Source organism: Thamnophis elegans, chromosome 12 (genome assembly GCF_009769535.1).
Source record: "Thamnophis elegans isolate rThaEle1 chromosome 12, rThaEle1.pri, whole genome shotgun sequence".
Classification (NCBI taxonomy): Eukaryota; Metazoa; Chordata; class Lepidosauria; order Squamata; family Colubridae; genus Thamnophis; species Thamnophis elegans.
This window is the reverse complement of record NC_045552.1, coordinates 8,231,987-8,375,620: the sequence shown is the minus strand read 5'-3', so window position 1 is coordinate 8,375,620 and position 143,634 is coordinate 8,231,987. Positions and strand designations below refer to the sequence as shown.

General features: G+C 44.0%; 4 protein-coding genes across 8 annotated transcripts in view; 3 read left to right on the top strand and 1 right to left on the bottom strand.

Annotated features, from left to right (window-relative positions):
- Positions 1–35,527: 35,527 nt before the first annotated feature.
- LOC116515957 (protein NKG7-like) lies at positions 35,528–44,032 on the top strand. The gene is made up of 5 exons (XM_032228289.1): positions 35,528–35,664; positions 38,320–38,575; positions 39,957–40,103; positions 41,656–41,790; positions 43,040–44,032. The coding sequence occupies exons 2-5, from the start codon at positions 38,386–38,388 to the stop codon at positions 43,096–43,098; spliced, it is 531 nt and encodes a 176-aa protein (XP_032084180.1). The 5' UTR covers positions 35,528–35,664; positions 38,320–38,385; the 3' UTR covers positions 43,099–44,032.
- An 8,479-nt stretch (positions 44,033–52,511) lies between these two features.
- Positions 52,512–70,460, top strand: ETFB (electron transfer flavoprotein subunit beta). 4 transcript variants are annotated; one of them, XM_032227817.1, is made up of 7 exons: positions 52,512–52,616; positions 55,044–55,202; positions 61,051–61,209; positions 62,491–62,553; positions 65,214–65,372; positions 66,304–66,483; positions 70,212–70,460. In XM_032227817.1, exons 1-6 carry the CDS (start codon positions 52,554–52,556, stop codon positions 66,472–66,474), a joined length of 774 nt encoding a protein of 257 aa, XP_032083708.1. In that variant the 5' UTR covers positions 52,512–52,553; the 3' UTR covers positions 66,475–66,483; positions 70,212–70,460. The 4 variants fall into 4 exon arrangements, with proteins under 4 accessions (XP_032083708.1, XP_032083710.1, XP_032083711.1 ...); XM_032227819.1 differs by having other exon boundaries at positions 66,304–66,492; XM_032227820.1 differs by lacking the exon at positions 70,212–70,460 and adding an exon at positions 67,063–69,219.
- A 1,616-nt stretch (positions 70,461–72,076) lies between these two features.
- Positions 72,077–100,436, top strand: VSIG10L (V-set and immunoglobulin domain containing 10 like). 2 transcript variants are annotated; one of them, XM_032228609.1, is made up of 11 exons: positions 72,077–73,859; positions 82,148–82,477; positions 83,326–83,589; positions 85,297–85,584; positions 89,526–89,783; positions 91,545–91,820; positions 93,897–94,184; positions 95,905–96,018; positions 97,063–97,121; positions 98,156–98,284; positions 100,281–100,436. In XM_032228609.1, the coding sequence occupies exons 1-11, from the start codon at positions 73,793–73,795 to the stop codon at positions 100,362–100,364; spliced, it is 2,157 nt and encodes a 718-aa protein (XP_032084500.1). In that variant the 5' UTR covers positions 72,077–73,792; the 3' UTR covers positions 100,365–100,436. The 2 variants fall into 2 exon arrangements, with proteins under 2 accessions (XP_032084500.1, XP_032084499.1); XM_032228608.1 differs by having other exon boundaries at positions 100,278–100,436.
- A 33,402-nt stretch (positions 100,437–133,838) lies between these two features.
- Positions 133,839–143,634, bottom strand: part of IGLON5 (IgLON family member 5) — a 25,689-nt gene continuing 15,893 nt past the window's right edge. Inside the window, exons 6-8 of the mRNA XM_032227699.1 lie at positions 142,666–142,786; positions 134,672–134,823; positions 133,839–133,939 (exon numbers count right to left, since the gene is read on the bottom strand). Of these exons, the coding sequence (XP_032083590.1) occupies positions 133,839–133,939; positions 134,672–134,823; positions 142,666–142,786 (374 nt within the window). The remainder of the gene's footprint in view (positions 133,940–134,671; positions 134,824–142,665; positions 142,787–143,634) is intronic.

Sequence of the window (143,634 nt, the reverse complement as noted above, 5' to 3'; positions counted from 1 at the left end):
ATCTGTGCAGAAGATCTGTGCATCTACCAATAGATTTGATCTACCAAATTGATTTGGCAATCAATCAGCAAGGATTTCTCATTCTTAATAATTACCCAACCTTTAGGCTTCTGAAAAGCAAGCATTTAGGGATAAATCAAGAGTGGATTGGAAGGTGGGTAGGGTTAAAAGAATCTTGAATCTAGCCCTTGATCGTAGCTACCTGGAATGAACATGCATTCAGATAGATGTTGTTCCTTCTATTTGATTTTTCTACTGCTATATTGGACTTTATTTGATATTCTCCATTGGGATGTGCTCCTTGTAGGAGGTGACCAGACTCAGCCTGGGTGGAGGGGGTGTCAAATGCATCATCAGTCATGAGTGCCTGCCTTCCCAAAAGAGACTTGAGTCCAGCCCTCCTTGAATTCTTTTCCATTTTTTAACTCCCGCTAATTTTCCTTGACTGTCAGTAGTTCAGATTCTAGAGAGCTTAAGCTTCCAACAAATCTTCATGCTCGACTGCCTGAATTTCCTGATTTTCCTGCTGCATGATACTCCTGATACGCCCCTTCTATCTTAATCTACCAATGGATTTGTATTGATTGGTAATGAAATTTCTCCATTTTCCCACCTCAGTTTTATCTGCCTAATCCACAATGCAGCCTTGTCATATATTCCAGAGCAGGGGGTCTCCAAATTTGGCAACCTTAAGACTTGTGGACTTCAAGTCCTAGAATTCCACAGTCAGCATGGGAGTTGAAATCCACAAGTCTTAAATTTGCCAACTTTGGAGATCCCTGCTCTAGAGTAAAATCATGTCCCTCACAGGACAATCTTTTTTTTAACCAGAAGCAGCCGGTCCTATTGGGTTGTTCTTGAGAACAGCTGTTGAAGGCCTCCTTTCCATGCTGAGGGAAAGGTTGTGAAGGTCTGGGAGGCATCCCTTTAGGGCAGGGGTGTCAAACTCAATTTCATTGAGGGCCGCATCAGGTTGTATTTGATCTTGGAGGGCCATGGGGAGTGTGGCTAGGGTGGGCATGGCCAGCTCAGTGGTGGGATTCAAATAATTTAACAACCAGTTCTCTGCCCTAATGATCAGCTGCGTAGGAGTGACTCAGTAGTCATGTGGCTGGGTGGGCATGGCCAACTCAATGTCAAGCAGGTCGCTGGGCACTTCGCCTTAGTTGTTATAAGGTAATAAGGGTTAACCAAGAGGCAGTTTCTGTAAGCAGGGCAATAAAGATTCAGCTAGAAACAACACCAGAATGTTTCCTTCCTGCCTTCCTTACAGGATTAGCTCTGTAAAGTGGGGAAAAAAACAAAAGCAGATTTCTTCCAACAACCGGTTCTCTGAGCTGCTTAGAAAGTTAGCAACTGGTTCTCCCGAATAGGTGCGAACTGGCTGAATCCCACCGAGCCAGCTCAATGTCATTCATCGAGGCTCCATTTTAGGCCGTGATAGCCCTCCCAGGCTCCAGCAAAAACAGAGCTTGGGAAGGCCGGATGTGACCTGCCCGGGCTATGTTTTTGGCCAGGACAGCCTCCTGCAGCCTTCTGCCAGCAACAATGGAACTCAGGGAGTCTGCACATGGCCCACCCAGGCTCCGTTTTCAGCTGCGGTGGCCTCCTGTAGGCCTCTGCCAACAAAAACAGAGCTCAGGTGGGCTGTGCACAACACTCCTGAGCTCCCCTTTCACTGGCAGAGGCAATTTGGACTGGTCCTTCACAATTTCCAGGGTGGGCCCACAGGCCAGATCTGAGCACCCTGTGGGCCAAATCTGGTCCCCAGGCGTTGAGTTTGATACCCCTGCTTTAGGGCATGTGAGAGGTAGGATCTTCCACCCAACTTACTTTTGGCCCATTAGTCACTCAAGACCATCTTATTCCACAGAGTTTTGGTTGGAGGTTTTATTGTGAGGTCCTTTTTTCTCTTGATTTGTGATGCAGAGGTGGGTTCCTACCAGTTCGCACCTATTCGGTAGAACCGGTTCGTCAAATCTACCGAACCGGTTAGAAGAGGTTCCACCAGTGGACCCGGAAAGCAGGCCACACCTACAGAAGAGGTTCCAAACTTTTTTGAAACCCACCACTGATCCTTGGATATGATTATAATACACCATCATGCTCATATTTATAAAACTCAGTGCCTCTGTGAAAGGTGAGGATGACTACAGCGTTTGTGGTGCAATCAGAACATTGTGTGTGTTGAAGTTGTTTTAAGGCAAACCAAAGATGCCTTTTAAAAAACAAGTTTACATCCTATTCTTATGCATGCCAGTGCTGTGTGTGAGGTAATTTAAGGTGGTTCTGACAAGTGTCATCGGCATCTTCATATCCGGTCACATGGGCGGCAAGCCACTCCCAACCGGTCACATGGGTGGCAAGCCACTCCCACAAAGGAGGCCACACCCACAGAGTAGGTTCGAACAATTTTTGAAACCCACCACTGTTGTGATGGTACAATTTCACTTGGATCATAGCAATGTTATTAGATCCCACCTTTTAATCATTGGAAGCAGAGCAATTTAGAAATAATGTTGTAAATAAATCAATACCTAACAAGAAGGCCAGAAGACAGGCAACGCAACCTATATAAAAGCCAAAGGATGGTGATAGATAGTTTTCCTCCGTATTGATCTCACGGGTAATCCCAAAGCACATAATCATCAGAGAAATTAGTAGAAAGGTGCCTAAAGACAAGAAAACAGAGGTTTGGTCCACATACGTTCCTGTCCCGGCATTTTAGGTCTTACTTCTGCTTGGCTGGGATCATGCAATCTATAAAACCAAAAGCTTAGTTAATAAGAGTTAACGGAGATCTTCATCTAATAGGAAATACCCAAAGGAATCACATGATTCCTTTAATGTGATGACCTGATTCCCCTACCATACAAATACAGTGTCTGGGTTACTCAGGTTAAATGCTGAATAATAAAAAAAATCCAAGCCTTTGGGAGGGAGGGGGTAGAGGTTTGAGATTGAGATTGAGATTGAGATGCTTTATTTGTATGCCGCCCTTTTCCCTGGGGGGACTCAGGGCGGCTCACAACTCAAGGGGAGGGAGTACAAACGAGTCACTGACATAAAAACGATACATCATTAAAAACACAACAGTCATACAATTCGAGTGGGGTTGAAATCTTTAGTCCCAGGCCTGTTGGGACAGCCAGGTTTTAAGGGCTTTGCGGAAGGTCTGGAGGGTGGTGAGGGTACGAATCTCCACGGGGAGTTCGTTCCAGAGGGTTGGAGCAGCCACCGAGAAGGCTCTCCTCCGGGTAGTTGCCAGCCGACATTGGTCGGCTGATGGAATTCGGAGGAGGCCTAATCTATGGGATCGTATTGACCTAGTGGAGGTTTGGCCTGTGGTTCAAGCCCAATGGTTGTGTCCCAGCTGGCGAGCTTTGTCCCTCCGTGAATCTCTCACCTTCAACCCATCAATATCTTTGGTTTCCCTTTAATTCCATCTTTCTGACTTCCACCACCAACTAGGAGACCTGAACAACCAGAGCCACGTTTGTAGAGTTTGGGCTAACTACTTTATTATGTTCCGTCTATAATACATAAATCTTCTCAATCTTCTCAGTGGCCAGAAGAGCTGGCAGCAGATTCAGATTCAGTGAGGAGGTTGGGGAGGAACATGGGCCAGTCCTGGAGTCTGGGGAAGGCTCTGATGAGGGCTCTGTGTCGGAGGCAGAGAGGGGGCCAGAGCTGTCTTCAGAGTGAGACATCAGTGAGGCAGAGGAACAGCTGGAGCCTGTTCCCAGTGTGCGCATTGCACAGAGTTGCTACATGAAGGGAACAGCTAAAGAATAGGAGTCAACAGGAGTAAGGCCAACAGGTGGACAATGAATGCCCCCCCCCCCCGAGAAAATAAAAGAGGGGCGAAAAGGGAGTGGAGTTTGCAGGAGACCATTAGTTCGCTTAATTGGTTCGTGACTCTCCGAGGCTCCTTGCCAAGTTCTGCAGATATCGGCCTGGCAGCTCTCCAAGCCAGATAAGGTCTGTGACTGTAAATCCTCCTTTGAAAGACTTTGCTGGATGTGAATGAGCAGAATTCACAGTCAATTAATAAAAGGGGGTTTTGTCGGGACCAGGAGTTTGCTTCATGCTCTTGGGAAGCCTCAGTCAGAACACCAGCCTGGTGGCCTATCGTTGGCAACAATTAGATATGGCTCCAAGGAACATGGGGAGAGGGTGGTCCTAGCCCTTTTGCAATTGCACAGTGATTCCAAACTAGCTCTGCGCTTAACCCCTCCTCCCTGGTAGCCTGCTTGCTTCTCAACACCAACAATGTCCCCCAATGCAACAGTTTTTAACCTACTGAAAGGGGGGTTTCCCTAATGCTCCTTTTGATGATCAAACCTGTCAGCTAACCGAAATATCTACTAAGATAACATTTTTATCTCCCTTGCTTGCCTTCCTGTCTCTTGCCCTGCATCCCTTTCTTTGACCCGAGACCTGAACGGCTAATCATTTGAGATGTTTCATTGCGTTTCCCCTACCCACCCACCCACGCGCCAATACCTGCTAGGAAATTAGCCAGGAAAGAAAACACCCTCTTAGGGAATGGCGTATGAAAGAATTGGGTGAGGTTGTCCTGCGATAAAATCAGGGAAATTAAAGAGCTGATGAAGGCCAATAGTGAAAACCACCGGACAGTTTGTAGCATACCTGGATGGACTGAAGAGGAAGAGATATTGCATGATAATATGTTAAGGATTCCTGAGCCAAAATGGTATAAAAACAATGACAGCGCACATCACATGTCACATATCAGTGGTGGGATTCAGCCGGTTCGCACCTATTTGGGAGAACCGGTTGTTAACTTTCTAAGCAGTTCGGAGAACTGGTTGTTGGAAGAAATCTCCTTTTGTTTTTTCCCCACTTTACAGGGCTAATCCTGTAAGGAAGGCAGGAAGGAAACATTCTGGTGTTGTTTCTAGCCTAATCTTTATTGCCCTCCTTACAGAAACTGCCTCTCTGGTTAACCCTTATTACATTGTAACAGCTAAGGTGAAGCGCCCATCGACCTGAGTGACATTGAGTTGGCCACGCCCACACGGTTACATGACCACCGAGCCACAACTATCCCGCTGGTCGTTAGGGCAGAGAACTGGTTGTTAAATTATTTGAATCCCACCACTGTCACATATACTATCTCCCCATAGGCTTCCAAGTGCCTTTCCACCACGTTTCACAAATAAAATGGGTATATTTTAAATATTTGCCACCTGTGAACTAAATAACTGCCTGGTTTGGTTCTACAACCCAACAAGACAGATAAAAGACTTTAGAGGATAATTAGAACTGCAGAAAAAACAATTGCTACCAACCTGGCTTCCATTGAGGACCTGTACACTACATGAGTCAAAAAGAGGGCCGTGAAAATATCTACAGATCCCTCATATCCTGGACATAAATGGTTACAACTCCTACCCTCAAAACGATGCTATAGGGCACTGCACACCAGAACAACTAGACACAAGAACAGCTTTTCCCCGAATGCCATAACTCTGCTAAACAACGAATTCCCTCAGCACTGTCAAACTATTTACTAAGTCTGCATTACTGTTATTATTAATCTTCTCATCATTCCTATCATCCATCTTTTTCCACTTATGACTGAATGACTGTAACTTTGTTGCTTGTATCCTTACAATTTATATTGATTGCTTCCTAGTATGATTTGATTGCTTATTTGCACCCTATGACTATCATTAAGTGTTGTACCTTATGATTCGTGACAAACGTATCTTTTATTTTATGTACACTGAGAGCCTATGCACCAAAGACAAATTTCTTGTGCATCCAATCACACTTGGCCAATAAATTATTCTATTCTATTCTATTCTATTCTATTCTATTCTATAAGCTCCAAATTCAGTATTTTATTTTGCAGATAGGCTAGCTAATAGGATAACCTGTATAAGCTCCAAATTCAGTATTTTAGTTTGCAGATAGGCTAGCTAATAGGATAACCTGTATAAGCTCCAAATTCAGTATTTTAGCTTGCAGATAGGCTAGCTAATAGGATAACCTGTGTTTTTCTCCAAAGTAAAAATAACTTTACTAAACTCTCTTTGGGTGATATGACACCTGCAACCTTTGAAGACCTTTAGAAAGACTAGAGTGAAGAGCAACAAAGATAATAAGGAGTATGAAAGCTAAAGCGTATGATGAACGGCTGAGGTAACTAGCTATGTCAAGTCAAACGAAGAGAAGGATTAAGACTTTGTTTGATATGGCCCAAGGGCTAGTCAATAAATAAAGATTGAGATTAAAAGGGAGATAGTAGCAGTCTTCCAATAGTTCTCCCAGAGAATCAACCTCTTCTCCAAAATACCCGAGTACTGGCCAAAAACTAATGGTGGATATCATTAAAGAGAGAGTCAACCTAGAACTAAGTAGAAATTTCCTAGCAGTGAGAACAATCCATCAGTGGAACAGCTTGCTTCCAGAAGTTGTGGGTGTGCTCCATCATTGGGAGTGTTCACTAGCAATAGCAATAGCAGTTAGACTTATATACCACTTCATAGGGCTTTCAGCCCTCTCTAAGTGGTTTACAAGTTAGCATATTGCCCCCAACAATCCAGGTCCTCATTTTACCCACCTCGGAAGGATGGAAGGCTGAGTCAACCTTGAACCGGTGAGATTTAAACAGCTGAACTGCAGAACTGCAGTTAGCTGAAGTAGCCTGCAGTGCTGCATTTAACCACTGCGGCACCTCGGCTCTAGAAACTAGACAGCCATTTGTGCGAAATGGTATAGAGCCTCCTGCTTGAACAGGGAGTTGGATTAGAAGACTTCTAAGGTCCCTTCCAACCCTATTTTTCTATGTTCTTCACCCTCTGGACTGTAATCCCTCGCTCCTGGGAATCCAGATTACGTTATAACTCAATCAGACAGATTACTGAATTTGATTAAAAGTTGCTGCGTGCCTTACCCGTTGGCAAATACATTTTATGACAACCAGAGTTATCGCATTTGAGCCATAGCCCCATAAAGATAAACTCATTCTGAACATTACTCCAGAGCCAAAAGGGAGTTAAAATGACTATCAGGACAACGATGAAGTTGAGGAAGCAGAACAGGTGGTAGACAATTCTTCTAGTAGTGAAGATCTGCAGAAATAAGAAAGTCAAACATGAATCATTGTATCAATGACTTTTAAGCATTCAGGGTTTTTTTAAAAGGTCCGTAAGAAAGAGTTGAAATTGTGAATTAAAACTTTTGTGCTTTAGCCAGCTAATCTTTTTTTTTTAATGTTTATTCTTTTTAAACAAAACAAAACATGCAAAACAAAGCAAGACAAGAAAAGAAGAACAACTTTCCTTTCATCAAGCATGTCGTTTGGTTACAAGTTTTTGTGCATCAATTCTTAAATTTAGGATTAACATCACTGGTTCACATTAAACATAGCTGAATGTTTCGCTGTCATTGAGCATTGTACGTTCAGATTACCATTAATATCATTTCATTTGTAACAATCCTTTTTTCCTTGAATTCATAATTATCTATCAAATGCGTCTTTAAACTATTATAGTATCACCTATCTCTAAAGAGTAAAAGCGAAGATTGGCACAAAGAATTCCCATTGGTTTATAATAAAGCATTCATATTTTCAATAATGTCTCCAATCATCCAAAATTCCAAGAATGGTTTCCCATTATTAATTATTCATCCATACAGTGGTTAAATATTTCAATTCATGTATATATCAATTATTCCTTACATCATCATTGATCTGTTTAATATACAAAGATCTTTCTAATGTGAAATGGTCACTACATACAATTATCAAGGTGCTAGTCGTCACCTACAAAGCCCTTCATGGTATTGGATCTGGGTACTTGAGAGACCGCCTACTGCCAATTACCTCCACCAGACCAATTAGATCCCACAGACTAGGCCTCCTCCGAATTCCATCAGCCGGCCAGTGTCGACTGGCGACTACCCGGGGGAGGGCCTTCTCTGTGACTGCTCCGACCCTCTGGAACGAACTCCCCGTGGAGATTCGTACCCTCACCACCCTCCAGGCCTTCCGCACAGCCCTTAAAACCTGGCTGTTCCGACAGGCCTGGGGCTAAAGACTCACTGCCCCACTTCGACTTCGAATGGTATGATTGTTGTGTTTTTAACAATGTATGGTTTTATGTTTTTGTAACTCTGTTTGTATTTCCCCTCCCTTTTTTTGAGTTGTGAGCCGCCCTGAGTCCCTTTAGGGAAAAGGGCGGCATACAAATAAATTAAACCTAAACCTAAACCTTATACCAAAGTATTCAAATCATCCCACTCTTATACATTAAAAACATTATTGTCCTTTATATATCATATAAGTAGTACTCTATATCATAACAGAAAAAAATAAAAAAGACAAAAAAGAAAAAATTATTACAACATAAGTAAACAGTTTCATTCCCAGGTTTTTTTCCCCCAACCATTGGTAAAACAAGTCCCACACTTTATAATATTGCTCATCCTCTTGTTCTCTAATTTCAAATGTAAGCTTACTCATTTCGGCACATTCCATTATTTTCCTGATAGTTTCCTCCTGTGATGGTACTTTCTAGTTTTTCCAATTTTTGGCAAATACAATTCTAACAGCTGTTAAAACATTCACGATCAGATATTTCAAGTCCTTGTTGTATGTTTCTGGTATTATTCCCAATAGAAAGAGTTCGGTTTTAAATCTTGTCAAGAGCTTGTTCTGATAATTAGGGGACTAGAGACTAAAACATATGAAGAATGATTACAGGAACTAGGCATGGCTAGTCTAGTGATGAGAAGGACTAGGGGAGACATGATAGCAGTATTCCAATATTTTAGGGGCTGCCACAGAGAGGAAGGAGTCAAGCTATTTCCCAAAGCATCCAAAGGCCAGACAAGGAATAATGGATGGAAACTGAACAAGGAGAGATTTAACCTGGAAATAAGGAGAAATTTTCTGACAGTAAAAGCAATCAACCCATGGAACAGAAGTTGCCTTCAGAAGTTGTGGGAGCTTCATCACTGGAGGCTTTCAAGAATAGATTGGAGTGTCATTTGTCAAAAATGATGTAGGGTCTCCAGCTTGGGCGGGGTGTGTGTGTGTTGGATTAGATGATCTACAAGGTCCTTCCAACTCTGTTAATCTGCATCTGTATCTATCTAACCTCCTCCTCCTCCTTCTTCCTCCTCAACATGTATTTTAGCCTCCTTTCATTTGGATTATTGCAAAAGAGCCCTGGTGGTGGAATGGTTAGAATGCAGTATTACAGGCTAACTCTGCCCACTGCCAGGAGTTCAATTCTCACTGGCTCAAGATTGACTCAGCCTTCCATCCTTCTGAGGTGGGTCAAATGAGGACCCAGATTGTCGAGGGCTGACCCTGTAAACCATAAAGCACTTTGAAGTGGCATGTAAGTCTAAGAGCTATTGCTATTGCTAAGTAGAAATAAATAGTAATAATAATAATGGTCATGGGCTATTGTGAGTTAGAAAACCCAATTTACTTACCCTTTTGTCTTCTGGCATAATATCTGACTCTCGGCATCAATTAATAATCGTGATCACCCAACCTTCTTTTTCATGCTCTGATCAGTTAGGCAGTTGCAATCTTATGAGATCTCCATGCTTACCTTTGTGAGATATGCTATGACCTCACAGATTCTATACAGACAGACAGAAATAGCATCGCCACTATGATCATCTCTTCTTGCTTGGACTTAGAAATATCTGTTCAAGGAAGGAAACCAACTTTCATGTGTACAGATTGGCTCAAAAGACATCTACGTTTCTGCAGAAAGAGGAGAGATAGTCCACTGGTTTCAGAAGAGCAGGGCTCCCCTTCCGATTATCAATCAATCAGAATAGAGCTGGAAGGGACTTTGGAGATCTTCTAGACCAAACCCCTGCTCAACACCTGAGACCCATGATGGCGAATCTGTGGCATGCTTGCCACAGGTGGCACGCAGAGCCATATTCGCTGGCACGCAAGCCGTCAGCTCCAGTGTGCATGTGCAGGCTGACCAGCTGATATTTGACCTTCTGGAGGGCTGGGAGAGGCCATTTTCACCCTCCCCGGGCTTTAGGAAAGCCTCCGGAGCCTAGGAGAGGGTGAAAAACAGGCCCAACAGGCCAACTGAAAGTTCATTCCCGTTCATTTCCATTTGGCCCTGCAGCGGCTTTTTCGGCATGTTCAAGACCTCTGGTAGTTTTTGGCTCAAGAAGCCTCCAGCCAGCTGCTGCTGCCAGTTTGATTCTGGCTGGCAAAGAGGTGGCGGCAGGGAAGCTTCTCACGGTGGCACCAAAAAAGAGAGCTTGCCTTCCTCTCTGCCACCAGCTGCCGCGGGAGGAAGGTAAGCCCGAAAAAAGAGACAGTCATGGGGGAGGAAACAAGGCTGGGGCCGGGGCGTCTGAAAGAGGGGAAACGGAGCGACACATGTGACTGGCAAAGGGAGAGCAGGCGGCATGCAGGAGGAGGCCTTTGACAGATTACGCCAGGCTTGGGCAGAAAACAGGTGGAAAGAATAGCTGTAAATTCAAGTTTTTTTCCTACTAGAGGGTGTGGCTTGGTGGTGGTGGGGAGGCCATGTGACTGAGTGGGCGGGGACACGAGTGATGTCAGGTTGGGCATGCCCACTCAGTCACATGACCCACCACCACCAAGCCACGCCCAGAGAACCTGTAGGGGGAAAAAAATGAATACCACCACTGGGGAATATGCTGACTCTATAAACCACTTAGAGAGGGCCATAAAGCACTGTGAAGCGGTATATAAGTCTAACTGCTATTGCTATCTCAAGGTGGAGATCAGCTTTTATTTCACGCAGGACTGAATGGTTCTCCTGGCAGTCCATGGTGCCGTTGTTCATCATAAGCTTCGCTCTTCTTTTTCGCTCTTCTTTTTCTTGCTTTTCCTCAGAAGGAAAGGATTAATCAAGCTAAGCATCCATAGGGCTTAGCACGCATTTTGTGGTTTGTTCTTGTTTTATTTTATTTTTTAAAAAAAATGAAATGTGAAGATCAGTAAGATTAAGATTAAGATTTAGTTTATTTGTATGCCGCCCTTCTCCGGGAGGGACTCAGGGCGGCGAACAACTCAAAAAGGGGAAAAGGGGATACAAACACAATACACGTAATTAAAATACACAAGAGTCATACAGACATACAAGTCGAGAGGGGAGGGGAACTCATCAACCCCAGGCCTGCCGGCACAGCCAGGTTTTGACGGCTTTCCGGAAGGCCTGGAGAGAGGTGAGGGTCCGAATCTCCGCGGGGAGTTCGTTCCAAAGGGCCGGAGCTGCTACAGAGAAGGCCCTCCCCCGGGTGGTAGCCAGATGGCATTGGCTAGTAGACGGAACCCAGAGGAGGCCGACCCTGTGCGATCTAACGGGTCTATGGGAGGTAATTGGCAGCAGGCGGTCTCTCAAGTACCCAGGTCCAATACCATGAAGGGCTTTATAAGTTACGACTAGCACTTTGAAGCGTATCCGGAGACCGATCGGTAGCCAGTGCAGCTCACGGAGGATAGGTGTAACGTGGGTGTACCGAGGTGCACCCACAATCGCTCGCGCGGCTGCATACCCTTTCCCTCATCTCCGTGAAATACAAATGTGGCTTCTTTGGCCTTGGCAAAGCTTACTGTCGTTGCTACATGGCTTCAGAATACAGTACAGACCCACCCTAGGCTTCCAAAGAGCATGAAGCAAACTCCTGGTCCCAACAAAAACCCCTTTTATTAATTGACTGTGAATTCTGCTCATTCAGATCCAGCAAAGTCTTTCAAGGGAGGATTTACAGTCACAGACCTTATCTTCCTTGAAGAGCTGACAGGCTGATCTCTGCAAAACTTGGCAAGGAGTCTCGGACAGTCACGAACAAATGAAGCGAACTAATTGGTCTCCTGCAAACTCCACTCTCCTTTCACTCCTCTTTTATTTAAGTAAATATAATCTTTATTGTCATTGTACTTAGATACAACGAAATTTCTTCTGCGAGGGGCCATTCATCGTCCACCTGTGGCCTTATTCCCAAGTCCACCCCTGTTCTTTAGCTGTTCCCTTCATCTGGCAACTCTGCGCATGTGAACACAGGGAACAGGCTCCAGCTGTTCCTCTGCCTCACTGATGTCTGACTCTGAAGGCAGCTGATAACTGGCATACGGCTCTGGCCCCCTCTCTGCTTCCGCCACAGAGCCCTCATCAGAGCCTTCCCCAGACTCCAGGACTGGCCCGTGTTCCTCCCCAACCTCCTCACTGTCTGAATCTGCTGCCAGCTCCACTGCCCGATGGCGGGCCACAACCCCATTATGGCTTATCAAAAATTTTAAAAAGTGCTTAAAACTATTCAGAGTTTTCCATTGCCTGTAAATAACACACTCACTTCCACCTTGAAACCCCAATTGTCAAGGATCTGAAGCTTGGTCAAGAACAAAACATTTATTTTTCATAATGCATTGAAGAAACAAGGTTGGTAAAGAAATTCTGGGGCGGGGGGAACGAGAAGGGGTTTTGCATTTCGGAATGCTGAACCATCATTTATGGAATTGTTCATCTCGGCAGTACTGCTGATTGGGTGCTTGTCTGTTTTTTTTCCCTCTCCGCGCTCAATATTCTTCTGGACGAGTGCCTACTCAAAAACATCAGGGATTTATATCTCAGTAGACTGAGTGTGCCTAAGCAGGTACAGAGGGCGAAGGAGAAGAAAACAGGGTCAGAATAAATAAAATGAGACACAAACGGCTGGGAAAAAATGAAGAAATATTATAGTCTAAAATCAAACAGTTGGCCTTCTGGTGTAGTTGCAGAGAAACCTGGTCAAGGAACACAGCTAAATAGGAGAGTTGTCCTGTCTATGTGCTGATTCTAAGGCAGGGGTGTCGAACTCGATTTCATTGAGGGCCACATCAGGGTTGCGTTTGACTTCTGGGGGGGGCAGTGGGCGTGGCCATGGTGGGTGTGGCCAGCTTGACGTCACTTGTGTTGGGGGCGTCTGTGGTGGCCTGAGCGCTTTGCCAGTGAAAGGCCAGATTTAAGCACCCTGTGGGCTGGATCCGGCCCCTGGGCCTTGAGTTTGACACCCCTGTTCTAGGGTGATGCTTCAGGGCCAAGTTTGTGTAGAGTGTGTGTTGTGGCCCAGCAGGAGCCGTTGGAGCTGCCACCAGACTCCGACAGTGAGGGGCCCTATGAGTCGGCTCTGGAGGATGTGGAAGACCCTGGACAGGGTTCCGACTCTGAGCAGGGTGCAGAGAGGTTGGTTGGCCACCAGGAGGCACCTGAGCCTTGGACCAGTGGGGAGGAGACAAGGTGTGTGATCCAGATGTCAGCAGTGGGGAGGAGCCAAGGGAGTTGTTCCTGAATGCCCAGCACCGGAGAGCTATTAGGCATAAAGAACAGTTGCGCAGTTACAGGAGGTAATTGCACTCAGCTGGTGGTAATTAGGCTCCTCTCATTACTATAAAAGGAATGCTTGTGCACACGCCCCTTTTGCAGGAGTTCAACGCATTAACTAATGTTGGAGAACTGTAGTGTTAGCTTGGCAGGCTGGATTGCTGCCAAGGCTTGTCTGTGCTGGATTGCTGCCAAGGACCTGTCTGTCTGTTAATAAATTCCGTAAAGTATCTTTGGCTCGGTGTGCTTTGATGTGGGACGAGGGGGGGGGCAGAACAGGTGTGTGTGTGTGTGTGTGTGTGTGTGTGTGTGTGTGTGCGCGCAGATATGTCTATGATATTTATTCTTGTGAACATGGATGTCTGCTGGGAGGCCTAATTTAAGGAGCTCCATTTGTGTTTGGAGACCTTATCCTTTGATACGTGGGTTAAACCTGGACAACTTATTTGAGAGTTTGAGGAAGTTTGAGTGAAGGATTTCCCTCTGTTTGCTTGCTTTGACTTGATTAATTTAGTTTCAGCTAATAATTAGCTCAGCTAAACTCATTACCTAGCAGAGACGCCGATTTCTCAGGCCATTGTAGATTCTGCTAATGTGTTAAGGGAAGATGGAAACAGCACAAAGAGTAAAATGTATTTGGATGTAAAACTTCTCAAGGTTCCCATATGATGCACTTACCTAAGACAAAACAGTGTACACAGATGATGCAACTCCCAATGAAACCCCACCAAGGTATGGTACGGCTCCCCATTTCATCAAGTACAGCTTTAAGCCGGAAGTGTATAATCAATAGCAAACTCATCAAGAAGATTCCTAAAGAGAGAGTGGGAGGGAGGGTGATAAGGCTCCGTATTGCTACTTGATCTTCAAAAGGGCTTTCCATCATATCACAAAATAAAACTTTGCAGGAACATGGCTTGTCCAGGCTGGATTCACATGTTGGGCTAGCCCAGAATTTCTCAACCGCAGCAACTTCAGAATGGAAGAATACCAACTCCTAGAATTTCCCATTTGTTATCCTCCCTGATGATATGAATTAATATGGATTTTACGCAGACGCAGGGGCTCAGTGGCTTAAGACGCTGAGCTCGTCGATCAGAAAGGTCGGCGGTTTGGCAGTTCGAATCCCTAGCGCCGCATAATAGAGTGAGCTCCCGTGACTTCTCCCAGCTTCTGCCAACCTAGCAGTTCGAAATCACGTAAAAAATGCAAGTAGAAAAATAGGAACCACCTTTGGTGGGAAGGTAACAGCGTTTCATGAGCCTTTGGTGTTTAGTCATGCCAGCCATATGACCACGGAGATGTCTTTGGCTGGCTCTTCGGCTTTGAAATGGACTAGCACGCATGTGCGGGGAAACCTTTACCTTTAGACACAAACACACACACACACACACACACACACACCTTCTGTTTTCACATTTTAGAATAGAACAGAATAAAATAACAGAATTGGAAGGGACCTTGGAGGTCTTCTAGTCCAACCCCCTGCCTAGGGAGTAAACCCTATACCGTTCCAGACGAAGGGCTATCCAACATCTTCTTAAAGACTTCCAGCGTTGGGGCATTCACAACTTCTGGAGGCAACTTCTGTTCCACTGATTAATTGTTCTGACTATCAGGAAATTTCTCCTTAGTTCTAGGTTGCTTCTCTCCTTGATTAATTTCCATGTGTTGCTTCTTGTTCTGCCCTCAAGCGCTTTGGAGAATAGGTGGACCCCCTCTTTCTTGTGGCAATCCCTCAAATATTGGAAGACTGCTATCATGTCACCCCAGTCCTTCTTTTCATTAAACTAGACATACCCAATTCCGGCTAGATAAACTTGTGATTTCTAAGATCTTTCTCAGATGACCTCCCAGGGAATAGGAACCTGGCTGACACCATACCTGCACAGAAGTTTGATGCTGAGGAGATCAAGTCTTCAATGATGTTTGTATCCACGAGGCGAGATATAAAGTCTCGTGACGAGATGAAGGCGAGTAAGGTGAAGATGAAGGACAAAATCGAAAAGAATCGGATCGTATCCAGATGGGCTGGAGGAATTTGTTTTTCCATGTGGAAGAATAAGAAGAAGAGGAGGAGTAATGTAATGTGAATCATAGCAGATTAGGGAGGAAGGGAGAAGTAAGGCCAACAAAGTCCCTTAGTAGAAGCATCACTTTTCTGAATGGTGCCCAGTCCTGACTAAAATGAGAAGAAAAAGTAAAGATGACACCTTTGACCACGGCAGTTATAGCTGCCATCTTGACTTTTTCGACTCCCGACTCCCTATAGCAATAGCAGTTATATACCACTTCATAGGGCTTTCAGCCCTCTCTAGTTTACAGAGTCAGCATATTGCCCCCACAGTCTGGGTCCTCATTTCACCCACCTCGGAAGGATGGAAGGCTGAGTCAACCTTGAGCCGGTGAGATTTGAACCGCTGAACTGCAGATAACAGTCTGCTGAAGTGGCCTGCAGTACTGCACCCTAACCACTGCACCACCTCAGCTCCCTGTCCCTGGTAAAGTCCTTGTCTTGGATCTTCTTCATTAATTTGATTGATTCACTAAATATCAGCATGTAGATTTGAATCTGGGGTTTAGAACACGCAGTGTAAACTCCTGGTAAATGAAGCTGAAACTATCTACATTTCAGGACCTATATATTGCACAAGTCAAAAAGATAATAGGTATAGTTAAATAAAAATTGATAATGATAGTAATGTGTATAATGTTGAGCTGTTATGATAAGTAATAATTGGATATGAGAAGGGAAGGTTAGAAATATTTTTGGACTATATATAAAGATTATTAATAACAATAATAATAAAAAAACAAAATCAGACCTAGTCAAGTTTTAACTAATAGGGGGAAAATGTTATGATATAGGATATAGTTAAATAAAGAAAGGATAATGATAATAAATTATATACATGGGGGATTAGAAAATTTTGGTATTAAATATTATGGATGTTTAGCTAAAACAGGATATGAGGATTTAATGTTAATGGAAGATTTTATAAATAAGTAAATGAAATGCCAGCATGTGGTTATGTATTAAATATTGGTATATTTTAGGATGAAGGACGTTTAAATAACTATAGTCAAATAAAAGTGGAGGCATGATGATGGTAATATAATAAATATTTGAGTTAAGATATTTGAATTAATATGAATTATATTTGATGACAGTGGAAGAGATGCACAAAAGCCTTTTGTAACCAGCTGATAAACTTTCTACAGTATGTAAAGAAGGAGGATTTGTATGTTTGTTTTGAAAATAAAATAAAAATTACAAAAAAAAACCCACAACACTATAGGGCAGTGGTTCCCAAACTTGGAAACTTTAAGACTTGTGGACTTCAACTCCCAGAATTCTCCAGCCAGCTCTGCTATAGGGTATTGCACATCAGAACAATTAGATACAAGGACTGGTTTTTTTCCTCCATGCCATTACTCTGCTAAACAACTAATTCCCACAACACTGTCAAACTATCTAAAAAAGAAAGTATTCCCATCCTTATTCTCCACTTCCCTATTACCTATCTCCTTCAGTTCTTATGACTATAACTTCATTGCTTATCACTATTGTGGTATGCACATTGAGAGCTTACGCATGGTTGTAAGTGAAGGACTGCCTGTATGTTTAACCCAACTTTGGGTGGGAAAATATTCCAGCAGACAGGAAGAACACCGCTGCCTCACTTACCTTCCTCAGAAAGAATAAGGTCTTTACAGTCCGATTGGTCACAAGAACTCCATATCCCAACGACGATATATTCTTCCTTCAAATGTTGCTGAAGCCATATGGGGGTCGCCATGATAATCAGAAGAAGCATGACGTTGACGCAGCACAACAGGCAGTAAATGTTTTGGTAGTAAGGTGACCACCAGAACTTGGCATGCATCTGTAGAAAGAACCTAGCCTTTCAGGCATCATCATCATCATCATCCAAGCAATTTTATTGGACATTACAGACAGATCCTTCAGCAAATTTGACAAAAAAAAAACCCTCTAAGACAGGAAAGAGTGTAGGAACACAGGTGAGAAACATAAAGCATCCTAGTTGTTGGTTAAATGTATTTGTTAGTTACCTAGAATTGCTAAAAATGGAGGGAAGGGTGACTTTCATTCAGATACGTAATGAGCTGTGAGAAGAACCTTGGAAGACAGGAGAAAGAGCCACAGAGTAGCAATAGCAATAGCACTTAAGACTTATGTACCACATTACAGTGCTTTACAGCCCTCTCTAAGCGGTTTACAGAGTCAGCCTATTGCCCCCGGCAATCTGGGTCCTCACTTGACCCACCTCGGAAGGATGGAAAGCTGAGTCAACCTTGAGCCTGGTGAGATTCGAACTGCCAAATTGCAGGCAGCTAGCAGTCAGCAGAAGCAGCCTGCAGTACTGCACTCTAACCCCTGCGCCACCAGGGCTCATTCAAATTTAGCAGGCAACATTCTACTAAATGAAGCTGAGTTCAAAGGAAGGGTGGAGAACACATCTCAGATGGGGCCGTCCTTAGTTCTCTGGAAAGTAAAGGTAGAGAAGGAAGTAAGGGCTTTCAGACTGGCAAGATTCTGGTACTGCAAAATCTCTCAATAAAAGTAGAGCTGGTATACGTTCTCAAAGTGTTTTTAAAGTTAAGTCTAGCTCAGTGGTGGGATTCAAATAATTTAACAACTGGTTCTCTGCCCTAATGACCAGCTAGCTGGGTAAATGGGGCTTGGGGGTCATGTGACCATGCGGGCATGGCCAACTCAACATCATTCAGATCGATGGGCGCTTAGCTGTTAGAATGTAATAAGGGTTAACCGGAGAGGCAGTTTCTGTAAGCAGGGTAAAATAAGGATTAGGCTAGAAACAACACCAGAATGTTTCCTTCCTGCCTTCCTTACAGGATTAGCCCTGTAAAGTGGGAAAAAAGAAAAGGAGATTTCTTCCAACAACCGGTTCTCCGAACTGCTTAGAAAGTTAACAACCGGTTCTCCCGAATGGGTGCGAACTGGCTGAATCCCACCACTGGTCTGGCTCCCCTCCCCCTCCCTGCGATGTGAGATCCCAGGTACCTTGGGGCGGAGGGCTGCTAGGTTACCAACCTCTGTTACAGATCCAGTGTGCCATTTTCTTGGTTGGACTTACAATGTCATACCAGAGGATGTCGCAAATATTAACTGAAGGCTCATGTCTCTCAAACGACTGTTCCTTTGGAGGCATCTCAGATCAAGCTAGTTTGGAGAAGCGACGCAATCCTTCCACCCTACCGCCGGCAACTGAGCGCAAAACTCAAAAAACACGGACAATCCTGGCTGGGTTCTTTCTCCATATCTATTGGCCGGATTGCTTTCATGTCACAGTCTAAACAAAACATCACAATTGTTCCATGGCTCCACGGAGTCGCAGCTTTCAACTGTCAGAGAATCTTCTTCTCTGCAGGAACAAAGACCAAGGAAGGAAGGATCCCGGGTCACCCTCCTTCACCAGCCCAAGTCCTTCTGCTTTTTTGGAATATATCTTTTTGATGGTCAACCCTAACCCATGTTTTTTCTCAGGGCTTCCTATCTAAGCAGCTGATGGCCAGAGGTACCACCACCACCCCCCTCTCTCTCTCATTCTGTTTTCTACAGATGGACCACCAAGTCCTCTCCATCAAAGATCTCCAGGATGATGGTCATATAACACCATTTGTGTTTATTTCCTTTTTCTTTTTAGGAAAGAACCACGTAGTACAGAAGGAAGTTGGTGTTCTTTACCTTCTCTAAACAGAACTATGTTCGTGATTCTACTACTGTCTTAACAATGGTAAGTTAAAGGGAAAGCTTCCCCTTGCACATATATGCTAGTCGTTCCTGACTCGAGGGGGCGGTGCTCATCTCCGTTTCAAAGCCGAAGAGCCAGCGCTGTCCGAAGACGTTCTCCGTGGTCATGTGGCTGGCATGACTAAATGCCAAAGGTGCACAGAACGCTGTTACCTTCCCACCAAAGGGGGTCCCTATTTTTCTACTTGCATTTTTACATGCTTTTGCAACTGCTAGGTTGGCAGAAGCTGGGACAAGTATAACCGGCGCTCACTCCGTTACGCGGCACTAGGGATTCAAACCGCCGATCTGCTGACCTTTCTGATGGACAAACTCAGTGTCTTAGCCACTGAGCCACCATGTCCCTCATTAACAATGGCGTTACTACATAATTCATTTGATTCTGACTTAGAATAAGGTGGCATCTAAAGCTGGAATGGTCTGCTGATACGCTTATCTCCATAATAAACTTTATTACTGTAGACATGTTCTGAACTTTGCTCTTTCAAAGGGAGGCTTGCTTTTTCCCCTATTTTTTTTTTCCATACATTGCTGAAGATTTTCCGTTTTAGAATGGATTATGATTTAGTGCAGGGGTCACCAACCTTTCGGACCTCAGGGACCACTAAATTCATAATTTTAAATCCCGTGGACCACTGCTATGATTTCTTTAAAAAAGACAGGTAGTATTTAGTGCAATATAAAAAATGCAAATGATTTTTCTGCGGACTACCAAAATCTTTTCGCGTACCACTGGTTGCTGACCGCTGATTTAGTGTACTAATTTCTGGATTAGTAAACTCCCAGTCTCCCAGTGTTTAGCCTGGTGCCTGAATCAATAGAATAAACTGTCTTTTTTTTAAAAAAAAAAATCAACAATCCTTCTTTCTAATTAATTCTAATAATCAGTCCTCACTGTTGCTATTCTCATTCTGATTTCTTACATGATTTAAAACATTTGAAGATATTGAAGGATGTTTTTTTTTAAAAAAAACAACAACATTGCAATTGAAATCTAGCAATACAGTCTCCAGCTCTGTCTTCTAACCAAGGTCTTTGTTTTCCAGCTCACAAGGATAAGTTTCCAAAAAAGAGGTAAGTGATAAAGATTTTTTTAAAAAAAAGCTTTTACTCAATTTGGTCCAAATCAAAATAGACGAAAGACCTCAACTGACTCCAAGCTAGAGATGTAACTCTTTATCTTGGCTTCCATGTGGTTCCCGAAGACTTACAATGACCTCCAACAGTGACAAAGAAACAAAGAAACTTTGATGTAAAAATGGGAGATTTTTTTTTTATAATTTTTATTTATTTATTTATTTTTCAAAACAAACATATATTGTAGAAAGTATATCAGCTGGTTACAAAACGTTTTTGTGCATCTCTTCCACCGTCATCAAATATAATTCATATTAATTCAAATATCTTAACTCAAATATTTACTATATTAACATCATCATATTTCCACTTTTTTTATTTGACTACAGTTATTTAAACATCCTTCATCCTTAAGTATACCAAGGTTCAGTACATAACCACATGCTGGCATTTCATTTACTTATTTGTAAAATCCTCCATTAACATTAAGTCCTCATATCCTGTTTTAGCTAAACATCCATAATATTTAATACCAAAATTTTCTAATCCTCCATGTATATAATTTATTATCATTATCCTTTCTTTATTTAACTATATCCTATATCATAACATTTTCCCCCTATTAGTTAAAACTTGACTGGGTCTGATTTTGTTTTTTTATTATTATTGTTATTAATAGTCTCAGTTAGGGGGTGTGCGTGCTGCCCCAGCAGTACATAGCTAGTGTAGGAATTAAGAACTGGCTCCTTTAAGAAACTACCTCATGGGAAAGGTAGGCAGAGACTGCCTTATGGGAAATGCAGTTCCATAACATGTGATCGCATCTGTTTTTCTGATTGGCCACTGGGGCATTGTGCCCACCTGCAAAGTTTATAGCCGCTCAGTTTGAATGCCTTTGTGAAACGGAATAGTAGTGTTTGTATCTCCGCTCAGCATGGGAGTGAAATCATCAACATGAATGGAGCTAGAGAGTGTTTACTGGCCAGATGCCCTTCCTGTTGCCAATGCGAAGTTTTGTTCATCAGATATATTCTCACTGTGCCCAGAGAGAGAAATATCTGCCTCTACCTAGGATTGAACTCAGAGCCTCCTGATTGTGAGGCGAGAGCTCTGTCTCTAGCTAGTGCACCACTCCTAAAGAAGGGATACAGATGTCATGATGAAATAAACAAGTGTTTCCTCCCCACCCCTTTGTTTCCCCCAAAGGCACCCCGGACAGAAAAGTCTCGAACTTAACGCTCCGGTATAAGTTTTTCACCAGGATTTTTTCCTGTGCGGGCTTGTTTTTTTTGTTCACAACGTTATTCTCTCCATTCTGGCTTACAATCATCCAGTTTGAGAAGCCCATCAATGTAGGTCTCTGGAGCATTTGCAAGGACCAAACCTGTCAGAAACTTGTTGCGAACACAAGTAAGGATTATTCCCGTCTTCCTTCTCTTTGCCTTCTCCCTGGGGAGTCCAGTTTAGAGATTGATGGAATGAAGTGGAAATGTGGATTACAATGCATTGCTCCAGGGCAGTTCCCGAACCTTTCTGGGTTGGCGGCTTGGGGGGAGGAGGGGGGAAGAGGGCATGGTTTTGTGGGAGAGGCATGTGCATGCATGTGCATGCGAACGCCCATGGTTTGCATGAGTGGGGTCATGAGCGCCTGTAATTCTTGTGGCAATGCTTACGCGAGGGGACTATGTGCATGCACACATGTGCATGCACCAGCCAGCTACTCACATGGCCCGGTGGCCAATAGCCATGGCCCACAGGTAGGGGACCCCATTCTAGGGGCATGTAGGTTTTCCTAATTTTGTCCCATTTGCCGCCCATTCTGGCCAGTGGGGATCGGAATGGGTGGAAAATGGGGTGCACAGAGGCCGAAAATAGAACACACATGGGTGGCAATAGGCAATGACAATCCCTGCAGTCTGAAACAGCTGATGGTTGGGAGGATGATCCAACTGACCATCAGCTGCTTATGCTAATCAGGCTGTGTTGAAGCTGAAACTGAAACAATAGCAATAGCAATAGCAGTTAGACTTATATACCGCTTCATAGGGCTTTCAGCCCTCTCTAAGCGGTTTACAGAGTCAGCATATTGCCCCCAACAATCCGGGTCCTCATTTTACCCACCTCGGAAGGATGGAAGGCTGAGTCAACCTTGAGCCGGTGAGATTTGAACCGCCGAACTGCAGCTAGCAGTCAGCTGAAGTGGCTGCAGTATGCAGTCTAACCACTGCGCCACCTTGGCTCCACCAGGCTGTTTGCTGTTTTCTACAAGGAGACAAATTGCTGGGGGGGGGGGGGCAGAAGCCAAAGGGTGGGGGCTGGCGGGTAGGCGGGACTTCATTTGGTGTATAAGACGCTCCCAAATTTTCACCCTCTTTTTTGGGGGGTGATGGAAAGTGCGTCTTATACAACGAAAAATAAGGTAACCTTTTTTGGAAAAATGGAGAGATTGAAATAATAGAGAACAAAGGGGTTTCATTGTTCAAAGACAGGTGGTGATTATAGTGGCATGGGAATCAAACTTACTTTATGGTTCTTTATAAGTATAATCTTTATTGTTATTGTACATAAATACAACAAAATTGGTTAGGATTTAGGATTACTTTTGTCTACTATTCATTCAAATAGGTTTAAACCGCAGCATCCCTCAGTCTACTGACCATACAAAGCCATGATATTCCTACTTAACGTTTTCAACATTTTATCCCCAGAAATCCTTCAGTTGAGCAGAACTTTAATGTCACTCAGCACAATCTCTGGATTAATAGCAGTTGCTTCCGTGCTCTTTACCAGTTTAGAGCGTTCCAAGTGGCCTCTCTTCACCAACCTTTTTACAGGTAGAGATGGCGCCATGCCATTTATGATGACTATTGTCTACCCTATGAACAATCTAGGTGTGGTGCAGTGGTGGGTTTCAAAAAAATTGAGAACCTACTCAGTGGGTGTGGCCTCCTTTGTGGGAGTGGCTTGCCGGCCATGTGACCTGGTGGGAGTGGCTTGCCAGCCATGTGTTCTCTCTCTCTCTCTCTCTCTCTCTCTCTCTCTCTCTCTCTCTCTCTCTCTCCTTCCTTTTGTCTCTCTGTCCCTTTTTCCTTTTTTTTTCTTTCATCTCTCACTTTTCTTTCTTTTTTTCTTTTTTATTTATTTATTTCTTCCTTTTTTTTTCTCTTTCTCTGTGTGAGTCTGTATGTGTGTGTGTGTGTGTGTGTGTCAGTGGTGGGTTTCAAAAAAATTTTTGGAACTTCTTCTGTAGATGTGTGGCCTGCTTTCTGGGTCCACTGGTGGAACCTCTTCTAACCGGTTCGGTAGATTTAACAAACCGGTTCTACCGAACTGGTGCAAACTGGTAGGAACCCACCTCTGGCGTAGTGCCCATCTTCCTTCTTTGGGTTTTTACACTACAGCACTGACTCTCACCGTTGGCAACTTTTAAGTTGGGTGGACTTCAACTTCCAGAATTTTAGTAATAATTCTACAATTTGTTCTCTTGGTCTCTATCTGACCCTATTCCTAAGCCTTAGCTAATGAATGCCCCAGGATACACATTTTATTTGCCACAGGCTATCTCTGTTCCTAACTTTTAGCTGAGGTCTGCAAATTGCCTAACACTTGTTACTTATATCAGCTTTCTAACTACCCAAAATTGTTACAAGCTTTACACATGCGTATTTCCTGTGAATAAGCATTCTTTGTTCATGCCAGACAAACTCCACAGTTACAGGCTTCTTGATTTACTTTCAAGTGTGTGCCATGATCTGGCTTTATTTTGGCAGAGTGTCCATCACACTGAGCAGTGGTGAATTCCAGATCCCGTCACAACTGGTACACTGCGACGGGGCCAGGCATACCGTGACCCGTCAAAACTGCGGAGGACAAAATCACGCTCGACAAAAGCGCGCATGTGACATCATCACAGCGCGACAAAAAAAATTAAAAATTGAAATAAAATTAAAATTAAAGCAAGCCGATTCACATAAAGGTAAGGGTTAGGGTTAGGGTTAGGGTTAGGTTAAGGGTTAGGGTTAGGTTTAGAGCGTTAGGGTTACGTTTAGCGTTAGGTTAAGGGTTAGCGTTAGGTTTAGCGTTACGTTAACGGTTAGGTTTAGGGTTAGATTTAGGGTTAGGTTAAGGGTTAGGTTTAGGGTTAGGTTTAGGGTTAGGTTTGGGGGAGTTAGGGTAAGGTTTTCGCTTTATTTTTACATTTTTCGATCACAGCGCAATGTTTTCGTCGCGCTGTGATGACGTCAAATGTGCGCTTTCGTCGAGCGCGATTTTGTCCTCCGCGATTTTGTGGTTTCGTGGTGGAACCCAGGCATACACCACGTGCATGCACATACAGCACCCTGCGATGCTCCAGCTGCTCGGTGGAGCATCGCACAGGCGCCGTACACTGCATGTGCATGAGCAAATGGCCCGGTAGCAATAGCAATAGCAATAGCAGTAGACTTATATACCGCTTCATAGGGCTAGGGTCAAATACCGGTAAGGAGAGTGGGCAGGCAGGTGGGCCCTCTGCAGCTCCCTACCAGAACAGTACCTGCTGCTCTCCGTATCGGGGTGTACCGGCATTAACCCACCTCTGACACTGAGTATGCCAAATGCACACATTTCAAATTTAGGAAAACCGTATCAGGATTATATAAAGCAACCTTGAGGCTATCCGGACTGAAGCACAGTAGATAGATTGTCTCTGCAATGGTATCAAAACCTATTCTCCAAGACAGAAGAGGAAGCAATGGAAGCAAACTCATCAAGGAGAGATCCAACCTAGAAGGAAGGAGAAACGTCCTGATAGTGGGAGCAATGAATCAGTGGAGCAGCTTCCCTTCAGAAGTTATGGATGGATTTATCACTGAAGGTTTTAAGTAGAAACTGGAGAAGCATCTGTCTGAAATGGTATAGGGTTTTCTGCTTGAGCAGGGAGTTGGACTAGAAGACCTCCAACGTTCCTTCAAACTCTTGTTAATCTGTTACAAAAACCTATTAAGGCTTTCAGATACCATTTCTTGTGGCTGGAAGAACTGAGTGCATTGGTTCTGTAACCACTGGCTTCAGTGAGAAGATATAAGGCAAATGTAGATGGGTCTTCTGCCCCAAAACACAGCAGAAGTATCACGTCCTCAAAACGCCATTGCAGAGACAGATGGAGAAAAGTAGAACACCCTCAATCCCAAAGGTGCTTTTTCAAGAGGCAACTGGACTTTCTGTTTTTTTTTTCTTTGAAGACATTTTGCTTCTCATCCAAGAAGCTTCTTTAACTCTGAAGAAGCTGAAGAAGCTTCTTGGATGAGAAGCAAAACGTCTTCGAAGAAAAAAGTCCAGTTGCCTCTTGAAAAAGCACCTTTGGGACAACCATGACCTTGGATGACTGAGAATCTCCATAGACATTTCGAATGCCCTCATCTTTTCCTCTTCTGACTCTCCTTAAGGAATTGGTGGCGTAGACATTTCTGCCTCTCGGGATCCAAGCCAGACAAGGAAGGAGCTGCTTTTAAACCTCTTAGAAGTTCTCAGATTGTGCTCGTAAATTCTTTTCCTTCCCTCCATCTCCAGGAATCATATCACTAACCACAATGGTGTTGTATGGCCTGTCCCTTACATTCAAAGAGCTGCTCGGTCACCCTGCTCCGGATACTACCAACCCAATTTACATTTCCTGGTGTTTTGTCATGGGTTGTTTTGCCAGCTTCCTTTTCCTGCTGAATGGTGAGTCCATACCCAACTATCTAATAGCTGAAGGCTGCAGGGAGTGTTAAGAAAGGATTGGAACATATGGATAGAATGTCAACTCACAAAGCAATCATCGTCTGCTCTCAAGTTGCCATGGGCAGGAAGTGGGGAGAAAACTGATGGAGCAGTTCAGCAGCCACGTTCAGAAGCATATTCCACACATACCTTCCTCAAGGTGTGAACATGAAGCTCACAAAGGATTGTACGTTCTCAAGTGCTCTGGCAGTTTAGTCATGCCACAGTGTTAGGTAATGCAGATTTAATAGCTGCCAGCTGACGAAAGGTTGTACAATGTAATCTGTAAGCTGATGCAATGAGTATGATTCAGCAATACAGGTATCACATCTTTAAAACTCTGGTGGGGTCCACACAAGTCATTTACTGTTTTAAGAGGTGTCTATATATAGGTGGCCATTAGAGGGTGTGCCTCTCTCTCATTGTGTATTTCATTTCTCTCCTTGTTTTCATAGCTGAGTGGTAAGGGATTTTTCTACATGTATATGTTTGTATATTTGTATATAAACCACCATTAATTGTCTAAAGGCTCTGTGTGCTGTGTTTTGTTCCTGGGTTTATCTCATAATAATTTCACCCTGCCAAAACTCTGGCACACAGGTTAGAGGAGACTAGCAATAGCAATAGACTTATATACTGCTTCACAGTGCTTTACGGCCCTCTCTAAGAAGACTACAGAGTCAGCCTCTTTCCCCCAATAATCTGGGGCAATTTGACCCACCTCGGAAGGATGGAAGGCTGAGTCAATCTTGAGCCTGGTGAGATTCGAGCTGCCAAATTGCAGACAGCCGGCAGTCAGCAGAAGTAGCCTGCAGTACTGCACTCTCACCATTGCGCCACCATAGCTCATTTTATGATGAATAGTTGTAGAGGTGATTGTGTACGTATTGAAACACAATGTTGCTGCAAAGTGATCATATTCCACTTGTACTAACAGCTTGAGTTTTCTCAATTTCCTTCCAGGACTCCTTTTCACACTGATAGCATTTGAGCACGACTCCACCAACCATGTTTACATTCAGAAAACGATTTCAAGGGCGACATCATAAGATTCACCTACATGTGGACACCCGGCTCTGAGAGTGTATTGGCACAAGGACTTACCAATGTACCCTGAAGTAATATAAACTAGAAATAAAGACACTGGGGAAAAGAAAGGGAATAGAGGAGATAAGGGGAGGGAAATCTTTTTTAAAAAAATAAATAAACAAAACACAGTGACTTCTGACTTTTTCTTTGCTGCGATAAGTTCACAATAAGTTGTGGAGTTTTCTTACTGGGTCGTTCCGGAGCTTGGACCATTGAGACAAGGTGTCTTTGACCACCCTGCTTCAGTAAAATAAATTCAAATGCAGCTCATGAAAGTGATAGGAAAACAAGACACCTCTCTTTTGAGAAAGAATCCGGGAAACCAAAAGAACAAATTCTGTCTCAGCTTTACCACACCTGCTGGCTGAAAACATTCATTTGATGGAATTATTTGTATTTGTATTTGTATTTATTAATATTTGTATGCCGCCCTTTTCCCTGGGGGGACTCAGGGCGGCTCACATTTCAGGGGGATGGGGAGACAAACCAAGTTACATATAGGACAATACCTCATTAAAAGCACAACATTCATACAATTCGGGTACGGTGAAGGTCTTTAGGCCCAGGCCTGTCGGGACAGCCAGGTTTTGAGGGCTATGTGGAAGGTCTGGAGGGTGGTGAGGGTGCGAATCTCCACGGGGAGTTCGTTCCAGAGGGTCGGAGCTGCCACAGAGAAGGCTCTCCTCCGCGTGGTCGCCAGTCGACATTGACTGGCTGATGGAACTCGGAGGAGGCCTAATCTGTGGGATCTAATTGGTCGAGTGGAGGTAATTGGCAGTAGGCGGTCTCTCAAGTACCCAGATCCAATACCATGAAGGGCTTTGTAGGTGACATTGTAGGGAATGTCCAATGGCAGCCATGGGAACCAAGAAGCCAGTTATGGAACATAGAATGGTGTGTGTGTATGTGTGTGTGTGTGTATAGGCTCTGAGGTTTAGTGGTGCAGAATGATGATTTCCTCATCATTCCAAGGAATAAAGGACAGATTCTGATCCAGTGTCTGTCTGGATACTCATCGTATCTGGGTGTGAAGAGCTTCCCTTAAGAGGAAGACATCTGCACAAAGAAAAGCCTCGACTTTTCTCCATTCAACCATGTCGTGGAGTGAAAAAATGGCTACGGGGTTCACCCTCGGCACTCTCTTCAGTCTGGTTTTTGTTATCATGAGTCATCGATGGATCAAAGTTGAGTCCGAGATGCAGATTTACTACAGCGGCCTTTGGAAAGTCTGTCTAAGGCTGGTGTGCCCTAATCTTGTTGCTACTGCACGTAAGAGAATCCGCAGCCTTTGCTTCCCAGAATTGGTAGGGTCCCTTTCTCCAGGACTCCTCCTTCAAGTTTGGGTCAAGAGTCATCCCAAAGTCATCCCCCCCCCCTTGTTGGGTTTTTCCACCGTACCTTCTAAAACTCTTCTACAGTGTGTCTCTTCACAGTGCACCTCTAAACCACCTTGTTTCAACTGGTACAAAATATAAATGCAAGTGTCAAGGCTTCAAGTAGTAGACCCATTGCTGTTGTAGAAAAAGACAGGACACACGAGCCAGCTCTTCAGAGAAGGAAAGGTTTATTTGCGCAGGTTCAGAATAAATGGCCTGAACATTGAGTGAAATTCAGGAACTTCCTTATATAGTTTATCACTTTCAGCTAAAGCCATCTGTTAGTTATGGAAACACCCCTCAAGATTTGCCCTTGAGTTACAGAAAGTATGTCTACAGGATGTCATAATACATGGGTCAGCTAACGGACATGCATAGCTCATATTTTGAGGAATTAACAATACGTATCTACCAAACAGATTAACAGCCAAGCCAGCAGATGGGCTAAAATAGATGTTTTGCCTCAGCATATTTCGTGTGCAGACTTCCTTCTAACCCGTGTCTAACCGCACTATGTCCTAAAAGCAAACCTTGCAATTTCTATGTGAATAGTTAAAGCTTAATATCATGAAACCTAGTTTGGTTCAGGCTTGAGGCCTACTTTGGTTCAGCCTGACACCTTATTGCAAGCAAGAACTCCGAGGCAGGTGGATTCCTGAAAGAATAGCTTTATTTTGAAATATCATATTGGCATATATCTGGTAAAAGCCGACTCTGAGGGGCCCCTTGGTTTTTCATCAAATTATAAGAAGCTTTTACCTCAAGAATCCCAAACAGTCAGTCACATGGCCCAGTCAAGACCGCATCTGCTGGTCTGGTGACATCACTCCTCCTCCTTCTGGCCAGGTGTGAGAAAGTCCTTGGTTCCCAAGAGAAAGTATTTTGTTTTGACTCCACAACTCCAGCTATTTCTAATCCCCACCACTCCCTATCCCTCACTGTAGTGTGGCATCACTGAAGCACCAAGATGATTCCGGCCAGATCAGGGTTGATGGCCAGGGTAGCAGATGGTGTTAGATATTAGAAACATGTAACACTACCTCTGCCTGAGCTGCACTGATTGCCTGTGTTTTTCTGGGTGCAATTCAAGGCGTTAGTTTGTCACCTTTAAAGCCCTTGGATCCAGGTTACCTCAGGGACAATATTCTCCGAGTTGTTTCTACCCGTCCAATTTGGTCCACCCAGGTTGGCACCCCATCTTATGGATCCCATCAACCAATGAATGTTGTCTGGTGGAGACTACGGGAGGTGCCTTCTCTACTGTAGCCTTCTAGAACATTCTCCCTTCAGAATTGAGGATGACCCCCAACCACGTTGGTCTTTCACAAGGCCATTATAATACAATAATAATACAATAGCAGAGTTGGGAGGGACCTTGGAGGTCTTCTAGTCCAACCCCTGCCTAGGCAGGAAACCCTATACCGTTTCAGACAGATGGCTATCCAACATCTTCTTAAAGACTTCCAGTGTTGGGGCATTCACAACTCTGGAAGTAGTTCTGACTTTGTGTCTAGGCCTTGGACTCTGAACATATAGTAAAGGCCCTGTTTCCTGGCTGTATTTATTCATGATGGCACTTTTTTTTTCTCAGCTGCCAAATAGTGTATTGAATCCTGCAGGATTGTTTTATGATTGTTCGCCACTCAGTCCCATGATTTGAGGGCGGCGACAAGAACTGAATAAATAAATCTCCACTAGGTCTTCCAGAGCATTCTAGCAGTTTGGGTACCTCAAATGCACATCTGCATCAGTGGTGGTTTTCAAAAATTGTGAACCTACTCTGTGGGTGTGGCCTCCTTTGTGGGAGTGGCTTGCTGCCCGTGTGACCGGCTATGAAGATGCCGACAACACTTGTCAGAACCACCTTAAATTACCTCACACACAGCACTGGCATGCATAAGAATAGGATGTAAACTTCTTTTTTAAAAGGCATCTTTGGTTTGCGTTAAAACAACTTCAACACACGCAATGTTCTGATTGCACCACAAACGCAGTAGTCATCCCTACCTTTCACAGAGGCACTGAGTTTTATAAATATGAGCCTGATAGTGTAGAATAATCATATCCAAGGACCAGTGGTGGGTTTCAAAAAATTTTGGAACCTCTTCTGTAGGTGTGGCCTGCTTTGTGGGTCCACTGGTGGAACCTCTTCTAACCGGTTCGGTAGATTTGACGAACCGGTTCTACCGAATAGGTGCGAACTGATAGGAACCCACCTCTGCTTCTGATACTTTAGATGTGGGATCTTGAAAGGCTAGAGAAGGTTTCGGGTATGGATTTAAAATGATCTGATACAGTCCAGCCATTTTTGATTGATGTATAATTCAGATTTGGCAAGATAAACCTGTGGTGTCACACACTGAACAGCCCTGCTCTCAAAGCTTCTAATAAGCAATCTTCTGTTTTATTGTCATTACTATCACAGCGAATGTTAATGGAGCCAAGACTCTCCTGATAATGGCCCTTTTTTGTGGATTCGTTGGAGCATCATTTATGAGCATCACTTATCGCTATTCTGCCAATTCTACCACCTACCGGTATCTGGTGCCTGCCGTGGGATCTTTCATCGCAGGTAAAAATTTATGGAATTGGGGGGCATTCAATTACTAAAAATATATTTACTTACTTACTTATATCAGGGTTCCAAGTAATAACTCCATAGAAAGAATAACTCTGAGGCAGACAAGTTCCTCAAAGGACAGTTTTATTGGCAATATCATATTGGCACAAGCTGGTGAAAACCGACTCTGAAAGTTCCCGTGGTTTTCACCGGATTGAATGTCTTCCTAAACAGCCACATTATCCAATCAAGGTGCTGGCTGGTTGCCTGGATACGGTGCTCCTCCTCCTTCCAGCCACCTGTTGGAATGACCTTGGTTCTCACAAGAAACTATTTTCTTTTGGCTACAAACCTCCATCTAACTGTGTCCCTCCCTCATCCCTTCTTCACACTGGGGCAACCCTGAAGCCTCCAAAATGGCACCAAGTTCGCTTCAGAGTTGACTACTTACTGACTGACTTATGGACTTACTTAATCATAAACCCAACTCATTTCACCTAGAGGCAATTCTGGGAGGCTTACAGCTTTAATGATTTAAAGATAAAACATTAAAACGATGAACATTAGGACTAAAATTGCCTTAAAAGTGAGCAAAGATGACAAGAAAGTGAGCAAAATGCACACAGGGGAAGATGGGGTCCTACCTCAATTTGTTAACCACCTCCAGTATGAAACCTCCATCAGGACCCCAGGCCAACTGGCAGAGCCAGGTCTTCAGGGTTCTTTAGAAGGCCAAGAAGGTTGGGGTGGATATCACCCAGGAGGAGGTTCCAGAGGATAGGAGAGCCACGGCAGAAACGTTTCCAGAGGACAGGAGAGCCATGGCAGAAAATGCTATTCTCTTTGATTCCCCCAAATGGAATTCCTGGACCAATGTCCACAATGTGCCCCTTCTGCCTGGACAGTTGGGGTGGGCCAATCTCATCAAGGTCAGAAGGTTACTCAGCTAACTTGTTTCAAAATATAAAAACAAGAAAGTCTTTAAAAGAGTCTCGAAGGAATCTAGTTGATCATCTTCCTGTGCTTCCACAGCTGCCTTGGTGTTCCTCGGCCTAAGCATTTACACCATCCGGATCTCCACACACGGCATCAGCAGAACATCTGACACCTCCTATCAGTGGCCTTTCTATCTAGCCTGGAGCACTTGTCCCTTCTTTATTTTAAGTGGTGAGATGGAAGAAGATCATGGGTCGTTTGTGTGTTTCAAGTGGGTGGTTTTTGGTGAGGCGGTGGTGCAATTTTAGGATCAGTTTCCTAACTGGGGAATATAGGATTCCCTCAGAGGAAGGTGGGTGGCCATCTTTTGAGATACTCCATATCATGTTATTTTTCCAATGAGCAAAGGGTGGATTAGGTAGCTTACAAACCTCATCTGACATTGAAAGTCTATAACCAAAAATAAAGATGGCTTCTATTAGTTTATTGGGGGGGAGGGGATGGTTGTTAACAACGGCACTGGTCAGTAGTGGGTTGTAGGTGGTACGCCACGGTACGGGTGTACCGGTGCCTGTCCGGAGCATGGGGTACCATTCCGTTCCGATGCTCCGGAGGGCCCGCCCACCCATCCTCCTTACCTGTCTTTAACTCTTCACCGCTTCCACACACAGCGCGTACAGCACCTACGCGACACTCCGCTGAGCAGCTGGAACATCGCGAAGGCTCACGGAGGTGTCGCTGGAAGGTAGGATGCATGCACATGCTGTGCGCATTCATGTGGAGGACGCCGGGCCCCATTGCAACTGGTATGGTTGCAATGGGATCCGGAACCCACCTCTGGCACTGGTCCATCGCAGAGGTGGGTTCCTACCAGTTCGCACCTATTTGGTAGAACCGGTTCATCAAATCTCCCAAACCGGTTAGAAGAGGTTCCACCAGTGGACCCAGAAAGCAGGCCACACCTACAGAAGAGATTCCAAATTTTTTTGAAACCCACCACTGGAGGAGAGAGATACACAGAGAGAGAGAGAGAGAGAGAGAGAGAGAGAGAGATAGACACAGAGAGAGAATCACATAGAGAGACACAGAGGGAGGGAGGGAGGGAGGGAGGGAGGGAGAGGCAAAGAACCACACACACATATACACACAGAGAGAGAGACAAACAGACAGACTCACACAGAGAAAGAGAAAGAAAAGAAGAAAGAAAGAAAAAAAGAAAGAAAAAGTGAGAGAGAGAGACAAAAAGAAGGAAAGAGAGAGAGAGAGAGAGAGAGAGAGAGAGAGAGAGAACACATGGCCGGCAAGCCACTCCCAACAGGTAACATGGCCAGGAAGCCACTCCCACAAAGGAGGCCACACCCACAGAGTAGGTTTGAAAATTTTTTGAAACCCACCACTGGTCCATCGGTATCCTCAGATGAGAAAAGCAGAAGGGGAATCCTACTGAGGTAATGAGATCAAAACATGTGCATGAACCTAAATAAGTCAGGACATTTATTTAGAGAATTGACTATTCTTATAGATCAGCCTGATCTGTAGGGACCCTGAGTGTCAAACAATTCCAAACTACAAAAAGTTACAAAAATTAATGGAGATGATGATGATAAAAAAAAAAACAAGAAGCCAACTGTAACATCCATCCAAACCCAGAAATCTGGAAGTACCCCCTTTCCTTCCCACGGCCAGGGAGGAGGAGTCCTGAGAAGTTTTCTAAGACTTCCGAGAAGTTGTTAAGTGAATCACTGCAGCGGTTTTAAGTTAGTCACATGGTTGTTAAGTGAATCTGGTTTCCCCAATGACTTGGCTTGCCAGAAGGTCACTAAAGGGGATCACTGACCCCGGGGGACATTGCAACGGTCATAAATATGAGTCAGTTGCCAACGGTCTGAATTTTGATCACGTGACTATGGGCAGGTCACAACGGTCGTAGGTGTGAAAAATTGTCAGTGCGGTTGTAACTTTGAATGGCCACTTAGTGAGCTGTTGTATGTGAAGAACTACCTGTAAACATAACCTGCTGGGAAGGTCCAGAAAATGACTCGGTGGATGTTCGAACTGTTTAGCATACTTTTTCTCACGGCCTTCTGCTCTTCCCTCTGTATCCGCCCCGCAGGGTTTCTAGGGCTTGTGGCCCATCAACATGTGCTGATGCATGGAGCTGTTCTGTCTGACAAAGAAAGCAGGGAGTCCTCAACCTCCTCCTCTATTTGGAGCTCCTCTGTCTCCTCTTCAATGTTTTGGGAAGATGGAGAGAAGGAAAGCAAATTGTAAATAGCAAAAGCGTGAGGCGGATGGCTTCGAAGACATCCCGTAAGATTCTGACATCACAAAATGGCCGGCCTGAAATGTGTTGTGTGTCTCTCTCCCTCTCTTAAGGATTGCAAAGACTCTGGGGAAAAAAAGCATAATTTTCCTGTTTATTAATGACCTATGTTGAATTACTTGTAGTCAGTATTGTTTTCCCAACATAAAATATTTCTTTCCAAATGTTCTATTTGTCTGCCTGCCTGATAGAATGATCTCTCTCTGTCTCTGTCTCTCTTGATATCTATCTATCTATCTATCTATCTATCTATCTATCTATCTATCTATCTATCTATCTATCATCTATCTATCTATCTATCTATCTATCTATCTATCTATCTATCTATCTATCTATCTATCTAGAGTCACAACCCCTGGTAAGCCCCAATTATGGGAGGAAGCTAACTGCTTCCATCATCTGTCAATCGGCTCGTCACAAGAGTCCATCACGACAGAAACCCAATATTTTTACTGTTGCCTTTGTTATATTTGTGTTTTTTATTTGTGCTGATAAATAAATAAATTTATTTATTTTTATTTATTTATCTATTTATTTATTTATTTATCTATTTATTTATCTTTATTTATTTATCAGCACAAATAAAACACACACACACACACATATATATGTGTGTGTGTGTGTGTGTGTGTATGTGTATGTGTATGTGTATGTATGTATGTATGTATGTGCTGGTCTTGTTGTATTCGGGTCTTTTCCCATGTAAGATTGAGATTGTCTTGGCAACGTTTTGATGAGGTCTCACTCGCCATCTTCAGGCTGGGTTTTGGGCTTAAAGCGTGGTCAGAGATAGCAAAAGACGGCAGCTCTGACCACGCTTTAAGCACAAAACCCAGCCTGAAGATGGCGAGTGAGACCTCACCGAAACGTTGCCAAAACAATCTCAATCTTACATGGGAAAAGACCCGAATACAACAAGACCAGCATACCTCTACCCGTGAAAATCTACGAGAATGTAAGACAGAGAGAGTCATCTTCAAGTTGCCAAAGCTGAGAAACGTTGGCCTTGAGGAAACAACAATTAGCCAAGTTGCTCCTGACTTCACAAGTTGGCCAGGGCCTCAAGAGGCAATTCGTGCAAAGATAGTTCCAGATTAAAAGAGAGATAGGAATGAAAATGTGCAGCCACAAAAACTAATAACTAATTCAGAAGCGAAACGTGAAGAAGAGAACCAGACCCCAACAGATGTGTGAACAAGGGAAAGGAAGTGGGTGGGCGAAGATCGAAAAAAGATAGAGGTGAGCTTTAATAGCGTTGAGACATTAAAGCATGCAGACGGCTTTGCTGGCTCTTCACACCTACAATATTTGGAAGTCCTCTTTCTAAACCTCCTTCCTTTGGCCTTTATTCTCCACCGGGTCCTTCAGATCATCTTTGTCAAAGGAGAGAACCATTCTACAAGAAGATTCAGGTAAGGATGACAATACCCCTGGTTTCCTCTCACTAGAGAAGGCCCGTTAAAAAAAGAAAACGTGGGCACAAGGGAATAATAATCTGAAGGTTAAGGGCAATTCTCCAAAGGGAAAGGGCCACAGGATGCCAACTCTACTGCATTCATCTCAACTGCAGAGGGCAAGTAGCAGTCAGGTGAAACCTCTCGTCCATGGTATTGCAAGCTCTGAGAAGATTCAATATCCTAGCTTTGCAGCACACATGGTTAAACCCCAAGATCTTTTTCAGCGGGTTTATATTTTTGGAGGGTGAGTTTCCCCTTGGAAACAGCAGCTTATTCTGGCCCCTGAAGTGCTGCTGTGGTGATCCCAGGAACAAGCCACACAAAACCAAACTCCCATTGAGTTTTCATTTACATTCCTTACAAATGAGGAAATCAGTTTTTCTTTGGGGATTCTTCAAGTTAGCTTTTCTCACACTGAGCTAAAGATACACTTTATAATGTTCCTTTAACTCTGCATCTCAGTCTTGCTGAGCGTTAATGACCTGGGGTTTGTGGGAGAAAATACTTCAAAAAGCTGTTGCTACCATCTTTCTTGTTTCTTTTCTTCCCTCCCTGGGAGGGTTTAAGATATAAATCGATAATGCTACCCAAGAAGGCTCTTAAGACCCTCATGCCAGGGATCGCCTCCAGATTATTGCCCCACATCCTTGGCTCACATGGCAGAGAAATAATAGGCTGAATTAATTAAAATCTAGGGCAAGATGATTTCTCCCATTCCAAAGTTAATGAGAACACAGAGTTTAAGAAAACCTGCTGTAGATCATCATCATGTCTTGAAAAAAAATAATGGGGGGTTTTGGAAGAAAGCCCATCCCTCCCCTTCTTCTAAACCCACCCGTTCAAATTCTGGGCTTTTGCTGAGGTCACCGAGACATCCAAGTGTGTAAAAAGGATGCAGGAAGTGGCTTGAAGTGAAGTCCACGGTTGACTCTGCAAAAGGCTTCGGGTAACCACTAAACTCAACCCGCATCTCATCACCTTTCAGAGTGAGAATGTTAATGGTTGCATTTATGCTTGGATCTGCTGCAGATCTTTTTAAACCCTCCAATGGAAGGTGGCACCTCTATAATATGCTCCCTGGTGGAAGTGAATTCTCATGTCCATCATTGTCACAAACACTGTACTGTGAAAGAAAAGAGGAATTGTGATTAGGGTTGGACTAGAACAGGGGTCTCCAACCTTGGTAACTTTTAACACTTGTGAACTTCAACTCCCAGAATTCCTCAGCCAGCAGAATTCTGATCCAGGGGTCTTAAAGTTGCCAAGGTTGGAGACCTCTCAACTAGCAGACTCCCAAAGGTCCCTTCCAACTCTCTGTTATTCTGGTTATAAATTAAGAGGGAAATGGTTGTTTCCAAGGATCTTTTTCATGTCCTACCTGGAATTTCTTCCTCAGGGAGGGAGGGAGGGAGGGAGGGAGGGGGAGAGAGAGAGAGAGAGAGGGAGGGAGGGAGGGAGGGAGGGAGGGAGGGAGAGGTTGTACTGCTGAAAAACCACTATTTTGCTTGCAAATCCAAAGGCTTGAGCCAATACTGTTTTGGGATCTGCAAAACTGTAGCACATGGGAGCATATAACCACACTGCATTTGAAGATTGCATGAAATGGGAATGAGGAGGAAATTCCAGGTAGGACATGAAAAAGATCCTTGGAAACAACCATTTCCCTCTTAATTTATAACCAGAATAACAGAGAGTTGGAAGGGACATTTCATGCAATCTTCAAATGCAGTGTGGTTATATGCTCCCATGTGCTACAGTTTTGCAGATCCCAAAACAGTATTGGCTCAAGCCTTTGGATTTGCAAGCAAAATAGTGGTTTTTCAGCAGTACAACCTCTCTCTCTCTCTCTCTCTCTCTCTCTCTCTCTCTCTCTCTCTCTCTCCCTCCCTCCCTCCCTCCTTCCCCCTCCCCCAATAATGACTCAGCTTGTCCAACATTCTAGTGATGTGATCAGAAATGATGCCACCATAATCAGAAACTGAAAGGTTTCACCCACTCAAACCTTTTCTGCTACTTTTGGAGGGAGGCTGTCTTTTTCTTTTTCTTTTTTGCTTTATATGGATTTATTTCTGTTTCTACCTTTCAGGGGGAAAGGGGCAATCAACTATAGACACAACCAGTCCTATCTGAGGGTTATAGCTAACCTCCTCTGGATCTTAGTTGAAGTTGTGTGAATTTGTCCTTAAAATCAAACAATTACAATAGCATTTTAGGATTTTAGGTGTACGTATCACCCCATAGTGCTTTAGAGCACACCCTGGGCAGTTTAGAATGGCATACTGCCCCCAACAATCTGGGTCTTCATTTTATTGAACTGAAAAGAATGGAAGGCTGAGTCAACCTTGAGCCGGTCAGGATCAAACTCCAGCCTGTGAGCAGAGTTTGCCTGCTATACTGCATTTGAACCATTGTTCCACCGGGGGGGGGGGGAGCGAAACCCTCAACAATTCTCTTGTTCCACTCCAGTGCCTTCAGCACACCCTTCCGCACCAAAGAACAATAAATAGTGAAACACATACACAAACACACTCACATATAGTCCTTCTAATGCTGTTCCATGTTCGTTTCCTGGGGTTAAGTTGTCTCCATTTAATCTTTTTTCCCCTCTAGGATTTCTAAAAGTTAGATACCCATCAAAGTGAAACACTGTTGAAACACCTTTGTCTTTGCATCAGGATGTTGTATTGCCGTATCTTAAGCGTGTTGATGGCATCCATGAGCATCAGCTTACTTTTGATGGGGCTCAGCACCGATTACTGGAAAGTATCTTTTGGTCCTGGTGGGACATCCCACAGTGGGCTATGGCAGTACTGCATTAACCCTGGATTAATCCAAAGCCAATGCTTTGCTGTACAGGATGCCTTTGGTAAGTTTCATGGCAGGAAGGCCTTCAATTTTTTTTTCTAAGAATTTCCAATAAGGAGCATCAGCATTTCTGTGTATTGTGTCTTTGTCAGGAGATATAGACAGTTCAAATAGCAATAGCAGTTAGACTTATATACCGCTTCACAGTGCTTTACAGCCCTCTCTGAGCGGTTTACAGAGTCAGCCTCTTGCCCCCAACAATGTGGCTCTTCATTTTATCCACCTAGGAAAGATGGAAGGCTGAGTCAACCTCGAGCCTGGTGAGATTTAATCTGCCAAATTGCAGGCAGCCAGCAGTCAGCAGAAGTAGCCTGCAGTACTGCACTCTAACCGCTGCACCACCACAGCTCAAATGGATGTAAAGATTTATTGCAAGCTTTATTACAAGAATCTGAACTGCTAACAGCCAAAGGAAATTGGTGGTAGGTAAGGTAGAAGGAATTTAAGGTGGGATGGACTTAGATCTCTTGTGGGAGAGGGGGTGAAAGGATTCAAGACTGATGACACATTTGATCCCTCCCTCCAGCTCAGCTGGGTCATCTCCAACATTATTGTGTGCATAAATCTTATATTAATCTCCTGGTAACTCAAAAAGATAAAGGTTTCCTTTGTCCAGTCGTATCTGACTGTAGAGCACAGTATTCATCTCTGTTTCATAGCTGAGCAAGCCATGTTGTCCAAAGACATTGCCATGGTCATGTGAGAACATGACTACACTGGGTTATCAGGTATACCTTGCAACCCAGGTAAGGCATAAAGCATAGGTGTAATGCCTCTCAGTGGGCAATAACCACCAGTACTGAGGCCACTACATTTTGTAACAACTGTTATGTCTGGGTAGTCTTCAAAGTCAGACCCACCTAGAGCGAATTGCAGTACTCTAGTTGCAAAATGATGAGGCCATGAGCCCCTCTTGGTGGCTCCCTTTCTGGAAGGTAGCTAGAATGTTTTCTGAACAAGCTATCTATTGAGGGTGAGGATGCTCTGATATACTGAGAGCCAGTTTGGCACAGTGGTTAAGACATTGGCCTAGAAACCAGGGGAACATGAGTTCTAGTCTCAGCTTCGGCAAGTAAGCCAGCTGGGTGACTCCAGGCCAATTACTGGGAGATGGTGAGTTCTAGTCCCACTTTAGGCATAAAAACTGGCAGGGTGACTTTGGGCCAATCACGCTCTCTGTCTCTCAGCCAAACCCACCTCATGGAGTTGTTGTTGCAGGGAAAGCAAGGGAGGGGGAGAAGGTGCATAATGTATGTTCACCACCCTAAGTTACTTATAAAGTAATAAAGGCATAATCTAATAAATAAACAAAACGAACAAATATTACTGCAATAAGGATTGAAAACAGACATAACCTTTTGCATCTATAACTTTGCTTGCAGGCTACATCATAGCTACCCGTGTGTTTCTCATTATGGCTTCTTTGGTGGCGCTGGCATTGCACGTCTTCCTGGTTGCCACCTTCATGCCTTCCATGTGTGGCATCCTAGGCAAACCCTTGATTGCTTCCGTGGCTGCCTACGTGGCTGGTAGGTGTTACCAAAGATGAAGAAGTCTCTAGTCCCGGGGAGGGTGATCTCAAAGAGAATACAAGATATTCTCTCCTGGAGGGGGATCTGGGAAGGTTCATTTTTTTTTCCAATAAGGCTTCAATTGTCTTCTCAAACAATCAATGTTCAGTTGAAGCCTTTGGTAAGCGAGCGAATATCATGGCCTCAAATACTAAAGAGGCAGAAGAAATTCTGTAAAGCTGCAACTGAAGAGGAAACTTCCCAAAACAAGGGCATTACTAGGAAATTCCTGAAGGAGGTTAGTAAAAGACTTCGCCTGCTAAGGTTTTCCAGAGAATGACCATTCTGGAAAATGTCTTGCATTAGAGGGTGACATCCCTTCCTTTAATCCATCACACCAAACTGTTGTCCAAAGTGAGTTAACAAAGGATACCTTTTGCAGATACCCCAAAGGGAAAGAGCCACAGGAAGCCTAGAGCCTTTGCCACCAAAGCTAGTAATAAAGGCTGCTATGCATAGCCCTTAATTTACTGAATTTAGCAATAGCACTTAGACTTATATACCGCTTCAGCCTCTTGCCTCCAACAATCTGGGTCCTCATTTAACCCACCTCGGAAGGATGGAAGGCTGAGTCAACCTTGAGCCTGGTGAGATTTTGAACTGCCAAATTGCAGGCAGCTGGCAGGCAGCAGAAGTAGCCTGCAGTACTGCACTCTAACCACTGCACCACTGCAAACCACATTTGGTGGGACTAACTGATAAGAGTGATTGAGTCACAGCATTTTTTGCCATGATTGTTAATCAAATCTCATGGTTGTTAAGTGAATTTTGCTTCGCCAACTTTGCTTGTTGGACACTGGCCGGGGAGGTCTCGGAGGGTGACCCCAGGATGTTGCAACCATTGTAAATGGATGCCAGTTGCCAAGGGCCTGAATTGTGATCAGGTGACAATGGGGACACTGCAATAGTTGTAAGTGTGAAGACGGAAGCCACTTTTATCCGAAGCCGCTGTAACTTTGAACAGTCACTAAATGAATGGTCATAAATCAAGGCCTACTCGTATCTTATTTGGGATTATCTACCTGGTGAAGGTGAAACTGGTTTCACAAATATGATTTATCGCTTTCAAAAATCTTCTGAAAATGAAAGCAGACACAGCAAAGAGCTTTCAGAGAATGGTGACTATAATCCTTCAGCTACGTTGATATAATACGTTGAGTCAGGGAAAGGCTAGAAATGCATTTGCACAACCTTCTAGGCTTACTTAGTTGAAAACTCAGTTTTATGGGGCTTAGCATGTTGTGTAAACTCAGTAGCAGTTATATTCACAGCCTTTTGGGTTAGTCCATGATTCAGTGGAGCATGCAAACTCAGGAAATGCATTGAGTCAGGCTAAGGGGGATGTGCGAACGCAGGATAAGGTGTGAATTCAGGGTCATAAACACTTGGTGTCCACAAACATTTATTTCACAGTGTATGTGCAAACCAAAGAGGGGAATAAAAACCTCACGGGTGAATCAGCACAGAGCTGTGTTAAGCAGCACTGATCTTCTCTCTGCTTTTTTGAAAGGACTCTTCACTCTAATAGCCCTAGCTGTGTATACAGCTGAAACGTGGAAGGAGAAGACATCACCTCAACTTCAAGTCTCCTTTGCATGGTCTTTCTACTCTGGATGGATCACTTTCCCACTGTTTCTATTGGCTGGTGAGTCTACAGCAGTGTTTTCCGAAACTCCACCATTTTAATCCATAGGCCAGTTCTTCTCAAATGTGGCCACTTTTTAAAGTTGTGTGGGCTTCCATTCCCAGCAGGCTGGGTGGGTGGGCAATTCTGGTTGTCGAAGCCTGCACAACTTAAAAACAGCCACCTTTGAGAAGTACTGGTCTGTTATTATACTGCACTACTACTATTACTATTACTACTACTACTACTACTACTACTACTACTACTACTACTACTACCTCCCCCTCCTCCTCCCCCTCCCCTTCCCCTTCTTCTTCTTCTTTCTTCTTCTTCTCTTCTGCCATATCCATCACCGGACATTGGTAATCATGTTGGCGATCCTATGGTTCACATAGGAAAATATTCCAAGTCATAAAATAATCCATTTTTTTTAAAAAAAAAAACCCTACATTTTATAGCAGCATTCCCAATACTTTTTCACACTTGGGACCAGTTTCTGGAAGACAATTTCTCAACCGATTTAGTGAGGGTGGAAAGGGACGGTTTAATGTGCTACCTATATCTTGTACATGTGGAGACACAGTTTCCCTCACTTCTGTCAACCACTTCTGCGGACCAGTACTGGTCCGCAACCTGAGAGTTGGGAACGTCTGTGTTATAGGACAAACGGCTATCACCTTGGAAACAGAGGATATTTAGTTGGATTGAGCTCCCATAGAAAACGTCCCTTTGCCATTAACCCAATGGATTCCTGCCTTAGAAAAGTACATTATCAAGAGACCAGAACATTTGCATAAAACAGGAGCATTTCTCTTCAGAAGAATTGCATTTCCTGCCATTTAAAAAAAAATTTTTTTTAAAAAAGGTGGCACAGTGGTTAGAATGCAGTACTGCAGCTAATTCTGCTGCCTGCTGGCTGCCTGCTATTTGGCAGTTTGTATCTCATCAGGCTCAAGATTGACTCAGCCTCCATCCTTCAGAGATCGGTAAAATAAGGACCCAGATTGTTGGGGCAATATGCTGACTCTGTAAACTGCTTAGAGAAGGCTATATAAAGCGCTGTGAAGCGGTATATGTCTAAATGCTATTGCTATTTTGCATTCAGTGGAAAGAACAATATATTTATAAGATAGCAGGTTATTCTGTTTACACACACGCGCGCAACTCAACACAACCTTAAAACAGTTGTTCAAAAACAATTATGATCGAAGGTTGGTTTGAGCATCTCAAGCTGGCTTTCTTTATTTGCTCTTGTTTTCTCACTTTGCAGGCATTTTCAACCACGTTGCCTCCTCGAACGCTCCATCTGCTGCCTATGAAAGAATATGAACGCCTTGGTCAACAAGAGACAAAGCACAATTATACAGAAGCTTTCTCTCAACAAAAAGGTTGCCTCATTCCTGCTTCTCCTGTAACAATGCATCTCAGCATCTCCAGGGCATTGCTCAGCTATACTTATATTTTTTTGGCTCATTTTTCAAAACTATTGTCTTGTGTTTTACAGAGATTTCAGTGACTAGGAGTAATTTTGATAATTAGCTTGCTTGCCAAGTAAGGCTTTGAGTATCACTTACAGCAGTGTTTCCCGACCTTAGTCACATTGAAATATGTGGACTTCAACATGCTGGCTGGGGAATGTTGGGATTTGAACCCTAATCACCTATGACCTGACCTATGGCCCGTCAAGCATGTTTGGGGAAAGGTCCTGGCGCATGGGCAACCTTTTAAAACCAGGCCCTATATTTACAGCTCCCAAAGCTTACTCTGTCCCTAAAACTATGATACCAAAATATGTTCGCAAAATTGTGATTTTAGGTGACAAAATTACCAGTGGCTTTTAAGAGATCTGCTAGGCCTGAAAGGATTTAATTTCTCCTGATCTTCAGCTCGGAAGGGTGGCGAAACTCTACCTATCTTCTAGGGATTTCTGGGAATTGAACTCTTAAAGTTGTTAAGATTGAAAACACTGCTCATGGTACCATGTGAATCATCTTTAGTGTTTCACAATCAGGATTGCTTCAATAGTTCTTTTCTTCTGGAATTACAATCCTCTGTTCACTCACTTTTCAAGAAGTGTCCAATCATTTCATTTTCAAATTATTCCATTCCAATGTATTCTGATTTATGGTTTTTTTTAATATGAATGCTTACAATAGCCATGTTCAGGTTGCATAAGATTGACTTTGGATCAGCATGTGGTTATGGATTAAATCTTTGGCATAGTTAAGGATGAAGGATGTTTAAATAACTGTAGTTAACTAAAAGTGGAGGTATAATGATGTCAATATGGTAAACATTTGAGTTAAGATATTTGAATTAATATGAATTAATGGAAGAGATGCACCAAAACATGTTGTAACCAGCTGATATACTTTTTTTATAATATATACCTGTTCTTTTTTTTTTCTTCCCTGCCTTGTCTTTTGTTCTTTTTGTCTTTTTTCTTTTTTTTTTTCTTTTTTCTTTTCCCACTGGTGTGGGCATGTATTGTTTAAGATTATTATTATTTTTTTAAAAATAATAATTATAGTCAAATGAAAATGGATATATGATGATGGTGATATGTATGAATATTTGAGTTAAAATGCTCGAGTTAACATGAATTATGTTTGTTGACTGTGGAAGAGATGCACAAAAGTTTATTTGTAACCAACTGATACACTTTCTATAGCATGTAAAGAAAGATGTTGTATTTGTTTTAAATTAAAAATTAAAAAAAAATTAATTAAAAAAGAGATTGACTTTGGATGCTGTTCGGGTATCTTAAATTAAATAATGCCTCTGTTCAAGTTCTGCATTTTATTTTTACCCATTGGACAACCCATAGCAAAAATTAGCGCACAATAAGATGGGAGAGTTTCCTTTAGAGGCTTAAAATTCTACTTTTGAGTCCGTGGGAGTAAATGAGCAACAATGAATTGTGTGACATTTCCTTCTAAACAAATATAGGAATACCAGAAGCTTTTCTTCTGCTTTATTAATTACCGGTGCAAAGATATATATAGGGAATAAAGCAATCAGTCTGTAGGTAATAAAGCAATTACACAAAAATGCACTGTGCTGCAGCAGAAATTACTTTCTCTTCTACTAATCCGGAGCTGAAGAGTTTTCTAGTCACTTTAGTGGGCTTCCATAGTGACTCCTGGGGGGGGATCAAACAATTCCATCAGACAAGAGCAACACTGCATATGGGGAAGACCCACAACCATGATGCATCTTCACACTGCATACACATCCCATAGCGGTAAGCTTGCAATGCCATACAGCAATGGGGATGTCATTGTGGCAAATCAGCCAAAGCCATAGATGCACACACTGGGCATACATCCCAATGGAAGGAACATGCCAACCAAGCTTCTTCAGAACTTCTAGAACACTGGGGTTACTATGGAAATGTTGTCCTGCTTTGCTACAGTACATTTCTCAAGAAAGGTTCCGAGTGAAAACTTTGCAATCTGAAAGACATAGTCGTTCCCGTGAGGATGTGGGTTCTATACAGTTCATCCACAAGGAAGTACCTCCCGAGGTTCAGAAGAGAGCGCATTCGGTCTTGATCCTTCCATTGATCCATCATTATGAACCGCTACAAGAATTCCCTTTCCAAGTGGCCCGTCATTGTGTGGTTCAAGAACTTGAAGGCTTACGACTGGGTCCGCCTGGGTGGGATCTTCTTCTCTTGCATAGCTACTTGTCTACTGATGACAGCCATCAGCACAGAGTACTGGGTCAAAAGATTTGTCCGGGGCATCTTTGTCTTCCGGGGATTATGGACAGATTGCCAACTAGGGAAATGTTCCTTTCTGAAAGAAATACCATGTAAGGGTTATGGAATCTTCAGAACTTTGAAAGTGTTGCTGCTATAAAAGTCCAGGTTGCGCCACTATTCGGTTTGAGGAGGCCCTGTTCAGAGTCTTCCCTTGGCCCCTTTTCCTCTCTGGACTGCTCCCCCATCTGTCATTATTATTATTATTTTTTTTATAGCAATAGCAGTAGACTTATATACCGCTTCATAGGCCTTTCAGGCCTCTCTAAGCGGTTTACAGAGAGTCAGCATATTGCCCCCAACAATCTGGGTCCTCATTTTACCCACCTCGGAAGGATGGAAGGCTGAGTCAACCCTGAGCCGGTGAGATTTGAACCGCTGACCTGCTGATCTAGCAGTAGCCTGCAGTGCTGCATTTAACCACTGCGCCACCTTGGCTCTGTCATTATTCTTTCACTCAGCCATGGAAAAGGAAGAGATGCCAGCTTGCCTCTGAGCTAGCATGCTCTACAAAAAGAATGGGTAGCCAGCCAAATGGTCATGACTCTATATCAACCCAGCCACTCCGTGTTTAATAAATCACTTGAAATAACCTCCAGGTTTTCTAGGAAGGTTTTGCTGGGGATAAAAGTTTTTTTTAAAAGCCCCAGAGCAACAGATGGAACTAATCCAACTGATTATTGGTTTGGATTGAGGTGGCGGATACATTTCACAAATAAATGTACGGGTAATCCTCAACTTACAACCAGAATTGGGATCAGAAGTTCTATCGCTCTAAGTACTGCAGCTGTTAAGTGAGTTACACCTTATTTTAGGACCAATTTCCTGTGGTTGTTAAGCAAATCATTCAGTTGTTAACCAAATCTGGCTTCCCCTCCCTTGATTTCGCTTGTTGGAAACCCCCAGGGAAAGGTCATGAATGGCAATTGAATGATCGTGAGACAATCATAAATACATGTCAATTGCCAAGTGTCTGAAATTTTGAACATGTGACCATGGGGAGGCTATGACAATCATGTCACCGTGGGGAAGCTATGACAATCATGTCACCTTTTTCAATGCTGTTTTCAGTTTGAATTGTTGTTAATTGAATGGTCGTAAGTCGAGGACTACTTGTAATAACAGTGAAAGCCTTGGACTGGAGCACAGACTGGAGCCCAGGCGAATGTTCTCTGTTAACAATGGAGTTTAGTGGGCAACATGGGTGAATCTTTTTCAATCCAATCTACCTCAGAGAATAGTTTCAGGGATATGATGAGAATTGTCCTCTCTCCAAAGACACCCACCACTCTTTGCTTAGAGAAAATGTGGCAAAGAATCACAATAAATAAGTGTATCAGTAAAAATCAGGAATTAGAAGCAGTCAGAGATGGCTATTGGGGGGGGGGGGTGAGCAAAAGATAGATGCTTGCCTTGTTCAATGATATTGGAAGTGGAATCCGATTATCCATGCTGCCTCCTTCTCAGAACAAGAACTTTTAAACAAAAAATTATGCAGTCACTGCTTTTTAACATGTTGCTAGACTCTGGTATAGAGGCACAGCTGCCACAACCTTCATCTCATGTTTATAACATGCAGCTTTTGGTTCCTCTATTGTCACATTACTGCATTGCAATATAAAGGCCCAACACTTCCAGGTTCTGATAAGAAAGAAAACAGCCAGAATACTGAAATATGGAAGGTGATCTGACCGAACACATCTCTCCTTGTTTACTAAACAAGACATATTTCTTTCTTCCTCGGATGAGCTCTGAAGAAAGAACATCAGTGTGTACCATGTTTTCAAAGTACACCTATTGAACGATTAGGCAGAAGGTTCCAACTATTACCTACAGTGCCACTTACATGCCCATTTGGTAAATCTCTGGGCCAATCTTTGTTTTAAGAGATACATCTATATGTAACCGTATAGCAATCAGTTCTTCTGACATTTTAAATAAGGAGCACAATAAGGCTCAGCTGGTGTTTATTTTAGTGGTGGCATAAACCAGGGGGAAAAATCCAGTAAATTTGTTCTTAAAATCCTAAACTTGCTGATAATCAGTTTATACAATATTTATAGTCCTGCCTACTTCTCTATGAGTCTTTATCTCCATCTGCTGGTTAGTTGTTAACATTCAAGTAAGGAGGCATTAGAAATTCATTCTGCAACTTTCGGTGGTGACTCTATTCAATAGGTCCCTATTGTTAAACCAGAGGTGTTAGCAGCAAACTGATTACTTCAAAATGACACAGATATGGGGACATCATGGCACAATCCCCATCCTTATGTCCTCCTGATCTCTGACATAAATACACAAATCACAGCTTCGGCATTATGACCTCCCAAGCAACATTTCATCATCAGCATGCCCTCTGGGGATTTGAACCTGACCCCCCATTGCAGCAACTCTTCACCATGCATAATCTCTTCTGGGAAGCTTTCAAAAGAGCAGCAAGAATCACCCAGTATTTCCTAAAAGCTCCCAAATAAGATTTCCATTTGGCCTAGAAATCCACAGCATTTCTGCAGGCAGAAATTGATCCTCAGGTTGAAAGATAAAGGAACAAAGGTTGTGGGTGCTCCATCACTAGAGGTTTTTAAGAAGAGACTGGACAGCCATTTGTCTGGAATAACATTGGGTCTCCTGAGCAGGAGGTTGGACTAGAAGACCTCCAAGGTCCCTCCCAACTCTGTTATTGAATTGAATTGAATTGAATTGAATTGATTTTATTTGTAGGCCGCCCTTTTCCCTGAGGGGACTCAGGGCGGCTCACAGAAACCAGGGAGAGGGGAATACAAAACAATACAATACTAAAACAACAACACATAATAAAATAATACACAACATGCATACAACATTCGGGCGGGGCAATGGTCCTTATCCCCAGGCCTGACGGGCGAGCCAGTTCTTCAAGGCTATGCGGAAGGCCTGGACGGTGGAGAGGGTGCGGATCTCTACGGGGAGCTCGTTCCAAAGGGTCGGGGCCGCTACTGAGAAGGCCCTCCTCCTTGTGGTTGCCAGCCGGCATTGGCTGGCCGATGGGATGCGGAGGAGGCCTAACCTATGAGATCTTATAGGCCGTAGGGAGGTAATTGGCAGAAGGCGGTCTCTCAAGTATTCTGTTATTCTGTTGATCAGATCGAAAGCTGCAGGCTGTGGTGATTCTAGAAGGCGATTCTAGCTTGATTTTTCACAATTTGCTGCTTCTTTCTTTTTTTCTTAGTCTATATTACCGTCTCCATCATTTTAATGCTGATCTCTGCTGCAGCTTGCTATGGAGCCGTGATCTATGGCACACGTTCGCTCGCTGCCACTGAGACATCACAGAAGCTCTCCCACTCTGACTTAGCCATCACTTTGAGTTTCTTTTCAGGTAAGAAAAACAAGGCACACACACTATTTCATTTCCCAAATGTCGTTAACAAGCTGGAACTGATGTTAAACTAGTTTCAATCTCAAAAGGAGGAAAGACAGTACTGCACAAACTCAGAACCTGAAGACTCAATTCCATCCTTTCAAATGAGGTACAAGTCATAGACAGATCCTGCTAAGCTGAATTCACATCCTCAATTGCATTGGTGATGTTTGATTTGGGTTTAGCAAAACCAAACTATTTAGAAATTGTGGATATTTGCAGCTGTTCAAAAAAGCAGTAAACAAAAAATAAGTGTGAAAGGAAATGACACCCCCAGCCCTGCCCAAGAGTTATGGGGACACACTGTGAACAGAAGACACGTAATTATGATGGAGTGTTGGTGGGAGACTCAAAAATGAAAATGGTATTAGATGGCCAGAAAGTTGAACCACAATCATCTTTTATCCCAGGTTACACTCCTGCGGTTTCCCCTTTCATATCCAGTTTTGGTAAGCATGATTATTGTGGCCAATCAAAAAAGTCAAAATCCTGACTATCTAGGGATAAACTAACTAGTTTGGGATCCAACTTTTACAGACCTCATTTCTTGACCTACATCCCTTTTTGTCTTTCAGGCTGCATAGGAGGACTGGGACTGTTCAACTTCATGAGATTCTCAACTGATGAGCCCAATACCTTCCTCTCCTGGTCAATGATCCCAGGATGGTTATCTATCATGGTAGCTGCCATGGCAGGTATGAGAAGCAGAGTTGCAGAATAACAAGAGTTGAAAGGGACCTTGGAGATCTTCCAGTCCAACTCCACTGCTCAAGCAAGAGACCCTATAACATTTCAGACAATGGTTGTCCAATCTCTTCTTTAAAACCTCCAGTGTTAAGAGAACCCATCACTTCTGGAGCCAAGCCATTCCACTGGTTGTTCTCACTGTCTCCTTAGCTCCAAGTTGGATCTCTGCTTAGTTTCCATTTATTGCTTCTTATCCTGCCTTCAGGTGCATTAGATAATAGGCTGACCTCCTTTGTGGCAGCTCCTTAGATATTGGAACACTGCTATCATGTCACCCCAGTCCTTATTTCATTAAACTAGCAGCAAAAATCAGAATAAAGGCCAAAGGTGAAAGGAGGGAAGAGGCCTGGACAAAGCCAAGCAGAGAATGCTTACAGGAGAACCTCTCTTTTTGGTAATTCTTATGTAACACTTAGCTCCTTTTCAGGTTTTAGTACTCTCTTGAGTATGGTACAAGAAACAAAGCAGTGCAGCTCTTGAAGTGTCGCAACCATTCAATTCCTTTTTATTTGTGTTTCCATGACATTAATCAGAGTATGAAGGCCTTCAGTTGATATCAGTACCCTAGCTGAGTTGGTTCCACCACAAAATCGCGGAGGACAAAATCGCGCTCGACGAAAGCGCGCATTTGACGTCATCACAGCGCGACGAAAACATCGCGCTGTGATCGAAAAATGTAAAAATAAAGCGAAAACCTTACCCTAACCCCCCCAAACCTAACCCTAAACCTAACCCTAACCGTTAACGTAATGCTAAACCTAACGCTAACCCTTAACCTAACGCTAAACGTAACCCTAACGCTCTAAACCTAACCCTAACCCTTAACCTAACCCTAACCCTAACCCTTACCTTTATGTGAATCGGCTTGCTTTAATTTTAATTTTATTTAAAATTTTAATTTTTTTCGTCGCACTGTGATGACGTCACATGCGCGCTTTCGTCGAGCACGATTTTATCCTCCGCGGTTTTGACGGGTCACGGCTGAGTTTGGCTGATCCCAAGGAAACAAGCTAAGCAGGGTTGTAACAGCTTCGTTGGGAGACCATCAAGAGCTCTCAGAACTTTACCTTAAATTGGGGAGTTGGAAAAAAAAAACTCTGAAAGAAGTTAATGGCAAATCACTTTCATATGGAGTGAGTTTGGCAAAGTGGCTAAGGTGCTGACCTAGAAACCAGGAGATGGTGAATTCTAGGCCTTCCTTAGGAAAGCTAACTGGGTAACTTTGAGCTAATTATTCTCTCTTAGCCCAACTCACCTAACAGGGTTGTTCTTGTGTGGAAAATAGAAGCTGCAAATATCAGGCATGTGGCCATAACTTGATTGAATATAAAGATGAGTATGTTTGCTAGCTTAAATTGATAAAATATAAAAGTAGGATAAAGAAAAATCTAATAATTTTCCAAGAAAACCACATGCAATCCCGAAGTATTGAGCTCAGTTTAAGGAGCAATCCTGCTTTTAGGTTGATAAATATGAGACACAGCATTCTACTGGAAACTAAGGTTTGGTTTTTTTTTTTAAAAAAAACTTTTTAGGGGTTTGCCACTTTATCGCAAAACGATGGGAAGAGGAGGAAACCGCCGAAGCTCTGACAACTACAGAAGTATTTACGCCCTGGGCAGAGGACCCCTCAAAGAAGAAAGCGCAGGATGCCGGTAGCCAGAAACGGAAGTAGGAATAAAAGCAGGAATAGCAAAAGTAGAATAAAAGCCAGGCACCAAGCAGGATACGAATGGCAGACGATTAGCAGAGTCTGATCAGGCACAATGTTTGTTCGCAACAGAGAAAGTTTCATTCCTGCTGGGAGATGCTGTGATGTCCCTATGCAGGGTGACATCCCGAGTTTACTATTCTTGATCCTCAAGTGTCATCAGGGTGGAAGCCAGACTGCTGTCACAATAGCAAAAGAGCAATGCAGTCTGTCCGTCCAGGTTTAGACATTTCTTTTTCTCTTTCTTTCTTTCTTTCTTTCTTTCTTTCTTTCTTTCTTTCTTTCTTTCTTTCTTTCTCTTCCCCTCCTGTTTTCGTCTTTTCTCATCCTTCTTTTCACTTAACGTACAATAAACTCATTTCATGAACTTGGCTGACATTCAGGGTTTTTTGCTCAAGGAGGGGGAAAAAAGAGGATTCCCGTGGATAAGGATGATGGGTGATGTAGTCCAGGCCCTTCATCTGAATGTGATCTCCAGTGGGCTCTGCAGCTCTCCCAGAAACGGCATTTTCTGAAATCCCCCCCCCCGGTTGTATTTTTACTTCCGCCTCGGGGGAGAGTCGAAACTGGAGCAAAGCAGAAAGGCGTTTCTTGCCCTCACGTAGAGATATCCGGGTAACGCGTTCAGACGTGCTTGGGCTGACGCGAGTTAAGGGGCTCGCACAGGCAGATGGTCCTAAAGAGTCACCAGAGGGTCAAGGAGACTGTACTACTTTATAAAGGAGGTCAAAAAATATACGCCCCCATACGGAGCGGGGTGCGTGAGCAACCTGCCGCGCGGGACAATTCTGGGACAAAGTCTCCTTCGCCTCAAGAAGCCGCGGGGAAAGGGGGGGAAAGGAAGCCGCACTTCCTATTGGCTGCCCTCTACCGGAGCGGAGATTGATTGGCCAAGAGGGTGATTACTGTCCTTTTCTCCCGCCTTCCGCTACTCGCAGAAGCCCGCTAGGATTGGCTCATCCTTAACGCCAATCATTCCCTTAGCGTAGTCCCGTTTTCCCCCTCCCATGAAGTTGTTTAGCCGCAGACCGACCCCCAACTGCGAGTGCTGGATATCGACCCGCTTCCTCGGATTGGCTGAGCCCATAGAGGGGGCGGAGAGAGCGAGAGCGAGAGGTGCGTGCGCAAGTGTGGGTGGAGCCGCTGACTGCAAGGGCGGCAAGATGGCGGCGGCCGGGCTGAGGGCAATGGTGGGCGTGAAGCGGGTCATTGACTATGCCGTTAAGGTGCGCTCTTGCCGGGCTTTACGGGTTCTCCTCCTCCTGGACCGTGAATTTCGAAACTGTACACCCGAGTTTCGTATCTGTGTTTATTTAGGAACCCGTCTCTTCCCCCACCAGCCGCTTCTCTTGAATTAGGCCTTCGCAGGCAGCATAAAAATCTCTCTCCTCCTTAGCCCTAGTTTCGTGTGCTTCCTTAGCAACAACGAAGAAGCCGGCTTGATACGCTTTTCTATCCCGGGGTTGTCTATAGGCGTAGTGGAGCGGGGGGGGGGTGTTCTATCAACCACCAAGAACATGATGACGTCTTATGTTAGGGACTCCCAGAATTCCTCTTGCCTCTGCTCGCTAGGAATCCTGGGATCTGTAGTTCTAACTGCGGGTTGGGGGAGAAGGGTGACTTTGGAGCCTCAGAAGATAGGGTTTGGGAAGATTATATTATATTTATATTATATATATATTAATATATTAAAGGGGCAGACCTGGTCTCTTTGTTGTTAGTTGTGACGTTGTGTCCAACCCATCGCAACCCAATAACAGCCTTCCTCCAGGCCTTCCTGTCCTCTACCATTATCCGGAGTCCATTCAAGCTCATGCCAACTACTGAGGTGACTCCATCCAGCCACCTCATTCTCTGCCACCCCATTCTTCTTTTGCCTTCAATCTTTACCCAGCATGAGGCTCTTCTCTAGTGAGTCCTTCCTTCTCATCAGATGGCCAAAGTCTTTGAGTTTCCTTTTCAGGATCTGGCCTTCTAAAGAGCAGTCACGGTTGACCTCTAGGACTGACTGATTTGCTTTTTTATTTTCTGCTGACCTGATGAAGATTTAGAAGGGATTCTTTCCTGTTCTCCTTTTCCAACCTTTAGGCATTGCTTTTACAGGTAGTCCTCAACTTAACGACCATAATCGAGCCCCCAACTTATGTTGCTGAGTGAGACAGTTGTTAAGCGGGTCTTGCCGCTTTTCTTGCCCGAGTTGTTAAGTGAATCATTGCTGCAGTTGTTAAGTTAGTAACTTGGCTGTTAAGTGAATCTGGCTTCCCCGTTGACTTTGCTTGTCGCAAAGGGAGATCAGTATGACCCCGGGACACAGCAACAGTCATAAACCTGAGCCATGGAATTTTAATCATGTGACCATGGGGATGCTGCAAGCGAATGAAAAATCCTCAGAAGTCTCTTTTTTCCAGTGCTGTTGTAATTTTGGACATCACTAAATGAACTGTTGTAAATCAAGGACCACCTGTGTACCTTGCTCTCCCTCTTGAAAATATGTGATAATCCCTGCTCCTGTTTGCGTCCCTGCCATAAAGAGTCCTGTGGAATAGGTTGGGGTAACTAGCCTTGAATCACCAGGTGAGCTTCAGGACAGGACAGGTCTCAGTCCAACAATATAAGTACTACAGGATATACTCTGGCTTACAAGTGCTGCCTGCCACAACATCCATTGTGGGGTGGGTTATTCTTAAATATAGCAATTGGCTCAAAGTTACCCAGGGGGAACCTCCATGGTGGCCGAGAATGAATTTGAATTTAAGTATCTGGCCCTAGTCCTCTAATTATTACACCTTTGTGACTAATTTTGTTTTTTAATGTGCCACATCTCATAGTTACCCATTGTGGCTCTTGCTTAGGGATATTGTATCACAGCATAGTAAATAGTGAGAAGAAGATGGGCTGTGTTGACAGGCATTGTGTTCCGTGTGCATCTAAGTGTAGTTTACAGTAATTTTCATGCCTGCTCAAGGATAATCGTGGAAAAACAATAATCTGAAATAAGTGCATAATTTAAAGAATGGTTACAGATAAGTCTTAATGTTAATTTCGATTTTACCCATCTATCATTTGTTGCTATTTTTAAAAAGATACTTTTATTTCCATAACTTAAAATGTATCACTGTGTGTTATCTATGGAAAATTGATAGCTTTCATCTGTAAACTGAAATTAATACAATGAAATGAATCAGCTCTGAGGTTACACCAGAACTGTGTGTTTCTAGCAAACTGACACATGACACAGATGGAAAAAGAGTCTTGCCTAAGAAATTTATTCTCTGTTAATTTAACTGAAATCTTGAAAGTGCTGTGCATTGTACGTGCTTAGATGATGTGGTGAAATTGAAACTGCTGATTTTTCAGCTAGTAAAATGTGTGGTTTGTCTTCTTTGGGCCAGACAAAGCTTGTGTTAAGTTACCAAATCTCATTTTCCTAAATCAGTGTTTCTCAACTTCAGCAGCTTTAAGATGTATGGAGCTCAACTCAACTCCCAGAATTCCCTAGCCAGCCTGGGGGATTCAGGAAGTGAAACTCCATACATCTTGCTGAGTTGCTGAGCTTGAGAGGCACTGCCCTAAAGAACTGGAAATCTTTTCTAAACGTTCTCTATGTTTGTATTTCCCTGAGATACTTCCTTAATAGATTGTCTCCTCTGCAGGTACGGGTAAAACCAGACAAATCGGGAGTGGTGACTGATGGGGTCAAGCACTCAATGAACCCCTTCTGTGAGATCGCTATAGAGGAGGCTGTCCGGCTCAAGGAGAAAAAGCTTGTCTCGGAGATCATTGCTGTAAGCTGTGGCCCACAGCAGTGCCAGGTAAGAATGCTTTTCCCTTGAGAAGAAGGAGGAAACAAGTACCAAGCTTAGGTTCTCAAAGAGTAATTGCTTGTAATTTGGTCTGTGTTGCCAATATGAAAAATATGAATGTTCTAGTTTGATACTAAGCTGGGTCTTAGCCCTCTAAAAACTAATTGCCATGCTCTGGAACTGCTGTAGCTCCTTTCAGTGTTGTCCATCATTATTTATTGGCATTGTATTGGGTGCTGAATTAAAATTCTGATCATCCTGTGTGTTAAAAGAACTTACCCTATGAATGTTGTGGTCAATAATTGGAGGTTTTGAGGCCATCTTTATCCAGAAGTGTATTGTTCCCTCATATGCATTTTCCAAAATAATTATCTTATTTCTGGGATAATATAAGTATAATCCTTATTGTCATTGTACAATAGTAGAAGAAGCGAGCAAAATATTTCCATGTCACGTCATTCGGATAAATATTTTGGAGCTCCCGCTTCATTTGGGCAAAAAGGCTTCTTTGGCAAGATGGGTGGATCGAAGTCCATTTTCCACAAATCTTGTTAAGGTATTTGTTTTCTCAGGGTCTCTTGCACCGCTGTATTTCAGTTCAAGAAGGAATTGGATAAAGTCCTTGGCATGTTAATGATCAAGCATATATGAATAGTTTCAAGAAGTAGGCTAAAAACAGCAAGTTGAAATTAGGAACTTATACAAAGAAAATCAAATGCTAGGGAACGTATGATTCAGCAGTACTCTACATGACTTGGAATCATGACAAGCTGAACATGAGTCAGCACTGTGACGTAAGTGCAGAAAGGCAAACACGAGTTAAGATGCAGCAATAAAAATTCCCAAAGCACCAGAAATAATAGTTCCACTATATCAGACTGTCCTGCACCATTCCTATTTCTGGGCATCTGGCTTTTTGAAAACTGTAAAGGCAAAGTGAAACAGGTGCAGAGAAGGACAAGGAGGTTGATCAGGTTGAACACTGGGAACTAGGCCTCTGGGAGAACTCTGTGTTCTCCCAGAGGCCTAGAAGTGATGCATTATTCCTCAATTACCTAAGAAAGCACAATCTATTATCTATTATTGTAGAGCTCAGGGTACAGATTAATGGATCTAGAAAGCAGGATTCTAGAAAGCAGCAATGTGCAGCCACCGCCAAAAAAGCTAAGGCAATCTTTGGTTGTCTAAACCAGTGGTAGTCAACCTGGTCCCTACTGCCCACTAGTGGGCGTTCCAGCTTTAATAGTGGGCGGTAGGGGTTTGCTGTAACTCTGCTTTATAAATTTTATAAAGTAAAGTTACTTCCCTACTTTATAAATCACCATTACTGTGGAACCGGTGGACGGTTAGAAAACTTTACTACTAACAGAGATACAAAAGTGGGCGGTAGGTATAAAAAGGTTGACTACCCCTGGTCTAAACAGAGGCGTAGAATCACAATCACATGAAGTACTAGTACTGCTTTAGTAAGACTACCTGGAATACTGCATTCAAGTTTGATCACCACATTACAAAAAAGATGTTGAGACTTTGGAAAAAGTGCAAAGATGATTAAGCAACTAAGATGATTAAGGGCCTGGAGATAAAAACATATGAAGAACAGTTGCAGGAATTGGGTTTGGCCAGTCTAGAGAAAAGAAGGACTAGGGGTGACATGATAGGGGTGCCTTGAGGGACTGCCCCAAAGAATAACTTACTTTCCAAAGCACCAGGAGGCAGGCAAGACAAGAAACAATGAATGGAAACTAATCAAGGAGAGAAATAACCTGGAATTAAGGAGAAACTTCCTAACAGTGAGGACAATTAACCAATGGAACAGCTTGCCTTCAGAGGTTGTGGGTGCTTCATCACTGGAGGGTTTTAAGAAGAGAATGGACAGCCATCTATCTGAAATGGTATAGGGTCTCCTGCTTGAGCAGGGGGCTGGACTAGAAGACCTCCAAGGTCTCTTCCAGATCTATTCTGATTGATTGATTCAGTTTTGACAAACCAGCAAAGGAATTATGTACCTAGCAAGGGGGTAAAGTAACTTTTACTGGATGTGTTCAAATAACCATCTTTTAATGATATTTGCAGTAGTTTGGAGTGCTGTACTAGCAGACAGTTGAACTTGGAGCACCTCCAACTTTCTAATTCTATAAAATAAAAATTATCTCAAAGGGTTGGACTTAGCTTACTTTATCAAATCTTTCTGATAGTGGACGTTATTATCACTTCTTTATTTAATTTACTACATTTGTACCCCTGTCTTATTACTTAATAAGTAAGTAACCTCCTATTTTCCCCACAATGTCAAGCCTTTTTGGTGAGTTGGGCTGAGATAAGAGTGATTGGCCCAAAGTCACCCAGCCATTTTTTTCCATACTGGGACTAGAACTCCCAGTCTCCTGATTTCTAGTCTGGTCCCTTCACCGCATACACCAAACATTCTTCTTCTTTCCAATGCTATTTCACCCTTTCTTGTCAGAAACGGGATTCCTTCCTTTCCTGCAAAGTTCTTGAGTGGATGGAGTTAAGAGAATGTAGTGAATGAATGGCTGAGTACAAAGGAAGAAGGGATAGGGTTGCCTTAGCTTCTCAAAAGGGTCTGGTGGCCACCAGGTGGCACCAGCTGCCCACAAGAGAACCTGGTGACCTATTTGTGTGCATTGTGTAGGAGGCATCAGTGACATAACTTCTTTCTCTTCAAATACAGAAACAATGACCAAAGCAATGGGGAAATGTAGCTTTGAAGCTTGTTCAAGGTAGGGTGGATAGAACAGTTGAGATTGGGACTAGGTTTTCATGTGCATTAATGGGGCTTTCTGGTCTGAAGGACTGAAGGCCGTAAAACAAACTTCGGAAGCTGAAGGATTCCGATTAGAATATGTTTGTGCCTTACAAAGCAAGCAGATATATGTATGTATTGTGTCACAACCCCTGGTATGCCCAAATATGGGAGGGAGCATACTGCTTCCCTTTTCTGTCTATCGGCTCACTCTGGGAGCCATCCAGGCAGAAAGCCATTTTTTTTATGTTGCCTTGTTACATTTGTGTTGCATTTGTGCTGATAAATAAATAAAGGGAGACTAGTATAGATCTATTTCAAGCTATTTAGCTCTCATCAGCTAGCCATACCCTTACTGGTCATCGAACCTGGGCTGTATTACATATTAGGCAGTTATGTTAGCCACTAAGCCACAGGCTCTCCTCCTTTATCAGCTAAGCCAGGGAAATAGGTATGTATTGTGTTTCCAGTAAGGGTATGGCTAGCTGACGAGAGCTAAATAGCTTGAAATAGATCTATACTAGTCTCCCTTTATTTATTTATCGGCACAAATGCAACACACACACACACACACACACACATTCATGATATTTAACAAGCCAAAACCAATAGTAAAATAGTTGTATGTATAACTCCAGGAGTGAATTATGCCTTAGACAGACTTAACATGTGCAAATTTAATACTGCCTTTCAGTCCTAAAGAACAAGAATGTCTATACAGAGAACATTCTTCTTGCTTCTTTATAATAATTTGACAAAGGCTTATTTCTCTCTTACTGAAATTCTTCCAGCGGTCAATAGAGCGAAGGAACATATGTTCTGCCTCCTTCCTCTTCTAGGATTAAGCCAAATGCCAGTTTGATCTAGTGGTTAAAGTATCAAATTAGAAACTAGGAGATTGGGAGCTGTAGTCCTGCCTTAGCCATGAAAGCCTGCTAGGTAACTTTGGGCCAGTCACTCCCTCTCAACCCAACTCACCCCTACAGGGCTGTTTGGGGGGGTGGGGGGAGAGGATAGGTGTGTGTGGCTGTGGGTGTTAAAAAGGGGCAGGATAAAAAACCTTACATTTAATAATGTGCAGCTTGGAACATAAGGCCGTCTGCAGTCAAAAATGGTGTGCCTGCCTCTGCCTTCCAGTCCCATTCTTGGACTCGGGTGCGATGCCAAAGTTGGATCGTTTCCTGCTCTTTTCCTGAGGTCCCAATATTTTTATTTTTTATACTGTCTCTTTGGTGTTTTCAGCTTCAGCTTATTTCAGTACCTGATTCAGCCAGGCCTCTTTTCTCCCCTGCCCCTCCCCTCCCCAGACCTGGCTCTATTCTATTTTCTGTCAATGAGGCTCCCTGACAGCTCCGCCGTCATCAGTTATTTTCTGCACTGCTGCTCCCACTTCCTCATGACCTTCACTTGCCGGGTTGCTCTTGTAGTCTTTTATTATTATTATTATTTATTTATTTATTTATTTTTGGCTGCCCTGCCTTTCTTCAAGCACCAGCCTTGATCCCTTAGTCTCAGAGATTTGGGGGGGGGGATATCTCCAAGGCTGCCTTCCCCTTCTGTTAGTGGTTATTTTCTCTGGTAGTATAAGGGTCTGCCTGGCACCGGGTTGCCTTTACATCTGCTAGCTCAGCAGCTTCTGTGCATCTGATAACGGATGTGTCTTGCACCTTGGCTGTGTTCCCAGTGGGGAAGCATCCTCTCTCCCCCCCCCCTGTTCTAACGGTTGCTATCAACAACAACGCTGGAAAAGCAATCTCCGGTTCATTCATGCTAGCCTCGTACATCATTAAAACATCACATCAATTGTCTTTCAGCTCAGCATAAGATAAATATTCCATATGGACAACATTTCCACCAAACGACAAAATACGGGGAATAGGTGTGCTTGGCGGGAGACACATGCCCACATTAAACCTCAGCCTTGGCTTTCAAGCATCTTTAGAATAGCATTGTTTCTTTTATGTCCGCTATCTCTGTTGCTAGTGAAGTGAATAGATCTGATTTGTGAATGGGGACCAATGCGGTGGCAGCTTATCTTATAAATGCTTTGCACCTTGGGCGAAACGATGGGGCTGTTCTCTGGCGTGAACATTCACAGGTTCCTGCTGTACAGTTTCTGACACGCTCTTCCCTCGTTTGGTTGATATGTTACCTACCACAGTGGAATTGCAGGTTCGGAGCAGAAAACGGGCATACGGATTTTCAAAGGAGGCTCTTGAGTAAAAATGCAACAGAGTTGGTGTTGAAACTCATCCCAATAAGGGAGTTTGAAAGTAAGCCCAATGTTAAATAGACACACGAGAGACCTGAATTCCAGTTTAACCATTATATCCATTATTTCCAGCCTGGGCTGCCTGCAAGGAGGGCTGTGAATGTGAAATAAGATAGTTCCACATAGGTTGCGTTGAATTCCAGTATTTCTGTTAGCAAGGATATGAGGCAGCTCAACTCTGGAATCCCCTGGGTAGATATCTGGGTATTGCTTTATGCATAATTGGGTTTAAAGCAGTGTTTTTTTCAAACTTGGCATTTTGAAGATGTGTGGACTTCAACTCCCAGAATTCCCCAGCCGGAATGCTGGGGAAAGCATGCTGGCTGGGGAATTTTGGGATTGAAATTTCACACATCTTAAAATTGTCAAGTTTCCAAAACCCTGGTTTATCACATCTTCCATCTTAAGGGCGCAATGCAGTTACAGTGTGATGGTTATCTGTCTTCTCTAGCTAGCCAAAGTCTGCTGCAATAAAGGCAGCCTATCCTGTTTTTGGATGAGGGCTGAGTTATGAAAACTGTAACAGTAACAGAGTTGGGAGGGACCTTGGAGGTCATTTAGTCCAACCCCCTGCTCTCGCAGGGGACCTGCACTATTTCTGATAGATGGCTGTCCAGTCTCTTCTTAAAAGCCTCCTGTGGTTGGGGCAACCACAATTTCCAGCTGCCAAACTCTTACGTGGTTTCCCAGTTTTCATTAGGCGCTGGTTACCAAGCGCTTCAAAACAGAGAGACATCTAGGCTCTGGAACAAAACCAGGGTTTTAAATTCCCTGGGGAAACAGAAGCCTGTTTTTCCCAATGTTTGTCGCATCTGCAGGAGACGATCCGCACAGCCCTTGCGATGGGAGCTGACCGGGGGGTCCACGTGGAGATTCCTGCAAAGGACTACGAGAGCCTCACCCCCTTCCAGGTTTCCAAGATGCTGGCAGCGCTTGCCAAGAAAGAAAATGTCAATCTTCTGCTACTAGGGAAGCAGGTGAGAGGAAAGGAAGGGAGGGGCTGCATTTGGCACAGGTAAATATTCCATATAGGGACGCGGTGGCTCAGTGGCTAAGACGCTGAGTTTGCCCATCAGAAATATCAGCAGTTTGGCAGTTTGAATCCCTAGTGCCGTGTAATGGAGTGAGCTCCCCTGCCTTGTCCCAGCTTCTGCCAACCTAGCAGTTCGAAAGCAAGTAAAAATGCAAGTAGAAAAAATAGGAACCACCTTTGGTGGGAAAGTAACAGAGTTCCATGCGCCTTTGGCGTTTAGTCAGTCGCTCACTACGGGCATGGTTTTGCTGAAAACCAGAAGTAAATCCTGGTTTTGGATAAAACCGTTGCAAAGCATGGTCACATGACTGCAGAAGGCTGCAAACGGCGGTAAATGCAGGGATGTTGTCATTTCAAATATGAATCATAAATACCCCCCAGTAGGCCTGATGGAACTTCAAACAGTTACTAAGTGACTGTGATAAGCTGAGGACTACCTGTACTCAACCCATCAGCGGTTCATATATCGTAAAGGAGCAGAAGCTTACCCTGGATGGCAACAGAGCAGGGAGTGCGTGCATTTCCAGTAGACCAGAAAACGGGGCTGTATTACTCAACTGAGACAGATGGCGAGCAAGGTGGAAAGGCCGATGATGCCAGTAGGGCCAAGCCCACCAGGCCTGAGGCCAGAAGAGGCCGAGCTGAGCCTTGCAAAACCAATGGCTTTCCAAGAAAATGCAGGAGTGGATCCCATCCGGCAAGGCTTAAAGCCATCCTCCCTGACAGTTGGAAATCTGGGCTATAAAAGCCATTCAGGGGTTGGAAGAAGGAATGGCACAAATATGGCCTGATGTTTTGTCTCCCCCCCCCCCCGCCCCGCCGCCGCCCTTAACTAGCTGAAGCTGCTTTTCTGGCCCCCCAAAATGGGGAACCTGGTTTTGCCATGGCCCATTACTGAGCACCAGCATTTCTCAGTTGGTTCATTGTTGCGGCTGTTGACTTTTTTTCAGAAGGAAAGGGCGTCACGAAAGTCAAACCAGTCTTACCTTGAATTGGAAAGGTGTGCTTATTTGTGTACATACGCATTCTTGTGATCTTGAGTCAACATTCCCAAGCCAAGTTTTGCAGCGAAACCAATCATCCCACGTAACAGTTTCCCTTTGCAGTACATATTTCCTGGCCATTATTGGGCGGGGGGGGGGGGGGATTAACCTGTAAAACCAGCAATGCTTTCTGTGACCTTCCTTCCTTCTCTCTCCCCCCCACCCCTCTCTCTTCTCCTCAGGCCATTGATGATGACTGTAACCAGACAGGGCAGATGACAGCTGCATTTCTTGACTGGCCTCAGGTAAATTAGAAGCCTCTCCATTTGTGCCCCAGTGCTTAAAGGTACATAATTGTTTCCTTTGCTTCGGTGAATGAAACAATCAGATGGAGAGTTGAATGGTAGTTTTTTTTTGCTTTGATGTCCTAGAACAAGTTTTCTTGTACTAAAAGAAGATGGGGAAAAAAACAGGAGGCCAGCAGGGTGGGTAGAATATTCTCTGTGTTGTGTACTTCTGCGTGATACCCAGCAGGGTGGATTTGATTTAAATTGTAGATTTAAATCACGGTTTAAATTATGATTTAAATCACTAGTAAAAAGGCTTGATTTGAATCAACTCGATTTAAATCATAATTTTTAAAGAGCAACTGTCCTCTCTGTCCCGCAGTGGCTCCTCGTCTGTCCCGCTGTTGACTCACCGACAGTCCCAATATTGCAGAATGTACAGCCTCTCATACTACATCGCTAAGCTCCATTTCATGCTGAATAAACTAAATTATTAATGTATCTTAAATAGAAAGCTATCTTTAGGTAGATTTTTTTTACTCCAAAAGGATTTTATTAAAATAAATGTAAGTCCAGGGAAAAGAAGAATCAGAATTCTACCAGATATGGGATAAATGGTATTGGTGGATGGAGGAAAGAAACAAGAATCAATGAAGGAATATAACAAAAGTCAAAAAAATAATAGTTATGAGTAAAATAAGAGGGTTAAGAAGGGTGAATTCCAAATGAAATACAATAGAAGGGGAAATAATATAAGGTGAGCGGTATCGATTGATAAGAACAGGAAGTTCCTGTTCGTATTGTATTGTGTAAATGTGGTGTACGTCTAAGTTTTGTGTGTGTATATTTTACATGTTCGTTAATAAAATAAATGTAAAAATCCAAAAAAATCATATTTAAATTTTAAAAAAATCCATTTTTAATTTTTAAAAAAAAAAATATTTGATTTTTATCCACCCTGATACCCAGCAGTGAAATACAACAGGTTGTTGGCCAAGGAATGGAATTCTGCTCTTTTTTCCAGCTCCCAGCTGATCCCTGTAGTTCTAAGAAAGTTGAATGTGGAAAAGCAAGAATTGTTCTCGAAAACGTTGGGCTCGCATAGAAAACACGGTCCTTCAAAACAGCCACTTTTGTTTGTACATTCACTGCTGACTAGTTTACACGAATGGATTTATACAAAAATAAATTGGTCCTTCCTGTGTCCCCCACAACCCGAGAATATAAATCCTTTTCTTTCGTTTGTTTGTTTGTTTCGAATAGAAATCCCCGTATCTTGTTTTAAAGGCAGTTAGTCCTTTGGTCATGTTTTCTTCATCTTCCCAGAGGGATAATCCTTCAGGGATGCTCTTTTTTTTCCTATTATGTGGCTGGATTTATGGTCTAATCAGCAGGCAGGCAAACCTTGTTAGTGTCCAGCTCAGATTTTACGCTTGCACTGTGGTCACATTTCCAGAGAGATGGTCACGGTGATCTCTGGCTGCTTGACAGTGGAAATGTGCAGGCCTTTATAGGATTCACTGGGGTTTTTTTTGGCCAGGGCCTGCTTTGCTTTGCAGGATGCATTTCACTTGGAGCCCTTGAAGCTACATTGCGGAGGCTGGCATCCTTGGTTTTAGGGATGCATGTTGGGATGTATTGTGTTTTCAAGAACTTCTGGGGTACATTGTGTTATCAAGAACTTGATTGCCTAATTCAGTGGTCCCCAACCTTTTGGGCACCAAAAACCAGTTCTGTGGAGAGTTCTGTTTTTCCCTGACTAGAGGGGGTGTGGTTTCGTGTGCTGCCTGCATCCAGCGGATGGGGCCTTGCGTGTTTGCACAGTCCAGCTGCTAGTATGCCAGGTCTGGTGCCGGTCCATGGACTGGCGGGTGAGGCACCCCTGGCCTAGCTGGTGTTGTTTCCTGCATGTTCTGACCCAGCTTCCCAAACACAACAAGCCCTCTGGAGTTAAATCAAGGATTCCTTCATTAGGAGCGCCAGCAAAAAGTTGCGCTCTCCCTGCAGACTAACAAGTCCATCCAGCCGGGAGATGAATAGTTGTCTGCCATTTCTATTCATCTCCGCCCCCTGCAGAGCTAGGGTAGGGCTTCGCTAGCAGCGGTGGCTCTTCCTTCCCAAGGACCGGCCCACGGATTTCCATTGCTCTCCTCTCCTCTGCCTTCTGCACAACTGCATGTCAGGCACTGGACCCAGCTGTTCCTCCTCTTCCTCATCAGCCACTTCCAGACCTGGGGGCTGTTGACTCTCCATCTGAGGGCTGACGGTGGCCCAGGCTCCGCCTCTGTCTGTCTCTCTCTGGCAGCTCCATTCCCTCTTCCCACTCAGGTTGCCTGCTGACCCTGACTCCCATGCCGCCGCCTCCTCTAATTCGGTTGCTGGAGGGGCTGGTGGCCGACAGACCACAGCGCTTTACTGCAATGCACTTGAAGATGGCATTGCAGTAAAGCCACCTCCGTTGCGTGTAGATAGATGAGTATTGTCTCTTAATCCCCACTTGTGACCTAGAATCGTTTTCTTAAATAGGGTGTTTTGAAAAGACTGGTATGTGTGTTGAGGTTATGCGCAATGACACACCTCACATAGCCCCCCCCTCCCCCCAATTTAAAGAGTTTCAATTTGGGGCAAATGACACTTGCACTGTTTTAATGGAAGCAGCTCTTCTTTCTCCTCGGCAGGGAACCTTTGCCTCAGAAGTCACCCTGGACGGGGACTGGCTGAAGGTTGAGCGGGAAGTCGACGGGGGTCTCGAGACCGTGCGCCTGAAGCTGCCTGCTGTGGTGACGGCTGATTTACGACTGAATGAGCCTCGCTACGCAACTCTGCCCAACATCATGGTAGGATCCTGGCCCCTCTTTCTTAACTCCTTACCTGCTCCAGCAAACCATCTCAGCCGGTGTACAACCTTTAAGATTAAGAGACGGGCTTCTTCCCGGGGCATCATTTTGGAGCTGCAGGGCTTTGGGAGAAGAGTGAGACTCTGAGAAGCTCATAGAACATTTTGACAGTGACATGAAAGTCCTCCTGATAGCTCTGGACGGAAACGTAGAATAGAGGCCCACGGGGGAACTGTATCCCCTGCAGTCAATAACGATAGTGTTACATTTAATAATTTTACCATTAAATATGAGTAAACTAACCTTTGAATTTAATTCATCCTTTTCCTTTGCAATGCTTTCACCCCTGAACAAGAGCAAGCATTCAGTAGCTTGAGGCGACACAGGTAGCCCTCGACTTACGACCACAGTTGAGCCCAGAATTGCCCCATCTTTCTCGCCACAGTTGTTAAGTCAAACACTGCAATCCGTAAGTTAGTTGCCCGGTTGTTAAGTGAATCCGGCTTCACCATTGGCTTAGTTTGTCAGAAAGTCGCAAAAGGGGGGATAACACGACCCCGGGACACCACAGCCGTCATAAATATGAACCAGTTGCCAAGCACCTGAATTTTCATCAGGTGAACCATGGGGGTGCTTGCAACAGTCGTAGGTTTTTAAGTGCTTTTGTAACTTTGAACGGTCACGAAATGAACTGTTGTAAGTCGAGGACTACCTGTATTGACATCTCTAAGTGTTCAAAAGCAAAATGCTCAAGTAACAGAAGGGGAGGCACAAGTTTGCATGGAAGCGTTGACTCCCCACCCCCTCCCATCCCTTTTATTGGTACTCATCCCAGACACAGCCGGTCGTAAAACTCCGGAAGGGACAAAATTCTCCAGCAAAACTAGACGATGGTTGGTTAATTGTTCCCCGTTCCCATCTTCTTTCCCAGAAAGCCAAAAAGAAGAAAATGGAGATGGTGAAGCCATCTGACCTTGGTGTGGACCTCACGCCTCGCGTGAAGACTCTGAGCGTGGAAGATCCTCCTCAGCGCAAGGCCGGAGTCAAAGTGGAAACGGTGGAAGATCTAGTTGCTAAGTTGAAGGAAATCGGGCGGATCTGAGCTCTTTTGGTAATTTTGGTAAGGGGGAAAAAGAGGGGGCATGGAGTAGACCATTGCTGCATAAGGAGCCGAGGTGGCGCAGTGGTTAAATGCAGCACTGCAGGCTACTTCAGCTGACTGCAGTTCTGCAGTTCGGCTGTTCAAATCTCACCGGCTCAGGGTTGACTCAGCCTTCCATCCTTCCGAGGTGGGTAAAATGAGGACCCAGATTGTTGTTGGGGGCAATATGCTGACTCTGTAAACTGCTTAGAGAGGGCTGAAAGCCCTATGAAGCGGTATATAAGTCTAACTGCTATTGCTATTGCTATTGCTAAGGTTGACTCAGCCTTCCATCCTTCCGAGGTGGGTAAAATGAGGACCCGGATTGTTGGGGGCGATATGCTGACTCTGTAAACCGCTTAGAGAGGGCTGAAAGCCCTATGAAGCGGTATATAAGTCTAACTGCTATTGCTATAAACTCACTGCACCTATAGTCCTCAACTTCCAACCATTATGAAACCTGCCCACCACGGTAAGTTGTGACATCTGTAAATTGGGTCAATCACACAAACAACCCCAATTTTGTTACCTTTTTCTTTTTTTCCGCAGTGGTCATGAAGTGAATTAATGGTTCACTATGGAGGCAGTTTTGCCAGAAACCGGAAGTAAATGTTGGTTTTCAGCAAAGCCATCATAAATGTGATCACCTGAATGCAGGATATCGAAATGGCCATAAATGCAAATAACCATAATTTTTTGCAGATGTAAGAATTTGACTCTTAAGGCAAATTTTGATCTATAGGATGACAAATTTGGTTTGCTTTTAAGTCATCTTCTTCCATTTATAGTGAGATGAATTTGTAAAATCCAGGATTTTGGCCGGGCTGGGAAATGTAGATGACTCCCACCCCAGGTATGTACCAAAAAAGGACCCCTTATTTTCTTCCTCCTCATAAGGAGAAATCTTGCAGCAGTCTCCTCTTTCTTCATGGGAAAAAAAAATATTAGTGAAGGAAGAAGAACTGTGAAGAATTAAGGTAGTGGCTGTTTGGGGCGGACTGCTATCAATATTCAATTAATTGTGTCCCCATAATTTAAAAGAATCTAACACATTGAATAGATTAATGGCTCAGTTGAGAGAACGGCCCTTGTATTCTCGCTTCTACTGATGAATATGGGGGTTTCACACATGGTAACAGCTCCCTGGAGGAAAGAGAGTTCTCACTGGAATCCCGACTTTATTCTCCCTGACATTGTGTAGCTCACTTGTCTTTCCTATTCCTGCCTTTTTGCCTGATATTTGCCATCAGGTTTCAGAGTCTTCTGAAGGCCTGAATTTATTTTTCCGGAAAAAAATAAAAGGAAATAGATGCAAATCTGTTTTGATTTATTGAACCCCCTGAGCACTAAAATCAGATTTTCTTGGCTCCACAGAGAACCACGAACTCATTGAGGTTTGTAGCGACTTTAAAAAAAAACACAGCTAAAATCTGCTCTGTTTAAACTGGAAGGGAACATACAGCAATATGTAAAGCATGTTTTCAGCTCTCCAAAACATGTTACATCTGTCGTCATGTGCAGAAGGCAGATAGGCCAGAACGTAGTTTAGCTTATTTGTTTATTACAGGTCTTCCTGATCTCAAGATACACATTTTATATTCCCCAGACCACAACTCTGGGATGTCGTTTGGGCTGCGGAGGAATGATTTCCCCAAAATTTGTCTCAGTTTTGGGTCTCAATCCAAATCCAGCATTTTTGTTACGGCGGCTCATTCCAGTTTGCTTTCTCTCAAGTCCAGACGAACTGGGTTTGATTTGATTTGTCTGTTTGATCCATTCGGTTCAAAAAGTGTCAAGTTGTGTCAATTCACTTTTCCAGATTAGATTTTGGCTGGGAGTGGGGCACTTTTTATGCAGATATAAAAGCTTTCTGCATTGCCTCACCCAATTTGAAGCGCATTCAATTTGACAATTAAATTAGAAGGCCAGTTCAGTTTTGAATCCCCTTCAAACCGAGCCTCCAGATTAAGGCTCCACGCAGGCCTGCATCGCCTAAGATGTTATGCATGAGGTTTCCAAGGGCCCAGAGGGAGAAGCAAGGGCCATTGACTGATGAGTCGTCTCTTGGATTCCTTTTTACCGCCGGGCCTTCATCTCATTAAAAATGGAAATAAAGAGAGCAAGAGCTGTGTGGCTGGAGAAGACAAAGCACCCATCAAAGCAAGCCTTGTCTCCAGCTGTGGCCGGCCAGATGACCCTTGGTAACACTCAAATCATAGCAGCCTTCAGTTCTGTTCCGTGCATGCTGGTTTTGGAGCTGCCCTGCTCCATTACATCCTGAGAGTTCCCACTCCATGTCCAAGATCCTACCCTGAGCTAGGCCTCCTTTTCGTGATATTTTACCGCACTGGCATTTTAGCCAGCAAAGTAAAATGGTCAGCAGTATTTTAAGTGTTTAGGTTTTTGTTATTGATTAGATGAAGGCATTTCTTTTGAAAATATTGCCGGTGAATGAATATATCCCTCCAACTCTGATGGATGATATTTTGTAGTATCAACAAAAAAACCCTTCAGTCATTTATAATCGTCTTAAGCAGGATATGTCCCATCCATTGAGGCCTCCTCTCTCAGATCTGTCATCATGGAGCCTATTGTTTTGGGAGTTCCTTCGGGCTCCTTCCCCTTCCAGGGGATTTTTCACAGCACTTGACAAGACATGAAAACATTTCTCCTAATGTACCTGAAGCATAAATTTATATAAAGGTTGTAATTGCTCTTTTTTTTGTTGGGGGGGGGAGGATGAAAATAAACATTCATTTTATAAATCCCAGTAGGCTACAAAGTATGTCACTTCCCACAATATGCAAGCTATTAAAAAAAAGAAATCCATTACATCATCAAAGATGAAAGACTAGGCATTTGTACTTGAGAAAGATCCATTTTCTCCTGTTAGTCAACTTCCACAATGAGTTTTTCTTTATTTGAATTATAGGGCAGCTTTCCCAGCTTGTTTGATTCCCACCATTTTGGTTTATTTCTTCCATCCTCCCCAGCTAATTGTAGGAATGGCACTCAGACTTATATACCCCTTTACAAGTGCTTTACAGCCCTTTCTAAGCAGTTTACAGAGTCAGCCTATTGCCCCTGACAATCCGGCTCCTCATTTTACCCACCTGGGAAGGATGGAAGGCTGAGTCAACTTTGAGCCTGGTGAAATTTGAACTGCCAAATTGCAGTCAGCTGGCAGTCAGCAGAAGTAGCCTGCAGTACTGCATCCTAACCACTCCGCCACTGTGGCTCAAATACTTACCGAGTTGTCACATTTCATCATCATCATCATTTAATGACACCATAATCCCTTGAAGGTGGAGTCTGGGCAACTGAATGGAGGTAACAGAACATTTAATGGCTGGATGCTCCTCCTATTGCCAATGCGGAGCTTTGTTCAGTAGATACATCGAGTTGTCACATTTGTTACCCAAAAAATATTTGACTTGGGTTAATAGCTGGTATAACATGCCTGAATTGAACTGTTTTTCTTTTACACTCTGAACATCCTCTAATTGATAGAGCACTGGCTTTTTTAAAAAAAAAATATTATAAAGTACCTCAATCTCTAGGAGCTATGCAAAAACGAAGAACTGACCCCAGAGGTCAATTTTAATGACTCATTTATGATGGAGTCCAGTTTCTGAGGTTCTGTTGCCGAGTACAGTTCTAGTAACAGGCCTACAGTATCCCTTTTGTCTCTCTTTCAGCCTTGCCTTGAGATGCTGCTACGGGTGGATCTCCTAGGAATGGGTGTGGCCTTCAGAGAGCCCGTCTTCCTGTCTCGGGGAGAACCCATCCTGTCGGGACCCGGTCCCTCTGAAATCACAAACCATGCTGCCTTCCATCTCAGCTGGCCGCCGGAGAGAGCCAAATGAGAGTTTAATTCTATTTTCTGTACTAATGATGGGTTGGTTTGCAATAAATGCCATGTGATCTTTGAAGGTGCTTGGAGCAAATGTCATGTCTCTGTTGTTTTCTTTGCATTCCCAATTAATTGCTTCAATCCTCCTGCAGTAAATGATCTGCCCAAGGCATTCAGAAGACTTTCTTATGTGTGTGTGTGTGTGTGTGTTTTGTTTTTAATGGCCCATGGTTTGTAGATGTAGTGTCTGAACAGCTCACCTTTTTTTTTTTCTTTTGGCAAAGAATAGTTGGAGGCTAACTTTCCTTCATTAAACGGGTGCAGAGTTTGCTGGATTTCAGGACTAGCGCCGAGTTTTTTGTTGGCTTGTAGGCAAAACAAAACAAAAAATGGCACAACCACGTTTTTTTTTTCCTCTCTCTACTCCGCGAGGAGCCTTATATTGAGAGATATTCCGTTTATAGCCTATTCCGTGTTTTGTTGCCAACGACTCTGGCATCAGAAAAAGGTAGTTAAAACATTGTGCAGGTTTCTGCTCTATTCAAATCAAGTCTCTCAGGTCCAGCTCAGCTCAGCCTTTAAATAATAATAACCTGAAACTGACACAGCCGTCAATGTCTAGAAGCCCCTTTCACTTGGGTTGCCCTTCGGTTGCCCTTCTATTTGTGTAGGCTGGCTCTTAAGCGAAGGCTGAGAAAGAAGACGTACTTTGATTATCTAACAACCCTTTATAGATTTCTTTTTCTCCACGGGTTCCCTAAAATTAGCATAGCGGGGTTTTATGGCTCCGTCTTTCCAAGTCAGACGTAAACTGCCCCTTTTCAGGGCTCATTGGATTAAAGGGGCCTTCAGAAGCTTTCTTTGAGGTCGGTCTGGGTCCAAAGCCTTCCTTGCATCTCATATTCATAAGGGACGGAACAGCAGGAGGTTTATTGACAATGCACTTCTGATATACGTCAGTTTCTAAGTAGGACACAGGGGAATGCATATGTATGGTTCATCCCTTGAAACAATCCAGTGCGGTTTTCCCTTCACAAAAGAGCATTCTGTCTCCTCCCGAGAAATTTCCACTTGCACCCCATCGTAAACGGGGAAAGGACTAAAATTATTTTTTATTCATCCCCTTAAAGGAAAAACAAACTTTCTTGAGTCTCTAAATTGGGAATGGACTTCGGCTCTGTGTGATTAAGCAAGTTGCCTCTTTTTTTAAAAAAAAACCAGAATTTACCATACTGCAGCCAATACTGTAAATAAAGCAAGAATGGGTAGGAATATAGAAAGCTAGACCTGATTGGCTGGCTGGAGAACTCTGGGAGTTGAAGTCCACACACCTTAAAAGTTGCCATGGTTGAGGAACACTGTTTTAGATGAAGAAAAGGCTTTTCCAAAATGTGTTGGGGTGTTGTGAGTGAGGGGGAAGGTCTGTATTGTGGTGTTTTTTTTATTATTTACTAGTTGGTGACCCGGTGTTGTCTGGGTATTTATTTATAGGGGGGAAGCCGTTACCATGGCAACTCCACTGTTGTACCGTGGAAGCCATTTTACGGCAGTACAGTAGAGGCCATTTTAAGGCACAACAGGCTGTATCTTAACAGAACACACACCGGGAGGGGTGTTAGGGGTGTGTTACCCCGACAGTATTTTGTCATCTGGGTACCAAGTTTGCTTGAAATCAATCTATCTATCTATCTATCTATCTATCTATCTATCTATCTATCTATCTATCTATCTAATGAAGTGATTATGTTTTGCAATCTTTTGTGAGCCACCAGGAGTTTATTAACTGCAGCAGGATCGAAATGCGATTAATTAATTGATCCAGGGGTTGTTCACAATGGAATATAAATTGTGTCCATAAATTAAAATAAAATAAAATAAAATCGGTAGTTATGTGATCTGACCCGGTCATGCTGTTGCTGGTTTATCCGGCACACGGCCTGTTTTGTGAACACAGCTCTTGGAATTCAGCAACCTGAGGTTAACATCTAAGAGCACCTTCAATGGACTCAAAACTCTTTATGCTGAATTTTGCAGCAGTAAATTGGCGTTCCAGAAGACACACTTCCGTTCAGCAAGGTTTTTCACTGCCCGAGTCTGCTTTATAGACTTTTGCCAGCTGATAGTATATAACCCTGTTTAAATCAGCCTCTTTTATCTATAGCTATGTAGTGTCTGTCCCCCCCCCTGCCCCCCCAAACCAGGAGCAAAAGGTTCAACCAAGAATCCTGCTTTTGTCCGGAGAAAATAGGCAAGATCCAAGTTTGCAGAGACAATCGTTTGCAGCAACAGTGCACTTGGGTCTTTGCAAACTTGGTCAAGGGGAAAGGATTTTAAAATAGATCGCAAGCGGTGCAGGGAGAGTGCGAGAAAACCCAACCCCAAACAACCCTAAACTCCTTGTCTTGGATTGACATCCGTTGGAGCAGAAGCCTCAGCCATGTCTTTGAACGAGTGATAAAAAAAAACCTCTAAGCTTTCTTTGCCACGGGGAAATTTTTTTTTTCCTGATGTTTGCCTAGTGCGAGCACGAGGCTGCTGGCCGAGCGCTAGGAAAGGGATAAGCGTGCCATAAGCGATTTAATATCTTTAAAGGCTCGGGTGATCCCAAAATACTTGCACATCATCCACATAAAGTTTGGCCAAAATTTAGCTGCCCCTGGCTCTACTTAAATCCCTCCTTGGGCCTGTCAGTCAGCATCTGCTACAGGCAGATAACTCTATTGCCGCTTCGGCATCAGATACAGATTTGGCGGGTATGGGGGCCAGACGGTAATCCTGATTTGTAGGCAGCACAAAGGGTGTCTTTGAAACGGAAGGCAGGGTTCGCCTCCCCCTACACCTTGCCCTCCCCCTCCCAATCGTGCAGATTTATTTGAGGGAGGGGTGCCGGAGGGGGCATCCAATTTTCACTGGCCAGGAAGGAGCTGTGGTTTTGGATGGCCAAGGTATCCTTTGTGAAATCCTGTTCCAAAGCCAGGACTTGGTCAGGACTTCCCCCTTCCCCGCCTTGCCGTCCAGTGCCTTGCTCCAAATCCTCCGTCCTGGGGCTTGCAAAATAATTGACAGCTCCATAGCTGATTATGGAATACGCTCCTTCCCTCCCTCCCCCCTCCTCCTCCTGCCCTTGTTGTGACTTTTCAACAGGTTTTGCTGGTGCATAACTTAAATAGCTGAACTGCTTTTATCTTGGCCCACTGCCCCAAGGGGGAGGATTAAGTCTCTTCCTGGGCCTTTGGTTCGCTGTTGCTCTTTCTTCCTTCCTTCCGCTACCTGGTGACACTCACACAGAGGCACCTGCCTTCCGGCATCTCCGACAGAGGCCCTGCCTTTCCCTTGGCACTCGGGGTTGCCAGCCCTTCTTCGATCTCCGTGCCCTTCTGTGCCTCGACCTCCTCCTCCCCACAACCCCTTCCGAGCCAAGCTGGCATGGCTTGCTGGCATCCGGGTGTCCGTTTTCCTTCCAGCCTGACCATCTGTCTGCTTTCCCTGCTGGGTGAGTTTAGGAAACTGGGAGCCTGGGGTTTTGTATTTTTTCCCTCCCCCACCAGCTGATATGCTCCTGCCGGCTTCTGGCAGAATCCGAGCTGCCTTTGAGGAAGAAGTGGAGGAGCCCTTCTCAAATTCCTAAGGGGTACAAGAATTGAAATGCAGGGGGCGAGGAGGGGCAGGGCTGGTCCTGCTACGAGAGCAACGTATTTGGGGCAATGAGGATGAATTCGACCAGAGGAGGCTCTGCTGAAGGTGAGCTGGGTTAAGGCTCACCTGTGCAAAGCATCAAACATCCCCCCCCATCCCCATTGAAAAGAGTCCTGAGAAAGAAGGGGCTGTTAGGGACCCCCCCCCCAAATCCTTTTGATTTGCCATACCCTGCCTGAAAACACAGAAGTGGGAGTGTGACACCCCTCCAACTCCGGCAACAGAAGACCCTCCAGGTTGCCATATTGTTCTCACAAGGGTATTTATTTGTGCAGCACAATGGACTTTTATCGTCGGGACTGAGCTGCGGAAGCCGCCTCGTCTAAAAATGATCCATTGAGCTGGGGGTGGGGGGTGGGGGGGGGAGGAAACAAATACTTTGCTGACTTTTCAGCTTCACCCATATGAGCTGTCATGGTATTTCTCCCCCCCCCCCTCTAAATTAGGTCTGTTTAAAAAAAAAAACCCGAATGGTACTTGTTCGAAGTGCTGATTTGAAAGGTTTAGCTGCTGCCTGAAATGCTGTGTTGTAACTCTCTCCTCTTCGATCCGTTTTTTTTTAAAAAAAAAATTTTTGAACCGATTGTGTATCTCTGTATGTGTACAATTTTAGGCAATGAGCGCTCTGGGTTTCTGTGGGTCGTTGTGAGTTTCTGGGCGTTGGCCAGAGGTTGCTGGCATTCTGCCTTTCCCTGTTCAGTAATCAGGAGCTCAGGGTGGAAAGCAAAGCTTTGCCCAACTTTGCTTAACTTGGCCACTGAAGGCATCTAAATGCGAGCTGGAGATTGAGCTCGCCCAATGAGCAAAAGCCACAAACTGAATGGACCGAGCTTAGAATGTGCAGCCTGACTTGTTTCATATTTATTTTTATTTATTTGGAAATTTAGATTGCCGCCTATTCGCACAAGGCGACTCAAGGCGGCTTACACAAATATAAAAATATATGTAATTACGTATACATTTTAAAAATTAAAAAACAATATAAAAACAATAAAACTAATAGAAAAGAGAATCAATAGTCTATAATAATAAACTATATCTAAGTCTGTCTGTCTGTCTATATCTATCATCTATCTATATCTATCTATCTATCTATCTATCTATCTATCTATCTATCTATCTATCTATCTATCTATCTACCTATCTATCTATCTTATCTATCCATCCATCCATCCATCTATCATCTATCTATCTATCTATCTATCTATCTATCTATCTATCTATCTATCTATCTATCTATCTATCTATCTATCTATCTATCATCTATCCATCATCTATCTATATCTATCCATCCATCCATCCATCCATCCATCCATCCATCCATCCATCCATCCATCCATCCATCCATCCATCCATCCATCCATCCATCCATCCATCCATCTATCTATCTATCTATCTATCTATCTATCTATCTATCTATCTATCTATCTATCTAAATGGCTGTGTATATATGTTCCAACATAATTCTGGAATGCCTCGAGCAATTTCAACCACACTCGGTAGCATCAAATGAACAAAGAGTGACACCATGGCTCAGTGGTTAGAGTGCAGCACTGCAGGCTACTACTGCTGACTGCCGGCTGCCTGCAATTTGGCAGTTCAAATCTCACCAGGCTCAAGGTTGACTCAGGCTTCCATCTTTCCGAGGTGGGTAAAATGAGGACCCAGATTGTTGGGGGCAATAGGCTGACCCTGTAAACCGCTTAGAGGGGGCTGCAAAAGCACTGAAGTGGTATGTAAGTCTATTGCTAAAGGTGAAATTTTAGTTACGTTTACTACAGATGGAAGTTAATTTAACTAGAGAAAAAAATGTGCATGTGGTTCTATTGTATGGAGTTTCTCAGCCTTGGCAACCTGAAGATATGTGTTCAACTTCCAGAATTCCATGCTAGCTGTGGAATTCTGGGAGCTGAAGTCCACGCGTCTTCAAGTTCCAAGGATGAGTAACTGCTGTAGGGGTATCAAACCCATGGAATCTCATTAGGAAAAAAAAAAAAACTAATGAATGTACTTTGGACAAAGGAAGCTGTTCATGCAACTGGTTTACTCATTATCCAAGCACCCAACCTTTGGCTTAGTGATGTTGTGTGATTGTAAGTCGTTCAGTAAGTGAACCATGAGTTATCTCCTTATCTCTGGGAACAAGGCAACCAACCTTGATTTTTAAAAAAAGTTTGCCTGATGGAACTAAAGGTTTAAAAGCAACGTGAGGATAGCAATGGTGGCGTGCATGTGTGATTGTCTTAGGCAGGGGTGTGGAACGCTGGCCCCTTTATGACTTGTGGGCTTCAGCTGTCTGGCTCAGGAATTCTGGGAGTTGAAGTCCACAAGTCGTAAAGGGCCCATTGTTCCCCACCCCACCCCTGGTCTAAGGATAGCATTTCTACCTGCTAATCTCTGCTCTTTCCTGTCTCCACTCTCCCATCTTCGGTTGTCACCTTATTTTGGTGATGGATAGAAGTGAGCTGGAGGCTGCCTTAACAGCAACAGGACAGAGAGTGAGCCTTCTTCCATTCCTTCATACCTAGACAAAGTATTCCCAGCCTGATTTCTTCCTGTTAACCTGAAATGAAGAAGTAGAAGGGAGAAACCTCCGCAATTAAAAGATAGCCACCTTTCGATCAATGCCTTCTTCAACCGGAGCCCATCACGGGGGGACCTGGATGTTCACCCCCACCGACCCCTTCCTGTTAGATTTATGGCCTTCTCCCATCCCTACCCCTCTCTCTTTCCCCTTAGGGGTCTGGCCCATCCATTACAGTGTGTGGTGGCTGCTGGGCTCCCACTGAGCCAATTTTCATCCATCTTCTCCTGTCGTTTCTCTCCCTCCCTCCCTCCCCCCCCCCCACCTCCCCGCTGGCTCCCAGCTTTTCTCACTCAGCTCCTGCTAATGCAGCCCCTGGCGTGTGGCCGATGCTGTTGTGCAGCTTTTAATTTACAAGGGCTCAGACCCAGAGGCCCTGCTGGCTTCAGGGTTTGTTATATGGATGGCTCGAAGGAGCTGGAGATGGAAAAAGGAAGGGTGGGGATTAGGCTGGGGCCAATCAATCGGAGGACACTGCTTCTCCTTGGTGGGGCTGACAGGCAATAAACGAACTTGCAAGAGAAAATGGAAGGAGGATCGGAGGAAGATTTGGCGATGAGTTTCGTGGCACGGGTGTGCGTGTGTCAATTTTGTCATTCTATGCCTCCCTAAGTTAAGGGGACGTGGTGGCTCAGTGGCTAAGACACTGAGCTTGTCGATCAGAAAGGTCGGCAGTTCGAATCCCTAGTGCTGCATAACAGAGTAAGCTCCTGTTACTTGTCCCAGCTTCTGCCAACCTAGCCATTCGAAAGCACGTAAAAATGCAAGTAGAAAAATAGAGACCACCTTTGGTGGGAAGGTAACAGCGTTCCGTGCGCCTTCGGCATTTAGTCATGCTGGCCACATCACCATGAAGACATCTTCAGACAGTGCTGGCTCTTTGGCTTTGAAACAGAGATGTGCACCACCCACTAGAGTCGGAAATGACTAGCACTTATGTGCGAGGGAAACCTTTACTTTTACCTAAGTTAAGGAAACCATTAAAAAGCTTGGGAAAATAGTGATTCAGTTCATTCTGAGGCCACTTTGGGTGTCAGATTTAATCCCTTTTTCTTCCTAGCATTCTCCTTGCGCTTAGCCATGGTTAGTTGAATAAGCTACAAACTTGTGGAGTTCACACAGCGTATTAAGCCCAAGCCAAAACAAGCATTTGAGTTGTGCAAAAACATTTCAAAATCTCCTGAGTGTGGTGGTAACTCGAGCTCAAAATGAAGGTTTAGCTTTTATCATTTTGGAAAGGTTTCTAAGGTCAAAGTGTCACTCTTAAACTCAAAACACTTCTAGGATGGCCAGCCAACCTGCTTCATTCTTAACATTCTTGTTTCCCAACTTAGCAAGGTGTGTTTTCAGCTTCCCCTCTTACAAAAGGCAGGTTTTGGGAATAATTGAACGAAGGACAATGAAGCTAAAAGTTCGCTTTGGGAATATCTCTCACTCACCTCCTTCGAGGTGAGGTTTCTGGTGTGCCTGGAGGCATCCCTTTGATCCAGATGGTTCCATCCATTAATTCTAAGTGGTCCTTCCAGGCTGTAAACTGAGTCACTCCACTTTGATGCCTTTGAGACTTCATTTGGCAGGCTGCTTTGTTTAGCTTTTTTTTTTTAATTAATTACTAATTACATTTGTTTGCCACCCAACTCCTTGTAATGTGATTCTGGGCAACCTACAGCGTTAAAAAAAAAATGTAAGAGTACAAAAAATACGTGCAATAAAAGTAAAACACTCTAAAAATACAAATTATCGACTCTAAAAGAGCTGTGGTAGCGCCGTGGTTAGAATGCAGTATTGCAGGCTAACTCTGCCCACTGCCAGGAGTTCAATCCTGACCGGTTCAAGCCTTCCATCTTCCCAAGGTTGGTAAAATGAGGAGCCAGATTGTTGGGGGCGAGAGGCTGATTCTTTAAACCACCTAGAGAGGGCTGTAAAGCACTACGAAGCGTTATATAAATCTAAGCGCTGTTGCTATTGCTATAACTAAAAGATGGGATGACTTTATTTCTGCACCTGTCTTCTAACTTCAGAGAGGGCTCTTTCTAGCCCAGTGATGGCGAACTTATGACACGCATGCTAAAGGTGGCACGCCATGAAATTTTGTGTGACACGCCAACATTCACCAACACCTGACACCGACTATTCTCGAAAGCACGTCCCATTCTCATGTGATTTTTCAGAGGATGTAGAGACTGTGTGAGAATGGGATGTGCCCTCACATGGCTTCTGGACCCTCCAGAGTTACGCACAAGGGCCATGTTCTTATGTGGCCTCTGGAGCCACCAAAAACCATATAGGACCTGGTTTAAGCACTGGTTTCAGTTGGTTTCTGGGCTGTCTGCAAAAGGAAGGCATTGTGCTTAGCAAGAGTTGTTATTCTACCTTTAAGGTGGCCTGTAATAGCGATGATGTATCAGATGAAGGACTATGGATCTGTGAGATGTTCTCGTTCAAGATAGAAAGAGTGCAGAGAAGAGCAACAAAAATGATTAGGGGATTGGAGGCTAAAACATAAAGAACAGTTGCAGGAACTGGGTATGTCTAGTTTGATGAAAAGATGAATTTGATGAAAAGGGGTGACATGCTAGCTCCAATAGCTCAGGGGCTGCCACAAAGAAGAGGGAGTCAAGCTATTCTCCAAAGCACATGAAGGCAGGACAAGAAGCAATGGATGGAAACTAATCAAGGAGAGAAGCAACCTAGAACTAAGGAGAAATTTCCTGACAGAACAATTAATCAGTGGAACAGCTTGCCTCCAGAAGTTGTGAATGTTCCAACACTGGAAGTTTTTAAGAAGATAGTTGGGCAACCATTTGTTTGAAGTGGTGTAGGTCTTCCTGCCTGAGCAGAGGCTGGACTAGAAGACCTCCCAGGCCCCTTCCAACTCTGTTATTCTATTCTAAGATGGATGTAAGTTGTTTTCAAGAGAACTGTCTACAACAGGTTCTCCAGTTCTTATTTCTCTGGCCTTATAATTCGTTACCAAGCAGAAGTCCTTCATGTCATCAAATGTGAAAAGTTCAGAAGATACCTAAAGCATCATCTATGCAGTGGTTTTTTCCAAACTTAGTAACTTTAAACATGTAAACTTCAACTTCCGGAATTCCCCTGCCAGCATGATGGCTGGGGAATTCTGGGAATTGAAGTGCATATCTCTTAAAGTTGCCAAGTTTTAAAAAACTTAGATCTAGTGCCCAGGGTAGGATTTCATTATTATAACATCCACTTACATTTGCTATGTACTGTAAGCATTTATGTCTGTTCTTCTACATAAAAGAAACCAATCAAATGTTATCTTGATGCATGAAGAGATGGGGGAGGGAAGTTCTTTGTGAGCTTATCTCTTAGGGGGGAGGGGGGAAATCATAGAGGAATAGAACCGAAATGGCAATTCTTGATATTACTTATTAAGAGATTCCAGCTTGCTTTTTCTAGCAAAATGCCATGGTGATGGGCCTGCCTTGTAAAAGTAAATTATTTAACGGAAGTTTAATTTATTTAAATGTATACAAATTTAAAACAGCTGTTGGCAAGCTTGGGGATTGAGTTTTAATATCAGTGCTCATGACTATATAATGTTCATTACAACTAATTAGAAGAGAAAGCTGAGGCTACAGAAATGAGGGTGGAAAGTGGTAGAAAAAGAAACCCTTTTTTGTGTCTTTTTATTTTATTTTATTTTTGTCTGACCACTTCAATTGGATTCCCATGTTATGCTCAGCCTTAAACCAGCCTCATTCAGCCTAGGATCTTAAACCAGCCTCATTCAGCCTAGGATCTTAAACCAGCCTCATTCAGCCTAGGATCTTACAGAAAGGCAGTGTTTATCTTCCTTCGCTAGTTAAACTGAAGGTGGTAGTAAGGATTCTTAACGTAATTCTTATTTCAGTATAGGGAAAGAAGGAAAGGAAAGAAAGAAAGGAGGAGAGGAGAAGAAAGGAGAGAGGAAGGGAAAGGAAAGGAATATTATCATAGTCTCTTAAATATGATAATTGGGCCCGGGGATTAATAAATAGACGGGAAAATATTGCATGCGCAAATTCTAAAATCCTATTCATTTTCAAATCAGCACAGCCTACTATCGATAGCACATTACGCCCAGCTTTTCTAACAGCTTTGTGAAACTGGCCATTTTGAGGGAAACAAAGGGCAAGTTGATTATACTTAAACAAGATTTAAGGCCAACGTTTTTAGGCTTGGGACCACTGCTCCCTTCCAGGGAGCGCAACATCATGATACCAAATCCAGCCAGTTTTAAATGGGACCACACGGGCAGCAATATTTTGAAGCTGCCTTCCCAAGCTTAGTTCTTTTCGAGATAATGATGCCTGAATGTTGACGTTTGTACATGTTTTTTTTTAAAAAAAAAACCTAGACATTTGGCAAGAGCCAGCCAGGTCGTGTGGTTGATTATCCATTTTATAAATGTGTTATTTGTGTGAACCTGGAACAGGGAAGTTATCTCTCTTCCAGAGTCTATAAGCAGTCTTTATGTTTTTTTGATGGCTCATGGAAGGACAAAAATAATTCGGTGGGTGTCAGGGTAGGGAGTTGATGGACAAAGTGGAAGGAATCTAAGAAAATCTATGTGTTGATTTGCTTATTTATTTATTTATAATCACACAAATAGAACCTATTGCTCGAGGATAGTCACTTATTTAAATTGGTGTTGCTTGGATTTACGGGCTCGGACGCAGATGGGGGAAGATGTTTTGATGCCTGCTGCAAAAACTCCATGGCTGTTAGGAAGTTATTTAAAAAGTAAATAACCGACCATTTGCTTGAATGAGGGGTGAAGAGAGGAGTGGCTTTATATCATAATGGGGAGATGATTAATACAAGGGAGAACTGATCCATCCAACTGTGTGGCTGGGCTATGAGGGCTTTGTCTAGCTTCCTATCCACCCAAAATTCTCCACTTAATTCCCATTTAATTGTAACGTTACCTTTTTATAGGAGTCATTTCCCCTCTGCAAGGGCTACCATATCTGGGCAGCAAAAATCAGAATGGCAATAGCACTAAGACTTATATACCTGTGCTTTTACAGCCCTCTCTAAGCGGTTTACACATGTCAGCATCTTGTTATCCGAGTCCTCATTTTACCGACCTCGGAAGGATGGAAGGCTGAGTCAACTTTGAGCTCTGTCAGGATCGAACTCCAGACAGTGGGCAGAGTCAGCCTGCAATATTGCATTCTGAGCACCGCGCCACACGGCTTTAAACGCTAGAGCAGGGGTGTCCAAACTTGGGAACTTTAAGACTTGTGGACTTCCAACTCCCAGAATTCCCATGGCTGGGGAGTTCTGGGAGTTGAAGTCCACAAGTCTTAAAGTTCCCAAGTTTGGACACCCCTGTGCAGGGCTACAAAGAACTCTTGGCTGCCCTCAGGTGGTCGTGAAGATTTTTGCAGCCCAGACAAGGTCGCCCCATCCCATTGCAACGATTGTTGTGTTTCCATTATTAGCAGAGAAAAGTATATTGACTGCTTGCTTGTTCTTTCTGTTTCCAGCCCCTTTATTCCCCGTTCTATCTTCATTCCCTCGGCCTGTGCTTCTTGGGAATTCTGTTTCTCTCCCCATTCCATTCCCTTTACCCTCTGCTCAGGGCGAAATTATTATCATCTGGAGAAGGAATGCAACCGTCCTGGCATCAGGAAACCTGCGTCCTAATTTTACAGTGAAGGTAGATGGCAGCTTCCAGTCTCGGTTCAGCGTGGACCCCGTGAATGGCAACCTCAATATTTCTGACCTGAGGACCGTGGATTCCGGCATCTATTCAGTGGAGATCTTCCCCCTGGGGAGTGTTGCCCGCAAGGGAAACATCACTATTAGAGTTTACGGTGAGCTGGACCAAGTTTTAATGCCATTGCTGTGAAGCTGATTTCTTTGGTGCCGCTAATATCTCAAGCTCCTGATCTTGCTAGCTAGCCAAATCTTCTGATTCCTCTCTTTTTAATTTTTGCTCTGTCAAAAATTGGAAGCCAATAATTGTTAGGGTTGAACCTCTGTCCCCAACAGCTGTGGGTTGGCACACCAATCGTCAGCAATTCAGGGAGCTATAAGTCATATATTCTTCTCCCCAGCCCCGTGCCACAAACATGGTTAACAAAACACATTTCTGCGTCCACGTAGCCTCACATGCTACATCCAAAAGAATGCACCGATTAACATTAACAGAGTTGGAAGGGACCTTGTAGGTCATCTAGTCCAGCCCTTCACCCAAGCAGGAGACCTGATACCGTTTCTGACAGGTGGCAGTCCAGTCTCTTCTTGAAAGCCTCCAGTGATGAAGCTCCCACAACTCCTGAAGGCAACTTCTGTTCCGTTTGTTTGATTGCTCTCACTGTCAGGAAATTCCTCCTTATTTCCAGGTGGAATCTCTCATTCATGTGATATCCCAGGCTCACAAACATGCAAGAGACTTCTGAAATCTCACAGCAATCACAAATGACCTGATCCCCATCTTAACCTTAATCTCCTTTCCTGTGGGAACACTCTTCCTAAGTTCTGGCCATCCTGGTTTGCTGCTTGCCTTAGTTGCATGAAGAAATGCAAAAAAATTCTTAACTTTCATATAAGCAGGTCACTTCATTAACTCGGGGGACATTTCTTGAGAGACCTTGCCTTGTTGGTTTCCCCCTCCCCCCCCCAAATGCAATGGATAGCTCATACCTGTGTGTTTCTTTAGAGAAGGTGGGCAACATCCATGTGGACCCGTCATCTGTCAAAGTGACAGAAGGAAGCGGTACAGTGACTTTCAACTGCTCTCCCGTCCATGGTTTTGTCTCCTGGACCAAGGATGGTCACCGTCTGGAGGATAATCCCCGATATTTGCGTTCATCTGGCTCCCTGGAAATTAGAGACCCTCAGCGGACAGATGCTGGTGTCTACACTTGTACCATCTCCAACCCCTTTGGCAATGCCACCAGTACTGCCAACCTTACTGTCTATTGTGAGTACCCCCCTGCCATACTGATTTTCACATGTTTTGTTTGATAAAGCTGTAGAATTGTAAAGTTAAACGGACCATTTAAGCCAGTGGATGTAATTCCTTGGCTGATGGCCCTGCTTGGGCAAATCTTATGAATGGGAGCCGAACCTCCCGGTTGCACAAATTTACCGTTAAAAACTTTTTTCCTAACGTTCCATTGGTACCCACCAGAGGTGGTATTCAGCCGGTTTGGACCGGTTTACCCAAACCAGTAGTGGAAATTGCAGGTGTGCCCGCCCACTTGCCTCGGCTCTACGCCTTCCTATTTAGGCATGTTTTCAAGCCGCGTGCATGCATGCAAGCCACACGCGCGAGCAAAGCGCATGCACGGACTGCCGTGCGAATGCGCTGACGGGCTGACATTTGCGAACCGGTAGAGAAGGTAAGTGAATACCCCCTCCATGGTAGCCACCATGCAAAGGATAGGATGGAACTACTTTGTCTGTCCCTGAAGTTGGCACCTCCTTTCTCTGAATGTTTTGGGAAGAAGGAAGTTCCAACCAAAGCAGATATTCCAAGCCTGGCAATAAACTCTTTGTGTTTCACAGGGACAGAAGTTATGGTTGCTTTTCTATAGATAAATAGTTCTCCGTCAAATTAAGTAGCTCCATGCCTCAATAAGGTCGTGGCCTGGGTGTAATGGTATGTGAGAATGACCTTGGGAGTGGAGGAAGAAGAGATTGCTGCCTAGGGAACGGTCAGATTAGAAGCAGCACAATCCAAGGCTACGTAGTAGGTGGGGTGTTGGCTCAAAAGGGATCCTCCCTAGTTTCTCTGGGGCAAAGGAGATGGGAGGAAAAATCGTACTTTCAGACTTGCAAAGTTCCATTAGTGTAACCTTACCATAGAAGTGAAGAAGCTTCTTGGATAAGAAGCGAAACGTCTCCCGGCAAAAACAAAGAAAATCCAATTGCCTTTTGAAAAAAAAAAAAAAAAAGCACCTTCTGGGAGACTTAAAATAGAATTCATAAAGTAGAATTCGGTCATTTGGTTGTTTTTCCTGTCTGATCAACACTGGGATGACCAATGCCGGAAAGATAAACCAGGGGTGATATTCAGCCGGTTCTGTATCGATTCTGGCGAAATTTTGAGTCGTTTGGATAACCAGCAAATGTCACCTCTGGCTGGCCCTGCCCCCATCTATTCTCTGCCTCCCAAGTCCCAGCTGATCGGCTGGGTCTTCTTCTGTTGCCCTGCGCAGGAGAATGGAGCTGGAAAGCAGGTTAGTGGGATGGGAAGGACTGGGGATTTTAGCAGTTAGACTTATATACCGCTTCATAGGGCTTTCAGCCCTCTCTAAGCGGTTTACAGAGTCAGCATATTGCCCCCAACAACAATCCAGGTACTCATTTTACCCACCTCGGAAGGATGGAAGGCTGAGTCAACCCTGAGCCGGTGAGATTTGAACAGCCGAACTGCAGAACTGCAGTCAGCTGAAGTAGCTTGCAGTGCTGCATTTAACCACTGTGCCACCTCGGCTCTTCAGTATCCTTCTGCTGCCAAGCCCACCAAGCCACACCACGCCTACCAAGCCACGCCCGCAGAGGCGGTAGTAAATAATTTTGAATCCCACCACTATCCAGGGCCCTGCAGATGAGCCCGACAGGTTGTATCTAAACCAACACATGTTGCATGAATTATAGTTAACGTTCTTTTGCTTCCACCCAGATGGTCCCGAGACCCCAACAATTACCGTCTCGTCCTCTGAGCAAGATTCAAGCACAGGGAGTTTTGTGCTGGTGAACAGCACTGTCAATCTCACATGTTTGGCACCTTCCAACCCGCCGGCAAAGATCTACTGGAACGTGGCCGACAATACGGACCTCGACGTCCCTTCCTCACCTGTTCTGCAGCTCCAGAGAGTGCAGCTGAATCAGGGGGGCCTGTATTCCTGCCTGGCGATCAATCAGGAGACGAAGCTACAAATTCGTAACACCCGTCGTATCAACGTTGTCCGTTAGTTGACTTTGCCTTGGTCTTTCTTCCCTGCTGTGGTTGGGGGAGGGGGGGTGTCTAGAAGACATGAGCAGGGGAAGGTTGGAGGGGAGAAAGGAAAGTTGGAGGGGGGTGAAAGAAAGGGTGTATGGAGGGTTGAAGTGGTATATTGGGTTTGTATTTTGGGGAGTATTTTTGACAAGGATGGCTGTGTTTATTGCTCAATGTTATATGGCCCCGGTTATGCACAGTATACATGTGACTGTTGAAATGAAAATGAAAATAAACATATTTGAACCACAAGACATGAGCACATGGGGGCCTGAAACATATTTCTGGAAAGGTTTGCAGATAGTCCTCTAGGTACGACCATAATTGAGCCCTGAATTTCCATTGCTAGGCGAGACAGTTGTCAAGTGAGTTTTGCCTCCTTTCACGACCTTTCTTGCTCCAGCTGTTAATAGCAGTAGCAATAGCAGTTAAGACTTATATACCGCTTCATAGGGCTTTCAGCCCTCTCTAAGCGGTTTACAGAGTCAGCATATTGCCCCCACAGTCTGGGTCCTCATTTCACCCATCTCGGAAGGATGGAAGGCTGAGTCAACCTTGAGCCGGTGAGATTTGAACCGCTGAACTGCAGATAACAGTCAGCTGAAGTGGCCTGCAGTGCTGCACCCTAACCACTGCGCGGTTGTTAGGTTAGTAACACAGCTGTTAAGTGAATCTGGATTCCCCCTTGGCTTTGCTTGTCACGAGGTCGTGCATTCACTTTTGGGAACCGATATCGAAGGTAAATGAGTCCCACTAAGCTGTATATCGAAAAACCTATTGAAGGATGTCGTCATCTCTCCTTAGTCATCATCTAGTTACGATGACTAAGGAGGAAGTTTGCCTGGAGTCAAAGAAACAAGAGATACAATTGTTTACTTTCATCTCTCTGCCATCTTTATACCACTTATAAACTTATCTTATATACCACTTACAGCCCTCTCTAAGCAGTTTGCAGAGTCAGTTTTATTGTCCAACAATCTGGCTCCTCATTCCCCCCCCACCTCGGAAGGATGGAAGACCGGAGTCAACCTTGAGCCTGGTGAGATTCGAACTGCCAAATTGCAGGCAGCCGGCAGTCAGCAGAAGTAGCCTGCAGTACTACACCACTGTGCCACCACGACAAAGACACATGGAAATGAAGCCCAGCGTTGCGAGCTGGGTTGATCCAAATTCATAGCGACTGTTTCCATGGATTTTTATCCCTCTTCTGATCCAGCTGAGCTGCACTATATACTGCTGCCATTGGAACAGAAAAAAATATCCCAGAACTCAGAATGACACTCCTATAAATCACCACCTTGAAATGGGTTCTGAGTTGGGGTGATTGCGGATGAGCTTTGGGAACATAAATGCGGCACGTTGTTAAGAATAATGTCCCTGCACTTTTCTGAGAGACGTTGAGTTGGTTGGACTGGTAGGAAAGATTGGAAATGCTGACTGCGAGTAACAGTGAGTTCTGGGAAGAGGAAAGTTAAGTGGCAATTGAGTTACGGGAACGAAAGTGTGAGTTTCGAGAAATGAACCAGCTTAGCTGTTCATCTCAATCTGCACCTGAGATTGTGAAGAATTCCAGATCAACTGCCTTCCATGGTCCTTCTTGGTTAACTCAGGTTTTGCGTCTTGCTCTGTCTTCCATCTTTGAACACAGTGGTGGGATTCAGCCGGTTCGCACCTATTCGGGAGAACCGGTTGTTATCTTTCTAAGCAGTTCAGAGAACCGGTTGTTGGAAGAAATCTCCTTTTGTTTTTTCCCCACTTTACAGGGCTAATCCTGTAAGGAAGGCAGGAAGGAAAAATTCTGGTGTTGTTTCTAGCCTAATCTTTACTGCCCTCCTTTCAGAAACTGCCTCTCCGGTTAACCTTCATCACATTGTAACAGTTAAGGTGAAGCGCCCATCGACGTGAGTGGCGTTGAGTTGACCGCGCCCACCCAGTCACATGGCCATCGAGCCACGCCTACCCAGCTGGTCATTAGGGCAGAGAACTGCTTGTTAAATTATTTAAATCCCACCACTGTTTGAACACCACAACCTTCACTCCAACCCATGGAACCCAACATAGGTTGTGTGATGTGCAGAGTCCTAATAAAACCTGCCCCTCTAATCAATTCTTGGAACTGGTTTTTAAAAGTAAGGCATGTGGTGGTCCATGGAAAGGAAGAGAGATGGAAAACATCAAGAGAAAAATAGCTCATAGGACAGTTTGCCCTAGATGTATGTATCTGCCCATGTATACATGTCATGAGTCAGGATATGTTGTGGTTATGTTTTTGGTTGTTTTAAGGGGAAGTGGAAATTCCCCACCTTCTACCTCCCTCCCCGGCCCCCCATAATATAATATTCTGGCTGAAATAAGGAAGTGCAGAGCAATGGTGGGTTTCAAAAATTGTTTGAACCTACTCTGTGGGTGTGGCCTCCTTTGTGGGAGTGGCTTGCCGCCCATGTGACCAGATATGAAGATGCCGACGACACTTGTCAGAACCACCTTAAATTACCTCACATACAGCACTGGCATGCATAAGAATATGATGTAAACTTGTTTTTTAAAAGGCATCTTTGGTTTGCGTTAAAACAACTTCAACACATGCAATGTTCTGATTGCACCACAAACGCAGTAGTCATCCTTACCTTTCACAGAGGCACTGAGTTTTATAAATATAGCATAATAGTGTAGAATAATCATATCCAAGGACCAGTGGGGGGTTTCAAAAAAATTTTGGAACCTCTTCTGTAGGTGTGGCCTGCTTTCTGGGTCCACTGGTGGAACCTCTTCTAACCCGTTCGGTAGATTTGACCAACCGGTTCTACCGAATAGGTGCGAACTGGTAGGAACCCACCTCTTGTGCAGAGGGAACCACTCATTGGCTTCTTTAGTCGCTAAAACGTTTTCCCCACTTCTGGAAGATTAAAGAAAATGGAGGGTCATTCTGCTATTTTTCCCCTTGGGGTATCGTAGGTAGAGAAGATTCTCAAAATACAGCGAGGAGAAGCTACCTGGAAGGCATCCTCCTTGCTCAATAATCTAAGATTATTCTCACGATCATCTGCAAATCAAATGTGTGGTGTGTTTTTTTTTTCTTCCATTATATACACAGTGATTTTAAACACCCTCCCCAACCCTCTTTGCTTGCCTTCCGCAATCCAACTTACGGAAGGCTGCTTTATAGGGAAAGATTACAGCAGGTTAGGCAGCAGCCCCCCAAATATTTTATAGCAAGAGTTCATCCTGCCAGCATTTTGGAAAAATTAAGCGGTCTTCCTAAGAATTGCTCAACGCAAGGGGTGGGCTGCTGGGAGTTCGCAGGGGTTCGGGAGAACCTCTAGCTAAGATTCTGTGCGATTTGGAGAACCCCAAAATCCCACTCCTGGATGGCCCCGCCCACCCCACCCCTCCCAGGAGTCCCCATGCGGCCCGTTTTGGATGCAGGGAAGTGCAGGTCGCGCAGGGAGGCTTGGGGAGGGCAAAAAAATAGGCCTACCGGAAATTTAGGAAGGCTGGAAACAGGTGTGTCTGTTTCCAGCCTCCGGAGCTTGGGGAGGCCATTTTCACCCTCTCGGAGGCTCGAGGAGAGTCTCCGGGGCCCGGGGAGGGCAAAAACGCCCACCTCCCCCTGCTGTGGTGCAGGAAGTCGACTAGTCCATGCCCACCATGGCCACACCCACCCAGCAACCGGGCAGAGAACCCCTTGCTAAAAGTTGCGCCAGCCCCTTTTCCCTCAGTCACGCCACACCTGATGCTCAACATGACAGAAATGGTTCATACAAGTATATCAAGCTCTAGCATTTTGCCTACCTGGTTTGCCTCGTTTTCCCCCCAATGCTATTCTGAGTCCAAATAAGTGCACGAATGAATACTCATCCCCTTCTCTCTCTCTCTCTCTCTCTCTCTCTTTTTTTGTTACTCCTCTCCAGAAGCTCCTTGGGGATCCCCTCTTTGTTCCATGACATCGGTGCAAAATGATTCCGCCTTACTTTTCACCTGCTCCTGGACCGGAGGGTCGCCTGCTCCTAATCTCACTTTCCAGGGACTCCCTGTGAGCAAGACGGAAATCGGTGCCTCTAAATTGCAGAGCTTGCTGGTCCCCCCTTTCCCTGCTGGGATCAGTGGCACCAAAGTTACTTGTTTGGGTCGCCATATAACTGGGCAAGCTAACTGCACCTTGCTTCCAGGTGAGCTGAAGAAAACCACTGATCTGATGTGTCCTGTCTAAAAGGGCAGGTGATGGGATTGGGATGATGGGTTAGCAAAGGTGCTTAATTAACAATTATTTCACCCAGTTGAACCTCACCAATGTGAGGTTGGATACGAACCCTCCTAATCCTTTCATAAGGGCCTAAAGACCTGATTCTGCCAGCTGGCCAGGCCCCAATGGGGGAACAATACAGTGGAGAGGGTTGATCAAATTATGACAGATGCCACCTTCCCCCATTCCACCCCTGGCCTCCTCACATGCCCTTTAATTTTAATTTTTAATCCTTGGTTTTAATTTAGCACTAGCACTTAGACTTACATACCGCTTTACGGTGCTTTTACAGCCCTCTCTAAGCGGTTTACAGAGTCAGCATATTGCCCCCAACAATCTGGGTCCTCATTTTAGCCCCCTTGGAAGGATGGAAGGATGAGTCAACCTGGAACCTGGTGAGATTTGAACTGCCGAACTGCAGCTAGCAGTCAGCTGAAGTAGCCAACAGTACTGCACTCTAACCACTGCGCCACCTCAGCTCTTTATTTCTTCAAGTTTTAATGTATTTTTTTATGATTGTAAAGCCACCCACAATCTTACACATAAGGTAAGATGGACAGCCAATATACCAACAGCAATAGCACTTAGACTTGTATACCGCTTTACAGTGCCTTACAGCCTTCTCTAACTGGTTTACAGAGTCAGCCTATTGCCCCCAACAATCTGGCTCCTCATTTTTACCCACCTCGGAAGGATGGAAGGCTGAGTTAACTTTGAGCCGGTCAGGATCGAACTGCTGGCAATGAGCAGAATTCGCCTGCAAAACTGCATTCTAATCACTGGGCCACCATGGATGGATGGATGGGGATAGATGATAGATAGATAGATAGATAGATAGATAGATAGATAGATAGATAGATAGATAGATAGATAGATAGATGATAGATAGATAGATAGATAGATAGATAGATAGATAGATGATAGATAGATGATAGATTGATAGAGATAGATGATAGATAGAAAGATAGATAGATGATAGCTAGCTAGCTAGCTAGCTAGGTAGGTAGGTAGGTAGGTAGGTAGGTAGGTAGGTAGGTAGGTAGGTAGACAGACAGACAGACGACAGAAACAGGCAGATAAATAAATAAAAAATAAGTGAGCCCCTGATCTGAGGAAAATGGAGGTTATTATGAAGTTATGAAGTAATTAGTTCTTCATCCTGATTTAATTCAAAAAGTTGCAGTTCTGAAGATCAGTGGGACTAATTCCCTTATTTGTTGGCCTGGAAAACCTTGGAAGAAAATAAAAACAAAAGAGGCAAGGGCAATCGTAAAATAGAAAAATCCTTGAAATGAACCATCCCATAGAACAAAACAAGCATCCCATTTAGTGGTGGGATTCAAAATTGTTCACTACTGGTTCTGTGGGTGTCACTTGGTGGGCGTGGCATGGCTTGCTGGGCGTGGCAGGGGAAGGATACTGTAAAATCTCAATTCTCTCCCTATCAGCTGGGACTCGGGTGGCAGAGAATAGATGAGGGCGGGGCCAGCCAGAGGTAGTATTTACTGGTTCCCCGAACTACTCAAAATTTCCCCTAACGGTTCTCCAGAACTGGTCAGAACCTGCTGAATACCAAAACTGATCCCATTCCTGGTCTTCAAATCTGAGCTAGGTGCTGGTGTAATGTTTAACTCATAACGGTCCCAATTCTGACTTTGTTTCTCATCTGTGTCTTCCCCTTCTCCAGAAGCCCCCTCAGGGGTTACATTGTCATTCCAGGCATCCAGTGACCCCAGAGGACTGGTGACTATGCAGCTGCATTGCCAAGGCACCTTCAATCCTGTGGAAATTGAATGGTTTAAAGATAAGCAGTCCCTGATTCCTGCCGGAAGCCATTACCAGCTCAGTCCTGATAAAATGCATCTCACCATCTGGAATTTCACTGCTCCCCAGGATCTGGGAGATTACAGCACCATCTGCTCCAATCCACTGGGATCACGGGGATCTAACCTCACTATTATTGGTGAGCTATCCCCATGCAAGGAGAGACAATGCTAGACAAGTTATATTAGAACAGGTTGTGTTTGAATTTCTGTTTCCAAGCTAAGGCAGTTGTTAAGCGAATCGCACCAGATTTTGCAACCGTTGTGGGGTTTTTTTTTTTGCCTCAGTTGTTAAGCAAATCACTTCTGTTGTTAAGGGACTCATTCAGACATCTCCCATTAAGACTGTATTTGTCAGAAGATGGCTGGGAAAGTTACAAACGGTGATTGCACGACCCCAGGGAATGCTGAAACTGTCATAAGTACACCCAGTTGCCAATTTTGATCACGTGACCAGGGGGTTGCTATGATAGTCATAAGCGCGAGGAGCAGTCATCACTTTTTTCCAGTGATGTTGTAACTTTGAACGGTTGCTAAATTAAGTTTACTTGCACTTATTCGGAACATCAGTTTAGTTGATGTCAAACTGTAGGTCCTCTCTTTCTCATCAAATATCTGGTTTTTGGATAAGACCACAGTCTTAAACTCTCTGCTCTCTACTGTAAACCAGATTAATCCTGTAAACAGGATTACAGGCAGGGGTGGGTTCCTGCCAGTTCTAAGCTCTTCTATAGAAGAGGTTCCACAAATCTACAGTGCCGTTTAGAACCAGTTCCAGTTCCCTACCCCCACCCATCCGCACATCATCAAGATGAAGAGCAACAGGAGGAATTCTGGGAGTTGAAGTCCACAAGTCTTAAAGCTGTCGAGTGTGAACACCCCTGGGGTTTTATTTTTCTAAAGGGTTTGGGGTGCAAGGGTCTTGTAACTTGACAGCTTTAAGACTTGTGTGCTTCAAATGCCAGAGTTTCTGAGCCAACATTTTGGTTGCTAAACAAGAGCGTTGTTAAGTGAGTTTCACCACATTTTACAAGTTGGCCACGCCCACCCAGTCACATGGCTGGCAAGCCACTTCCACCTGGTCACATGGCTGGCAAGCCACTCCCACTCGGTCACATGACTGCCAAGCCACTCCCACAAAGCAGGCCACACCTACAGAAGAGGTTCTAAAATTTTTTGAAACCCACGACTGATTACAGGGTAGGAAGGGGTACTTTGAAAAAAAGAAAAGCCATAGCCATAATGTTTAATTCTTGAGACGCGTCTAAAATTAGAAGGTGTATATGGGTGTAATGAGAGAGAGTATGAATTAAGAAGTAAGGTTGCCAATTAGGAGTCTTCTTCAGTCTTCTCGTCGGGAAGCTCAGCACGGAGCAGAAGGAGGGTGTCCTCACAATTCACTTGCAAACTGAGCAGAGCTGAGAACTAGAGATAGGTGTAAACTTATCTAATGAGAATTTGAGCTTGGATCTCTCTGATTCCAACACATTCACTAGTATGTTATTAATTAATACGTTTATAAACTGTCACACTGGATGTCAGTCCTTCCCAGGTAAACCAGGCAGGAAATGTAAGTTAATTCTATTTTACTATAAAGCTGCATTAACAGAATCTTGCAATTCTGAAAGTACAGTTCTCCCAACATCACCCTTGCAGTCCAGTAATTTAGGGTATGTGTGTCCTTCCTAAGCTCTTTCTCCTTACGCTATGCAGCTGTGGGCTGTGCTGCCTCTTATCCAACTGTTCCAGGTGTCAGCAACCTGTGGCTCTGGAGCCGCATGTGGCTCTGGAGCCGCATGTGGCTCTGGAGCCGCATGTGGCTCTTTCGTTCCTCTGCTGCAGCTCCCTGTCGCTGGTCAGTTCCACAATTGATGGAGCTTTCGGTTAGGACAGGTAGAAGAAAAAGGATGCCGCGCTAGGAGGAGACTCTATGCTGGGGGAACCAGACTTTCGGTCGGCTTCAGAATTGAACGGGGGGCTTCTGGTTAGGACCTTTGTGGCTCTTTGAATGTTTAAGGTTGCCGACCCTTGGACTGTTCCCTTGGCAAAATTTCTTCATCCTTCTCCCAAGGTCATTCCCGCGTGCCATTACATCATGCTCTCGTCATGCGTTTGTAAGCCAACACACCATAGGTTTTAACTTGGGGAGGGTCTGATTGCTTGCATTTCATATTTATGTAAAAACAAACAAAGAGGGAGTTTGCTTCTCTTGGCAGGCCCCTCGATCTCTGACTGGACTTTGTCAAGTGGACCCCATCCAGGCACTGCCACTCTGGCTTGGACGGTCCCGAATGGATCAGTGGTGACCAGTTTTGTGATTCAGATGCGAGGTCCGAAACAACACCGTTCTGCTGAGGAATGGAGTACAGTGGAAGTATTAGGAGCTGCCAACCGATCCACAACTGTTGTAGGACTGCAGCCCCAAACAACTTATGCTTTCCGGATAGTGCCTCATCTGGGATCCCAAGCTGGGAACGCCACTCAGATTCACACCCTCCACCCAGGTAGGTGCTCAGATTTAGTAGCTGCAGGGTTTGCAGGTGGTTTCGGGAATATATTACCAAACCACAATATGTAGATACTATCCTATCTTCACACATGCAAACCAACACTAATGACTTGGATTAACAAAAACAAAAGACTCTGTTGGAAGCTCTTATGCCTTAAAACTTCAAAAGCTGATAATATTTAAGAAGAACAACTTGTCTTTTGGGGAGAGACTGTCAGGGTTCCAAGGATGATCCCAGGTTGTATGTATGTATGTATGTATGTATGTATGTATGTATGTATGTATGTATGTATGTATGTATCTATCTATCTATCTATCTATCTATCTATCTATCTATCTATCTATCTATCTATCTATCTATCATCTATCTATCTATCCATCTCTCTCTCTCTCTCTCTCTCTCTCTCTCTATCTATCTATCTATCTCTATATCTATCTATCCCTCTCTCTCTCTCTCTCTCTCGCTATCTGTCTATCTATCTCTATATCTATCTATCTATCATCTTTATCTCTATCTATTTATCTCTATCTATCTCTATCTCTATCACTATTTCTATCTCTCTCTCTCTATCTATCTATCTATCTATCTATCTATCTCTATCTCTATCTCTATCTCTATCTATCTATCTATCTATCTATCTATCTATCTATCTATCTATCTATCTATCTATCTATATCTATATCTATATCTATATATCTCTATCTCTATCTATCTCTCTGACTCTATCTATCTATCTATCTATCTATCTATCTATCTATCTATCTATCTATCATCTATCTCTATCTTTTTCTCTCTCCCTCTCCCCCCCCCTCTCTCTGTATGTGTGTGTGTGTGTGTGTGTGTATAAGATATATTTCTCGATGTGATGACATCACTGAGAGCAATGGCAATTTCAGTTTTGTGGTCACATTAGTAAACTCAGCAAACTCTGATAAGTATTGAACAAATCCGCAGCTTTGATTCATTATGATGTTGTTAAAATCCAATAAAGCCAATTCAGTATAAGGACAATGCTTGCTGTGTACTTTAAACTCTTTTACAGTAATCATCAAAGTACGATTGAAGGAGCTCTGTATTTCTCCATGCTGCCAAAAAATCTTTAGGAAAAAATAACTTACCGGGATTCTGACCTCTTATGAAACTAGCTATAGATTTAAAAGCTCAGAATCTAACTTCACTTTTAGCATGAAATTTGGGGATAGAACAATGTCCCAAGTCATCTGATAAAAAGAAGCTCTTAGTGGAACAAACCTCCTGTCTTAAACCACCCACCCAAATCTGGCTATTTCTACTTTTAACACAATGCAGAGTGTTTGGAAAATCTAGCACAGTGTTTTTTTTTAATCTGCATAATTTTAAGACATGTGGACTTCAACCTCCAGAATTCCCCAGCCAACATGCTGAGCAGGGAATTCTGGGTGTTGAAGACCAGACAGCTTAAAATTGCTGAGATTGAGAAACATTGATTTAGGATTTCGAGGAAGCATTACATGGACGGATCGCTGGATCTGAAATATTTCTGAGTCGACTGATTCTTGGAACGGTGGCCCTAACTAGTTCCACATTGGAGTTCAAAATTAAAAAAGGAAGCATGAATTGAGTTGGATTCAATCTTGCACAATGAATATGAAATTTAGAAGCTATTACCAAATAACAGAGCTTAGAACTCCGCATGAGCTCAAATCTGGGTCCTCTTGCTTCCTCTACTTTTCAGATTCATATCTGAGTGGCGGGGCCATTGCTGGGATTGTGATTGGCTGCATTTTTGGGGTGCTCCTGATCGTTGCGCTCCTCTTCTTGGTGATCTGGCTGGTCTGCCTTCGGAGAGGTGAGTGGGGCAGGAGGAGGCCAGTCAGAAATAAAGCTGAATTCACTGATAATCTGAGCTCAATCAGTCAGGAAACCATTGGCCATTATCATCTCTTCTATGTCAGGGGTGTCAAACTCAATTTCATTGAGAGCCACATCACGGTTTTGTTTGACCTTGGGGGTGGAGTAACAGGGGGGCATGGCCTGGGTGGGTGTGTCCAGGGTGGGCGTGGCCACCTTGACATCATTCTGTGCTACTGTGTTGCAATATTTTCAGGGGGAGGCTTATTTTTGGGGAAGGGCTTATTTTAGTTCATATGCTCAAAAGCCCGATTGGGCTTATTTTCCGGGGAGATCTTATTGTAATTGTAATTGTAATTTAATAAATTTATATGCTGCCCAATCCCGTAGGACTCCGGGCGACTTACAAAATACAAGACTAAAAAGATAAAAAGTTAAAAAATAGGGAAAAAGAAATATAAATTTAATAACAACACACCATACACTCAATCTAGGTGGGGCTGGACCTCGTTCATGAGGTCAACAGCCCCAGGCCTGCCAGAATAGCCAGGTTTTAGTGGCTTTTCAGAAGGCCGGGAGAGTGGTAAGGGTCCGGATCTCTGCGGGTAGATCGTTCCACAGGGCCGGAGCAGCTACAGAGAAGGCCCTCCCCCGAGGGGTCGCCAGCCGGCATTGCCCGGTCGACAGCACCCGGAGAAGGCCCAACCTGTGAGATCTTATCGGCCGTTGGGAATTATGTGGCAGGAGGCAGTCTCTCAGATATCCGGGTCCTAGGCCATGTAGGGCTTTAAAGGTGTTAACCAGCACCTTGAAGCATGTTCGGAGACCGATAGGAAGCCAGTGCAGCTCGCGGAGGATAGGTGTAACATGGGTGTATCTAGGTACACCCGATATCGCTCGCGCGGCTGTTTTTTTCAGGGAAACTGGGTAAGTCAAGAGTTCTAATTCCCAGTGCCCAAAATACTGAGAACGTTGAATGAGGAAACAACTTGTTCTCATGGCCAAGTCAAAGCGATGTTTTGTCTGCCTTTACCCCTTGCAGCAAAGAAGAAAGCTCCACCCACGCCACCAGAGAACCAGCACCACTATCTGTCACGCCAGGTGAGACCAAAAGCGATGGGAGCATAATGAGAGACCGGGGGCAATCTGATAAAAACGGCAGATTGTTGCTCTGTGAAACTCACTGGGAAATGCCCATTTATAACGGCTCAGTCTTCTCGGCAGAAACGGGTTGTTGATCAAAGCAGTCAAGTAGAATTGACTCTCTGAGCACAGAGATTGTAGGGAATGTTTGTTTGCCCGGGAAAGAAAGGGAAAAGAACTTCTTGTACAGGTAGTCCTCGAATTACGTCTGTAGTAGAGACTTCCGGTGGCACCGTAGGCGTTGAAGGACGCTCCTGTGAGAACACCAGCCCCTTGATTGCGTCAAAGCTGCTAGAACAGCATAAATCAGAGTTGAAAACTCTCCCCTTGGAAAAAGAGGGAGAGGTGAGCAGCCAGGCAAGGGTAGAGCTCCCCTAGACCCCCAGGAGCAATTCTGGGGCTCGAAGGGTGAGAGCCCCCCAGCAGCCCGACAGAGCTCTGCATCTGGGACGCTTCTGCTGTAGCAGAACAAAATGTCGCCACCATCCCTGCAATCAACGTTTTAATTTACACTTGAATAAGAAGCAGGTAGAGCAAAGACAGGAGTGATTATAATTGTGAATTACATCTGTAGTTGAGCCACAGTTTCAGTTGTTGTGACAGTCATGAACTGGCTCATCCTGTGACCAACTCAATCACATTGCCCCCTTTTTTTGCCACGGTTATTAAGGAATAGGATAGAATAACAGAGTTGAAAGTCCAACCCCCTGCTTAGGCAGGAAACCCTACACCATTTCAGACAAATGGTTGTCCAATCTCTTCTTTAAAACCTCCAGTGTTGAAGCCCCCACAACCTCTGGGGGCAAGTTGTTCCACCGATAATCATTCTCACTCTCAGGAAATTTCTCCTTAGTTCTAGGCTGCTTCTCTCTTTGATTAGTTTCCACCCATTGCAAGTCAATCCAACCTTCTAGGTGCAGAGTGACTTGGATGCATTGATATTAAAAGTCTCTTGATGCCTGTCCCCATGTTTTCTTTCAACTTGGCTTTAGTTCCCAAATGGGAGGAAAGTTGAGCCAAGAGACTCTTGGGATAATCCTCGATGGTCATCAGGAGAGTCAGACATCTATGCCATCACCTATGAGGAACATCTACACAGATATCTCAGCACAACCATCTTGGTAGGTCGTGTAATAAATATCTTGCTATGGATAATAGCTACTGCATTTCCCCGAAAATACAACCTACTCAGAAAGTAAGTCCTAGCTTGATTTTTACCCATGCACCCAACATAAGCCCTACCCCCCAAAAAAGCCCTAATTAAGACCCCACCCACTCCAGAGCAGTGGTGAAATCTAAATTTTCAACCACCGGTTCTGTGGGTGTGGCTTGGTGTGTGTGTGGGGTCATGTGATTGGGTGGGCATGGCCAACTTTTTTTTCACATTTTAAAGTATTTTTTCCCCGCCAGTTTGGGTGAATAGGCAGGAAAAAATGCTTTTAAAAGTGGAAGAAAAGGTTCCGTTGATCGCGTGGATCAGCTGTGAGCCACACGATCGTCGGAAGCTTTTTTTTTTTTTACTACCGGTTCGCAGAACTAGGGACAATTGTTTTTACCGGTTCCGCCGAACCAGGCTAAACCGGGATGATTTCACCCCTGCTCCAGGGCGCACGGGTAAAAATTAAGCTAGTGTGAGGATGGGGAGTATGGAGCTACTTACCTTCGGATAGTTGCAGCCAGGCCCTGCACACCTCGGCCCATTTCTTCTGCAGCTGGCAAGGCTATCCCGAAAGCCTCTGTAGCCAATAAGAGCTCTCCGGATCAATCCAGAGTTCTGTTATCGGCTGCAGAGGCCTTCGGGAAACCCTTGCCGGCTGCAGAAGAAGTGGGCCAATGTGTGCGAGGCGAGGCTGCAATTATCCAAAGCCAAAGAAGTTCCCGAAAGCCTCTTACAGCGAAAAGGAAGCCGGGAGAGACTCACGCAAGTGAGGTGAGTCAGTGGACGACATCCCCCCGAAAATAAGACCTGGTGCCTTTTTTGGCGGCAGAAAAAAAAGAGGGTCTTATTTTCGAAGAAACACAGTAGATGCGGTTGAAAGAAGAGCATTTCCTATTCAGATTCTCTGGTGTCCTGCCAGGCTCTCTGACCAACATAGACTTTAATGGGGAATTTCCCTTCCATTTCATTCTCCAAATACTATTCCCCTATTTCTCATTTATTCTGTAGGCAAATTAATTTCAAACACTCTCCTAAACGGAGAAACCAAGCGCTGCATACCAAGGGTTGGTATAATAATATCTTCTGAAATATTTTTTTTCTGGGAGACAGATTTTGATATCATGCCTGGTAAAGAGGACGGGGTTTTTGCACAGTAGTGAAATTCATTTTTTTAAAAAAATTACTGGGCCTGGCTTGGTGGGCGTGGCAGGAAAAGGATACTGCAAAATCCCCATTCCCTCCCCACTCTGGAGCCAGCCAGAGGTGATATTTACCAGTTCTCTGAATTACACAAATTTTCCGCTACCGGGTCTCCAGAACTGGTCAGAACCTTCTGAATTTCACCCCTGGTTTTGCAGTGCCCCACTATTGCCTTAAATGGATTGCTGTTGGAGCTGATGTTGTTTCAAATGCGATGGGTCCTTTGTGCTGCTTTACCCTTCCATCATTACTCACACACTACGTCTTCTTCTTTCTTTCTTTCTTTCTTTCTTTCTTTCTTTCTTTCTTTCTTTCTTTCTTTTCTGTTCCCTCTTTCCCCCCGTGCCACCTCTGAACGACAAGCCTGCCTTTTAACTTCAACTGGTTTTGCCTTGGTTCATTGAGCCAATTACAAAATCTGAGGGCCTGGCATGACTCCGCTAAGGATTTTAAAAAAACCTTGCTGAGAAATATTGCAACTTTTACAAAAAACAATTTCAGCTCCCCATAAAATTACTCTTTTTTTTTTTCCTGAGTAAAACGGACCTTGCCTCTAAGCTTGTATCAATACTCGGGTGCTCTCGGGGTTTGGTTGGTAATCACACAGTGGTCCCCTCTCCACAGAGATAGCCTTCCTCCACCTCTTTTCCCGAATGAAGCCCAAATTGTTGAGAGAAGAACGAAATCTGGTTTCTATCTCCATTCCAAACAGTTTTCTAATGACACTGTTGTTTCTCTTTCCCCCCGGTTCTAAGCAGCCTATCGGTATCAGGGAAGGCACTTCCTCTACCCCAACTGGGCGACCTGGCGCCAGGACTGTGCGGAATGCTACCCAAGTCTGAAATGGTGAAGAACACACCTGTTCTGACCGAGGCTTCCCAAGAGCATGAAGGAAACTCCTTGTCCCCACAAAAAACCCTTTTATTCATTGACTGTGAATTCTGCTCGTTCACATCCAGCAAAGTCTTTCAAGGGAGGATTTACAGTCACAGACCTTCTCTGGCTTGGAGAGCTGCCAGGCCGATATCTGCAGAACTTGGCCAGGAGTCTCAGAGAGTCGCGAACCAATGAAGCGAACTAATTTTCTCCTGCAAACTCCACTCCCCTTTCGCTCCTCTTTTATTTCCTCTGGGAGGGGCCACCTGTGGTTTTACTCCCAAGTTTACCCCTTTAGCTGTTTCCTTTCTTTAGCTGTTTCCTTCGTCTGGCAACTCTGCGCATGCGCACACTGGGAACAGGCTCCAGCTGTTCTTCTGCCTCACTGGTGTCTGACTCTGAAGGCAGCTGATAACTGGCATAGGGCTCTGCCCCCCCTCTCTGTCTCTGACACAGTCCTGATCAGAGCCTTCCCCAGACTCCAGGACTGGCCCATGTTCCTCCCCAACCTCCTCACTGTCTGAATCTGCTGCCAGCTCTGATGGCTGCTGGAGGGCCACAACAACACCCAGCCTTAATCTGGGTGAAGGGACTTGTGAAGATGACACTCAGTTGGTTATGGAATGGAAGTTGAAATGGAGCTTGTGAAAATCACACCCAGCCGTTTATAGCCGTTAAAATGAAACTTGTGAAGATCACACCCAGGCGGTTATGGTCACTAAAATGGAATTTGTGAAGATGACACCCAACTGGTTATAGTCACTGAAATGGAACTTGTGTGAAGACGATACCCAGGCGGTTAGATAGTCATTGAAATGGGATGCTGAGATCCTGAAATGGATTTTGCGCCTTCTTCTCTCAGCTTCCTTAGAAACCGACAGATGGATCCCCTCAGTATGAGATGTGAACTTCAACACTCTTGGCTGGAAATCTCACGCGCCTAGGTAAGAACCAGCAACCTTAGTCCTCTAAGAAGCATCTATTTTGCCTCCTCAAAATTTAGACAATTATGTTTGGGATACTGAGATTTCCGATTGGAGTTTTTGGAACAGAGCACCGCACAATGCAACCTGATTGGCTGGCCTCCGGTAAGACTTCTAGAGAGCTGCTGAATGGAGGGTGTGTTAGAATCCCTAAAGTTTGCTTTGCGGCCAAGGACAACGGACAATGCAAACTACACCATAGATCTTACAGCCAGGGAAGTGCTTGGATACAGTGGCAGGTAGGGGAAGATACGGCTGCCGTTGGATTGAGATGTGCCTTATTTTTCCAAAAACCATTTTATCACATGGAAGCTGCTTATGTTCTGAGGCCACACACCTGCCAAATCGCTCCGTTATCAAAAGACACGGGCCTGGAGCCTGGCCCAGTTTCTGTCTTGGAACCCAGTCAAGATCCCCTTTGTGGATACCAGGGGAAAACGACGGTGCTTTTAAAGCAGGAAAAGATGTGTCTTTCTGGCTTTTTTAAAAAATGTGAAGATGGAGCCCGTTCTTCAATTCTAAGATCGGTGGTTTTTCAACCTTGGTCAATTTAAGCGGTGTGGACTTCAACTCCCAGAAGTTGAAGTCCACTCTGCTTAAAATGAGCAGGGTTGAGAAATGCTGTTAAGATTACCAAATGGTCTGAGCTTTCCATGAATTCTTACAGCCCCACTCGACCTCTCCCCACCCCCCAACCCCGGCACTAAAGTGAGCCCCCCCCCCTTCAAATCCTCAGTATAAGGAGAAAAAAATCTGGGAGGGAGAGGTGGTGGTTGGAGTACGAAAGGGACAGACGGTGCAGTTGATTAACTCTTTCCAACCTAACACATTCTTTGCCCCAACTAGCCAGGAACTGGGGAAAAAATGCATAGTAGTGTTGGCCGGATTTAACAGACTTTCTGAACAGGTGAAGAGAGGGCGGTGCTTCCTGGTTTTGGCTGAGTTGGAGAAGGCAACACTGCCTCCTAGAGAGAGTAAGACAAAAATTGCAACGCCCTCATCTGGGATAGGTTTCAACCACCTGGAATGGTCGAAAACAGACAAGCTGGTCTTGATGTAAGGTGAGCTAGTTGAACCTCTTGGAAAGGATTCTGGAATTCTTAGTCTTTGTGATTCAGGGAAGGACTCATTAAAGAAGAGCCTCATACTGGGAACGATGGAGGGCAAAAGAAGAAGGGGACGACAGAGAATGAGGTGGCTGGATGGAGTCACTGAAGCAGCCAGCGTGAGCTTCAATGGACTCCAGAGGATGGGAGAGGACAGGAAGGCCTGGAGGAACGTTGTCCATGGGGTCGTGATGGGTGGGACGAAACTTTGCAACTAACAACAAAATATCTCTGAGGGCTTTAGAATCTAGGATCACAAAATATGTTTTGTGCAGTATGTGGTAGCGTGCGTAGAAATGAGAGTGCTCCATTTAATCCACTTGCAAGGGTCTTCTTTTGTCTAATAACTTTTTCCGTTGCAATGATAGAACCAGAGGAAGAAATCCTCAGTGTTGAGAAGAAGACCGAGAGGGATCCCATCCATGGTCATTCACGTTGGTTTTGTTCAATGAGGATGCAGGTCTCCTTTTCGTCATTAGCTTCAGCTTTTTTCTTTGTCAGCTAGAGGTAGTCCTCGACTTACGACCACAATAGAGCCCCAAAATCTATGCGGTCAAGTGAAACATTGGTTAAGTGAATTTTGCCGACAAAATTTCACAACAATTTCTTGCTCTGGTTGTTAAGTGAATCACTGCAGTGGATCAGTTAGATCACTTTTTTTCGGTGCTGTTGTAACTTTGGTCGCTGAACAAACTTGTAAGTCGAGGACTATCTGCAATCAGAAATTTCCAAAAATAAGAACCTCAATAATTCTTTGAAGAAGGGGGAAAGACCCACAATGACGTATCGAATGAACTGTCTGAGAACGTGTTGGGTTACTGTTCTGTAAAACTGACTCAAAATCCCCTTATAGCCAGCACAAAGGAGGCTGCTGTTGCAAGAAAATTAAAACTGTGTTAATATATAACACAGTTTTAATTTTCTTAGCAATACTACAGTTCCCTGGCGCCGGCATTAACGAGAGTACTTATTTGCTTCTGAAGAGCAATATGGAACACCTTTATTGAATTTTCCCCACAGTGGTGTAATTAAGGCGGAAGGAAGAGGACCCAACCTGGATAAAAGCAAAAAAAAAAAAGCCAAAACATGGGTACCAAAACTTTGTAAAGGTAAAGATTCCCCTCGCACGTCGTTCCCGACTCTAGGGGGCGGTGCTCATCTCCGTTTCAAAGCCGAAGAGCCACCGCTGTCCGAAGACGTCCCTGTGGTCATGTGGCTGGCATGACTAAATGCCAAAGATGCACAGAACACTGTTACCTTCCCACCAAAGATGGTTCCTATTTTTCTACTTGCATTTTTACCTGCTTTCGAACTGCTAGCTTGGCAGAAGCTGGGATGAGTAACGGGAGCTCACTCCGTTAGGCGGCGCTAGGGATTTGAACCGCCGAACTGCCAACCTTTCTGAGCGACAAGCTCAGCGTCTTAGCCACTGAGCCACCGCGTCCCTTTCTAGTACGAGAGTTTTTAGGTAACACATTCAATGGAAATTCCCAGGCAAGTAACTAAGGGGGAAAATCAGCTGGGGAGTGGGAGCAGAATCAGGATTGTGCCGGAGGAGAAGCAAGAATCAAACGGATCTAATAGGATCAAGATGCTGATTGGCGAGGTGGGATGTGAAAGTTTCAGCTGCTGCAGATTTCAAAATGGAAATGGTCTTGGGTGTTTTTGGGGTCCTACAGATGGACAGGGCCTATCGGAAGTACAGAAACTCAACTTGCAAACACAATTGTAACCAAAATTTCCATTGCTAAGCAAGGCGTGAAACATGCTCTGTTTAAAAACCTTTTTTCCACATTGTTAAGGAAATCACTACAGTTGTTAAGTGAATCACAGAACATTTAGGTCTTTCCTCATTGGTTAGAAGGTCTAGGAAGGTCACTTTATGGCAATCACATGACCCCAGGAAGTTGCAAACCTGATAAATACCTACTGGTTGCCAGGTACTTCAATTCTGGGAGTTGTAGTGCCACACAGCTTAAAGTTGCAGACCCACACTGCGTCTGCAAAATAAAACAGCTCCCTGCAATGAAGGAAACGCGCCAAGTGATACACACCCAGGAGAAAGAAGCCAATGGAAAGTTCACATCCGTCATTCAGTTTAACCATCTCGACTTTGGAAGCAAATCTCAAACACACGTATTTAAAGTCTAGCAGCATTATTGGGTGTGGAGAATGGTCCGTGGCTCTGGCTGTGTTATTTGTTCCATGGAAATTTCACCATGACAAAATGGCGGTTCATATCCATGGAGAAACGAGGTTCTTTATGACGACAGTGTTGCAAATAGTATTACAAACTGAGCAGAACTCCGAACATTTGAATGAAGATGCAAACTAACACTCAGCTAATTTTGACTTGTTCTAAAGGTTCCAAGGAGATATTTTCATCTATTTTTTTTTTAAATCAAAGTGTGTATTTTTTTTTAGAAAGGTACTTATTGAATTTTGTATTGTGGGGGAAAGGGGGGAATAAATATATATTTTAATATATTCATTTTTGTATGATTTTTTTTAAAAAAAATAGCAATAGCAATAGCAGTTAGACTTATATACCGCTTCATAGGGCTTTCAGCCCTCTCTAAGCGGTTTACAGAGTCAGCATATCGCCCCCACAGTCTGGGTCCTCATTTCACCCACCTCGGAAGGATGGAAAGCTGAGTCAACCTTGAGCCGGTGAGATTAGAACCGCTGAACTGCAGATAACAGTCAGCTGAAGTGGCCTTCAGTACTGCACCTTAACCACTGCGCCACCTCGGGCAGCTTAATGAGGAAGGGAGGCATGGCAGAAAGAATACATCGAATGAACAGTGTGGCAAAGAGAGGTGGGAAGCAGGTTACTGGCCATTGTTCTGACTGTGATGTCAAACGGGTCTAGGACAACTCGCTGTGGCCAACTTACCGCGGCTCTCTTGCCACGGCCATCTTGCTGCGGCGCATTCAACTTGCTGTGGGACAAATCGCTATGGTCAACTTGCGGTGGAACAATCCATGTGAGATAATTTCAAAGCTGTAAAGGTTATCCACCACTGTTCCTTCTACATTATTTCCATTTGTGTGGATGGGATGAATAGAAACGATGTCAAAGAAACAGTGGCAGATAATATTGATCACGTTGAGTTATGCCCAGTGGTTGGATTCAGCCAGTTCGCACCTTTCTAAGCCATTCGGAGAACTGGTTGTTTGAAGGAATCTCCTTTTGTTTTTTTCCAACTTTACAGGGCTAATCCTGTAAGGAAGGCAGGAAGGAAACATTCTGGTGTTGTTTCTAGCCAAATCTTTATTGCCCTGCTTACAGAAACTGCCTTTCCGGTTAACCCTTATTACATTGTTAACAGCTAAGGCAAAGCGTCCATCGACTGAGTGACCTTGAGTTGGCCACGCCCACCCAGTCACATGACCACCGAGCCCCACCTACCCAGATGATCATTAGGGCAGAGAACCGGTTGTTAAATTATTTGAATCCCACCACTGGTTATGCCGCATGGAATTATCTCATGGTGAGTTGTTCCGCAATGAGTGGGCCACAGCAAGATGGCTGCAGCTAGTCGGCTGTTGTGAGATATAATATAATAACAGAGTTGGAAGGAATTTGGGGGTCTTCTAATCCAAGCCCCTGCTCAGGCAGCAAACCCTGTACTGTTTCAGACAAACGGATGTCCGATCTCTTCTTAAAACTTCCAGTGTTGGAGCATTTACAATTCCTGGAGGCAAGTCGTTCCACTGATTTGTGATTGTTCTCACTTAGGAAAGTTCTCCTTAGTTCTAGGTTGCTTCTCTCCTTGATTAGTTTCCTTCCATTGCTATTACATATGCAACCTGAGCTTTTTCTCTTTCCTGCCTTTATGGCACCCGTTCTATTTATCTTTCTGCCCATATACACACAGCACAACTGATAGGCCGCAGTGGGTGTGCCAGACCGACCAAAACAATGGCACGAGGCTGTGAGCCCAATTGCTGGCGCACGATGCTCTCTCCTCATGAGATAGCGTCCTATTGTTTGGTCCTGCCCCACCTCCAAAAGATGAGCTTTTTGGTATTTAGCCCTGCTAATCTGGCCTGATGGCTGACTCCCTCCTGGCTCTTCAATCATTTTTTTGTTGCTTTTAAATGGGAACCGAGTTGAAAGCTAAATGAACAGTTGCTCTGCAATGGGCAATGGCTCTGATTGCAGGCAGCCTGGGGGGAGAAGAAGAGAGACAGAAAAAGGTAAAAACAGATCCAGCTGGACTTAAGTCGAGGGAAAGGTGTAGAAAGACTGATAGGACTTCTTCTGTTCTGGAGACGCACAGAGGACTTAGCGCAAGGCTTCCCAAACTTTTTCCTTCCATTATCCCAAAACTGCTGATCAGAAAGTCTCATGGATCATTAAGATACACGCAAAATGTTCCCCTTTGTGGGGAAAAGACCTGTGTTTTGCTCTTCCAGAATCACTGCTGAAGATTTCCTCCAATTGCTTTGCAGGCAAAGGATGTTTCTTGAAATCACAGTGAATAAAAGGGGTGTGGGTTGTTGTTGTTGTTGTTTTGCATTTTGTTTTTGCCAGCTTTAAATTGGCAGTAAACGAGACGAGTTCATCTCGGAGTGCGTTTGTGTATCCTTGTGTGTGGTACAGGAATAGTAATCTTCTTCCACTGATTCAACAAGATTGGATAATAAATTACAACCCGAGATTAATTCTTTGCACTGCAAAACCCATTTTGCTAATGTCCTATCAAGGAGAACACCGACCTTCCGGGAAAATTGTTTCCTCTGACATATATCTCTATATCTCTATCACTTTTTTCTTTCTATATACACACACTTTCTTCCATAATCTAGGAATTTCCTGGTCCAATCAATTTATTAATTCAATCCAACCTTGTTTAGCTTTTTAAGGTCAGCCAAGGTTACCCCGCTGTAGGAATTTCATTTATAGGATGTGATTAACTGAGAATAATAGCACCTACCATATATCTATCATTCTGTTTCAGTATTATGAGTGAGAAAGGAAAGGGAATTTATACTCAGGAGTCATCCTATGGGACAAATAATATTAAGCTGAGTGGAGGTACATTTTCTCTCCCTTATCCATATAGCAATAGCAATAGCAGTTAGACTTATATACCGCTTCATAGGGCTTTCAGCCCTCTCTAAGTGGTTTACAGAGTCAGCATATTGCCCCCAACAACAATCCAGGTCCTCATTTTACTCACCTCGGAAGGATGGAAGGCTGAGTCAACCCTGAGCCGGTGAGATTTGAACAGCCGAACTGTAGAACTACAGTCAGCTGAAGTAGCCTGCAGTGCTGCATTTAACCATATGGAGAATTCCAGGATAAAGGGGAATAAAAGTCTTGTGTTCCCGTTGTAGTTAAGTGCCCAGGCATCTATCTATATGGCTAATGTTCTTATTAAAACTTCATTTTCCAATCTGACCCTAAAGAGATCTGATTTGATGAAGCGATATAACTCTACATTAAATGCCATTTGTTCCTGGACTTTCTGCATTATTTAGGTTGTTAATAGCTTGGTGGTTTTGTTTTTTTCCTTTTGGATTTGAAAGGCATTTTAAAGACAACAAACATGTTATCTCTTTCATGCCAATTTTACCACCGCTGGGATGTGTAGTTAATGAAATGTTGAAAATTTCGATCAGGAATTCTCCCCACCAGCCTGTGCCTCCCATCCTTTAATTCTCAAATCCCTAAATTACATTTCTCATTTGTACGTGTTATTTTTTTCAATCCCCTTTTGAGGTCTACGGGAGCTCTCAACCTACAAATCTGGGCAAAATGGCTATTATCAGACCAACTCTCACCACATGAATCTGTTATATGCAGCATAGAAGTAACTAATATTAAAAAAAAAAGAATTTCTGACATGCAGAGTTGCGTTTGCTGCAGTGTCTGTCTGTATAACAAACAGATAATATGTAGGTAGAACTTGACTTACCTCTAGTTCGATGCCACGATTACAGTCATAAGTTGTGATATTTGTAAAGCAAGTCATCATGAGGCTGGACCTGATTTTGTAATCTTTTGGGGAGCAGTTCTTAAGCACATGAAATAGTCATTAAGCAATCCCATTGCTTAATGGGATGTTGTTGTATTTTTCTGGAAACTAGAAGTAAATGCCAGTTTTCAGAAATAAACTCCATAAAATCTTGCTCGTGTGACCTTAGGTAAAGGTAAATGTTCCCCTCGCACATATCTGCTAGTCACTCCCGACTCTAGGGGCCGATGCTCATCTCCATTTCAAAATCGAAGAGCCAGCGCTGTCCGAAGATGTCTCTGTGGTCATGTGTCTAGCATGACTAAACGCCAAAGGCGCATGGAACGCTGTTACCTTTGGTTCCTATTTTTCTACTTGCATTTTTACATACTTTCGAACTGCGAGATTGGCAGAAGCTGGGACAAGTAACGGGGGCTCACTCTGTTACGTGGCACTAGGGATTTGAACCGCCAAACTGCCAACCTTTCTGATCGACAAGGTCAGCATCTTAGCCACTGAGCCATCGTGTCCCATGTGACCTTAGGGTGATGCAAAGAACTGTCAAGGTTGGCCAGTTGCCCAAAATGCAGTCACATGACTGGGGGGGATGAGGCAGCTGTTTGAACTCTGGAATTCAAAGTGGGGAGGAGCTGTCGTAACTTCAAATGGTTGTTGAGTGAATGGACGTAAGTCAAGGATTATCAGGAAATTGCCATACTCTAGTCTAGCACATGTGGTTAGCTAGTCAACCCTAAGTGGTTACTTCATGGTTTACTGGGTCTGAGATCAGGTATTAACCACACAGGTGTATCACATTAGTGTAAACTTGTAGTACATGGAATTGGAATTTTGTGATGGTAAAAATATGCAAATATTCCCCCCAAGAAAGTTCCACAAAAATAAAATAAGAATTCCACAAGAAGACCAAGCTATCCCTCTCTCTCACTTCCGCATATCCCACCCTCCGACTCAACATTTTCACCTAATCTGTTTCCCCCTCTTAATAGATGTACGTTTCCAGCTGCTAAAGAAATGTAAGAAACGTTTTTTAGAAATGCTTTATGTTTCGTTCGTTGTAAAATGTAATGATCCTTTCCAGCGCATGATAAATGATAAAAATCCAACATCATTTTTTCTTACGAGTCTTGGCAGAAGTAAAAAATATCTCCAGCCTTAGTTTGAACATATTCCAGGAAGTATTTAGGGGAAAATAACAGCCATCAAAGTATTTATAAATTCAAGTTTTTGAAAGGGATGGCCATAACTCAAAACTCTCTCCTTCTCTCTCTCCCTCCCTCTCTTGTGTGTGTGTGCGTAGATGTGGTTACTCATTTTTTTTAAAAAAAATAATTCATTCTTGTAAGGATTCTATAGCTGCTGCCATGGAGGCTGGATTCATAAAAAGCAACTAACCAAAATATGGGCTGCTTGTAGCTTAGCGTTTGGGATGAAGCCAACTAAATATAGTTTACTCAGTAGATCACGCTTAAGTAAGCCACGTAGATTACCACAATTTATACTTCGACATGAACACATGACTCGCTTTCATGGTTTTCTATGATTTTATTGAAAAAAGGATTATTTTAGTACTTTCATTTGTATTTTTTTTTCCCCTCATGGATTTGGCAAAAATAATAAATAAATTAAAAAAATAACCCAAAGACTCAGGAATTCTTCCGCAAAGTTCCCTCCCCTTTTAAGGCGTTGGATTTGAGCCCCTTCGCTTGAGGTGGGTTCGAATCCCACGCCTTTCGGGACGGGGTACGGTTCCCCTGCGATGGGCGTGGCCCTTGGCGGGCCTGCATGAGATGGAAGACAAGGTGGTTTGTTCATTTTGCTTGCAATAAAAGTTCTTTTATTTTTTTTACAATATTTTCTCTCTTTTTATAGTTTATTGTTGAGGTACAGCATCCACTAACATGCCCCCACCCCTGCCCAGCTGCCCTTCTGTCCTATCCTTCTAACGTTTGTGACAGTAACAGAGTGTGGGATCGTTGATGGAGGGGGTAGACTCAATTGGCCTCAGTGGTGGGGTTCAAATAATTTAACAACCAGTTCTCTGCCCTAATGGCCAGCTGGGTAGGCGTGGCTCGGTGATCGTGTGACCATGTGGGCGCGGCCAACTCAACGCCACTCACGTCGATGGGCGCTTCGCCTTGGCTGTTGCAATGTAATAAGGGTTAACCAGAGAGGCAGTTTCTGTAAGCAGGGCAATAAAGATCAGGCTAGAAACAACACCAGAATGTTTCCTTCCTGCCTTCCTTACAGGATTAGCCCTGTAAAGTGGGAAAAAACAAAAGGAGATTTCTTCCAACAACCGGTTCTCCGAACTGCTTAGAAAGTTAACAACCGGTTCTCCCGAATAAGTGCGAACCGGCTGAATCCCACCACTGATTGGCCTGCCATCAAGCATGGTTGCCCTTCCATAGTTCTATCCATTTCCTTCTCCAGGTTCACCTCTTCTTCTGCACCTCTGCCTGGCCAATTGCTTTCCTGGAGCCAGATCAAGATCTCTTTGCTCCTTCCTGTCTTCTAATTGTGGCACCAGCCACGTTGTCCTTGGAACTCCTGCAATGGCCATGAAGATGTGGTTCCTGTACTGTCTTGCTGCTCTGCACCTCCATAGATTTTGGGGCTATCAGAACCTGGTTGCAAAGACACATTGAGTGGAATTCTAAACTTCTGCTATCATCTGGTTATCCCTGCAATTTCCTACCTTATTAGGCACCCATCCATCCTCTATGAATCAGCCCAATGACTGCATCTTAAGAGCATGTTCATGAAACCTATATATATATATATATATATATATATATATATATATATATATATATATATATATATATATATATATATATATATATATATATATATATATATATATATATATATATATATATATATATATATATATATATATATATATATATAGCTGACTCTTCTTTACCCTGCCTTCCCTTCTATCAGATCTCTTCTGCATTTCATCTACTAGGCATGCCATATCTGGGTTGTAGAACTCTGAACCATGGCAAGGTGGCGCTGAGTGCAATTTTGCAGACCGGATATGGTAGCCTTGAAATCCAGGTCTTATCTAGGATTCTTCATTTTGCTGTGAAGATGGTCCTAGGCCACTGAAACAGCTGGGAACCTGATAGAACATGGCGTAGGAGAGCTTATTCTGCAGGACCAAGTCTAGTGTGCCTCATGTTCAGCTATGCTATTGATGCTTTCCGTTCAGAGACTCTGCGATTCAAGGGGGGGGGGATTATTAGTTTTTGGCTCTATTTCCCAGAATGCTTTGCTCATTTACAATGGTTCCTTCTATATATATATATATCTCTGACACCCATCACAACAGTTTCCAGACCCTTCTGCATGCTTTGCAGCAAGGGACCAATGGTCTCCGTTGTAGAGGGTTTCCTCATAGCATCTGCACACCTCTGTCTCACTCTTCTGCATTGGTAGGCAAGTCCAGCCCAGGACTTCGATCCAACCACCCACGTGACTAACAATGACAGGCAATGCTGCCAAATGATCCTTGTTGGAGATCTTACAACTTCGGAGCTGCTCCTGAATCAGAGCTCCTAACAGATCCAGGCAAGAGCTGGCAAAGGAGATGGGTGATTGAGGTTCAGCCACAAAGGCCTACCAAGATCTCAACTTTCCTATTAGGTCCTCATCAATTTTCTAAAAGAAAAAAAGAAAATGAAGGAAAGCTCAACTTGTGGTGACTTCATGGACTCAATCATTAGTGGTTTTGACATTGGAAAGGGACAATTTGCCGTGGCCAACTCACTGTGGCCATCTCGCCATGGCCAACTCACCACGGGACAATTTGCCATGGAAAAGGCCACGTGGGGTAACTCAACACGATGCCACTAAATTTTATTTTGCCACGGTTTCTTTGACGTTATTTGCATTTTTTTTTGTCCATGGAAATAATATCAAAGGAACACTGGCAGATAACATTTATTGCATTGGGTTAACCCACGTGGAATTGCCCGTGGCGAGTTTGTCCCATGGAAAGATGGCCGCGGTGAGTTGACCACCTGAAAAGAGGATTCCCCCCCAGCCCAAAATGAAGCAGACTTGACCTTACTTTGATAAGGTGCTCTCTGCTAAGACTATCAACTCACTAGTGGCTATCAATAATTACCGTACATGTGCTTCTAATTGTGAGTTGTATCTTTTCTCCCTGCTCCAGGGTGCCCGTCATAGAGCAACAGGCAAAAACATTTAACTTAACAGGGCCTTTCTCTCCCTCTCAGTGCACTGGAAAACTGAACCTCTTGGACTTTCTCCTAATCAGGCCATTGTTGATTCCACAATCTTTGTGGCAATGGGAGTGACAAGCTCTGCCTTTAACAGAAGATATGCCCTAAAATCACTCGACAATGCAGAGTTAAAACCAAACGTTCTCCAACTGGGCACTTTCCAGAAATAGCAGACTAGAATTCCCATGATTAGACTTTCAGAATTGTAGCCTGGTCCTTCTGGAGGACATTAGGTTGGAGAAGGCTGCTTTAAATGTGGCTCTTTAAATGAGAGAGGGAAAGAGAGGGAGGGAGAAAATAAGGAAGGGAGAGAGGGAGAGGGAGAGAGAATGAATAAGAATACAGGTAGACCTTGTACTACAGGTTGAGCCTAAAATTTCTAAGCCAGACAGTTTGGCTCCATTTTGCAACCTTTCTTGCCATGGTTCTTAAGTGAATCACTGCGGTTGTTAGTAACACGGTTCTTAAGCGAATCTGGCTTCCCCATTGACTTTGTTTGTCGGAAGGTCGCAAAATGGGGATCCCTTGACCCCGGGACACCGCAACCATCCTAAATACGAACCAGTTGCCAAGCATCTGAATTTTGATCCCGGGGATGCTGAAACTGTTGAGAAAAATGGTCATAGGTCACTTTTCCCCCCCCACTGCCATTACAACTTCGAATGGTCACTAAAACTGTTGCAAGTCAAGGACTACCTGTACTCCAAATATCAAGTCTTCCTTTCTCTGATGATTCCTGATGGCAACTAAGAGCATAGACCTCAGATCTGGGTCACCCACTCCATCAGAAATCACTCACACTCTTCCCCGGGAGCGAGCGGGGGGGGGGGGGGGAGAAACAATAATACATCCCCCCTCCCTCAAGTTTTACAGGATTGATATGGTGCATACTACTGTAATTAGTGGTTTGCACAAATAGTCACATGTGCAGACAAGGTGTAAAGTCTGTGTAAAGCCTGGAGATTCACCTTTTACCATCCCTTCCTAATTTGCGATAAAGGTTCGTTCCTTGTTTGCATACTCTCATTTCACAAAGATTGCATTTGGTTTACATAAACATAAGGGGGAGTTTGCAACTCTGTTAAAACCATCTTGTTCCAACAGCATTTTAACAACTTCTCGGGCTTTATAATACCCAGTGTTTATGCCCAGCTAACAATGACTTTCCACATGCTTTCCATAGAGTTTACACTCTGTTTCGACATGCTTAATGAATTGTTTACATCTGGTTTGCAAAACGCCAGACTCTCCGCAGCACACACACACATTTTACAACTATTTTACATTTGGCTTACATGTGCTTCACAAATCATTTACATCCATTTTTTTTCGTTTTTTGTTTTTCTTTTGCACATACTTGACATCATGGTGTGATAGTTGGCAAATAGTTTGCACTCTGCTTACACATGCTTTTTTACAGAGCTTTTTTCACGTGATCTACACCAAGTTTCACACCTTGGTCTGCCTGTGCTTTATAATGAATTTGCATATGCTTTTTTTAAATGAGTTTGCACTTTGTCCAGCATGCACTTTACACAGTGTTTACAAGTGCTTTACACAAAGTTAATGCCTTGTTTACACATAGTTTATACATGGTTTGCAACTTTTTTTTCTTTTTGTAAAAGATCCTTATTTCACATGGGCATTAGAAATGTACATGATCTTGACACACTCCAAAACTTTAGAATGTGTACCTGCCGTTCAGATAGAGAGTGAGACAATCTCGTGGCTTGATCTGAAAATACCAGTTAACTAAAAGAATAATAACTTGAGGATAAATAGCCAAGATATGCTGTTCCGGTACAAGGCATAATGATTGAAAATCATAAAACACTTCCATCACTATGAGCAAATATCGGCTCATGTGTGTGTATGTTTTAATTAGTATTGACATGTATTACATGTGGATTTTCATGTGACTTACACATGGTGTAGACATGGGTTGACACATGGTTGACACATATATTTAGGTAATTTTTGCACTTGGTATTCACATGCTTAGCACGTGAGACACATTTTCTTTTTTGGAAGAGAGTAACTGTGATTGGCACGAAAGTGTACACAGAATTGTTCAAAAAGTTAAATGTCACACATAGTTAACACATGCTTTACTCATGGTTTAACGCCTGCTTTACTCACTGGATTTCTCATGCTTTACATTAATTGCTTGTGATGAACTTGCAAATTGAACATGACTTCCTCGCAACTACCACATTGTCTACTCATGCTTTGCACATGACTTACTAATGGCTTGCAAAAGGCTTATTCACTTATTTCTGGTGTGTGACTTATGCACAAAACACATGCATGCACATTCATTGCTTGATTTCCAAGTGCGCAACACGTACCACTCAACTCCAGGCGGGAAATATACACGTGACCTTAATCCGAACTGAGGTTTCACTTCACACACATGGCTATATACGTCCGCACGTAAATTGCACACGGTTGACACAGATACCCTACAAAATGCAGTTCTTGAGACATCCCCCACCCCATAAGGCTGAAGAAGGTATGTGTGTGTAAAGCAGGATTCTAAACTCATGGAAACATTGTCAACTTTTGCATGGGCTTGTTAAGATGTCAGAAGCACAGTTCCTACCTCAGGGTAGTATCAGGGATACAAACAGCTTGGACCATCAGAGAGACCCTATTGGACCTGTTCTATCCATAACTGCCCCCCAAAAAAACAACAACCCCACAACCCAACCCACCTGACATTCTTTGGAGGGTAGCGGGGACAAAATGTTTATTACTCAAACATGAAACAGTACCATGGGTGAAGACGATATTGTTACGTTGACTAACAGCAGCGGAAGTTGCTGTTAGAAGCCATTGGGGCATCATGCCAGTGGTGGTGGTGGATACCGGTTTTGCATGGTTCAAGTTTCTTTATTTATTGCACTGATTTCACAAAAGCAAAAAATAAAAAAATAAAGACCAAAGAAAAGAAAAGAAAAGGGAGTTGGGGAGACCCTTTTCAAAGTCTCCAAGCTTTCTCCCCCGAGAGTTTCGAGAGAAGCAACGGATTAAAAACGAATACAAAAACCACGTTTCTTGTTTCTAAATTAAACTCGGGCCCTACCAAAGAGCTGCAAATATTGCATAGTGCCCACTCTTCTGCTGTGGGAAGCCACAGTTCCACCTCTCCCCCTCCCCGTTGCGATGCAGTCTGCTTGGAAAAAGCCTCAGGCCTGGGACAAATACAGTAACTAAAAGCGAGTTCACATCTCCAATCCCTTCTCCCCATTTATGCTCTCCCCCCCTTCCCCATTTGCAGCTCAACATGACTGAGTTGTTGCAATGCAAGGCGTTTTGAGTTATATGAGAAGGTTTGACCTCTGTCTTGGATTCAGGATAACAGGCGTGCAACTCATCCTTTGGATTCTGCTGTCCTCAAAGGGTGAGAACAGGCATGGCTGGAGGAAGCCAAATCTCCAACAGAAGGAGATCCCGCACTCCTCAAATTTATTTTATTTTATTTATTTATTTATTGGAATGTGCCAAACAAAAATGAGAACAAGAATAAGGGAATCAAAATACAATGACAGGGACGATAGGCATGTAAGTGCACTTATGCACGAACCCTCTACTGCCCACTTAAGTATGGAGTAAGGTTAGGATTTACTTTCTATAAATGCAACTCTGATGGCATTGCTCAGAAGATTGTTATTAAAATAATAATAAAAATAATAGGAACTTCATTGGAACTGTGGTCCCATTTCAGTTGTTCTGAAAAGATGATTTTGTTGGTATCCTCTTTATGCATGCGCTCCCCCCCCCCCAGCTCCGATTCTGCTGGATTACAGAGAGGACTGCAGAATAAATGTTTTAAAGCCCATATTTAGGGAATATGAATTAGAATTCAGCTGAAATTTACAGCATCTTCTGACTGGCCTGCCAACGCCAATTTTTACTGCCTCGTCAAAGTTATACTGGCTGGATCACGTCGTCATGATTTTAATAGACTTTATGTCCCAGGAAATTTGCAACTTTCCTCTTTCACAATGCCATGGTGTAAAAGCTTCAGAGTACTTGCTTCAATGTTTTGGGGAACTCTGTTCGTACCAAATAAGCCTTGATCGACACCGGTAAATCATCATGTTTGCGAGCTGGCGATACAGGGGAGGAGTCTGTATTTTTTAATCTTCATGTAGGAAACCAACTCCATTGGTTGCTGACTATAGGGGGCAGTGCTGATCTCTGTTTCAAGACCTTGAACCAGCGCTGTCCAAAGATATTTCTGTGCTAATGTGACCGGCATGATGCCAGAGTGCTATTAGATTCCCACTGAAGTGGTACCCATTTATCTACTCACATTTGCATGCTTTCAAACTGCTAGGTGGGCAGGAGCTGGGGCAAGGAACTGGAGCTCACTCCCATCACATGGAACTTGGGTCTTGAACTTTGGGCTGCTGGCTTTCCAGCCTACAAACCCAGAGTCTTAGCTGATGAGCCGCAGTGCTGCCCACCCTCCTGTAGGGAGAGTAAGAAATACCTCCCATTTGGCTATTCCTCATCTCATCAAAACACAATCACCCATCCGCCCAGGTGGATGTTTGACAGGATATCAGTAAAGATCCAGAAATGCTAACACTATGGCAAAAGATGAGTGAATTGCTATAGTTATGACAGGACTCCAGTAAGGATTACTAGTAAAAAAAAAAAAGGCTCAATCCGTTTTACAAATTGTCCTATTAAAGAGAATAGATCTCAGCAGGCTCCAGACTCTAATGAGATAAACTATTAGCTGGAAGGCAAAATGAAAAGATGGGGACAGGATATGTGAATTCAAAAGCAAGCAAGCATCTCAACTCAAGAGCTAAAGTGTGCTCCTAATTTGGCCCTCTCATTCTTCTCTCATGAAACAAAGGTGGGATACTTAATCTGAGAATAAATATCAGTGTTGCTCAATCCCTAACTCTTTCAGTTTTAGCATTGATACCTCCCAAATCCAAATCCAGCAGGATGAATTAGACAGAGCATCAGCTTTGGACACTGGTCGCAATGGACCCTTTGGCCACAGAGTTGGGTGGAAAGATCACTATTTGTGGTTTTTGATTCCAGAGTAAACATGAAAACTATCCTTGATTTCTCCATTCATCTCTTAAACTGGTTATGCTACCAACTATTCAAGGCACTGAGGCAAGAGGAGGTCGTTAGGTCACAAATTCCTAGAACAGAGGCAGGACACTATGGGCCCCTTTATGACCTGGCTCAGGAATTCTGGGAGTTGAAGTCCACAGGTCGTAAAGGGGCCCATAACTGCTCACTCCTGTCCTAGAAGGGACAAGAGAATCTAGAATCCAACTGGCCAATGCTTGAAGAAGTATCTGGATCCAAACATAAGCATATTAAGCAACAGCCCTTGGAAGCAAGGATAATATAAATGCCATGATTGTAATGAACTGTCCCAAATTTACTACCAAACAGACATGATATGCCACCCATTCACCACTTCAAATCGAGATGCCAATATCACTTGTTTTCTGTAATTCTCGTGTTTACTCATGGCTTGCTACCCCTCTGCGTTCTTTTCTTTGGGTGAGCACTTTAGGTAGATAACAACATTTTTTAAAAAGCATAACTTCTGAGTAGCCAAGACCCCTGCCTCATTTTCCTCTATTGTTTTTCTGGCAGCCTGCAATTTAAGAGGATTTGTCAGATAGACATGGTTCTGGAGAGACACATAAGAACTGAGCCGAGGTGGCGCAGTAGTTAAATGCAGCACTGCAGGCTACTTCAGCTGACTGCTAGTTCAGCAGTTCGGCTGTTCAAATCTCACCAGCTCAGGGTTCACTCAGCCTTCCATCCTTCAGAGGTGGGTAAAATGAGGACCCAGATTGTGTGTGGGTGATATGCTGACTCTGTAAACTGCTTAGAGAGGGCTGAAAGCCCTATGAAGCAGTATATAAGTCGAACTGCTATTGCTATTGCTATAACTTCAGCTCCTCCAACAATGTGAAAAGTTCTCAAATGCCCAGGTTTTTACACACTCACAAGCCGGGCAGCAAATTGCTTGACTCCGTTTCTTAAGCCTACCACTGAACCCTAAAAGTTCTCTATGTTAAAAGTAACAATGAACAGCAAAGATAACCCAATTATCCACCATGTTCCTAAAACAAGTTTTAGTTTAGTTTTAGTTTTATTTGTCATTTATAGGCCGCCCTTTTCCCTGAGGGGACTCAGGGCGGCTTACAATTCGTGGGAAGGAGTGCAAGACAAAACATAAAATATGTGAATAAAATAAAACAAAACAATAAAACACAACATTCATTCAACATTCGGGTGGGGCGGATTAGGATCTTATCCCCAGGCCTGACGGGATAGCCAGATCTTAAGGGCTGTGCGGAAGGTCTGGACGATGGTGAGGGTACGAATCTCCACGGGGAGATCGTTCCAAAGGGTCGGAGCTGCTACTGAGAAGGCTCTCCTCCGCGTAGTCGCCAGTCGGCACTGACTGGCAGATGGAATTCGGAGGAGGCCTAATCTGTGCGATCTGATGGGTCGAAGGGAGGTAATCAGCAGAAGGCGGTCTCTCAAGTACAAGCACAATGCTAGGACTTCTGGAGACAATCAACTGCTTCATTCGTGTCCTTCTGTTGCCCAAAGCTCTTGTCCATTTTCATACAGCAAGAACATGATCTCAATGGGCCAGAGGTAGGAAAGCCACAAAACAAAGGGGGTATCCTAGAGGTCATTCATTAGGTCTTGAAGTGTGCGTGCAACCACATTGCAATGCTGCAAAATTCTCTTAACAGTTATGGGGTGAGTATTGTCAGTTGCATAGCTTATACTGCTCCATTTATTTCCTCTAATCTAGCCGTGAGTACTGATTCTAATGTAACAAAAAATAATGTATGTTGGACTTCAGCTCCCAGAATGGTCATTCCCTAGTCATGCTGACTATAGGCTGGCTATGGAATTCTGGGACTTGAAGTTCACCCACCTGGCCAAGGTTGGGAAACACTGCATTGGTGGGAACCCTGAGATTGGCACAACTATTTTTTTTTCACAAAATAAGAGTGAACACCCATAAATCATCCAGGGAAAACTCAACAACTCTGCTTTAATCTCCTGAACCTCCCGAAGAGAGGACAAGAAACGATGGATGGAAACCAATCAAGGCGAGAAGCAATCTAGAGCGAAGGATTCTGATAAAGGGGTTTTTAAGTATTATCCTTTCTCCAGGATCTAGTTCTATGATAGGACTGTGAGGAAGTGACCCTGGAATTCTGTTTCTTCCAGAGCTGGTTCTCACCACCACATATTCATATCCTCTCTTCTCCCCAATCATCTTTGCCTTCCTGGCAATTAAAATATCAATTTTAAACAGCAAAATAACTCCAATTAGAACCTAACATTCAGAAATGTTGTGCAGAGAATCTAGAGTCACATCTTAGATCTGCTCCGCTTTAATTTTTTAAAAAGAAATATACAGTGCACCTGGGACTCTGGACAGCTAACAATACGTCATATCCATAGCCATAAACCTCCACAGTTGAAAAAGAGAGAGAAATGAATATGATGATAACATTAATATAATGCAGTTATTGTCCTCAAGCTGACTTTCATCCAACAACACACCCAAACCATACAGTTCAGTTAGCATCCTGACCCCATTACCTGAGGGAACAATCAAGTTTTTAAAGTGTTTTGGAAAGCCAACGGGGTTAGGTCATCTAAATCCCAGGAGGAAATGGTCCTTCATCCAACAGGCATTGTGGTAGAATAGGGACATTTCCTGGGTCCTTTAGGTGACACTGCTTCAAGGAAGAGGCCTAGAGCAAGGCCACCTTGTTATGGCTGGTGGGATTGGAGACAGATTTCAAACCACAGACAGTAAACCATTCCTGAGGGAGGGAGGGAGGGAAGGAAGGAGGGAGGGAGGGAGGGAGGGAGGGTGGAAAGAAGGAAGGAAGGAAGGAAGGAAGGGCCAATTCCCCTTTAAAGTCTTGCATCTCTCTGGAAATATGGACAGCCTCCCATCGGATCACAAAATATAACAATGCTTAGAAATATCATCAAATTTTCAATAGAATCCCTCCATTTGAAGGAGATCATCACATCTTGCTGTTCACTGTAATCATCCTAGTTATCATCCTTTAAACCTGAGCACTTTTCCAATGGAAGAAATCTGGGCTTCTTTCTCCATTCCCGTCAATCAATGGTGGAGAAAGTATAAGAAGGTTACATTTCATGGGGAAAAAGATGGCCAAGACGTCCCGTCAGTGCAAGCTAAGCCAGGATCTATTGATAAACACGTTCAGAGCACTGAGACTATTTCAGAAGGAAGTTTATGGATTCTGCCATTGATCAAGGAGATGCTTGTCCCACTCATTGCTTTTGTGCAAAACACCTTTTGCCTCCTCTGAGAGATGGAAGGAAACCTGACAACAGTTACGAGCCGTGGCAGTTCAATCACAGGCGCGTGATTAAGGAACACTATTGACTTGCTAACATAAATCCAGGCAGCTGCCATGGTGCCTGATGTCAGCCCTTCAACTTAGGGAAGGTCACGAAACCAAGGAAGGGAAGGGAGGGCTTTTGAGGAATAATCTTGCTGGGTGTAATGCAGAATCTTGAAGGCTGCCAGAATTTTTCTCCACGCCGTCTTAAACCAAAAAAAGAAATCAAGGCAGGGCTAGTCTGAGCTTCTTGGTTGTGTTTTCTTCTTTCCCAGGACTGGGTGATCTTTTCTGAACTCCTTTGCCCTTAACGACTCGCTCCTCATTCCCAGGCTCAAGTTTATATTCCATCACATCAGTGGTGGGTTTCAAAAATTGTTCGAACCTACTCTGTGGGTGTGGCCTCCTTTGTGGGAGTGGCTTGCCGGCCATGTGACCTGGTGGGAGCGGCTTGCCGGCCATGTGTTCTCTCTCTCTCTCTCTTTCTCTCTCTTTTTTTTCTTTCTCTCTCTCTCTCCTTCCTTTTGTCTCTCTGTCCCTTTTTCCTTTTTTTCTTTCATCTCTCTCTCACTTTTTCTTTCTTTTTTCTTTTTTTCTTTCTTCCTTTCTTTGTCTTTCTCTCTGTGTGTGAGTCTGTCTGTCTGTCTGTCTGTCTGCATCAGTGGTGGGTATCAAAAATTTTTGGAACCTCTTCTGTAGGTGTGGCCTGCTTTCCGGATCCACTGGCGGAACCTCTTCTAACCGGTTCGGTAGATTTGATGAACCGGTTCTACCGAACTGGTGCGAACTGGTAGGAACCCACCTCTGCATCACATCTGGTATAAAACACAACCCTTTTGTCTATCAAGTTGCACTCCAATTTATCTTCCAAAGCACTGGAAGGCAAGACAAACAATGGATGGGAACTAATCAAGGAGAGAAGCAATCTGGAATTAAAGAGAAACTTCCTAACAGTGAGGACAATCAGAGAGTAGAACAGCTTCAGATGTTGTGGGTATTTCATCACTGGAGGCTTTCAAGAAGAGACTGGACAGTCAGTTGTCTGAAAGGGTATAGGGTCTCCTCCTTGAGCAGGGGTTGGACTAGAAGACCTAGTCCAAGGTATCTTCCAGCTCTGTTCTGGTTCTGGATTCCCTCTGCATGGGTGGACTGAGAAATACTGGCCTAAGGTAAGGATCCACACCAGAGGTGGGTTCCTACCAGATCGCACCAGTTCGGTAGAACCAGTTCGTCAAATCTACCGAACCAGTTAGAAGAGGTTCCACCAGTGGACCCAGAAAGCAGGCCACACCTACAGAAGAGGTTTGAAAACTTTTTGAAACCCACCACTGATACACACACACACACACACAAACACACACACACACAAACACACACACACACAAACACACACACACACAAACACACACACACACACAGAGAAAGAGAAAGAGAAAGAAAGGAAGGAAGAAAGAAAAAAGAAAGAAAAAGTGAGAGAGAGATGAAAGAAAAAAAAGGAAAAATGAACAAAGAGACAAAAGGAAGGAGAGAGAGAGAGAGAGAGAGAGAGAGAGAGAGAGAGAGAGAGAGAGAGAACACATGGCCGGCAAGCCACTCCCACCAGGTCATATGGCCGGCAAGCCACTCCCACAAAGGAGGTCACACCCACAGAGTAGGTTCAAAAAGTTTTTGAAACCCACCACTGATCCACACCTTCCTGCCATGACAGCTTTCCCCCTTCACCTGGCTTCAAAAAACAACATAAGGAAAGACTTAACCTCAAGGAAAACCAGTGACAGACCAAAACATGTAGAAAATCTAGGTGATGATGTAATTGTCTCTTTTTCTCACATGTAGATAAGCTTCGTGGAGGAAGGAAGTGATGGGAGAAAACGTGGTCATCTGAAGAGATGAATGGTTATCCACCTGGACTGTTCTCCTTCTTATTTCCACTCTGCACCTTCCCTTATAACATAAACATATGTATATTCGTCCAGAAGTAACTCCATAGTATGCATGCTTAAGATGTCTGTTTTTTCTTTGAAGATGTTTTGCTTCTCATCCAAAAAACTTCTTGGATGAGAAGCAAAACTTCCTCAAAGAAAAACCAGAAAGTCCAGTTGCCTCTTGAAAAAAGCACCTTTGGGACAACCAGGACCTGGATGACTGAGAATCTCCATAGAGATGCTTAAGATTATAGCTTTTCTTAATCCATACTATTCCTCAAGCAAAGAGCAGCACCAACTCTCTGTGAGTTGACAGTTTCCAAAGCTAAGCAAGGCTGTTCCTGAGTAGAACTTAAATGAAGGACCACCTGAGATTTCCAGGACGATTTGTTAGGCTGAGAAGAAGAAGACAAAATAGGGGGATTTCTTTGGTCTGTCACCATAAACAAACACATTGAATTCTGGAAGAAGGCGATTATAAACCACTTCTGTCTTGTGGCCAAGATAAGCACATGAATGCTTTTACCAGAAGCATTAATTAGATGTCTTTATTTTTCATGTCCCCCCCCCCCAACAGTGTTAGCTAATAGCTGGTGAAACTGACTATATCAGGTATCAGTTGAGGAAGGTCTCCTACAGATTCAGTTCAGTTCTTCGTGATTCATGGACATACAACTGCAGAACACAAGAGAATTTGCTCTTGGGGAATTTGGTCAAGAACAGTCTGACTTATCAAGTGAGGAAGACTTTCAATGAATCATTTTTAAACTGAATCATTTTTCGATCTGGAAAAAAAAACTTGTTAGGCGCATGTTAGATACACATGCATACTCCATAAATACACCCAGGTGGAAGTATCTTCATGTATTGGTCTCACTATCCTTTTCACGTGTAATTTACTGTAGAGAACAGTCAGGGAAGGTGTCTCAGTACATAATTCTGGTGCAGGAAATTATTTTTATTTTTCTTGGGTGCTACTGGCTATCCTGTGGAATTTAATTCAGAAGAGACTTTTTGTTATCTCAGGCACCTTGGGATATCTACTGGGATAGTAAAACAGTCAAGAATGTGCTATATCCACTTTTGATCATACATCCTGCCATCCGGACTCTTTGACCTCTCCAAGGACCAACAGTAACACTGGCCAAAGTTTATGAGATCTGTGATTCATAACCAGGGGCCTTATCCATCCTTCCTACCGGGCCACCAAAAATGAAATAACAATAAGATATGTATGTTATCATAGCTTTATTAAATCACTTTGTGAAGTTCTAATCCAGGGGTGTCAAATTCAAGGCCCAGCGGTCGGATCTGGCCCGCCAGATGCTTAGATGTGACCTGCAGAGATGCCCTGGAAACAATGAAGGACTGGTGCCTTGGTCAGCGAAAATGGAGCTCGGGAGCCCGTTTTCACGAAAATGGAGCTCGGAAGCCTGTTTTCACGAAAATGGAGCTCGGAAGCCCGTTTTCACGAAAATGGAGCTCGGGAGCCCATTTTCACGAAAATGGAGCTCGGAAGCCCGTTTTCACGAAAATGGAGCTCGGAAGCCCGTTTTCACGAAAATGGAGCTCGGGAGCCCATTTTCACGAAAATGGAGCTCGGAAGCCCGTTTTCACGAAAATGGAGCTCGGAAGCCCGTTTTCACGAAAATGGAGCTCGGGAGCCCGTTTTCACAAAAATGGACCTCGGGAGCCCGTTTTCACGAAAATGGAGCTCGGAAGCCTGTTTTCACGAAAATGGAGCTCGGAAGCCCGTTTTCACAAAAATGGAGCTCGGGAGCCCATTTTCACGAAAATGGAGCTCGGGAGCCCGTTTTCACGAAAATGGAGCTCGGGAGCCCGTTTTCACGAAAATGGAGCTCGGGAGCCTGTTTTCATGAAAATGGACCTTGGGAGCCCATTTTCACAAAAATGGAGCTTGGGAGCCCGTTTTCACGAAAATGGAGTATGGGAGCACGTTTTCATGAAAATGGAGCTCGGGAGCCTGTTTTCATGAAAATGGAGCTGGGGAGCCTGTTTTTGCTGACAGAGCACTCCAGCCACCACAGTCTCCCCCCACAACATGAGTGATGCCAAGCTGGCCACGCCCAACCTGGCCACACCCACCCTGGCCATGCCCACCCTAGTTTCCTGAAGTCAAACATAACCCTGATGTGGCCCTCAATGAAATCGTGTTTGACACTCCTGTTCTAATCCATACAGAGGTTGTATTCTGAATGACCGAGATGTCCAAACGTCCAACCCACCCACGCTTATATGAAAGCAATACTGAGCCACTATCACAATTAATTCTCCTTTTCCACTTTCCTCTTCCACAAGAAAAAAAAGGGAAGGCTACGTCAATGGCTCAAAAGAAATACAGGCAGCTCTCAACGTCTTACGCCCACGATGAATACTGGATTTCTACCGTTAAGTCATAAAGGTTGTCAATCCAGACACCCACCTAACTGACCTGACTTTACAATCTGTTGTAAAACAGTGGTTGTAAAACAAATGTGCCAGTCGTAAAGCAAGCCCATTCATTCCTATAGACATTTTTCATCAGAACTCAACCAACACCAGAATTGGCAAAGATATATGTGTGTGTGTGTGTGTGTGTGTGTGTGTGTGTGTGTGTGTGTCTGTCTGTCTGTCTGTCTGTGTGTGTTTTTTTAATTTGTGCTGATAAATAAATAAAGGGACACTAGTATAGATCTATTTCAAGATATTTAGCTCTCATCAGCTAGCCATACCCTTACTGGGAATCGAGCCTGTGCTGTATTCCCAGTAAGGGTATGGCTAGCTGATGAGAGCTAAACAGCTTGAAATAGATCTATACTAGTCTCCCTTTATTTATTTATCAGCACAAATTAAAAAAACACATATATAACAAAGGCAACAGTAAAAATATTGGATTTCTGTCGTGATGGACTCTTGTGACGAGCCGATTGACAGATGATGGAAGCAGTTAGCTTCCTCCCATAATTGGGGCTTACCAGGGGTTGTGACTCTAAATATATATAAATCGCAGTTATATGACCATAGAATGCTGCAATTGGCTATAAAATTTAGCCAGTTGCCAAGCACCTGAAATACGATGATGTGAGCACCAGTGTGTCTGTACGCTGCCAATGAAACTCTGGAATTGGATCATAAGTCCCCATGGGGTCTGTCGTAACTTTGAACCATTGCTAAGCAACTGGTCATTAAGTCAGGACAACCTAGCAATCAGATTTACAAGTCTTATTTGCTCTCGTCCTCGAACAACAAGATCCAGACATCCGACCCAAAGGCTCCTGTCTCTGCAAAATGCATATTCTGAACTGAATGAAGCACCTACTACCTCCACGCACCCCGATATCCTCATGTTGGTTTCAAACTTTCTTTATTGGATCAGTTTAACTTCAGGCCTGCCTTACTGTCACTTTTGTCTTTTTTCTTTCTTTAATGTTCTAGCATTAAAAACGCTGAAGTCAGAAATCCCTGTGACCTATTGCAAATCTCCTGGAGCTTTATCAGTAAATCCAGACCTAATCCTCATGTATGCAAATGACCATCGTCTTGGAGAGCTGCCAGTTCAAACCAGATTTTTTTTTTTAGAAAAAACACTGAGACTTAAGCAAACGAGCTATATATTTCCCTTTGTGCTGAAAGCACACAGTTAGTCCTCGACTTACGACCACAATTGAGCCCAACATTCCTAAGTGAGACAGCTGCTCAGTGAGTTTTGCCCCGTTCTACGACCTTTTTGCCGCAGTTGTTACGTGGCAAAGTTAGCAAAGTAAATCTTGCTCCCCCCATTACTTTTGATGGTCAGGAGGTAGCAAAAGGGGCTTGCATGATCCCGGGGGACACTGCAGCCGTCATAAGTATGAGTCAGTTTCCAAATGTCTGAATTTTGAACATGATCATAAGGATGCTGCAATGGTTGTTAAGTGTGAGAAATGGTCATGAGTCACTTTCTTCAGTGCCGCCGTAACTCCGAAGTCACTAAATAAAATCTTGTAAGTTGAGGACTGCCCTTAGTTATAGCATCCCCAATTTTCACCGCAATTTCCTTTCTGGGTTCTGTTCTCCTCTCCACCCTGCTCTTCAGTATATCTTGGAACCACAAGAATTTTCCCCCAAATCCGAAACTCTACGGATGCGTTATATTTTAAGACTCATCTGCGCAGGCTAAGGAAAGCTGAATAACAATAGTTGCCTAATAAAAGTAACAATGAAGAGGGTAGGGACAGCTGGACATGCATCTTGCCAAACTCCCAGAAGAACCGGATTCTGTAGTGCCATCAAGCTGAAGAAAACAGCCCATCCACTGCAGAGAATGGTTGGCTTCTCCTGGGAAAGGGTTCTTGATTATTTCTAGAGCTCCTTCTACTATCCACTTCTCCAAATACCTGGAAATTTGTAACCAGGTGAGAACCAGGAAAAGCTGCGTTTTGCTACCTCCATCAACTCTGCAAAACTAATCAAGTGGCCCTTTCATTTTGCCTAACTTACGCCATTTTAAAAGCCAACTTTCTTCACATAGGCTTTGCTACTTGAGGAGAGGGCCAAGGAGACAGGACTTTGGGGAGTGATGGTGAACCTACGACACACATGTCAAAGGTGACATGCCATGTTTTGGGGTGACACGCCAGCGTTCACCAAGGCCAGGGATCAGCAACCCGGCTCTTTCATCCCTCTGCTGTGGCTCCCTGTCGCTGGTCAGTGCCACAATTTTGAGAGATGCTTTCAAAAGCTTCTTTAGGGGAAAGCACAGCATGCCGAGAGGAGACTCTATGGCAAGGGGTGGGTTTTCCGGTGAGCTCCACAATTGATAGGGCTTTCGGTTAGGACATGTAGAGGAAAAAGGATGCTGCGCTAGGAGGAGACTCTATGGTGGGGGAACCGGACTTCCGGTTGGCTCCAGAATTGAACAGGGGGGTTTCCAGTTAGGATCTTTGCAGCTCTTTGAGTGTTTAAGGTTGCCAACCCTTGGCCAAGCCCAACAATTGTTCTTGAACCAAAGATGCTTTTCTCAAAAGGCAACTGATGTTTTGAGTTTTATCCAAGAAAGTTCATTGGGTGAAGCCTTGATGAAGCTTCTTGGATGAGAAGGGAAATGTCTTCAAAAATACCAAGGAAGTTCAGTTGCCTTTTGAAAAAGCATCTTTGAGGCAACCATGACCTGGATGACGGAGAATCTCCACAGACAACTATTCTTGAAAGCATACTCTGTTCTGGTATGATTTTTTAAAAAGCTGTGTGAGAATGAGGTGTGTTCTCTCACGGCCTCTGGGACCTCCGAAAATACGTTTATTTTACTTGCGTTTCGTTTCTGTAGAAATTTGACATTCCTTCATATAATAAGGAACATCACTCCTTGGATACTGTATATTTTAAAAAATAAACAAACATGTAAATCTGACAAAGGTAGTCTTCGACTCACGAGGCCAAAATTTATGTGGCTAAAAAACAGTTGAGTGAGTTTTGTCCCCCTTTCTTGCCACAAGTTGTTAAGTGAATCACTATTAAGTTAGTAACATGGTTGTTATTAAGTAAATCTTGCTTTGACTGTGCTTGTCAGAAGTCTGTAAAAATTACCACATGACCCTGGGACACTGCAGCCGTCATAAATATGAGTCAGCTGTCACGTGTCTGAATTTTGATCATGGGACCATGAGGATGTTGAAATCATGGGGATGTTGCAAGTGTGAGAAATGGTCATAAGTCGCTTTTTTCAGTGTTGTTGAAATTTTGAATAATCACAAAGGAAGTTTGAAGGGGAAAGGGAAACACGCATCAAGGTAGGCATTTTCTAAATTTTGGGCACGCCAAGCCCCACCAAAAATTCTCTTTCAGTGCCTTGGAGATTCAGCAGCATGAAAATCCTCCGTCTATTTTCATAGGTATCACTGCTTGCCAAAGGAAAAGCCCAGAGCTTAGAAGCTGACTTCTACTGTCACGATCACATCCAATGACATTTCTCTCACCATGGTTTTTACAAAGCTGCATTTGAGCTGCTCATAATCTATCTTTAAATATGAACTGAACACCGGATACCTGCATAATGCATAATCAAATGTTAGGGTCGAGAAAAGCAGAGGTGTAACAACAGCTTAAATCAATGCTGCAAATACAATACAATACAATACAACAGCGGAGTTGGAAGGGACGTTGGAGGTCTTCTAGTCCAACCCACTGCCTAGGCAGGAAACCCTATACCCTTTCAGACAGATGGCTACAATACGTTCCCATAATTTCCTTTTTTTGCATATTTCGCACACTTTATCTAGACGCAAACCTGTTAGGAAAACTGGAAGCTTTCATTCCTATGCTGTCAAAATAAAATATGTGAACACATCTTCACTTTTGGGTCCAAGATGAGTAGAGGATTGAAGATACTTGACAGGAAATGCACAGGTACATTCTCCTGCAATTCCTCAAAAGGTACATTTTTCAAGAGGCAACTGGGCTTTCTGGTTTTTCTTTGAAGACGTTCCACTTCTCATCCAAGAAGCTTCTTCAGAGCTGATGAAACAAAAATCCTCAAAACAAACAAACAAACAGAAAGTCCCGTTGCTTCTTGAAAAAGCATCTTTGGGACCACCATGACTTGGATGACTGAGAATCTCCATAGACAAGGCAGCATAACATTCCCCGTTTTTCCTATTGCAGTGTAGACATTTAGCACCCACCCGCCTCCTAGAAGAATGAAAAAAAAATGTGAGAAATATTTTAAAAAGGCAGGATAAAATATTTCCCTTAAAAGAAATAAAAATCTTAAGGGAGACAGAAACTCAGAGCCCCAGCTCCCTGGCCCCCCAAGCAGATACTAAGGTGAGGCCAGGTCTTAGAAATGCAGATTTGGTAATCCATTACTTCCTGCAGCACAGACTGAACAAAGGTAGGGTTAGCCCTCAGCCACAATAGGAATTGCCCAACAAGCCCCTTCATTGCATCAGCCCCAACTTCAACCAAACCTAGCTCAGACAAACTCCTAGGATTTGTACTTGGCCCCGTGGAAGTCTGACAACAGCCAATAGAATGCATGCTCTTTCACAGGAACAGGAAACTCAAGTTAAAGCTCCCCCCCCTCAACTCCATGTGGTCAGCAGCACCAGAACCACCTATGTGCTTATGCTTCATCATTAAACCATCTTCCCAATCAGCCTCCAGTCTCCATTTTGTCCCCAGTGCCTTTCTCCCAGCTTGGAACTGAACCAGATGGAAATTTCTTCCCACAGCAGCATCATGAGAACCGAGACCTCCACTGCAAACATGGCATTTCTCAGTGCCAGAAAAGAAATGCAGGTAGACTTATCACCGGAATTGGGACCAGAATTTTCATTGCTCATTGCACTCAATTTTTACAAACTTTTTTTTTGGCCATTGTTGTTAAGTGAATCTGGTAGTTATTAAATGAACCCAGCTTCCCTCATTGACTTTGCTCGTCAGAAGCTGGCTGGGAAGAACACAAATGGTGATCACATGACCTCAGGACACTGCAGCAATCATAAACAAATGGTTGGTAAATTTTGATCACGTGATTTGTGATCCAGGGGAGGGGGAGGAGAGGAGGGGGATGCTGCAACATTCACAAATGTGAGGACTGTTAGTTAGCAACTCACTTTTTTCGGTGCTGCGCTAACTTTTAATGGTCACTGAATGAAAAGGTTTTAAATCAAGGACTACCTGTCGAAAGGCGCAAAAATCATAGAAAAGATGCCAGAGGGAAGGCCAAGAAGATGCTACTATCATAATGTAACATTTCAGAGGGAGAAGAGATAATAATTGTAATTATCTGTTGAAAAGAAGGCGGGATGGAAGTCATCCGTATATTTCTGCACTTTAGCTTTTCCTTTCGTTTTCTTTTTTTGCACTTTTTACTTCTCTTTTTCTTTCTTTTTTAAATTTGTCTTTTATGGTATGAAAAAAAATCCTAATATATAAATTCCTATATATATATATTTAAAAAGATGCAAAGTTAATTGAATCAGTCATTCCTGGTGCATTTTTATCCTCCTAGCAAATTCAGAAATGATGCTCTTCTACTACTTGTGCTATGGTAGGAGGGCGTATAGTATGGTGTTGAAGAAAAATAACAGTTTCTGATGACAGAACTGGAAGAGGTGGGGAATTTAATTAGTTCGATTTAGACGTAAAATTCCTCCGGGATACAGAGAAATTCTGGCCTATCGACAGAGCTGGCCTGTGAAGCAGTTAATTCTCAACCTTGGCCCCTTTCGGATGGTGGATTTCAACTCCCAGAATTCCCCAGCTAGCAAGTTGAAACTCACAAGTTTGAAAGGGGTCCAGGGTGAGAAATATCCACTCATCCAGCACAGAAAGACCTCAAGAATAACTTTTCTACTTCTTCCCAAACTTGCCTGCCTCTCAGAGTTTCATACTTGTGGGAAGAATTTCCCTACCTCGTTTTCTTCCCATGTGGAGATAGGCCATTCCTTTCCACATACACAGAGAAATTTAACACAAGAGTTTTGTGCCTGGCTCCACCCAACACTCAAAACTAGCTCAGTTTAGACATCTGGTGGACAGTATCCACACAACATGCCAATTTTGGTAACGTTTAACCTTGTTTAGTGGTTTGTTGGTTTGTTGGTTGAATAAATAATTGGGCCCACTGCATGAACCCAGTCCCCTTGGTTCACCTGCAGTGTAAACCCAGAAAATGGATAAATGCTATAACTAGGCTACCTACGTTGTGTGAATGGCGCGCCAGAGGAAAGCAATACTAAAAAGATTTATGGAAGAAATTCCATCTTTGCTTGACATACCTTGTCTCATGCATCTTACTCTAGTTTTTAGCAGCAAGCATTTGTCTTCTGTTACCGGGAATGTCAATCTCTAAAGGCAGAAACCTGTCAAACTATATCCAGATGCAAAAGTAGGATAAGCACAGTTGCCACACATAGATATCTCCCACTTCCAACCATCTTCTCATGGGGAAGGCAACATGTTGGCTGTATTCACACGACAAATTTAACCAAGTTTGATAAGGACCTATTGTCTATATTCACACAGCATGCTATGCTTCTCGAGTTTCAGGCCTGGCTATATCTTTTAGATCTTGTGTGAAACCAGGCCATTAGGATATGTTTAGGGTTTGATATATTGTGCAATATTAGAATATGCGTAAATTCAACAACCTGGTTAAAGAGACGGCATGAATACAGCCATTATCAACCTTAACGCTGTAACTTTATAAACCTACCATGATAAGTATAAGTAATCTATCATGATAAGAAAGGTGTTTGGGCTTGTTATGTTAGCAGAAGATCTGTGGACACACTCTTAAGTTTACCTTTGCCACTAGAAGGATGATGAGCATTTAAATTTTTGCATGCGCTATCTCTAGATACCGATTTCTACACTCTACCATACAACCCCCCCCAGTTGTTTGCAAAATGCAGAAGTACTGAATAAGCACACCTGTGATCCCATGTTCCAAAGTGCAATCGATAAAAAGAACCTTCTCAAGGACATGAAAATAAAAATTTTAAAAAATCGGAACAGAGACAGAAATAAGGAAAAACTTTCAGGGCATGGTTGTTGCGTTAAGAAGTTGACCACCAAGAGAGAAACCATTAAGCCAGCCGGTTGTGTGAAGGAGCAACATGACACGTCGGGGAGTAGGGAAAAGGGTTTTGTGAAAAGTGCAAAAGGAAAGAAAGGAAAACAGAAGCGAATTAAACAGCTGGCAGATGTTCCAAGCCACGGTTTTCCAGCGAATAATAGACCCACCCACCCCAAAGATAAAAAGCAAGGAAATTTCCAGGATGATCAAACAGCCAGACCATTGGTTCCTATTTTGTAGTCTTTGTCTCTTGACAACAGAAAGTTACCTCTAGTAATCATTGGCAGAAGTCCTTCTTACCCCGATAGCTTAAATGCCATGCCTGAAAAATTCAGATTTCTTTCATCCTTCTTCCAAAGACGCTGGGATGGCAGCAGAGAGGATGTTGAGGGTCACTGAGATTCATCCCAAGGGCAGAACGTTGGACCGCTTTCATGCAGTGAGTTGAACTTGATGCCAATGTTTCTCGTGAAGACACTGGACAAGGAGAGCTTCGAAGCCCAGGCTACGAGGCCTACTGAAATTATTGAGCCTCTGCCTGGTCCTTGGCTGCTAAACTGGACCACACCACCTGAAATAACCTGGTTAAATGAATGTCAAGATTCTCAACCTAGTAAATAACAACACAAAAGAGGAACCTCTCAAATGTAGCCTTCTGGTGAGAAAGGTCCACCAGAAAAAAAGAAGACCAAAACAAAAAACAAAACAAAAAAACCCCCAAGGACAACCCCAAAGAAAATTAATAATCATAATAATAGCGATAACAATCAAACAACCCTTTGTGGAATCAACATTCCAGGTTCTGTGCATTCAGAAGGCCAACTGGCCCAAGGAAGAGGAGGAGATCTCTTTATTAAACCACAGAGCTTGAGGAGAAGGGGGACTGTTGCGTTGCCATCCACTGTTAGAGCCCTGTGTCTTTTGCAGTTGTGTTAAACCACAAGTAGTTCAACCGAAAGTGTCTGAGATGAAGTGTGAAGAGAAATGGCGGTAGAAACAAATGCATATTTTTTTTTGTCGTTGTTTTGTTTTGCTTTCTTCTATCCCTCACAGTGATGGGTTCTTGATAAATTTCATTTCTCTCTCCCTCTTTCTTTCTTCATTTTTTTTCTCTCTCCAGAAAGTAGAGATGTCTTCCTTCTCTCTTTCTCCCCCTCTCTTGGATTCTTTCCCTTTCACCTGCTTCCGTTTCCTTGTTCTGCATCTTTTCCCTGGCGCCCTAAATCTTAAACAACAGAGTCACAAAAACAGATGACAGCAAACCCAAAAGGACAGGAGGTTCTGTCCTGGCCACTGCTACATTGTCCAGAGAACCCGGTCCTGGGAGAAAAAAAGAGAAACAAGAGGTTACCCTTGTAGATGTTATGGTTTCAATCAGCAATGAACAATAGCATTTAGACATACACACCACTCCGCAGGCCTAGCGGTTTGGAATATCAGGATATTGCTCCCAAGAATCTGGGTCCTCGATTTACCAACCTCGGAAGGATCAGGGGTAGGTTCCTGCCAGTTCTAGCCTCTTCTATAGAAGAGGTTTCACAAATCTACAGTGTCCTTTTAGAACCGGTTCCAGCTCCCTCCCCCCGCCCGTCCGTACATCATCAAGATGAAGAGTGAGAGGAGGAATTCTGGGAGTTGAAGTCCACAAGTCTTAAAGCTGTCAACTTTGAACACCCCTGGGTTTTTTTTTTCCCCTAAAGGGTTAGGGGTGCGAGGATCTTGTAACTTGACAGCTTTAAGACTTGCACATTTCAATGCCAGCGTAAAGACATTTCGCTTCACATCTAAGAAGCTTCTTCGCTTCTTCTTCTTCTTGGATAAGAAGCGAAACCACTTCAAGGAAAAAACAAAGTCCAGTTGCCTTTTGGAAAGAGAAAAAACAGGACCTTTGGGACAACCATGGACCTGGATGACAGAATCACCATAGACAAATCTATCCAAAGGACCTCCAGGAGTTCTGGCTTCTAAAAAGTCCTGTAGGTGGTGCAAAATTTACGGCAAGCCCCACCCCCCAGCCGTTTGCGAAGCGTGAGAAGAGAAGGAAAGACTCACTGATAAGCCGTAAGCTGACATTGTAGGAGCCCAGGCTGTTCGAAGCCAGGCAGGTGTAATTTCCATAATGTCGAACGGTAACATTTGTGAAGAGCAATATGGAGCGGGTGCGTTCGTTCTGGATCTGCAGTCCATCCGAGCCACTAATTAATCTGCTAGGAAGAAGGAGGCAACGAGAAAGTAAATAGTTAAAGTATTGTGGTCAGGGGGAAGAAAAAGAACCGTTGTGTTGGGAGAGCGATGGAGGGAGATTTGTACAAGTAGACCTCGCCATCAAACCACAACTGGGACCAGAATTTCCATTGCTAAGCCAAGCAGTTGTTAAGCAAATCGTGATTGATTTTACAACCTTTTTTTTGACATGGTCCTTAAGTGAATCACGGCGGCTGTTAAGAGAATTGTGCACTTGTTAAGCAAACATGGCTTCCCCCATTGACTTGGCTTGACGGAAGCCTGCTAGAAGGTCACAAATCAAATCACATAACCCCCCAAGACGCTGCCACACTTGTTATATAAATGCCGGTTGCCAAGTGCCCAAATGTTTATGATGTGACCTTGGGGACGATGCAATAGTTGTAAGAGTGACAATCAGTCACTTTTTTCAGCAGTGTCATAACATCAAACAGTCAAAGGTGGTAAGTCAAGAATTAGGTAAAGGTTTCCCCATGCATGCATGCTAGTTGTTCCCAGCTCTAGGGGGCGGTGCTCATCTCCGTTTCAAAGCCAAAGAGCCAGCGCTGTCCGAAGATGTCTCCGTGGTCATGTGGCCAGCATGACTAAATGCCGAAGGCACACGGAACGCTGTTACCTTCCCACCAAAGGTGGTCCCTATTTTTCTACTTGAATTTTTTATGTGCTTTCGAACTGCTAGGTTGGCAGAAGCTGGGACAAGTAATGGGAGCTCACTCCATTACGTGGCGCTAGGGATTCGAACCGCTGAACTGCTGACCTTTCTGATCAACAAGCTCAGTGTCTTAGCTGCTGAGCCACTGAGTCCCTCAAGTCAAGGACTATATTTAATTCCTAATGTTTTTTTTCTCTTGGGATTTCTTGGAATTAAGGAAGGGTAGGGAGATGGGTTGATTACAGAATAATCAAAAACAACATATTCCAGGGGTGTCAAACTCAAGGCCCACGGGGTGCTTAAATCTGGCCCACGGGGCCAGCCTGGAAATAGCAAAAGACCAGCAGTGCCTCTGGCAGCCAAAACAGGGCATTGGGGGCTGAGGCATGGCCCCCGCATGCCCTATTTTTGGCCTGGAAGGGCTCCTGCAGCACTCTGCTGGCCAAAACAGGGTATGGGGGATCTCATGAGGCTCTCCCACCTTGTTGTGACCAGCAGGGTGCTGTAGGAGGCTGTCCAGTACAAAAATGAAACATGCAGGGGCCACACAAGCCCCCCCCCATGCCCCATTTTGGTCAGTAGGGTACTGCAAGAGGAATCCATTCCATCTCTCCCCCTCAGCCCCAGGCAGCCTATGGAGGAGAACTGCATTGCTGATGCTGCCCTCGAAGGAATCCAGTTTGACACCCCTGAGATATTCTCTCTCTCTCTCACACACACACCCCTCAGTCTCTTTATCACTAAATAATATCAGAGACACCACTCCCCAAACGGGCCTGTGGAAATGCTCGTCTCCTTCAAAGCAATTTTTAGAGTCATTTCTCTTTCCTCCAATTGCATATGAATTAGAAAGACAGGGAGATGTAGAGATTTTTTTTTCCGTCCAGTAATATAAAATTCAATATCTCACAGTCGTTCATTTTCGTTTTACTGGATAATTTTCAAGCAGTGGGGAAAACCTATAAAGTGGTGATTAATGTTTCTTGGAAGATTTGCTAAACCTCAAAGATTTTTATCCATATCCCAGCTAGACAAACTGTCCTTCAACAGCGTGAGACTCTCTGTATATCAGAGGTGGGTTCCTACCAGTTTGCACCTATTCGGTAGAACCGGTTCGTCAAATCTACCGAACCGGTTAGAAGAGGTTCCACCAGTGGACCCGGAAAGCAGGCCATACCTACAGAAGAGGTTCCAAAAAATTTTGAAACCCACCAAACACACACTCACTCACACACACACACACACAGACAGAGAGAGAGAGAGAGACAGACAGACAGACAGACAGACACAGAGAGAGAGAGAGAAAGAGAAAGAAAAGAAGAAAGAAAGAAAGAAAGAAAAAAGAAAGAAAAAGAGTGAGAGAGAGATGAAAGAAAAAAAGAAAAAAGGGACAGAGAGACAAAAGGAAGGAAAGAGAGAGAGAGAGGGAGACAGAGAAAGAAACAAAGAGAGAGAGAAAAAGAAAACACATGGCCGGCAAGCCACTCCCACCAGGTCACATGGCCGGCAAGTCACTCCCACAAAGGAGGCTACACCCACAGAGTAGGTTCCAAAATTTTTTGAAACCCACCACTGCTGTATATGTTCTGATGCTCATTCGCTTTGGGTTATCATTTCAGATTTTGGAAAATAGGATCAGAAGCATTTTCAGGTCCTTGGTTAATTTCAGGCCGCACAAGGAAACACCAGATTAGAGTAAATCAAGGCTACTGTGAAGAGAGGAAATTTCCCTTGACAGAAATGGGCTTCCCAAAACCTTGTTCCATCTCACAAGAAATATGACGAAATAAAAGTAGAGGGATTCACCATTAAACCTTTTTCTGTGTAACTCTGCTACAGGTTCCATTATTTAAACCAGTGGTTTTTTTTTTTCAACCTTGGCTACTTTGAGATGTATGGATTCAACTCCCAGAATTCCGTGATGGCTAAGGAATTCTGGGAGTTGAAGTCCACACCTCTTAAAGTAACCGAAGTTGGGGGGGGGAAACCATTGGTTTCAACCATGTCGCCGGGTGGGAAGCTTATTTAGATTTGGACAGATACACAGAAAAGGTGCAATCTCTCTTTTCATCAACATTACTACTCTGATTCCAATCCAACCTTCCCTTTCCCCCAGGTGGTTTTAATATCCATGGTGAATCTTCTATTACACAATAGAAAGTTTGACTCCGTGTCCTGCTAAATGAAAAGCCAGTGGTAGGATTCCATTTTTTTTACTACTGGTTCTGTGGGCGTGGCTTGGTGGGCATGGCAGAGGAAGAATTCTGTAAAATCTCCAGAGGTGGGTTGCTACCGGTTCGCACCGGTTTGGGTGAACCGGTAGTGATATTTTGGCCTTGGTTGCCCCAAATGGCAGCGACCCAGGCTGGCCATACCCCCGAACTGGTTTCCTGGTTGGCAATGCTGTTGCCGGCATATTTTTACTACATTTTTCATGTTCTGCACATGCACAGAACAATTTATAGTTAACTACGCATGCACATGCAGTGAAGGGAACCCTTGATTCCATCCCCACTCCAGGGGAAGGTTATTGCAAAATCTCCATTTCCTCCCAGTCAGCTGGGACTCAGGAGGCAGAGAATAGATAGGGGCATGGCCAGCCAGAGGTGGTATTTACCAGTTCTCCGAACTACTCAAAATTTCCATTACTGGTTCTCCAGAACTGGTCAGAACCTGCTGAATACCACCTCTGTGAAAAGCCCTTTGCTTGTGAACTGAGTGCAACTTAGGGATTTTATGGCCTTTGGGATGATGTAAAGCACGTTCTACAACCTGACAACTGTCAGATTTCTGAGTTTTTTCATCTCACAATACTGAATTCTTCCCTCCCACCTCCTAATGTGTGGTGGTTATAATGTTTCCCTTTCTTCTGGTATTTGACTTCCCACACACCCACGGACCTGTCACTGTTTCCCAATAAAAGAAGATAAAGAGTGGCAGTGCCTTCTCTAAGCGCTTTTAACCACAACAGCACCCCAAAGACCCAGGAAAATTGGACCATGAACTTTTATCACCAGTCTAATACAGAAAGAGAAATGGAAGAGACGCTGATCTGGAAGCCATCAAAAAAATCACATTATCAGATGTCAATCTTGGCAAAATTGGAAAATTGATCCTGAGAATCAGGTGGGCTCCATCCCTTCAGGAGCCCAGAAAGACAGAACAATAATAACTTCTTTCCTGCACAATTTATACCTCTCTTCACCCAGGAATAGCTGTTCTGCTTTCAGATAGAATCTCTGTGACGGTACTGTCAAACAAATTTAGATTTCCCAGGTGTGGGGACATTATACAACTGTGCAGCCATTGAAGATGGGTATTGCTAGCCCATAACTGTGAGATCACATCTGTATTTGCCCTCTGTTTCCTTCCCTACTAACCCCTGTTTATCAAGAGATCTTCCAGAGGGTCTTGAGAAGTTGAGATGGGATGTGGAAAACACGATATGATTAAAGAGATGGGCACACTAAGCTTCCAACTAGTTGCATTCTAAACAAGCACTAAATTAAGAGTCCTTGGCTTGTGAACTAAATGCAACAGGAATCCTTTTGATCTAGTGGTTAAGGTATCAAAATAGAAAGCTTCAGGCCATGAATTATAATCCCACTTTATCAGTGAAAGCCAGCTGGGTAACTTTGGGCCAATCACTAGGACACAGTGAGTTCTAATCCTGCCTAAGGCATGAAAGTTAGCTAGGTGACTTTGAGTTAATCACCAGGAGATGGTGAATTCTAGTCCTGCCTTAGGCATGAAAGCCAGCTGGGTGACTGAGTTAATCACCAGGAGATGGTGAATTCTAGTCTTGCCTTAGGCATGAAAGCTGGTTGGGTGATCTTGGGCTAGTCTCAGTCCAATTAACCTCACTGGGTGTTGTTGTGGGGAAAATAGAAGGAGGAAGATGTGTCGGATAAGTTTGCCACCCTAAGTTATTCATAAAAAATAATAAAGTCAAGTTGTAAATAAATAAATAAACTTCAGGATTTTATGGCCTTCACAGCTGCCCTCACGATTTATTGGCCTAGGAAGTCCTCATCTCCAGAGGCTTGCTAATCTAAGTAAGGATGATGGAAGCTTTGGTGCAACGTACTTTGATGGGTATGTCATGGCTGTCAGGATTACAGAAATAATGTCCAGGCACAATCGGAGTGTTTAGCAAAATGCGCAACCAGAGAAGCCATCGATCTACCCTACTTGTGGCAGCCGCTTTCCCACCCCCTTCCCAGCTGAGCTTAGTCACTGTTTGGGACTTGCCAGGTGCTCACAAGCCCTTTGCATTGCAATCCCAGGCAGGCAGCCAAAATGGGAGATTTATTGCCTCCCCCCCATGCAAGCATCCGCCTTGCCCGAGGGATAGGGTACCACACACGACCGAGGCATCACGTTCTGCTTGGTGGATCACAAATTAATCTGCATTAAACAATCGCGACTATGTGCCACGAGATTGTTTAATACGACTGCAATTCGGGAAGGGGAGAAGCACGGGATGTCGTTGAACTAACGAGACACGCAGCCTGGCTGCACAGACAGTTCCTTCACCCTGTGCTATTTGTCTGTCTGCTGTGCCAGACTGTTTTCCCCCTCTATTATACGAGATGATCCGATCATTTCTTAAGCCAGTACTTCACTAACTGCATGGATTTCCAGATGGTTTCTGAGCCCAATTCAGAACACGCGGGGTTTAAAATTTTAAAACCCTGGAGGGGTGACCTGAAGGATCCCTTCTCTTGTAAGCCAAATTAAAGCATCTTCAACAGGTAAGCTAGACCACACCTAGAGTACTGCATCCAGTTTTGGTCACCACACCAGTGGTGGGTTGCCGGCGGCATCCTCATGCACGCGCGCAGTTCACGCATGCGTCTTAGCGCCTGCGCAATGCTCCAGCTGCTCGCGGAGAATCGCGCAGGCGCTGTATGTGCCATGCGCCTGCATGGAAGCGCAGAAGCCTTCAAAGGCCGGTAAGGAGTGCGGATGGGCGGGTGGGCCCTTCGGCGTTCCCGGAAGTTACTTACTTCTGGGTTCACCGACCAACCGGTCTGCGGGGACCGCCGCGAACCGGTTGAAATCCACCCCTGCACCACACTATAAAAAAGATGTTGAGATTCTAGAAAAAGTACAGAGAAGAGCAGCCAGGATGATTAGGGGACTGGAGACTAAAACATACGATGAATGGGTGCAGGAACTGGGCATGGCTAGTCTAGAGAAGAGAAGGACCAAGGGACATGTGATAGTAGTGTTCCAATATTTGAGGGGCTGCCACAGAGAGGAAGGGGACAAGCTATTTTCCAAAGCATCTGAAGGCCGGACAAGGAATGGAAAATGATGGAAAATGAACAAGGAGAGATTCAAGCTGGAAATAAGGAGAAATTTTCTGACAGTGAGAACAATCAACCAATGGAACAGAAGTTGCCCTCGGAACTTCTGGGGGCTTCATCACTTGAGACTTTCAAGAGATTGGACTGCCATTTGTCAGAAATGGTGTAGGTCTCCTGCTTGAGGGGGGGGGGTTTGGAAGGTCCCTTCCAACTCTGTTAATCAGTTATCTGTTAATGTCCAAACTCGGCAACTTTTAAGACTTGTGGACTTCAACTCCCAGAATTCCCCAACCAGCCATGTTGAAGTTCACCAATCTTTAAAGGTTGTCAGGTTTGGACATCCCTGATCTATAGATCCTTTGCTTGGATTAGTGCAAAAATATAAAACTATCCTCCAATTTTAAAGAGTTTTCTTTCCATCTGAGAAAAGAGTGAGCATATACTGTATGTATCTATTCACTGGATTTATACGACCATTCCAGTCCCAAATGCAGCTCCGGGCAGCATACAACAATAAAAGATAAAATGAAATACAACAAAACTCCACAGAGGATAACAAGAAAGAACAGTTGAGACACACTGAGACCTATTCAGTTTTATGGAATGAGTCTGAAAGAAGAGCCAAGTAGTCGGGGCCTTCCAAAAAGCACTGAGGCAGGAATGAGATTTGAAAACGGCTGCAAAGGAGAGGAGGACATTGGCAAATACTGTATCTCATTGATGGAATGGAAGAATGTGGTGCCTTATTTTTAAGATGACCAAGTTGTTTGGGTGAACATTCTTCCTTGTTCTGACCAAGGCTTCCCAAGAGCATGAAGCCACTCCTTCTCCCGAGAAAAAAAACCCATTTATTAATTTACTGTGAATTCTGCTCCTTGACATCTGGCAAAGTCTTTCAAGGGAGGATTTACAGTCACAGACCTTATCTGGCTTGGAGAGCTGCCAGGCTGATATCTGCAAAACTTGGCAAGGAGTCTCTGAGAGTCACAAACCAATTAAGCGAACTAATTGTCTCCTGCAAACTCCACTCCCCTTTCGCTCCTCTTTTATTTCCTCTGGGAGGGGCCATTCATCATCCACTTCTGGTCTTACTCCCAAGTTGACTCCCGTTCTTTAGTTATTCCCTTCATCTGGCAACTCTATGCATGCGCACACTGGGAAGAGGCTCCAGCTGTTCGTCTGCCTCACTGATGTCTGACTCTGAAGGCAGCTGATAACTGGCATACAGCCCTGGCTCCCTCTCTGCCTCCAACACAAAGCCCTTGTCCAAGCCTTCTCCAGATTCCAGGACTGGCCCATGTTCCTCCCCAGCCTACTCACTGTCCGAATCTGCTGCCAGCTCTGCTGGCAGGCCACAACATCCCTTTCCTTGTTCATCTCCCCTCTAAAAGTCTGTATCTTCCTGGATTATCTTCTCACACTTCCATTAAATCTCACAGGAACTCATCAGGAGATAATCCAACCTGTGGATATTTTTTTCTCAGGAGCAATGTTTTTGTCACCACTCAAAGGGCTCCTGCCATTGAGAAGTTCTCCTGGTGGAGATTGTCCAAATTCCTCTCTGCTCGGTTGTAATGTGAATTTGTTTAAGAAAGTGTGAAGTCCATCTCTCCCTATTTCATGTGTCCTAGGGTCACTGTCCTCTTTGCTTAAGACAAGAGTTCTCCAAGCATCCTTCAAGATGTGTGGGCACTTCAATTCCACAACTCCCATCCAATCTATCCCAAGGCACTCTAGGAATTGAAGACATGTGGAAACGTTTGCACTAAAAAGTTGGCAGAGTGCCATTGTCTCTTCTCATGGGTGACACTGAAGGAGATGGGAAAACACAGACTTACTGCTTGTCGTCTTTGAACCACTGAAATTCCGCAGCGGGCACAGCCATGGCTTCGCAGCGCAAGAGGGCTGTCTTTCCTATCAAGGGGTGAGAATCTTTGACATCCGTGATCAGCGGAGGATCTGGGAAAAAAACAGAATTGGAGGTCAACAGTGAAAGCCTCTCTCCCTGCAGCCTTCAACTATGGGCAGAACAGATCTTCAAGGGAGAATCTTTAAAAACTCTGAAAGGGCCATAGAAGGATCCCAAATTCCCCCCACATTTGGATTCAGTGGTCTTTCTAACTCCAAAATATAACTTCTCCCATCATCCCCTGTAGCTGAGTTCATTCCAAGAAGGGAAGGAGAAAATTAAATCAGTCCTCCGCCTCATATTGCCAGACAAATGAATGGAATGGCATAATAGTTTAAGATGCTGGCCAGGAGACTGGGAGTTCTATTTCCACCCTAGGCAGGAAAGCTGGCTGGGTGTCTTTGGGCCATTCACCAGGAGATGGTGAGTTCTAGTCCCGCTTTAGGCATGAAAGCCAGCTGGATCAGTTTGCCCAGTCATTTTCTCTCAGCCCAATCCACCTTACGGAGGAGTTGTGAGGAAACAAACAGGAGGATGAGGGAGTGTTAGTTACCCTGATTCCTTGAAAATAAGACCTCCCCAGATAATAAGCCCAATTGGGCTTTTGAGCGCGTATGCTAAAATAAGCCTTTCCCCCAAAATAAGCCCTCTCTGAAAATATTGCAACATAGCAGCAGCCATGAGGTGACCACGCTTGCCGCCTCCGGCACCTCAAAAATAATAAGAACTCCCCCAAAATAAAGCCAAGTGCTTATTTCAGGGGTCAAAAGAAAATAAGACCCTGTCTTATTTTCAGGGAAACATGGTATGTTGCCTTACTTATAAAGTGATAATGGTGGAATAAAAATTAATGAGAGGAGAGGAGAGAAAAAAGAGAAAAGAGAATTGAATATAATAA

What these genes read in the sequence shown, in the direction of transcription:
- ETFB (XM_032227817.1), top strand. Translation starts at nt 52,554, where the DNA reads ATGGCGGCGGCCGGGCTGAGGGCAATGGTGGGCGTGAAGCGGGTCATT. An exon ending in GTGGCCCACAGCAGTGCCAG is followed by an intron (nt 55,203 to 61,050) that starts GTAAGAATGCTT and finishes TCGCATCTGCAG; the next exon opens with GAGACGATCCGCACAGCCCT. An exon ending in CATTTCTTGACTGGCCTCAG is followed by an intron (nt 62,554 to 65,213) that starts GTAAATTAGAAG and finishes TCTCCTCGGCAG; the next exon opens with GGAACCTTTGCCTCAGAAGT.
- VSIG10L (XM_032228608.1), top strand. Translation starts at nt 73,793, where the DNA reads ATGGCTTGCTGGCATCCGGGTGTCCGTTTTCCTTCCAGCCTGACCATC. An exon ending in ACCACTATCTGTCACGCCAG is followed by an intron (nt 97,122 to 98,155) that starts GTGAGACCAAAA and finishes ACTTGGCTTTAG; the next exon opens with TTCCCAAATGGGAGGAAAGT. An exon ending in ATCTCAGCACAACCATCTTG is followed by an intron (nt 98,285 to 100,277) that starts GTAGGTCGTGTA and finishes CCCGGTTCTAAG; the next exon opens with CAGCCTATCGGTATCAGGGA.
- LOC116515957 (XM_032228289.1), top strand. Translation starts at nt 38,386, where the DNA reads ATGTTGTATTGCCGTATCTTAAGCGTGTTGATGGCATCCATGAGCATC. An exon ending in TGCTGTACAGGATGCCTTTG is followed by an intron (nt 38,576 to 39,956) that starts GTAAGTTTCATG and finishes CTTTGCTTGCAG; the next exon opens with GCTACATCATAGCTACCCGT. An exon ending in CCCACTGTTTCTATTGGCTG is followed by an intron (nt 41,791 to 43,039) that starts GTGAGTCTACAG and finishes CTCACTTTGCAG; the next exon opens with GCATTTTCAACCACGTTGCC.